Here is a 143,530-nt window from a genome sequence, read left to right on the forward strand (position 1 = left end):
CTGAGATTCGACATGCATGCAGAATCGTCCATCTGCATTCCTTGTACTGCAGAACCCATAAAGAAATCTCCAGACCCCTCCATATCCATCTTAACAAATGTGTGCTCTGGTATACTGAGGAATAACCACCTCCTCCCTCAATTAACCGGCTCAATTCCTTGTATAGCCACTTGTGCTAGGATGACTGAAGTTGGCAGTCAAACTCCACCACTGTATCCTCGAGTGCAAGTTTTCTTGTCTTTGCTTGTCACTTACCCACAGTAGCACCAGCATAGTCCTGGCCCTCTCTACACTTTAGAGGCAGCCCATCTAGACCACCTCCCATCTTTGCCTCTAGAGCCCTTTCATTGCTCTCAGAAAGAATAGAGAGCTCCTCCATCAGCTGGAATGTGAGGCCCTGCAACCTCATGTGCTCAACATTGTGGAAGACAAAATGTAATGGGTTGGCTGGTCCCAACTTGCATGGAGCTCTTCCATGATCGTCATCTTGCTAACTAGACTGTGCACATAACTTTCCGAGAGATCAAATATTTTGGTGAGCTGGTCCAAGCTCAAACATTCATACAAGGAATAGGTGAACAAGTAGGTTCTCTGGGGCTCTTCTTTAATCTTGGACATAAGCATCTCAAGAATATTCTCGTAGTTCCGAAAAGAAGTTGCCAGACATCAATGGACTTGACGACATCAAAGGCCTTCTGGAAGTCTCCCTTGATCGGCCCTCTGGTAGCAGTCATGACATGATCCCTGACATTTTCAGGGGTCCTGTGAGGGTCTGCTCTCGCTCACCTCAAGCACTCTTCACAATGTCTTATTTGTGACCTTGTGCTTGGCAGCATGGGTATTGGCTGCCATATTAGGCACTTCAATAAGCAAGGCACATACCAAATGTACAGCCTCCAGAAGCTCAAGATTAATGTGCATGTGGCATGGCATCTGCTGCCTCCTCTCAAGCTTTTCTTGATAGGAAACAAATAATGAAGTAAAATCACTATTCCAAACACATGATATGGAATACTCAATTCTCAGTTGAAAAAATCTCATACAATGACAACAAACAAAAGAAAAAGGGAAAGAAGCAGAGGCTAACTATAGGAACATCTTTCTGATATTAAAAAACTAAAAAGAAAATAAACCTTTTTGCATAGATGATGAAAATTTTATAGTGAAATCAAAATGAAAAGGAAGAAACTGTAAAGTTACAACAATAGTAAGGCCTAAGAGAGGCATCTCTGAAGAGAAATATCAGATGGATAGGTTAGCAATCTATGTAAAAGACTGCCAATACCCTCCTTCAGTTAGCTAATCTGAAAACTTAATATGAAGTTGGTTCCAAGAAGTTGCTTTCACACAAAATACGGAGATCAAACAGGGCCTTGGTCGAATTTTGGAGAATTCCTCACTAAGTTAGTCCAGCTTAATTGAAGTGATGAAGATGGTAAAGATAGTAACGGCCCCTGTAAAAGTAAAGTACTAATAACAATCATATTAAACACCTAAACTAAAACCTTCTGGCAATGTCAAACATAAACAAACGCACATGCAAAAAGACACACATCATTAATATGTCTTCAACAAATTACATATTTACCCAATTTTTTTTTATGAAGTACATTATGCTGTACACAGGATTAATATATGGATAAGATTCTGTATAAAGACAATCATTTTCAGTTGCACCTTTCATGTCTTACTGTTAGCAATAATTTATCGGTTTGGAGTCCCTGTTAGCAAATATTTGGTTATTTTAAGTTAATATTCCATTAAGTTACCAAGAAGTGACAGTTTTTTATTTGGTTTGGGAGTCCTAATTCAGTCTATTTGGTCTTCACTAGAGTTTTTTGGGGGTGGAAATATTATGCCTTGGTCTCAACTGGCGCCATCCCCGCGCCCCCGCATTTAAGGCCAGAAGCGCCCCGGGAATTTGGTGATTCTGGGTGAAAGACTGCCAATTGGGTGCAATTCAAGTTTCAAGTCTGGTTCCTAAACTGGAGCCAACAACTGTTTGCAGGTAAAGCATTATCATTATATTAAAACTCGATTTTTCAGTCTCCTGCTTTTTGATCCCAAGAAGCCTAGGTTTTTTCTAAGTAACTTCTAAATTAAATTTCAGATGTCTCAGCCCGAATACAAACTAGTTCACAGCTGGTTATGTTTTTGTCTGGTTGAAGGTGAGTCAACTTTTGAAAGGTAAGACAAAAGGCCAGATTCATAATATATTCAAAAGCTATCTTATTCTGAGTTCTCTTGTATTTGCACTTCTTTCCTGATTAGAAATATCAGCTTAGTCCTTGTCTTATGAATTACTTTCCTATACCATTCTGAAATTTTTGTAATTGACAGTCGCATTATATTGAGTTTTACAACTTTAGTGGGTCCATGGAGACCTAAATTAGGATTCTGTAATCTAGGTTGCAGTGTCTCTACTGGCTGTATCTTATCCAGAACCACAAATGAATGTGTAAAGAGTAAACATCCAATAATAAGGGATTTACGGCTGCAAAAGTGATGCAGCAAAAGACACACTTAAAGTGAACAAACTTGTATGAGAAAAAGTTCATCTTATGCTAAGGCATTTTTAACTAAATCCGGAAGCAACTGGATAAAAAAAAAAGGTCACCCAATGCACAAGGCTTCCGCATTTGACAGGGTCTGAGCAATTGGATACAATTTTTGGGACATGAATTCATGGATAGCAACATCATAAAAATCGAGCAATTAAATCAAATAGCAACATATATTTGTACCCGCCAAATCTAACCACTAATCTGGAGTAGAAATAAAATTCACATTAAAGCAAAATGTTAGTTGCTCAGATATAACAATTCGATGACTTCCACCAACATAACATTCACAATAACCTAATTTATAGCAGGAAAAGAAAAGGTAAGAAAAATAAAAAAGGAATTGAGATTAGAATGATGAGGAAATATTCCAGAACCCAAACCAGCTCATCGGTTCTTGTCACTGAGTGGTACTACCATCTGCACCTACAGCACTTGAGACAAGTCAACAAACCCTGTATGCTACAGACATTCTTCGTGGTGTCCGATATCAATTTCTACACAACTCCTACCTGGGTAAGCCCCATCCGAATTTTGCCATGTTACTTCATGATTCCATTAAAAACTATACTAAAACTAAATAAACACAACAGGTCCACATCTTCAGCAAAACAGAAAACTAGGCTCATAGTTCAAACATCCAAATCTCCTTCCCCCAACCTAAAGAAGAACAGTAATCCAAAATTCCATCAACTGTTATTAATGGATAAGATTATCCAGCCAATTAACTTGTACAGACTGCAATGTAAAGCTCAAATTCAAAAGTTAGGAGACTCCACCAAAACAAATGATCCCTTTATGCCACAGGCTAAGATTTCTAAGGTGAGCACCAGCGGAGTAAAATTTCTAGGTGGGGAATAACCTACTTGTTTGACAATTAGATAGGTGCACAATACCATAAAATGCGAAAAAAATAAATAACACAAATTGGAAAACACATCCTTCCCAAAACCAAAACAAGAACTTTACCATTTAGACTCTATAGGGACGGTAACATCAACTACAAGCTCCTGCAAACAAACAAATATTTTCAAAGATGGAACAACAAAAACGAATATATCAAGCAGAAAACATGCCTCTTTAACTGTAATTGCACACAAATCTGAATGAAGAATGGGTATTAAGGGAAAGAAACTTATAGTTCCGAAAGAGTCTCAGGGTTCCTCGCCGTCTGCACTTCAGCCACCGAGAAAGAAAATGATTAGCAGAGAATCCCAAAGTTCTCAACACGAAAAAGAGCGAAGTGTTGATCGGAAATCCGGCAACTTTCATTTGATAGCGCGATGAATGTATTGCATGGGCCTATGCGCCATGGTTAGCGTTTAGATGGGCCTGGGCCTGGATTACATAGTGGTTTGTTTTCAGGTAGGTCTGGGCCTAGATTGAAAGAGGCCCAACCTAAGCCTGATAGAAATCTGGTGAAACTTGGATTGGGCCTGGATGCATCTTATCTCGTAGCACTCATGATGGGTCTCAATGCCGGTGTGGATCATCTCCCCTGACAAAAAGCACTCTATGCTTCCCTGACAGCTTTACAACCACAAATCATATAGGGCTAATAAATAAAAAATATTAAAATATTAAAAAAATTCCATTACCTAATCTTGTGGGCCCCTTGTAATTTGTGGTCAATAGCCGTTAGGGGAGTACAGAGAGTGCTCCCGTCATGGGAGACAATCCGGACTCATCAATACGTTGGCTACCAAGCTACTTAACACATTTGTCATAAATAATGAAAATAACCTCTATTTCCCTTCAATAAAAATAATTAAAAAGTCAAATTCTTTTCAAAAGGATAAAAGTCAATCCTAGCTTAAACTTTGAATAACAAAAATCAGATTTTTCTACAAAAAGTGAAGGTTCCAATTATCTAATGCTAGAAGCTAAGATTGTCATAAAACTTGATGTCTTGATGTTGTGCAACAATACCCATTTATTTTAATATAGAAAAAAAATTTCATCCATAGATTTAAAAATATTATTGAGTTCGTCAAATTAAGTTTTTTGTTTTTTTGTCAAAAAGTTGAAAGTTTCATTAGATGAAGAGGTCCCAAGTAAGAGACCCAGCAAAGAGAAAATAATAGTTACTTACAAACAATAGGGGAAATAAAAGCGCCCCATGGGCTAGGTAGTCCGCAAAACTATTAAGATGCCTAGAAATAAACTGAAAATAAACACAAGTAAATCTATTAGTTCCAACACCTACCATAGATTTGTGAATCCTTGGATCTTAAAGGAGATCTTCTATAATTTCGCATGTGAGGGGTTATTTCTTGGTTTCGTCTAGTCATTTATAAACCATATAACCCCATACTCTGAACTCCTAGTTAATAAAAAAATGGAACCTCCGACAATGTATAAAATAGTAGCAAGGAGTTTAATCTCACATAAGAGACTCATACATAACTAATCTAAAAAGATAAAAGAATCCTGTAAAGCTAAAATCGAGAGTGACAATCCGAATTTACTTTTATTGCAGAAACTTCTAAAGAAGATGCTAGAAAAAAAACCATCACAGATGACCTCCAATTCATCATCAAAGCCGATTAACTAGGACATAAACTTTCCCAATATAGATCAAATTTAATAATTAGAAGTTTGATAGGAAGTCAGTTTTATGCTTTACATAGTACAATAGATTCTAGTAATTGTCCATCTTAGAATGATATGCTGATGTTATCTTGTGTGCTCTCATCATATAGATGTATAAGTCTCTACTCTATTACTTTTGGTAGAATTTAAGCTTATAATTAAACCATCTTGACGCTTTTTCACCAAACTTAATGTATGGGCTCTCGTGATCTTGTCTACGTATAATAAAATAAGTCAGGGGTGGGACTCCCTGTGATTGCCACATAGGCCTCAATTAATATACATAGTGAAAAAGTGTCAATAATACTCCTCCGATAGAGAGGCGATCTAGACTTGAGCATGAAACCCATAAGCTAATGGGATGGGTCATTTTTTTTAATTATTATTATTATTTTTTATAATATCATGGCTAAAAGATTATATTATATTAATAATAAGGAGATAGATATATACAATACTACATATGAAAAGAAGGCTTTTCCCCAGTCTCTCTTTCTGGACAGAACTCTAAAGAGCAACCAAAAGGTTGTCAGCATCTTGATTGAACTATTCCACACCAAAGATCAACCCCACCAAATTCCATATTGTTTCCTTATATTTGACCAAAAATATCATATAAGGTGGTAGAGTAGAAATAGATTGGGCCATGTAAAACACTCAATCTTGACTTGACCTTGATCATAATTCAAAGCATAATTTTAAGGCCATACCTTATTCAGATTTGGGATGGTGCCAGGGTGGATTTAACCATTAAGACCTAACTTTTACCATTTAGAGTAGTATTGCAGTCTTGGCCTTTTTTTCGGGTGTAATAAGTAGGATTCGCTTTTTATTTATTTCGAAGCCAATAAAATATGTTTTGGGATCAAATTCTTACACTTGAGTTTTGAAAAGGAAGCCAAACATAGCCTTAAGGTAGCGAATAAGATCCTTTGTCTAAACTGAGTAGATGATTGCGATCGCCTCATGCCTTTAGCACTACATGTTTAGGAGGATGGTTTGTTTGTGATCCACTTAATGCTTGAACCTTCTAATGTGTAATGGAGAGATGTGATGGGAGTACAATGGGTAAAGTATCCTAACTCGTCCAAATTTATAGTAGATCAACTATAGTGTTCACAAGATAAATTGTTACAAGGTGCTAACAATTCTCCATTGATAATCCCCAGGGGTGGCTCAACTGATAGGAGGTTAGAATTCAAACTCCCTCAATCTTAGGGTGGAAGCCCTACTTTACATTATGTAATACCCTTATGGCACCATCCACAATATATAAAACCCCTTGTTTGGAGAAAGATTTTTATTTTCCTCCATTGGTGTTTAGGGGTATCATTGTCATTTCAAGAAAACCCCAGGTATAGATGTATGGTTTGAAATTTAAAAATGTTTTGAATTTCTTGGACTAGACTAGATTTTGAGTCCTTTGACTATTATTGATTTTTTCTCAACAGTGAGAAAAAAAACAAAACAATCCAAAGCTGCTGCTTCTTCTTCATAAGCCTTGCTTTTCCACGAATTTATTCTCAGAAAACCAGAGATCGGGTTGGAGAAATAAACTGTTTCTTTATTAATATTTAGAATCTTCACCAATTTTGAAGTTGCATTTGAGTCTAGTAAGTTCATAAGCATCTCTAAAATTTTTTTATTATTATTTTTTTCGTTTTTCTTACGTTTGGAGAATGTAAGAAGATCAAGATGTCTGTTGAGTTCGTCTCGACGATTTGGTCATGTTTTTAATCATTTTCTTTTCATCTTCTTGCAGAAACTAGATCCGTCGGAACTCCCATCAGCTGTACTTCAAAGTTTGCGTATGTAAGAGATCGTGAAGTTGTAGAGTTGCTCTGCTCGGATTCTTTCAGTGGTTTTAATACTTATGCCATTGTTTTGTAGGATTTTTGGTTGAATACTAGAGGTCGATCTGTTGAGCATTGGGAGCTTGTGTCTTCTAAGTGTAAAATATGTGTTAGTGGCTGAGCTTTGAAGCGCGCAACTGAGAGATTTGATCCATTTCCGAGACTTCTAAGTGAGTTTAAGCTGGAACTGGATCAAGTTAGTATTTTTATACTCCCTTACATCCAACGCCTTGGTTTCTTCTCAGTTGATGCAATAATTGTACTGGAATTTATAATGGCGGCTAAGGGACGAATAGCATTTTGTTATGCTTCTAAGCTTAAGGTCCCTGGCTATTGAGGTGGACCGAAAAGGATAGGTGACCATTCGAAATCTTTTTATAGTTTGATAAGCAACTTCCGAGGAAAAAAGGGCCTTTTTCTGCTCTCAGTTATTTTCTGATGGCACCAGTTGAGATGGACACGTCAGGACCACGAAACTCTGTCGGCGAAATTCTGAAGAAACCGTCACTGAAAGGTCAAGTTCAGCCCTCGTTGTTGTCAATCCGATCATTGCCTTTGGATTTCAGTTATAGGGAGAAATCTCATATCACGAGTAACGAAATTTCTTCTGCCATTCTTAACGACGACGATTTTGCTGGTGAGGTTGAGGAAGGTTTGGACAAGATGGATCTGAGCAATGAGGACTCTCCCTATGGTAGTAGGACTGTATCCTTGGAAGAGACTGAGAGACCTTCTCAACGTGGTGAATATTTGGATTCTGCAACGTCTGCTCTGCCTATGCACTCGCCGTGCCGCAGGGATCCCAAGTGGAGTGACACTAACGCTTATGTTGCAGCCAAGAAGGTAATTATGGCCTTGTTAGCAGTTTTGCTTTCTACATTGTAGTATAGGATGGCTTCCCCTCCCTTTCTTCTTTGAATATAGTCGGAATTGCCGTTTTCTCATCCACGGGATTTTGAACTGACTGTTGAAGGAGTAATCCATTTCTTCTGCCATTACTTGTTTTAATAAATATTTTCGAAACTTGCATTTTCTTTGTTTTGTATATCCTGGGCAGCATACAAGGTCATCTCCATTGTTGCTGCAACTTTTTCTTACATTTCTCTCTCCCTTCCATTGTTGCAGATTTACTTGAACCAGGTGGACAGACAATGCACATTATTTTTACATTGCATCTCTTAAGCTTTTTTTATAAGAAAGGATAAATACAAATATATCATCAGGATAGAATATACCCCAAGTAGTTCCTCAATTGTTCAAATTACACCACTTCCGTCAAGTTGGTACATATTATATAAAATGTGCCTGACTTGCACAAGATAGAATGGACTGAGTTGGTATTAAGCCCTTTAACGAAGGCATCAGTGGCTCAGCCAAATGGTCACCAGATTGAACACTGGGAATATGTGTAACTCCTTGGTCTAGAACCTCTGATAAAATAATGATCTTTTTTCAGGTGCTTTTTCCTGACATTCTGAACTAGATTATGAGGAATACTAATGGTAGGTTTGCTATCATGGTATAGCCACATTTGAGAGTGAATGTTAACACCAAGATCTGTTAGGAGATGCTTAAGCCACAACAATTCACATATGCCATGTGCCATAGCACATAATTTGGCCTCTGCACTAGACAAAGCAACAACTGCTTGCTTTTGCTATGCCAAATCACAGGTTTATCCCCTAAAAAGGTACAATAGTCAGATGTGGGGCTTTGATCATTTGGAGAACCTACAGTGAACATTAGCAAAAGCTTCTATATGCATGTGACATGAGAACTAGAAAATAGCAGAACTGAAGAAGCACACTATGGGAAGTTTAAAACTGATAAAACATTCAATTGTAGTTTATGTTGTTCTTGGAATTGATCATTTATCTTGTTATACCTAATTTGAAGATATGATCCTATGGTCAAGGTTTTCAAATTGCTCATAATTTGGAGAAATGGTTTTTCTCTCTAGAAAGTTTGACTGGTCAAATGATTTTACCTTTAAATGATACTTTCTGTGTTAGGTAAAGCACATAACCAGCTTTCCAACAATCCAAGTTGCTTAGATCTGATTTATGTTGAAGGAGTTATGTTCTGATCAATTCTTAATTGATGTGTGAATACTATTATAACTGTTCTGAACAAAAATAGTTTTTTATATATCAAAATAAATGAATATTATTCCATATTTTTGGTTTTAGCAATGTTTTATGATAGTAATAGTTATAGAATTTTTTGATGTGAGAAACTCCTACATTAGAAGTAGAAAGTTAAAGTTTTAGTTACTGCTAAAACACCAGTTTTTGTTCTTGAACCGGGAAGGGAGGGGCAGGTGTTAAAAGCTGACTAATGAATAATTATGGAAATAACATAACATTTAGAACCATCTTCCAATTAAGTATTAAACACAACTAGGATTTTTTGTACTACAACTGAGACACCTTTACTTTAATAGGAATTCAATTGTAACTTCCAGTTAGAATTTGGAGAGGACCTTAATTATCCTCATATCACATCCATACACTTGTTAGATTAGAATTTGGAGAGGATCTTAATTATCCTTATATCACATTCATACACTTGTAAGATTCTTACAATTGCTGTCTTATAGAAAGAGAATATGCTCTCCTAGTTAAACATGTGACTAGATAATTTCTTGGATATCTTGAAAATATACTATATATATTGAAATAATAAGCATACTCCAAATTGATTGCGATACCTACATGCTGAAGTTGTTTGTTTCAGAAGAAGCTTTCATTTTGGTGTCAACTTCCAAATGGTGAATGGGCACTGGGGAATATTCTGTCAACTTCAGGGACTGAGTGTGCAATTTCACTTCCGGAGGGGAGAGTAAGTGACAATCTGTGAATCGGGAGTTTGTAAGGAAGATGCACAAACTTTTGTTTTGATCTGTTGCTTTATTCTCGATATCAGGTTTTGAATGTCAATGCTGAAAGCCTATTACCTGCAAATCCTGATATCCTTGATGGTGTAGATGATCTCCTGCAGCTTAGTTATTTAAATGAACCATCAGTACTGTACAATCTTCAATATAGATACACTCAGGATCTGATATATGTGAGTTTTCTCTTCTAATATTGGATTCTTTGTGGATTTGTTTCTTCAGAATTTCACCCTTTTTTATATGCCCTTGTTATATTATGTTTGTGTGAAATGTAGACTAAAGCAGGACCAGTGTTGGTTGCCATAAATCCATTTAAAGAGGTGCCTTTGTATGGAAATGATTATATTGAAGCATATAAGTGCAAATCTATGGATAGTCCCCATGTGTATGCGATTGCAGATACAGCCATCCGTGAAATGATTCGAGGTGGTTTTTCTAGCTTGATGATAGTTGTTCTACCCCCAGATTTTCCCTGTCAGTTGTATCTTTTTTCCCCCCCAAACTGAAAAGTCATTGAATGCCTTTTTTTAATATGATATCAACTTTTGCATGGATTTCTGATGATGTCCATTGTAACTTTGCAGATGAAGTCAACCAATCAATCATTATAAGGTTAGTACTAGTCCCAGGTCCCAGTTTTTATATAGTTGACATTATGTGCTTCTTTTCATATGCAAGCAGTTATTAGGTGCTTATGATAGGGTCAACCCTTTTTTTTTTTTCTTTCCTTCCTTCCTTTCTTGTAAACCATCTGAGGAACTTCTTGCAAAAAGTTAGTTTTAGCATCTGGTATGGACTGTCCCACATTTATATGCTTTAGTCTTCTTCTGGGACTGCATGGTTACAACCAATCCCAACCCCCCTCCCTGGAACGACAAAAAAAGAAAAAAAAGACCCTGCAATTGTGGAAGCCTCATGTACTGGTATGCTTGACCGTTCTTCTGAGATTTTTGCTATGAGTTCTTTGGTTTGTCCCCAAACATTTTAGATGGTTTATTTTCTTTTTATTGTACCTATTTTTTTGTCATTCTCTACATTTAAGTTCACCCAGTTCATGGCTTTTGCATCCTTGCTTGGTTCTGAATCTTTTACATGATGGACAACTGTTGTAGCCCACTTAGGATTTGTGAGATATTTGCCTGCATCAAGTGCTTTATTGTAGCTATCTTGGATTGCTTAAATCTTTAGATTCTTGGTTGCTTTTTGATTCTTTGACCTATAAACATCTGTTTAGAATGAACAACAAAGAAATAACAAATTGAAAAGGGAACAGATCAAAGACAATGCAAAGATTTAATGTGGTTCACAGACCAATGAGATGTGCTATGTCCACTGAAAAAGCTGAAGAAGTTCTCACTAAGCAATAACATTACAATGGAGGTTCCTCTCAAAATAACCAAAATGAGGTTACAACCTCTAACCCCAAACCCTAAGTTGAAAACCCCAAATCTCACTGTGCTTTATAAGAGAATGTTTGGGCATATAAATATGCTCCAAAAGAGTAAATGGGTTTATCCATTGGGGTGGGTCATACCATACCGTGGGTCCTATGTCCTATGTCCTCACAACTTCTGAGCAATAAGAGTAGTGATGGGATCCGTCGGCTTGGTGACTCAAGCCCTCAGCTTCTATCACAGATCTTGGAAAACAGTCCATTAGGATCACCACCAAAACGTGTAACAAGTTATTATAGGAGCATTGCTTTGTTGAAGGTATACTATCAATTGTTGATTAACAAGATAATTTGTTTTTTTTTTGGATGAATAAATAAATATATTAAAGAAACGAGAACAAGACAACAAGGCCTCTAAGAAGAGGACCGAAAAGCAGAACTAAGACCCTAGGATACAACAATGAGCCTGTTCCTTGGGGTGTCATCAACAGGGGGATGGGGAATAGTTGCCAGCCTAGATGAGACATCAAAATGGATGGCACTTCAAATCCTATCTATGAATTGGGATTTGGAAGTCCATCTCCTAAGATTACGCTCCCACCAAGGGTGATGGATCAAGGCACAAGTACACTAGCTTACCAATCCAATCGCAAATGGAAGTGCCTGGAAAGGTTCTCAAAATCCAAGACCAATCTCAAAAAAATCTATAGGATTGCCTCGAACGGGGCCAAATGGAAGAAATGGCTTTTCCCTAGATAGATCTGGAGAAGGGGCAAGAAAAGAAAAGGTGCTCAAGATTCTCTAAACTATTCCAACAAAAGGATGCAATTGGGATTGGTATGGATATGGCGGTCAATAAGGAAAAATTGGGTGGGGAGGGCCAAGTCGAGGGCTCTCCAAAGGGTAAGGGAGTGGTGGGGGATGTGACCTTTGAACCAAACCAGAGGGGGCCAGGGAGGCTTCGGGTTGTGGGGTTTGATGAGGTTCCAGGCAGAGGAAATGGAGAAGGTTTTGGAAGGGGAAGGGATCTAGACAATGAGGTCTCTCGGGGAGATAGAGAGGGGGGGGGGGGAGGGAGTCCCAAACCTGTGTGAGAATGGGGTGGGGGGAGGGGGTCCATGCGCCATTAGAAATGAAGCTAGACAAGGGAGAGGTTTTGGGGATACGGGTGTTGTAAACAGTGCAGGGGACAAGATAATCTGTTCTTGTTCACCCAAAAACCAGATATTCCTTCATTTTCATTTTTTGAAATTAGATACTGTATTACGAAACTTGTAAATCTCTTAGTAGAATTCTTATCATAATTTTAAAATATATCTCCAATAAATTTTATTTTATTGAGAGGATGTATTGCACTTTTGTATATCAATTTCTGATTTATCATGTCTCTACTTTTCTTTCCACCAGATAAAACATTTGCTATGATCAATTTTGGGTAGTTCATTCAATTTCTGTATAGAATTATTGGCTGTAGATTTTGACTTCTATACTTGATGAAGTTTCATCTGTCTTTGGTGCATGTTCATCTGTTTTCTCAGTGGTGAAAGTGGAGCAGGGAAAACTGAAACAGCAAAGATAGCTATGCAATATTTGGCTGCACTTGGAGGTGGTAGTGGAATAGAATATGAAATTCTGAAGACTAATCCCATATTGGAAGCATTTGGTAACGCAAAAACATCAAGAAATGTTAACTCAAGTCGTTTTGTAAGCTCTCAGTTCCTTTTCATCGATTCAAAAGGCCACTTCATGTTGACCATTTACCTGAAGTGACAATACATTGAATTCTGTTCCACGATGACCTTGCCAAAGTTTGTGCTGTTGGTATAATATCTTTTTGGTGGGTATTTTACAGGGTAAGCTCATAGAAATTCACTTTAGTGAAACTGGAAAAATTTCTGGTGCAAAAATTCAGACATGTAAGTTATCTTGATTATGAGCCTGGCATTACTAATGCTTCTCCCTTCTGTAAATGTTTAACCTGAAATTTTTTTTTGGGGGGGGGGGGGGGGGGGGTTTGGTTTCACTCCTGCCAACTTGATTCTTATTTCTTTGCAGTTCTACTTGAAAAGGTATTTGCTTTCCACTTTAATGAATTCTCATTGAACTATCTAATTTTTAAGAGCCAGTTGCTAAATTGTATTATCTGTCATATGAGCAGTCGAGGGTGGTCCAATGTGCAGTGGGTGAACGATCATATCATATATTTTATCAGCTCTGTTCTGGAGCTCCACCAGCACTTAAAGGTAGTCAATGTCATGTTGTCTTCTACTGTTTTCTCATATAATTGTATCGAGCATTCTGCATTAGGAGACATTTTGTTGAATATTTAGTTGTTATTTTTATTGTGAATACTTGAACTCATCATTTCGTCCTGAAATGTCTCTCAAGTTCAGTAGAGGTGATTACACAATTGAAAACATGCTACACCCTGTCCTGCTGTCCTGACCTCTTGCTTCAGCCAATTTGCTCATTCTTGGAAGTTAAAATATGTCAGCATAGGGCTACTTACTCAGAATCTCCAATGCTTTAATGAGTTGGATTTGTGATGCATCTGTGACAGAATTTTCCATCTCTTTTATAATGAACACAGAAATAACTAAGAATCTTAAAATTACCCTTTCATTTTGTTCTCATAGACTATAATAACCTTTAATTCCCCTCCCCTGTTCACTGGTCCAAACACTTATTGCAGTCTGCCTTCCCTTGTGTCACTGTTGAAATTAATTTTCAGTAACATGATGTGGATATTTGAAAATTTTGAAATCCTTTTTGGTACAGTATGATTTCTTTTGCTTTATGAGTTACTCTATTCACATTAATTCTTGTTGCCCATTTTTGACGTTGAATCACAGAGAAGTTAAATCTAAGGAGTGTAAATGAGTACAAATATTTGAGCCAGAGCAGTTGCTTTTCTATTCCTGGGGTTGATGATGCTGAACGGTTTCACACTGTTATGGTACTTAAAAAAAATAATGATGTACTCTGATTGGATTGAACTTGCAAAAGCAATTTTATCTCTTACCTCTTTGTGTTGTGCTTAATGCCTTTCTTCCTTATTTCAGGAAGCTATGGATATTGTCCATATAAGCAAAGAAAATCAGCAGAATGTTTTTGCAATGCTTGCAGCTGTTTTGTGGTTGGGTAACATCTCTTTTAATGTGATCGATAATGAAAACCATGTTGAACCTGTGGTGGATGAAGGTAAAATTATTTTGAAGCTAAAATAAGCATGTTGAAATTGTATTGTAGATAATTGTAATCCTTATATGTGCTGAAATCATTTATAAAGCAAAAGGGCATAGAGATAGAGATTTTCTGGTTGGACAAATTAGGTAATAAGAAAAGGAGTAATAGAAGGTAAACTAGGATTTCTAAAAAGAAGATTAAGGGTTTGGCCACCTGCTGGTCTAGCTAGAACAATGAAGGTAACTTGGTAAGTGAAGAAAAGGAGAAGCATATATGCTAAAAACAAAAACAAGAAGAAACTTTGGCCACCTGCTGGCCACTCATGAGGCATGAAGACATCTCAGAAACTGACACTCAAATCTTATTCATTAATTCCAGTAAAGCTGTAGAGCTATAATATGCTTCAAAAGAAGAGTAGAGCTTTGCAAATAGAGTCCTAAAAATACTTGTTGACTCACAAAAATGGAAACAAACTTCTGAAAACATAAGAAGGACCTTCTTGTCTTATATACAGAAACTTATGAAAATTTGTATAATCAAAACAACTGCGTTATTTTTAACTACCTACAGATGCCAGTCAGGTGCTCGAAATTTATTAACTGCAACTTTGTAACAAGAAAGAAATTTATAATTGCTAAATGAAAATTCAGTTTGCTAAAAGCCTAAAACTAGTAAATGAACTTGGAATTCTGCATAATCAACGGAGCATTACAATTTAAGCCTTATGAATGATACAATCCCCAGCTCCATGTGGAAGCAACATAAAAATATACTCGAGCAATATATATTCGTTTCTGGACTTGTTCTACATGGTGGTGATCTTGTCAACATGACACAGCAGTCAACCTATGACCTATGCTTGTAGTTTATCAGTTGCCATCTCAAGTGCTGTTTTGTATTTCTCATGAAATGATTGAAATCATGAAAATTGTTATATTAATCACATATATCTCTTTGTAGGGAGTTAAACTGTAATTGTTATGCATATTCCAAAATAGTTAGCCGCTCCTTTGTTGATTTGGCAAATACTGAAATTGGCTAGGATTTTTAATTAATCACTCTTTAAAGTTTGTTAAGAAATGTGCACACCGATCTTCTTGCTCTCTGCTTTTTTTCTTAAACTATTTCAGACATGCATTATCAATGAATAGTTGTTTTCATGTCCCTTGTAACACTTATTGGAATTTTACTTTTCAGGTCTCAACATTGTTGCTCAATTGATTGGATGTACTGTTGATGCACTAACCATAGCTTTGTCAACCCGCAAAATGAGAGTTGGAAACGATAATATTGTCCAAAAGCTTACTCTATCTCAGGTGACACAATCTTTATATGGAAAATTTATAACTATCGTGTTACAGACACAAGTTTTCGCTGGTTTACTGGTCAGTAAATTCCATGTTCAAGAAGATTGTATCCTCCTTAGTCGTGGGTTCATCAAGGAAATGATTGTTACTTAATCTAACCCAATTAGACTATGCCTAAACAGAATCTTCTATGAAGGGCGTACCCAGTGCCGAAGCTCCCACATTGTGGGGTCTGGGGAAGGGACTTTCTAGGCAGCCTTACCCTTGCTTTTTTGCAGAGAGGCTGATTCGAACCCGCGACCTCCAGCGCACAGTGGAGAGACTCCACCATTGCGCCAGGCCCGCCCTTCCCTAAACAGAATCTTCTATGCTACATATTATTTAGGGTAAATGACATTTACCTCCAAAATGACACTTAGACCCCCTGTTATTTGGATAATGACAGTTACACCTCCTCTTACCCGGCATAGTTGACAAAATGCAGATGTAAACCCAGTTTTAGGGTTAGGGGTAGTAGTGGAATTTTCCTAAAACTAAGGGCTGCCCAGAAATTCCAGCAAAGAGAAAGGTTATTCTAGGGTGTTATAAACTCCAAAACCCTGCTGTAGTGCTTAACTCAGATCTGAAAATTTTTAACAAGATTTAAAAACTAGGTTTCTTTTTTTTGGGAAGGGGGGGGGGTTCGACTAGGGTGGGAGAGGGGCTGTGCTGCCTTGGCTGTTCAGACCTTAGGGGAGAGTCTGAATTGCAGTGGATTTAGGTTTCAGAAGTTTGAAAAATAAGTTGCAGAAATTTAGAAGAAGAAGACGAAGTGCAGAAATTCTGAAGAGTTCAGGTTTTAGGGTTTAGATGAAATTGAGAGTAGGGATGGGAATAGGAGTGATTTGCGATCCAAGTGGGAAGAAAGGGGAGGCAAAGCGGGTGGGGATTAGGGGTTTAAAAGGGGAAGGGTACTTTTGTTGTCGCTGGTAAGAAGAGGCTTTTATTCCCCGGGGGGGGGTAGAATGGGGAACGTAGGCTAGGGGGAAGGTGGGGGAGAGGGTGGAAGGTGTTGTAGGGATTAGGGGAGAGGAATAGGAGAGTTGTAGGGGTGGGGAAGCTGCTGTTGAGATGTAGCAGCAAGGGGAAAGGCCTGCTGGGTTGCGCAGAACACAGGAGACGCAGGGGAGGGGCTGAAGATGAAGGGGCAGGGCTAGGGAAGGTTTGCATGGGTAGGGAAGAAGGGGAGATTGGGGCTGGTGGTTTACTTACTTGTCAGGAGCTTCCATAGAGGACTAATGGTTGCTGTGAATGGAAATTAGCTGCTGATTGTAGTTGAAAGACTTCAAAATCCGCCATGGCCCTCCCAAAGAGAACCATGACCCAGTATTCCGCAAAGGTTCTTAATTTTATTCGATCAAACTTGAAAAGTTACAAGGAAACGGTAGGCTTATTTATAGCCTACTAAAAGACTTTAAAACTAAGTGGGATTCCTTAACAAACTAGGATTCTGCCACCTAATCTGGACTCTTGACTTAGAATTTAAAGATCTAAAGACACGTGATGAAAATTAGACTTTAAGTAAACACATGTCAAATTCTTGTTTAATTAAAACTTTAAAAGCACATGTGTTAAAATTTAAGATAACCAAGGACTCAATAACTAACTCAAAACAAACTCAATTTACGGAATAAAACTCAAATAAGACTTTAAGACTGAAGCTGGAATTAATTCAGGCAAGTAAAGAGGGCTGGAAATGCCCTAATTACCCCTACTAGGGAGTTCGGCCAGTTTATTGGGGCTTCTTGGAGCCATCTAGGGGGCTCCACTTAGGGTTTTGGCTAAGGGGGTCTCTGTGTTCACATCAAATGCTTCCTATCTTCAACTTGCTTAGTTAAGTGGTATGAGATGTCAATTCTACCTATGCCATTGTTAAATTAATATAATACCCTTGTACTTAAAACTAATTAAGACCAAAATAACCCTTATCTTCAAACTACCCAAAAGACCAAAATACCCATACAAGTAGTCTTTTCTAAACGCCAAAGTTACGCATAGAAGATCCTTCCAACGTGAGTCGACTTCCTCCCCTACTTGATAATTTTTGGCTTTGCCGGGCTTTAGTGTCTTTGACCTAATGTAAGAACGAAGCCATCATCACCTTAGGACTCCAATGAATTGAGTCTACAACGACCAGTTTAGATTGAAATTGGTTATAATCAGTCCAATATTCTAGTGGATTCAATACTGAATTTTCAAATTTCAAAGAGATTCCAGAGAGTCCTCAAAGAAAATTGGACTTACTAACCTGAAACCAGTACGAAAACTGAAAAACCAGTAAATGAGAAGGACGAAGAATGTATAAATGTCTGTCTGGCCTGTTCAAAGAGACAACTGCAGCAATGCTGCTATCCAAGGTGATGGAATATGACACAGCCATAGATGGAGGAGTTTCCAGGACTCCCAGGGGAAGCTTGGAAATACCATGAAAATTACTGGCTTTTTTGTTTGACGTTTTACCCTTTGAATATACAAACACTTCATTGGCTTGCTCAACTTTAAAAAGGGAATATCCTTCTCCCGTCAATTAAAAGAGCAGAAATTTTAAAAGTAAATTGCAAGCAAAAATATTTGTGGGTTCAATATAAAGCATGGTTGAAAAACTAAAACAACCAAAACCATGAAGAATCATGAATCAAGTGATTCAAGGGTTCTGGCCATGTAGAAAGCAAGCATCATCTGGATCAGGGGGAAGCCTGTGATTATGGAAGAATTGAAGTTCACTGGATCACATGTCAGCTGCATGCTACAAATGATGCTGCTGTTGATTAGGCGGCCTCTCTTTGATAGTCTTCACTTGAGAGTTCACCGTGAATCTGTTCCCAATAAATGGTGGTATTCTAAACCTGATAGCATCTGTTCTTAGATGTGTTTCAGTGGTGATTCAAACCCTGTAAGATAATGCGAATGCTCTTCTGTCTCTTAGATGTATTCTGGCTTCTTTTTTTTTTGGGTAAAAGAGTAGTTTATTAAAGATTAAAACCACGAGTTTGTTTACAACCTAAAGCATCAAATAATAAACACCAAGTTAAAAAAAAGGAGGATAGGAATCGGTCCAAAATTTCTGTTGGGACTTTGCACCTTCCTTTGCAAGTCAATCTGCAGCACCATTGCCCTTCCGAAGAGTGAATAAACTGGATTGAATCAAACCCATGTGCTAAAATTCGGCTATTGTGTATAAAGGACTTAAGTTTCCAGCATGGTTCTCTTTGAGGATGTAAAAGAAGATCCATGACATCCCAGTTGTCTCCATCGACAATAATATTGGAGAGCCCCAAATCTTGTGCCCGGGTTAGGGCTGACCTTACTGCCAATGCTTCTGCCACAGCTGCCGATTGTTCCCCACAACCTTCATAAAAATAAAATAACATCCGGCCCAAATGATCTCTCGCGATGCCGCCATAACCAGCTTGAGTCTTAGAAGCAACATTCAAAAAGGAAGAACTGTCAACATTTATTGCCAACCTTCCTTGGGTGCTGTCCAGCGAATCATTCTTTGTTGTTATTCTAGCTTTCATCTTAATAGAGGGTGCTGGACCTGCTCTCTGCTAGGATTTGCTAAGTGTGTACTTGATGCGTCCAAAATCTGCTCAGCCCTTAGATCTCCTCGTGATGACCTGCAAAACGAAAGCGTCAGATGTGGCCCGACCGCGGGGGTCGGGAATCCACCTCCGAAGGCTAAGTCAGTTGATGAACTTAATCACAAACGGCTCTGCTAGAAGCACAGAGCTAAGGAATAAAGAACTGGGAAAGGTGATCTAGATCGTAAGCCGCTGATAGTTTATGTCTATCAGTATGTATCTGAATCTGAGTCTGAGTCTCAGATTGTGTGTTTTCGATCCCCTCACCTCGTATGGTAGTGAGGTTTATATAAAGTGTACCTTCGAATCTCCTTCGTTGGATGCACTTGAGCCTTCTTCGGGTAGTCGTTGGATCTTAATAGTTAGATCCGTTGAGCAATAGACTTCTACTAGTTTGGACTAGTAGAGGACTCCTGAGATAACCTTTAGGTTATGTGATGATTATCCCTTCGATAATGATTAGCCGCAGCCGTCATTTCGAGTATGCCATCATTAGGATAATTAACCTAATCCATAAGTAGGATTAGGGCGTGCTTGTAGCTGAATAAGTTTTCTTCCTCAGCAAGCCATCTTTTGGATCCGGTTCGCTCGGGAGCGAGTCGGTTCCCTCTGTCTCAACCGGGGTCGAGGGTCGAACCAGGTATGAACCCGGTCTAATCATAATTTCTCCATATCACGAGCCCCCCAGACCAAGCGTTCGGTCGATCCCGAGGGCTTGGTTTTTAACTGGGTTCTTCGTCAGATGATAGTCTCTGCGTGCTCCATTAAATGTCATATCACATTTAATGCGGTTGTCACTTTTCCTCGAGCGTTGTGAGGGTAAGGCCACGTGTCTCCTTGTAGTCGATCTGTCGTGTCTCACGTAATCCAAACGACGGTTTCCGAACGCTTGTTTCGGATTCGTGAGTTCAAACTTTCAAAACGTCTTTCAATCTCGATCGTTCATATTCCCGAACACTCGTGTGGGTGTTTTAAAAGCGGTTCGTTGTCTTCGTAGGTTTCATTCTTCCTGTCCGGAATTTGAACCTTTGTTGTCTGCTTCGCGCCTTCTTGCTCTCAAGCTTTTGCCTCACTGAATCGGTAAGTTTTCTTGGTCTTTTTCTTTTTGTAGTTTTCTTGAAACAAGTAATGGCGGATAATAGGGCTTCTCTGGTACCCAGTGTTGGTAATAGTAGTGGTAATGAAACTTTTGCTTCTCCTCCTTCCGAACAGTCGGATGGTGATAACAAAACCCTAACTGTCCTCTGGCGTGAGTTTGCTGAAGTTTCTCAAAAAGGTTTAGAGAGAAAAACCGAAACTCCTTCTGTCCTCCTCGAGTCTGGATCTTCCAAGATTGCCGAGTCTTCTAGGCAGCCTCAAACTTCCAGGTCCGATGGTGGACCTGGCTCTGTTCCCTCCATTTACAAGGAGGAAACCCTTCTTTCAGCCATCCAAGATTTTGATTTTCCTTCCTTTTATCAGGTTAGGGCTCCCCATCCTGATGAGAGGGTTAATTCAACCCTTTCGGGTGAATTTTCTCTGTACATAGATGCACTGGAAAGCGGGGTTCGCTTTCCCTTTTTTAATTCTTTGTTCTCCGAGGTTCTGAATCATTGGGACATTTGTCCCGGAATGCTCCTTCCCAATAGCTGGCGTCTCATCGTCGGCTTCTTGGGTTTGTGTTTTGAACATGGCATTACGCCATCTCTTTCTCTCTTTGTACATTTTCATGTTCTTTCTATCTCCCATCCTCCCGGATGGGTTTTTCTGTCCAAACGCAATAAGGCTGAACTTGATTGGAGGGGCAGCATCCTTGCCAAAAGAACTTGCCCTTCTAACCACAAAAGATGGCGCGAACGATACTTTTTCTGTCGAGCGCCTCCATCGGATCTTAACTTCCCAACCGCCTGGAGGCGGTGTACTTCTTCTTTCGAGAATAACCGAGGCCTTCCCTTATCCAAAGAAGACGAGGCGGCTGTCAGGAAGATCAAATCCATTCCATGGTATCAAGAGATACATGGACTTGAGGTGGAGTATAACTCCATTCTTCGATCTTGGGGCTTGGCTCATTGTGAGCTTCTAACCATCATCCTTTAATTTTCTTGAAGTGATATGTCTTTAATTCGACTCTTGCTCTTCTTTGCGGTGCCTCCAAGAATGAACCCTGAGAACCTGCGAGTGAAGGCCGCTAGGGCCGTTGCGACAGCCGAGCAACGATCACCCAGAGCCTTGACCGTAGATCAAGAAGCTTCCGTTCCCTCTCCCGACCCCTCTTATAGGGGTATCGGGAATATCGGGCCCATGGGCGATGCTTCGGGTAAAGGGAAGAAGCCAATGGTGGAGAGGTCTAATGTCTCCTCCTCCGCCCGAACCAAAAGGAGGCATGATACAATTGATGCTTCCTCCCATAAAAAATCCAAAACTTCAACGGATTGTGTGGAGGTCTTCACCCCCGGTGGACCCCGAAGTTGACCGACGGGGTGACTCGGGACCACGAGAAAGCTGCAGAGTGGAGCTCCCTCGGTCTTGTTCCTTCGATCGCCGGGAATTTGAAAACCTGGATGACGTTGCCCTTGTTAGTCAATCCACAAGGTACCGGTCTTCTTGCTTACTTACTTTTTCATAATTTATTATGACTTCTTCGATATTTTTCGCCTTCCCGGGAATCTTTGTGTTGAGCTTCTATCAACACATGGAAGCATTGAGCCGGGTTGGCCGCAACAGCTCCTTGTTGCAAACTGTGAAGAGAATTTGGCCAAGGCCAATTCCGAGATAGACCGGACTGACTGCAGCTGCCGAGGAGCTGCGAGAGAAAGCATGAGGAAGAAGTGATCTCCCTCAAGGATGCCCTTGTTGCTTCGAAGGCTCGTCTTTGCTCTGCGGCGCAGGCCGGGAAGCAAAAAGAAGCTGCCACGTTGTTCGGTGACAGGCTTGAAATTAAATGTATGGAGAACGAAGAATATCTGAAGTGGGCGGTCCCTAGCAAGCCCGAGCATATCAAGCCAGAGCTTCGGAAGGAGTGTGTTCGGAAATACCTGAACAACGTACCTTTCTCCGAGCTGCTAGGTGCCTACAACATTCAAGCTTATCGTTTGGGGCAGAATGACGTTTGGGAGCGAATTCTCGCATCAATTCCTTCCTTCGATACTGCTCCCTTTCGTGAGGTGTGCCATAAAGAGGTCTTCGGGAAATTAGGCATGGATCTCCCAGACTGGGCTCGGGAAGAAAATGATCATTTTCCAGCTGACCCTCAATATAAGGCATACCTGGCTGACGAGCCGGCGCTTCCAGAGGAGAAGTCACAAGCCGAGTCTCAAGCTGCTGCTAAAGAGGACTCTGACAATGTCATTCTTGAGGAAGACTCTTCTCAAGATCCTGAGAAAAGTCCTCCCGACCAGGGTCCCTCGGGCAACAATGAAGAAGAGGCTTAGGGAGTTATTTTTTTTTTTTTTTTTTTTTTGTAAAGATTGACCTCCTTGCTAATGAATAGACACTTCTTTTTCATGTTGGCCTTTCCATTTCCCTGTCTCCTGCTGAACTCTTGTCTTGAATATCAAAGTATAAATGATAAAACTTATCACTTAACTTCACATTCTTCGACGAATAATAATCTTGTAGAGATATTGTGAAGATGCGTTTCGGAAAGATGCATTAATCTTCCCCACTACTTCATTTACTGCAAAGTCCACACGTTTCCCTTCTCGTATCTGCGAAGTCCAAACGTTTTCTTGCTTTGATATACCATTCACTGTTTCCAATGAATCGGAAATACACCTATTATTACAATGGCGGTGCGACGATTGGAGGTATCTTTGCATCGGGTGCTCACCTCCACATGTTTCCATGTGGCATCCCTCCGACCGTTGATCTTGCTTTCTGCGGTTTTCGAAGCGTCATTTCGATCTGGGCCATTGGTTGTCCTTAGCTTTCAATCGTCGTCTTAATACCCGAGGCTATTTAAAGCCTTCGTGGGTACTCTCCATCTATCCCGCTATCTGCCAAGTTAGATTTGCTAAAGTGCTAAAGCGACATTCCGTCCTTCTGCCTGCTTCCGTATTCCTCGTACTCCAACAACAGCTCTATCAACTTCTGAACAAGTGAGTTTTTTGATTACTCATCTCTTTCCCCACTTCCCCCCTGAGTAAATTGCACAGTAGTAGTACTTGGGGTTTAGTTAATCGGATTTTCATAAGTGATAGAGAACTAGGGTTTTCCCCCTTTTTTTTTTGTCGTCGTTGGATATCTGTACTGATACGGCTTCTCTGTTTATATAGTGGCTCCCAAGATCAACCCGAACTTTATCAGAGCGAAATCTTGTAAGAAAATCATTCCGTCGGCGGTGGTTGGGGCCAGTGAGGTGGTTTCAGCTAGTGAATCCTCCAAGCGTAAGGCCACTGCTGTTGGTGAATCCTCAAGTCAGATTCCCACAGTTTCTATTGATGCCGCCCCTATGCCTCTTTTGCCCGAAGTGATCGCTCGTCTTTCCCAGGAAGATCTTGATCACTCCGTTGTTGATGGCGCTGCTGACGCCGTTGCTGCAGAGACCGTTGGTGCACCCCCGAAGGAGACTCTTCGGGCATCGAGGCAACTATTGGCATCGATGAAGGTGTGGTCCCAGCGCAGGTGCTGCTCCTATTTCCAATTCTAGTGCTTGTTTGGCATCCTCCTCCTCTCCTTTGGAGTTGGAGGATTTTGCCACCAGGAAGCGCCGTCGGGTGACAGGTGATGCAGCTCATCCTTCTCTTGATGTAGCTCATCCTTCTCATCCTTCGCCCGAATTAGTGTCAAACGAGTTTGACGAGAGCGTTGGAATGGTGCCTTGCTGCTCGAATGACTTACGAGAGCGCGAGTGCTTTCCAAACTCCCGGATGAAGTCTTTATGAAGTCACCGGTGATGTAAGTCTTTCTTCATTATCTTTTGATTCTGAAAAATTACTCTTCTGCTCCTTTTTAACTCGGAAGTTATTTGCAGGAGTCTTACTGGTAACTTCCACAACCAAGTGGAAGCAGCCTCTAGGCTCAATAGGTTGAGCAATGAAGTTTCCAGGGCTTCGGGAAATCTCTGAAGCTAAAGATCTTGAGATTGCTCGCCTTAGGAAACTAGCTTGGGAGGTTGTAGGAGAAAAGAATTCGATGATCGGTCGTCTTCGATCGGACTTGGATGATGCCGGGGAGAAGATCCGGCAACTGGAGCGAGCAGTTGGAAAGTCAGGAGCCAAAGGATCTGAAATGTTACCCCAAAGGCAAGCTGTCGTTCCTTTGCCCGAATCCCTTCCAACTGATGTTCGCAGAGCCTGCGTCTTCAAGTATTTACACAGTAAGCCCTTTGTTGATATGCTGAATGCTTATAACTTGCGAGGCGTCTCGGGATGGTGAGAACGAAGTATGGGAATCAATATTAAGGAAGGATCCTCATTTTGATACGACTCCCTACGGTCTTGTTTGCCATCCTGAAGTATTTACCGACACTGGGTATTCCTCCTCCCGATTGGACCAAAGATAAGATTGATCCTCCACCTTCTGATCCAGATATTATGCATTATCTGGAAGATTCTCCTGTTTATTCTCCCTTGGAAGGATTCAATTATGACGAGCTCGCCTTGAATGCAAGTTTGGTCGATGACCATACTTCTCCTGGACAAGCTGGACAAAGAGTATGAAATTGCGGAGGATCTTATGCATATCGAGATATTTTTTGTAATCCTCATTTCTTCTCTTCTTTTCCTTGAATCCACACCAATGGTTGACTCATATGTTTGTTCTAGCAAAGTTGTGTCGATCTTGTATGACTTCTTAATAATCACCGATGATGACTTTCTTTTTTGACCGAAGATTGTATCCAGCTCTTGTAATTGTTTTGATACTGGCCTCTTTTGATCTTTTGAAGAAATAAGAAATTAACTTCATCTTGAACTTTGCTAGCCACTTGAATCGCTGTTGAATTAGGTCTTAGTTGTTTGAAACAATGGCTTTACTTAAAGATTTCCAGAGAAATACAATAAGTCTGAGAAGGAACTCACTCGGGTTTTAAACCGATGCCTTTACTTAAAGATTTCCGGAGAAATACAATAAGTCTGAGAATGAATTCACTCGGGTTTTAAACCGATGCCTTTACTTAAGGATTTCCGGAGAAATACAATAAGTCTGAGAAGGAACTCACTCAGGTTTTAAATCGATGCCTTTACTTAAGGATTTCCGGAGAAATACAATAAGTCTGAGAAGGAACTCACTCGGGTTTTAAACCGATGCCTTTACTTAAGGATAATTCGAAAATTCAATAAGTCTTGAAAGAACTTAATCGGGTTTCAAACCGACGCCTTGCAAAAGGAACTCACTCGGATTTTCATCCGATGCCTCGACTTAAGAAGATCCGAAAAAATTCCATAAGTGTTGAAGGACCCACACGGATTTTCATCCGATGCCTTATAGTTGGATCTTGTTCTTGAATGTGGTGTATGATGCCCCCCAATCAAAAGATAATTTGTTGAAAGCCAAAAATTGCATTGATTGAGTTGAAAATGTTTACATCGCGAACAAAATTGAAATCATCATCAAGGATAAAACTTTTTGAGATGCCTGGCATTCCACGACCGATCCAACTCTTTCTGGGTGTTGATGTTCTTCAGCCTTTAAGCTCCTGAACCAACTGGTTTTACAACCATATAAGGTCCTTCCCAGGAAGGGTCCAATTTTATTTGGTGACGCAGGTCGGAAGCTAAGGTGTTTCTCAACACCAAATCTCCGGCTAAGTACCGACGATTCTTCACTCGAGTATTATAATGAGACGCTATCCTTCTTTGATAATGTTGAGTTCGTGCTATTGCCTTTGCCCGAACTTCGTCCAACAGATCAAGACTATCAAGCAGTCCTTGCTCATTTGCTTTTTCCTCGAACTCTCGATCTCGTAATGTTCCCGCCATTATCTCCACTGGTGCTAAGGCTTCGGATCCATATGCCAACCTGAATGGAGTTTCTCCTGTGGGTGTTCGAACCGTAGTTATATAGGCCCACAATACATTATGAAGTTCTTCGACCCAAAAAGCTTTGTCAGCTTCGAGTCTTCTCTTTATTCCTTCCAATAGCGTTCGATTAGTAACCTCTACCTGTCCATTGCTCGGGGGTATGCCACCGAGGACATACGATGCTCGATCATATATGTTCCCTAAAATTGCTCAAATTGCGGACGATCGAACCGAGTACCATGGTCGGTGACAATAATCTTTGGAATCCCAAAGCGATATATGATTGACTCAAGCACAAATTTCTCCACTTTTTTCTCGATGATTGCTGCCGGTGTGCAGCTTCAACCCATTTTGTGAAGTAATCAATTGCTACTATCGGGATATTCCCGTCCGCTTTGACGCCTTGGTGAATTTGCCCATGATATCAATTCCCCACATCGCAAAGGGAATGGGATCTAGAATTGAAGTCATGGTTTCAGCCGGGCGCTTCGATACTGTAGCATGAATTTGGCAGTTACCACACCGATGAACATATTCCATAGCAGCCTCTTGGACCTTAGGCCAATATAACCCAAGTCTTAGAATTTTGTGGGCCAGGGCTCGTCCACCCATGTGAGCTCCACAAATTCCTTCATGAACCTCAGCCAAAGCTGATTTTGCTCCTTCGGGGCCTATACATCTCATAAGGGGTCTAGAATAAGATCTTTTGTATAGTCTCCCATTTTGAATGACAAATCTCGCTGATCGTATCTTGATCAACTTTGCCTCTTTCGGATCCTCAGGTAATTTGTCATCTCTCAGATACTCGATTATCGGATCCATCCAGCAACGCTCTGCTTCAATATAAGAAATTTCTTTCTCATGATAACTTGGAAAAGTTATTTCTTCAATATAGACCGAAGGGTCTAGATTCTTTTCTTTGGCATTGGCTAGTCGGGACAGCTCATCTGCCACTGAATTTTCATTCCTCGAAATCTGAGATATCTTCAAATTCCGAAATTGGTTTTGAAATGCCTGCACTATCTCTTGATATTTCTGCAAGCGTGGTTCTTTAATACCATACTCCCCCTGGACTTGGTTGACTATAAGTTGAGAGTCACTATAAGTAGACAATGCTTTTGACAACCGAAGTCCAGCTATCAGAGCCTCATATTCTGCTTCGTTATTACTTGCTTCAAATGCAAATCTCAAAGCATATCGAATAATAAATCCTGCTGGACTTTTTTAATAGAATTCCAGCTCCTGCTCCATCTTTATTACTCGAACCATCCACATATACCTCCCAAATGGTTGGTATAATGGGATCCTCGATGGTGGATTCCACCGGTGCAGTAGTTTCTACTACAAAATCGGCTAATGCCTGAGCCTTGATTGCAGTTATGGGCTTAAAGCTCACTTGGAACTCGCTGAGTTCAACCGACCAGGACACCATCCTTCCAGATAAATCAGGTTTATTAAGAACTTTACTAAGAGGAAAAGTTGTAAATACCTGAATTGGATGAGCCTGAAAATATGGCCTTAGCTTCTTGGCGGCCATCATGAGAGCCAGAGCCTGCTTCTCAATCTGCGAATATCTTGTCTCCGCATTTAGCAACACGGGGCTTACATAGTAAATCGGCCACTGTTTTTTATCTTTTTCACGAACAAGTACTGCACTGACCGCTGAAAGGGACGTTGCTAGATATAGCTGTAATATTTTCCCCTTCTCTGGTCTGGACAAGATCGGTGGTTGTCCAAGTGCTTCTTTTAACTCCTCGAAAGCTTTCTGGCACTCTTTGGTCCATTTTGCTTCCTTGCTGCCCTTCAAATCTTTGAGTGCCTTGAAGAAAGGCAAACATTTTTCTCCAGACTTGGAGATGAATCGATTCAAAGCAGCAACTCTCCCTGTTAAACACTGCACATCACGAACAGTTTTGGGAGCCTCCATATCAACCAGAGCTTGTATTTTGGCAGGATTAGGCTCAATTCCTCTCTGTGATACCATGAAGCCCAAAAATTTGCCCGAGGAGACTCCAAAGGCGCACTTTTTGGGTTCAGCTTCATTTGATACTTTCGCAGGACTGAGAATACCTCAGTCAAATCTGCAATATGATTTGCTTTTGTAAAGCTCTTCACTAGCATGTCGTCAACATAAGCTTCAACATTCTTTCCTATCAGATCTTTAAAAATCTTGTTGACGGCCCTTTGATATGTTGCTCTGCGTTCTTGGGGCCAAAAGGCATGACCTTATAATAATAGCTTTCACGATCAGTCATGAAAGCTGTAAACTTCTCATCCTCCTTATTCATAAGGATCTGATTATACCCTGAGTAGGTATCCATGAAACTTACATATCCTGTAGTCGCATCTATCAAGAGGTCAATCCGTGGCAACGGATAACAATCTTTAGGACAAGCCTTGTTAAGATCTGTGTAGTCTGTACACATCCTCCACTTCCCATTTGCCTTTTTTACCATTACCACGTTGGCCAACCAAGTTGGGCATTCAATTGGTTCTATGAAACTTGAATTCTTGAGTTTTTCAACTTCACTACGAACGGCTTCATACTTTTCAATGGAGAAATTTCTCCTTTTACGTATCACTTGGTTTCACCTTAGGATCTATCCGAGTTTATGCTCTCGCGACAACCCGATCGATTCCCCGGCATGTCTTCAGCAGACCATGCAAATACGTCTTTATTCCGTTGAAGAAATAACTTCAACTCATCTTTAAATTCCTCCAGCTGTTTAGACCCGATATAAGTAATCTTTTTCTCATCCTCGGTACACAGCTGGATTTGTTCCAGCTTCTCCACTGGTTCGGGTCTTTGCATCTCTGTTTCTTCCCGATCGTCTCGAACTTCTATATGTAGGGCAGTTACCTTCCTCGGGCCCTCCTTGTCTTTTAAATAGGCAACGTAACATTGCCGAGAGATCCTCTGGTCAGAGGAGACTTGACCAATTCCCATATTAGTCGGGAATTTTATCTTCAGGTGTTTTGTCGAAACAATAGCACCTATCTTGGATAAAGATGGTCGCCCGAGGATAATATTGTAACCTGGCAGTTCTCGAACCACCAAAAAATTGATTCGTACGGTTGTTTCCTTAGGAAAACTTCCAATAGATAAGTCCAACTGGACCGATCCTTCCCCCCGGTGCCACCGCAAACCATATAGATGTGTGGATGAAGGTTCCATCAAGTCTTGATCCACCTTCAATTTTTGATACACTTCATAAGAAATTAGGTTAGCTGAGACCCCTGTATTAACCAAAACTCTATGCACTTCCCGCCGTGGAATCTCTACCTTGATGACTATGGCGTCATCATGAGGTAAACAAACGCCTCTTTCGTCCTCCTCGCTAAAGGTGATAGAATCTTCACCATTCAGCTTTTTTCACTTCTGCGTCTCTCCGGTTCCGACAAATTTGGATTTTGTTTTCAAACTCCGGAGTGATTCGGGCTCTGGTCCCCCGAAGATGGTAAGGATCGGTGACCGAGTAGCTTCAATCACCTCCTTGCCCTTCTTAGACTTTGGAGCCTCTCTTGATCGTTCTGAACTAACCGAACGATCCCTTTGAGGAGCAGCCGCGCGTGGCTCACGTGGCTCCTCCCTCCTTCTGCTAACAAAACTAGACAAGTGTCCCTGAGATATTAATCTCTTAATATTTGCTTTCAGATGACGACAGTCATTTGTATAATGACCATAGTCCTTGTGGAATCGGCAATACTTTTCTCGATCCTGCTGCTCTCTGGGTTTCAAAAGAATTTTAGGCGGCCACTTCAAGATATTTTTTCTTTTGATGATATTTAAAATATCAGCCCGAGGAACATTCAATGGAGTGTACTCACTTTTACCGGGAGACCTTTGGCGCCAAGCCTGAGATTTTCCAACCCGATCACGGACATTTTTCTTTGGCTTCTGCTTCTGCTCAGAAGCCTTTTGTTCCTTATTGGAGACTTTATTATCTCCTTGGCGCGCATCTAGAATCTCCATGACTTCAGCCTCGCTTCTCGGCATCTCTCGTACCAACTCAAGCATAAGTCGCGGGCATATCCCGTAGTAATAACTCCAGGAGTTTCCGATTAGTGAGTCCCGTGAATAGAGCAGTTTTGGCTACTTGCTCATTCAAATATTCTATCTCCATCGTTACTTTGTTGAATCTTTTCAAAAACTCTCTGATTGATTCGTTTTTTCCTTGTCTGACAGTAAACAAAGTTTCCTCTGTCTTTTTGACCTGTATTCCACTCTGGAATCGCCCTATGAATTTGCGCGCCAATTCATCAAAGTTTACGATCCTTCCGAGAGGGAGGTTCGAAAACCACTTTTGTGCGTTGCTCAGTTAGAGATGAACCAAAAACTCGCATAAAATTTCATCGAATTACCGAAAGCGCCATGGTCCGTTGGTAATAGCCAATGTGAGCTGTTGGATCTCCGGAGCCATCGAATGTAGAAAAGGTAGGCAAACGAAAGTTATGGGGAAACTGATATCCCACAATTGGCTCGGCAAAGGGGGTCTTCCGAATGACTGAGTAAATATCCTCAATTATCCTTCCCTTAGCCAATTGCCCTAATTTCTCATTGATGTTGGCCAATTCCTGACCAATCTGGGTCGGGTGATCTTCAGCGATATGATCACGACCTCGATTAACACGATCATCCCGTGCTATTCGATCATCATAAACAACCCGTCCTTCCCGAACATTCCGCTCGTCGCGAACTGCTCGATCATCACGAACGGTTCTTCTGACGGTTGGTGAGTGAGTTCTTACCCCCGTATCCAACCTTGTATTTGAATCGCTTGTACTCTCTTTGGGTCCGTCGAACCGATCGTCTCGCCTAGGTTGATCGTCAATCCTCCTAGGTCCTCGGTCTCCTTCACGAAAATTCTGACCGATATTCCGGTCTTCAGCCAATCTTTGATCACGTGGCAACGCACGTCTCCCTGAATCGCGTTGATCGGGTTTTTGTGGTAAAACCACTCGTCTGGTGAGCATGCGGAGTGCTTGGCTCAAAAGTTGAATCTTTACCTGATCCAATTGATCTTGGAATGTATCAGGATTACGTCCTCCCTGACCACCATCTACCTCGATAGGATTTTGGCTTCCCTGGGGAATATCTGGATTATTCGCTCCAGGGATCTAAACACCGGAATTGCGCTATGCAGCGGCTGCTGCTGATCTAGTCACCATGGCTTTTCAAGTCGTTTCCCACAGACGGCGCCAAATGATGCGTCCAAAATCTGCTCAGCCCTTAGATCTCCTCGTGATGACCTGCAAAACGAAAGCGTCAGATGTGGCCCGACCGCGGGGGTCGGGAGTCCACCTCCGAAGGCTAAGTCAGTTGATGAACTTAATCACAAACGGCTCTGCTAGAAGCACAGAGCTAAGGAATAAAGAACTGGGAAAGGTGATTTAGATCGTAAGCCGCTGATAGTTTACGTCTATCAGTATGTATCTGAATCTGAGTATGAGTCTCAGATTGTGTGTTTTCGATCCCCTCACCTCGTATGGTAGTGAGGTTTATATAGAGTGTACCTTCGAATCTCCTTCGTTGGATGCACTTGAGCCTTCTTCGGTAGTCGTTGGATTTTAACAGTTAGATCCGTTGAGCAATAGACTTCTACTAGTTTGGACTAGTAGAGGACTCCTGAGATAGCCTTTAGGTTATGTGATGATTATCCCTTCGATAATGATTAGCCGCAGCCGTCAATTCGAGTCTGCCATCATTAGGGTAATTAACCTAATCCATAAGTAGGATTAGGGCGTGCTTGTAGCTGAATAAGTTTTCTTCCTCAGCAAGCCATCTTCTGGATCCGGTTCGCTCGGGAGCGAGTCGGTTCCCTCTGTCTCGACCGGGGTCGAGGGTCGAACCAGGTATGAACCCGGTCTGATCATAATTTCTCCATATCAGTACCTAAAGTGGCATGTTTGGCGAGAGTGTTTGCTCTAGTTCAAGTCCTCCCCTTATGTAATACACTTTGCATACCTGCTTCCAGTCCTAACTGTTCACCTCCTGCCATTCAGCGGCAAGAAAAGATCTTCCTCTGGGAGTGCTTGTAAGGTGGCCTTTGTGGGTCTCTTGCTTCTTTTGAATGATGAGAATTGCAGCATTTCTAGGCCTCATGATGCTGCTCCTCTTTTCTTGGTTTGCCACTCTATACATCCCTATGAGTGAAGAAAGAAAGATGATGGGACAAGGGGGAAATTACTTTATCCACCTTTATGAGAGACATCTTATTTTGTTTTAAGGCAATCTAGTGGCATGGCATGTTAACGAGCATGCTGCTTTTGCCTGGTTAGTGTGGAATCTCATTTAGGGCAATTACTGGCTCAAGGGAGGTGTTGAACTGCCTATGCAACTTTATTGTAATACCAAATCAGTAGTAAACATTGTATGTAACCAGGCACATTGTGATTGGCTGCCACTTGTTGTTCACATCCATTTTATTCAATCGAGTGATCAATAAGCTGAGATTCTCACTAATGGAATTAGTAGTAAGAGTTTTAGTTCTAGTGTTAACAAATTTGGCATGTTTTACATCAATCCACCAACTTGACAGGGAGTGTTGTATAAGGGTTCAAGGGTAGTTTTCTCATCAGCGATATTTCTGTTCTTGTACCTATTTTTGGAGTGTTAATATTGAGGTTGTGAACAAAAAGTCAGTAGCCATTATTCCAAATCTAAAAATTATGCCCATGTAGCAGGTGCTGGTGCTTAGATATATTTTCCATCTATGTAATGATATATGATTGTAAACACAGGGATTGTGATCATTAACACAAAGACATTCACAATTTTCCCCATGATATCATAGCAGGAATACACTTAGGCATCTGAACCCCAATGGTTCTCATTGCAAATCCTTAGGCTGTCTCTCTTTCCTTCATTTCTCTTTCTCGGTTTTTCTGCCACCACTGCCAACTCCATCTCTCCCTTCACCTTTCCTTTTCAGTGCTAACAACCACCTTGACCTACACTCTCCACCTCTGCCATCTCCCTCACTAGTCACTACTACCTCCACCACCCTTGCCGTCCTCTGGCCACCATTGCTCTTTCACCCATGGTAGTGAGATTTTTCCCCCTCCTACCAATAGGCTTTTTCAAACTCTTCCTTATCTGATTTGTTTTATACCCATGGTATAAAAAATCATTGTGTCACTGAGTAGCAACGTGAAAACACAAACCAAAACTGAGATGTCCAAATCACCATTTCTGTAATTTCTCGCCAAAATGTCAACTTTGACCATTGGGCGATATATTGCCATTTCTTCAATTTCTCTCCAAAATGTCGGCGATGTTTCACCTTTAAATACGACATTCAGATGAAATTTTGCTACATTTGTGTGAAATTTTGTCTGAGCTTCTCTCCTATTTCCTCTTGATTCTTGCTGTTCTTGGTTCGATCTTGAACATTTGGGGGTGGATCTTGCTTGATTCTCTCTTATTTACATTTGCTTAAATTCACGTTAAAGTTTTACAGACTTTCAGTTTTGCCTGCATACAACCAGGTATGTGCCGATCAAGAACACCACTTTTGGTGATGTTTTAGGCCTAAATAGCACTCCTAGTGTGTTTATTGGCCTTAAATTAAGCTAGACACGAAAAATGACCCCAAAATGACCTCAAATACACCCAAATCTCACTGAAACCCTCCCAAATGTTGGCAAAATTTCGCCGACATTTTGGGGGTTTTGCCAGGTAGCGAGACCCCGTGTCAGCAAAATTTCGCACCTTGTTTTATACCCTGGGTGGATGAAGTTATTTATTAGATACAGATTTAGTTGATCAACCTTGTCTTTCTTTTCTCTCTCTGATTCCAAGACCTCTATCATCACTATTGAACAGGAAGGGGTCAATCAATGAGACCTCTCCTTCCTTGCTAGGCCCATAAATGAATTGGTATAATTATTTAATTTTGGTGATCTTACTGGCTATTCCTATTGCTGCTGGTCTTTCGCAAGAAAAACGGATTGCTAACAATTTTTGGTGATATCCTATCTCATCAACTCAATAAATCCAACCATAATAGCAGGATATCCCCTTCTTAAGACTGCTCCTTGAAATTTGAATGACTGCCCCGTTTTATGAACTCCACGAAAAGATCCATGTGACAAAACAAATGAAGTAACCAGCAAAGGAGAAGAAGAAAGGAAGAAGATGAAGAAAGAAAAAAAAGAGAAATGGGGGGGGGGGGGGAGGAAGTAGATTTGGAATTCATAGAATGCAAGAATAAGGAGGAAGGAGGATTAGATGGTTATGTTGTGAGTTTCTTCACGAAATTATCATGCGTTGCTCGAGTAACCAGAAAATGGAAATTACATCCTTGCATCCTTTGATAATATAAGATAACTAAGGAAGGTAAAAGTAAACACACTAGACCAAGTTACGTTACAGTAGGGATCCAATGGGCGTGTGCTTAAAATATCCTTAAGAACTCTAAAAAGAATTATCAGTTGCAAGAAATAGAGAGCACACTTACAATTTGTAGGTATTTATTGTGTTTAGGAACACTGAAAAAAATATATGGTGTTACACTAGTGTTTGTGTCTTGTGTATATTTACACACAAGACCAAAATAAAGAAACCATTACAAAATAACCCTAAGATATAGTATAAACTTTTAATCTTCTTTCTTGTGTTTGAGTTGTATAAGTTCTGACCAAAATTTTCTGCTTTAGGCAATCGACACGAGAGATGCATTGAGCAAATCAATCTATGCTTGCTTATTTGACTGGCTGGTTGACCAAATCAATAAATCTCTGGAAGTAGGCAAGCGGTGTACAGGCAGATCCATAAGTATTCTTGACATCTATGGCTTTGAATCATTTGATGTATGTCTCTCTCATGCTTGCTCTTTAAATCGGTTGATCTGTTTTTGCTGTTGACTTATGCCAAGTCTTTCTCATACCTATTCTTTTGAGTACAGAAAAATAGCTTTGAGCAATTCTGCATAAATTATGCGAATGAGAGATTGCAACAGCACTTCAATCGCCATTTATTCAAGTTAGAGCAGGAGGTAGGTGGCTTGTGTTTTCCTTTGGATCAGAACATGTATCCTTAGTACATCTCATTTTGTATCTATATCTATATCTATCTTTCAAAGAACTTCTGAAAAAAACTTGTAAGTGGTTGTTAACTGAAGTGGTTTCATAATTATAGTAAGCCTATACTCTTATCATGATGATTCTTTCAATCACTATTTTCCTTTCACAAGCCTATACTCTTATCATGATGATTCTTTCAATCACTATTTTCCTTTCAAAAGGTAATGCATTATGGTTCACTAATATTACCCATGGTCCTTAGGATTTGAAAATTGAAATATGAGTTCCCCTTTGCCTGAGTACATTAACATATACCTCAACTATATTTGTCTCAACTTTGGAGAGAGTAAAGGTTATCTGGATTGTCATGTGGTCAATATTCACAAGAATGTAGCTGGGTTGGATCAAACAATCCATGCAATAGAAATCAATATTAGGGTCCGCAAATTCCTATACCCGTGCTCTTATACCAATTCATTAAACCATGGTCATAATGTGGTCTGGTTGTGGAATAGAAATGAACCTGGCTTCGCATCTGAGTTCCACTATCGGAGTTTTAACAATCAACCATCTCAATACAGCTGATATGACCTGGAACTGAACGAGATAGATATATCGCATGCAATACATGGTTGATTGTTCAATCTAGTTATAAGATCATTTTCTCCCAAAGTGGAGTGGATATGCTACATGGATTCTATTGGACTAGATTGGACGAATCAAAGATCCAGTATTTGTTGGGAATAGATGCAAAACCACAAAGAACACAAGCGAAATATACTCACAAAAACAAGGAATTTACAGTGGTTCGACGAAATTGCCTACAACCACCCTAAAGAACAAGGGATACCACTATTTCTTGAAAACCTCTCTACACCACTCTCCACCTTACAAACCAAACTCTAATTATATGGCCCCATAGAATACAAGACACACCCAAACCCAACAATCTGCACGTTGGCTTGAATTCTACAAACCATGTTGAAGCAGACCGGTTTTGATGTCTAATATGCAATTACTTTTGCCTCTATGCCGCATGGCCCACATCCCCTCCGAGGATGTCTTTCCTGACTGCCATTACCTAAACTAACATGGCGAACATCCCCAACCTGGGTTGTTGTGTACAGTTCATCATCCTTGTATGATATGATGTGGCTCCACCTCTCTTATTGTTATAGCCCGCTTTAAAGGATCACTGCCACTGTTCAATGCCTGAGCAACCTACAATCTCTATCTGTCACCTGTACCCCTGGCCATAGTTTTAACAGGAGCTCCACTTGTTTGAACACTCCTTGCAAGCTCGTGCAATTTACCAATCATCTGTGTTTGCATTTTGTTTACCTGACTTGTGTCGTCCAAACTTGTCATCAACCTGAATAAACCATTCGTTGTTCTCCATACGGGCCCACAAGATCAATATAATAGAAATCTTCTGGATCACTCATTACCACGGAGTGTGGAATACCCAAAAACCTTTGTAACACATAACCTCGTACCAAAACCTTTACACACAATCATATGAAAACAAAAAAGCTTTTTCTTTTGTTTTTTTTTCTCCATTGAAGCTTTTCTTTTTCCCTTCTTTCTTTGGTTTGACCCCCCATCTTCCACTCAGTTTTTCTGCACTTTCTAATCTTTACATCATAATGATTAAAAAAGGTAATCATCACAAATTTTATTAATTTTTAAGATTATAACAACCGATCATCTTGCTCTATTACTCCCCCCCCTTTTTTCACAATCTCATCTATTGAATCGTTTATTCTTTTACTTTTGTCCTCCTTTCCATGATCTTACCACCAGATTGTTTTTCACATTCTTTTCTTCTCTTTTCAAACTTCCCACAATCTCAATGTGGGTTTTTTTTCCTTTCCACAATCTCTCCACTGCATCATTTTTCACTGCCCCCCCCCCTCTCTATCTTCCATTCCAAAACAATCATATCTTCTCCACCCTAACTGAACTGAATAAACAAGGAAAAAGCACCTAGCAAAATCTCTATTGTTGAGATGCAAAAATAAGAAAAACTGTCCATGATCGTTGTACTGTCCTCCTGCTTTTGAATTGACGCAAAAAAATCAACAATTTCTAAGTTGTACCTTCTTTGTTCTACTTGCACTATTCCTCTCCTTGAATTTTTGCAACTCCGGCAACGATCTACCTGAATCTAGCTCGATACCAATTGTTGTTAGTGTATTTTGCTTGTGTTCTTCTTCGCGGTTGTGCATCTGCCCCAACAGTATTGATGCTTGGATCCTTGCCCTTATCTATGAGTGGGTTCCTTTCCTATTTCCGTTAGTTGAGTAACGTCAACTGTATGAATATCATGGTATTTCTGGTACACACCATGGAAGAAAATTCGATCGAAATGGTCGAAATTTCGACCAAAATGCCTGCAAAAATCCAAATCGAAACGAAATGTAGTAGTAGGCACGAAATGTATCCATATCGTTTCGTATCGACCGAAATTTCGACCATTTTGACCAAAATTTTGACATATCAGCATTCCAACTTGTTTTTCCTTAGCTTTTGTTGATTTCTATCCCATTTTCACCTAATTTTCACTACTCCTTTGCCTTCAAACACCACTTTTGCTCATTTTTTGCCTCCGAACACCTCCTAAGCCACAACGGCTACAAAGGAAACTCCAGCAACAATAGAATATAAAGCATGAGCCACACCCAATAATTCCAAACTTCCCCTTTTTTTATTTTTGTTTTGTTCATGCTTTAAATGATCTTGTATTGCCTTGAAATTAATATATGTTTAGCCTAGGACTATGATCTATAATTGTGTTTTGTTAAACTTATCTTTTTATTATTTGCTACCATTTTTTCATTTTTTTATTTTAATAATTATTTTCTAAAATTATGTATTTTTATTTTATGTATATATGATATATAGGCTTTAGCTTAATATATTTGAGACACCATCACTTGATCTAGTGGGTCATTTTATTTTGTTGACTTGTTGTATATGTAACCATTCTACCAAACAATTCATGTATGTTGTTGATTCTATGCATGTATGCAATAAAGTTTACACTTGTCGGAACCAGTCATTTGTTAGTATACTTGAATGATAAATTTTAAATAGTTTTGTTTTTTACAAAATACTAGTTCCATTGTGTTTATTATGCTTGAAATAGGTAGTATACAAGAATCCAAATCATTTTGAGTCCATATGAGGCCCGAAATTGAAGTTACAAATTTCAGAAAAAGTGTCCAGTTTCGATCGAAATTTCGGCCTTTTGCAAGGTCAAAATTTCTGTTTCGGTCGAATTTTCTTCCTTGGTACACATTGAATTCTTCTTATATGCTATTGTGTTACAGTACTCAGTCACCACTCTGTTTCGCTTGAAAAAAAAGAAAAGAAATAATAATAATAAATAAATCTCATGCAACGATATTATTGTCTTAATAAAAGTTTTCCTGGACATCTGACTAAACTCCTTTGGCTATAGTATGAAACATAATATTGATAGCTATTGATGGGTCTCTATTTTTCCACAACTGAAAGAGGATAGTAATCATTTGTAATAATAATAAATAAATCTCATGCAACGATATTATTGTCTTAATAAAAGTTTTCCTGGACATCTGACTAAACTCCTTTGGCTATAGTATGAAACATAATATTGATAGCTATTGATGGATCTCTATTTTTCGGTTTTTCCACAACTGAAAGAGGATAGTAATCATTTTTGTCTCATCCGCTCCTTAGCACTCCTTAGAATTATTTGAGTTTGAGCGTCAGACTGAAGATATTTCAATTTCACTGTGGTTTTAATAGACTAGGTTAGTTTGAGCCACAATAGGTAATTAGAGGGGCCATTCATCATAATTCCAGTAATTTGACATTAACAGTATCAGCTATAGAAACTTTATCATTATCAGATGCATTTTCAAATTTGCATAAAACAGGGAACATATTCTAACAGCCACTAGAAGCCTGATATAGCCAGCAACTAGTATCAGAAACTAGATCAATTCTATTTCAACAACTATCATGACTAGGAGAACCAGAACAGGGTTGTAGCAGGGCACCCAATCAACGGGTCCATGTAACAAGGAGAGAAGAACAGACTATTGAAACAGTAGACACATCCAAGCATCCAAGGGAACAAGCTATCCTCAGTTGACACCAGCATGCTGGAACAGAGTACTAAATCTGCTTTTGGCAAAGGCATTAGCAGGTGGAAGGATACAAAAGTGATCAATATTGGGGTTACTTTGATACAATATTACTGTAATAGACATCTCCGACAGTATGCAAAAAAAGGAGGAATGAGAAGAATAGAAAAATAGAGGATAAAGGAGACTGATGGGGAATAGAATGCTTCATGACTCCTCAGTCCTCACTATATGTATTATTGTAAAACTTGTGACAGTTAAATAATCTCCTATTACTGCTAGCACTCTTAACTTCAAAAGTAAAACACAGTTATGAGTTCACAGTTTTTCAACACCTATTTTATTTTTACTTCAGGAATATATCCAAGATGGCATAGATTGGGCAAAGGTTGATTTTGAAGACAACCAAGATTGTCTAAATCTTTTTGAGAAGGTACGTCACCTTTTTCATGGTACTACAAGATTAAATTATTTGTTGACACTAAGAGAAGCAACAATCTGAACTTTCAACTACTACAGTAAGTAATTTATTGATTACCTTAGGTTTGGATCTGGTCCACTGTAACCAAATGCCTTCAGGATTCACCAAAATCTCCAGGAATTTTTTTTTCTTTACAAAATAACTATATTAATGGCTACATCTTCCTTATGTGTTGCTTTAAAAGGTGCAGAGGGTCCCCCTCCTTTTTGTATGTAGTATGAAATTAGAAAATAGAAAACTTTCAACCTTTTCCACATGTTTTGGAAGGATTTGTTTTGAACTTTTGAGTTGTCAAAATATGAACCATCTCTCCCCCCCCCCTGTTGTTCTTCTCGGTATTCTCCTCATGCACTCATCCCCCCTCCCCTTCTGGTGCTTTGGTTAATGCATTAATTCATTCATCCAGAAAAAATATATGAACTGTTTGTCCAACATTGGCTCTTTCCAGACAATGATTTATGTTGCCTGTGTCAGAATTATGTTCCTCCATGGTGAACACTAGTGGCCCTAAATTTTCAAACTACTGTGTGTTGGGTAAAAAGAGGGATTTGTTTATCTACCCCCCCCCCCAATGAAAAGAATGAGTTAAAAAAAAGAAGAAGAAGAAGAAGAAGAGGAAAACATTACAAGAAATGCTGAAGAGCTGATGCCCAGAGCAAGCTCTGAATCCTTGTTTGGAATTTGGGGATTCAATATTATGAACACCCTGTTAGGAACCTCAGTTGAGCCGTGGACTAAATGGACAAAACCCCTGCAACGAGCTTCTCTCTTATGTCAAATTCACCTGAATGCCTGCTCACACACACCAAGCTACACACACACTCCAACCTTAATCCATTCACTCAAACACACATACACAGAAATTTAATAGCATAATTAGAGTCTGAAGAGGAATATAAATGGCTATACGGTTAACAACTGTAATTGGTTAAACTCCAATGCAAATCGCCCCTAAACCTGAATAGACTCGTCAATTGCCTATCGCTATCCCCTGCTCATCCCTCTAATATAACCCAAACAAAAATCCTAACTAACTATTTTCCACCTCAGCCATACCCTCTGAAAAGTCCCCAACAAGAAAATGGCTACTTCCCAATGAGTCCCTGCTATCTGTCCTTGTACTTTGATTCTGTCTGCCACACGGTCCCATGGGTTTGATCCCCTGTATCCCTCCCCTGCCATGTGCTGTGGTGCCTATGCATTAGTGTCTTACCAAACCCTAAGAGGTTCTGATGAATCCTTGCTAGACATCTTACATTTGTCAAGATTTTTCCAGCATTTCCTTCATATCATGATAATGGAATTATCAAAGCAAGAACTTTTCATCTGGTTAACAAGAAGTCAATTGACTGATTAGTCGGCAGATCTTAGTGTTCCTTCCCAAAAAAAAAAAAAAAAAAAAGAGACTTAGAGTGATAATGAGCTTCTTTTGTTTTCAGTTTGGTTTATTAAACAATAAACTGCAATGTCTTTTAAGTCCACTGTTTACTTTTTCAATGTATTTCTATCGTGATGTTTGAAGTTTTCTGAATAAACATTTGTCTACTATTAATTTGTCATTTCCTGATGGTTTTTGCTGGTTTTTCTTTCAGAAACCATTGGGTTTGCTGTCTCTGGTGGATGAGGAGTCAACTTTCCCAAATGGCACTGATTTGACATTTGCTGAAAAGTTGAAGCAGCATCTGAACTCAAATTCTTGCTTTAGGGAAGAACGAGGCAGTGCTTTCACTGTCCTCCACTATGCAGGAGAGGTTGTTGCTTTTTCATTAACAAATCCTCTGCTTTTGAGAAATTTGGAGGCATTTGTGATAGATCTGCAAGTCGTGCTGTGAATCTGTGATCTGTCGCAATGAATTTTGATAAGCATGCTATTATATGTCTTGGATCAGGTTAGATTAAAACAAACCAAGCCGATTCAATACTTATAGATTAAATGCAAGTGAACCAAATCATCTTACCACCCAAACCGAAGGTTATACTTGGTCCTACCCTAAAATTGGATATTAGTGTGCCTTGATGCTGTCATGAGCTTGCACATTGTCCATGCTTTGACTCCTTCTCAGGTAATGTTCCATATTCCAATTGGGATTTCGTGGGGGTACTTTAGAAAAGAAGACCCACATCTGGATTGGTCAAAACAATGTAATGTCTGAAGGGATGAATGGGTCATAAAAATCATGGTTCTTTCCGTTTCTTCAGTAGAACCCCAGTCCCAAGAGAGGTATCTGCCAAGTGCAGACTTGCTGAAAAGCTGTAAGACTGGAGTAACTGGAATATCTCTCTCTCTTCTTTTTTATTAGATATTTAGATGTATGAAAAAAATTCATTAACCCAAATGAAGAAGGGGGGAGGGAGGAGATACAAATACACCAAGGGACAAGCCCAACCGAAAGGAAAAGAGGGATGTGGAATAGCTACATGTAGCAAGCCAAACAAAGCTAACAAGCAACTAAAGAACAAGGACGAAGAAAATTTGTTTCTCCTTCTTTTCTTTTCTTTTTCTTTTTCTTCCGAGAGGATTTAGAATCCACAAAAAATCTTCATCAATATGCCGGCGCCCCTTTGGTAGTCTGGTTACTTCTCCTGCAACAGTCACAATTGGATTCAGGGGCATCCTCAAGGGCATTGGTATCCTCATGAGGGCCAGAATGCGCTGGGAAAGCAAAAGGGGAGGATCCTTGGGGAGAAGAGGAAGAGGGATCAATAACTGCAGACACCGTGGGGCAAAGATATGAGGGCATGGGGAATTAAGGGGCAGGCCAGGCCCAGAAGCAAGGGAAGGGGGAGAGAGGGGTTGGGACTTTTTGTACAAGAACAAATTATGTGACTGAATTGTTTCTTATCCTTCTTTTCTGATGTGTACTCCTCTATGTTAAGGTGATGAGCAAGTCAATGAAAACTAAAGCTCCTATCTATCTTGTAGTTGTATCACATGCCTACGTAAGCACCAGCTGGTGCACCACCATGCCTTCTTTTCATCACCATGTTCTTGCACCTTAGTTTTCCCATAATAGTTATTTTTTTTTTTTTTTGGTAGTAAATAATAGTTATTCTTGCTGCTTAAACATTAGAGCTTAATTTGCTTCTCTGTTCAGGTTACATATGATACAATTGGGTTCTTGGAGAAGAACAGGGATCTATTGCATTTAGACTCTATTCAGCTTCTGTCATCTTCCAAATGTGAACTTCCTCAGGCATTTGCATCCAATATGCTTATGCATTCTGAGAAACCAGTGGTGGGTCCTTTATATAAATCAGGTGGAGCAGATTCCCAAAAGCTAAGTGTTGCGACAAAGTTTAAGGTAAAGTATAAATTATGACTTTCTCGCGCTTGAACTTGATAGTAAATTGTCACCTAGTGTGTAATTGAAAAAGTACAAAGATCAGAAATGTAAAAGAGAATTATTGAGGCAAACAACATAATTGGTCATGTAGAGAATTGAGTTTGAGGCTGCACCTGCTCTGTAGTCTGAAATAGCTATTGTGGACTAGTGATTACCATTTTAATGGGATGACAGGAAGTCAGCTTAGAAATAGTCAAATTTTTTTTACAAGTATCTATAATGGTCTTCAAAACAGTGCCTACCACAATTTAGTCTTCCACCCTCCTAGAGAAAGGTACCTGCAACTGCATTGTTCTTAAAGGGTTTCAACTTTTATTTTTTGGCCCTTTTAGAACCCACAAGGTTTTGCTTAAAATAATACATCTAAAAAGTAACTTGAGAACCAGAGCACTCTGGCCCAAATTTAAGACTCTTATGTGCCTTCTTGTGTGTGTCATTATTAACTACTAGCTGTTTTGTCTAGGGTCAACTTTTCCAACTGATGCAACGACTGGAGAACACTACACCTCACTTCATTCGTTGTATCAAACCCAACAATTTGCAGCGTCCTGGAACCTATGAACAGGGACTTGTATTGCAGCAACTAAGATGCTGTGGAGTCCTTGAGGTGGTTCGGATATCAAAATCAGGATACCCTACCAGGATGTCTCACCAAAAATTCGCAAGAAGGTTTCTATACAATTCGATACTCTTATCTGCTTTTGTAACAAAACCTCCAAAAATAATATTGTATTTTACAAGTGCCTAACCTTTTACCTATGCTCTTTGAAACTTGCACCAGGTATGGTTTTCTTCTTCTGGAGAGCGTTGCATCTCAAGATCCATTAAGTGTTTCAGTGGAAATCCTCCACCAGTTCAATATTCTGCCAGAGATGTATCAAGTGGGCTACACAAAATTGTTTTTCCGAACAGGACAGGTAGGATATTATTTCTTAGTCACGGTATTTCTTTTCATCTTTAGGCTCTTAGTCTTGGCATTTTCTAGTCAAGCTTCATCATCCAAACTAAACAATTATTGTACTTTTAATAAGCATTTCGGGTTATTACCAGTTTTATAGTCCTGGAAAAGCATTTCCTATGTCTTTTGGACAACAAGCTGATAATAAGATAGATACCCAGCCTAGGGATATGTCAATTGGGAGTTATCATAAATTCATAATGTGGGTATTTATTTATTTCGTGATTGGTGGGTGATTTTTGCTTTCCTGGATTTGGTTTATGAACACTGAATGAGGTCCTTGGTGGGCATGCATCATTGCTAATTCAACACATCCATGCTTTTACATTTGAGAGTTTGAGATTGGAAAAAAAAATTCTGATTGCATGGTTGTCAAGGCGACAAGATGAGGCTTGGCAATAGAGGACAACAAAAACCAATGCGACAAGGCAACACCAGGTTGCCCTGACCCAAAAATGGGCCTAGGTGCCTAGGTGGACACTTTGACAACCATGTCTGATTAGCATTCTCATGGATGTTCTGGAAAGGAAGGTTCTAGATTCAACTTCTTGATGCTTTGGGTGATCAGTGTATGTTTTTTTTTTTTTTGTTGCTGCTCTGTGTGCATTCACATATTATATGCTTGATTTATTTGGAACTAGGGACTATGCCTAGATGGGGTTCCAATAGAAGTGTGGAAGAGCTTCGGATCTGTGGTTTATCATTTGTAATTAGCTTGTTAACAATGTTATGAGCACAGGAAAAATGTCGGAAGAATGGAGGACAACCATGTGGTTCCAGTTTATATAAATAAAAGTATGTCTGGAACTGCAATAACTATAAAAGCATAAAATAAATGAAAAGTACAAAGAAAATTACGGGAGAGAGTCACTGAAACTCATCTGAGATAGGAAACTACTATTATGGGAGACCCATGACAAAAGCTATCCATTTGAGAGATCGATTGATAGATTCATTACTGCAAAAAGAATTTATGTTGTCTCTGTAGGATTGAAGGCCATGGTGGGGATCCTCGCGAGACTCGCGAGATCCAGAACCCCGGGTTCAGACGAGATCAGGGGAGATCGGCGAGATGGGATATCTCGCCGAGATCTCGCCAAACTCGCCATATCTCGCTATATCTCGCCATATCTCGCCATATCTCGCATATCTCCCCAAATCTCGCCATACCCGTGGAACTCTCATTTTACCAAATTTTTGTAGATTTCAGCCAAAGTTTCACTGCAACTACCAGCACACTACAACACAAGAAAGCTCAATCATCCTCTACTTGTCTTATGAACATGCGTAATGACTATATAAAACCAACGGTTGTGTACTTATCATCATTCTTGATAGAGATTGTAATACTCATATGAATGTTATCTTGATGACATTGAAGTTATTGATGTATTTGATACACAGATTTCATAAGCCTAAGGTTTATATTACAGTATAACCTGCATCTCAACCATAGCATTAATGGTTTTATATTATATGTTATATAACAGCATCTCAATCATAGAGCATTTCGGTTTCACAATATGGGTAGACTTAGAAATCATACTTAGGGCTGTTTTCTCACAAACCAAGGCCACTATGGCAAGGCATCAAATAGGCTAAACCAAGGCCAGCGGGCCCTAAACCCACCGGATGGGCTACCGAGTGACCGCCAAAAATGGCATATCTCGCCGAGATCTCGCCGAGATGGTCGAGATCTCGGTTTCATGGTAGCGGATCTCGCTCAGAGCGAGATCTCTCACCATGTTGAAGGCCAAGTATAGGATCTAAATCACAAGCTGCTTGAAATTAGATTATTAGGGGTTTTATGATCTCATAAAGAGGGGAATAGGAGAAATAGGGTTTTTAGGTATTGAAATTGGGTTAAACTTGGCTCGAGTATGAGAGGTGTTGTGGGAAGGGTTTGATCCAAAATTGGAACTATTTTGATGGTTAGATCTGAACCCCTAAAATTTAGGACAGTTGAGAACGATTCTGAGTGACTAGTGTGTGAGGATTGGATGGGAGTTGGGGGCTAGACTCAATCCTGGCTAGACTTTGGATCAAGTCTAGGGACTTTGATAATGTTGTTGCTGTCCACCAAAACTGAATGAATTCTAAGGGATGAACGAGAGAATAACCAGATCTGCTGGCATTTAGGTTTTGGAGATAGGTTTTAATATGATGTGTCTGTAAATTGGATTGACAGCTATACTAATGGAGGGGATGATAGGGTTCAGAGATGGAGGTAATATAATGGTTAGATGTGGGCCATAGTTGTCTAGGCGCCAAGGTGACAAGGTGTCTGATGGGACAAAGAAAACCAAGGCAACACCTGGACACCTAGGGGACAGTACACATTGACAACTATGGATGTGTCTGGCAGAATTCTCTCAAAAAATACCATGCTTATATCTTCTGGTAAGTTAAGTGTAGATTTTGCTGAATGTAATGGAGTGGTGTAGGGATGATGATGCTTCAACCTAGATTGATTCCAAACTCAAATCAGGTGCTGGATTCTGAACACAAGTGTGACACTCCAACAACTTGGATTTAAGCACCAAGAAGCACACAACCTGGATTTAGTACACCATGCTTTAGCTTAGGTTTCAAACCTAAGTCTAAGATATTGTAGAGCAGCATCTTGCTAAGAAAAAATGGCTGAACTTGTCTGATTCTATTTCCAAAATGCGGCATCTATATATAGGCCTTAAATCAGCCTTAAGTCCCAGCTTGACTAGGGGAAAACTAATTAAAACAAAACCTCACCCTATGCATGGAGGTCTGATCAGCCGACTTAATAGCTAATAAAATCATGAAATTGAGTCAATTTCTGGACTGTGGTTCATTTAAAATAATAGAAAAATCCTAAAGAAAATACTAGGTACTATTGTACTAGTAAATAGTAATACTATCTCTTCTACTACTTTGGCAGCATCTCCTTGGACACAGGTTCAACGGGTGGAGACAACCTCTAGGACACGGGCATGGCTGTGTCTTGTACTACTTGGGCAGCCTCTCCTTGGTCACAAGTTCAACTCGCGGAAACAGCCTCTATGGAAACAGGGGCATGGCTGCGTACCTTTGGCCTTCCAGACTCTGCTAATGTGGGAGCCTTGTTCACATTGCATATATTTTTGGAGAGGTGTGGTTGGAGTGTTGGGTGATCAAACTATTCCTTAGAACCATAGAAGGAAAATTTAAAAGGACTATCATATGATCAGCTATGATGTATTATGTAGATGTTGGGCACTTAAGAAGCATCATATAGATAAACTTAGAGTTGCTGAGATGGATCTGTGGCAAAACTTGGTAGGACAAACTAAAGAATGACAATCTTAGGGACGTTTTGGAGTAGCTTTAATACATGATAAGCTATGAAAATGTTGTTTGAGGTGGTAGGGCTATGTTCGCTATAGATCTTTGGAATCTTCAGTTTGGAGGAGTGGTTTGAGTCAGATTGGGGGAGCTAAAAGATCAAGAAGACCTAGAATGACTCTGGGATAAACGTTGAGGAATATGGATAGTGTTGGCCTTATACCAAGTATTACCTCAAACAGACCTGACAAGAAGGTAAGGATCCATAACCTCATTTAGTTGGTTTTAGAATTTCAGCACTTGTAATCAGCCTTGGGATTGAAAGGGAATTCAGAAAGAAGAAGAATAGAAGAAGAGTAAAAGAAGACTGAAGAAGAAGAACAAGAAGAAGAGAAGAGGGAGAGAGCTTGTGCGTCAAGACTGCATCTCTAAAATAGACACTTGTGCACCAAGGCTGCTGCAATTCTCAACACTCCCCCTCAAGCTAGAGTATACACAAAGAAAACTCCAACTTAAACAATAAGAATAAATTTGAAAAGCTGCACTAGTCTTAAACCGTGTAGCAATAGTAGACACCGATAAACACTGAGAGTTCACCCAAGAGATAATCAATATCAACTAAAAAGGAAAAACTTTAATTCTTCATGTTGAACGAACCATCCAATAATGAATGCAATCGGCTACATTGATGAAAAACAAAATCCATAAGTATAGCACCATCAAAGGTACTATTTAAATAATGCCAATAGGTAGGGAGGAATTTCCTCATTGACAGATAAGAATTGTAGGTCCAATGTCCATACACAACCTTTGACAAGAAGGCATAGTAGTACGCAAAGGAATGGGTAGGTAAAAAGCAGTATTGATTATTGTGGATCAAGTAGGTAGGTAATAGGAAATATAGGTTACTGTGGACCAAGTAAGTAAGGTAGTATGAGTTTATATGGATCAAGTAGGTAGATTAAGGTAGTATATATTACTATAAACCAAGTAGGTAGGTAAAGTAGTATATGTTACGACAGACTAATTAGGTAAATAAAGGTAGTATAATGGTAGTATCGGTTACTACAGACCAAGTAGGTAGATAAAACTCAATATGGGTTATTGTAGACCACGTAGGTAGACAAAAGGCTCCAATCTCCCCCTCCCGTGTAGCATTACACGTGGACAAATGACAACCAATAATGTAAGTAGCATTAGTAGGCAAAAACTATAATTGATTCTGATAAATAGGGCTGTAGTAGCATTGATAGCCATTAAGGTATACTTTAGAATCCAATAATGTGAGTCAGCATCATAGTAAATCACACTAGCAAAACAAGTTATTATTCACCAAATAGGCCAAGAGGGCAGCAATAAATCAAACCTAGTAGACCAGGTCCTTTTTGCACCAAAGCACTAACCAGGTTAGCGGAAAACTAGTGGGCAGAATAGTGGTGATAACAACAGTGGTAACGCCAGCAAAAGTTGACCCTGACATTACCATGAAGAGGTAGCAAAAGTGTAAAACATAATCTAGATGAACCCTATTATTGGCAAAGGTTAATGATGCAGTCCCAGAGATCCGAAACAGAGCATATGAAATCTTCATTAAACCTGTAGGATTCTACTAGGAGTCCAATTAGAGTTTGTATAGGAGTTAAATTAGAGTTTGTATTCATGTAAAATTCTATTCCTTGTAATAGTCTACTTTCCACTTAATTATAAATAGAGGGCTTGAGATCATGGATCAATAAGCCATTCTGCGAAACATTGTATTTCTACATGGCATCAAAGCCTAAATACGACTAGGGAAAGTGAGAAAAAACCTACCTCCTGGCCTCTCTCTCGCTGTCACAGAGTGTCGAACTATCTCTTTCAAAAACCATCGCCTCTCTCCTGTCACAGCTCTTCAAACCCATCAAAAACCAATCGAAACCCATCGAAACCCCATTGAAATCCATCGCCCTTTCTTTCTAGCAATTCTTCAAACCCATCGAAACCTATCGCCTCTTCTTTTTGGCTATTCTTCTGCACTACCGCCTACTACGCTGCTGCATACGATGAGAAAGAGCAATAACGAGAAAAAAAAAGGGAAAGAAGAAGAGAAGAAGAAGCCTGCACTACTGCTGCCCTACCGCTGCTCCTGCAACTTATTTTTTTGATTTCTCTTATTTCTCTGATTCTTCATCTGAAGCTTGCAATTCTGAAGCCTGGTTCTTCATGTGAAGCTTGCGATTGAGGTTCTTCAATTGGGATTCTGCGATTGAGGTTCTTCGATTGGGGTTGTTCTTCTTAAGCCTGCGATAGAGGATCGATTCTTCATCTGAATCACTTCGATTAGCCCAAACAAAATAGATGTTTGAGGGTTATTTGGTAAATTTGCATTGCAGGGACTTATATGTAAATTTGTATAAGTTCTAAGATTTATTTGCAAATTCAGATTTTTTAGGGACATAATTGTCATTACTGAAAAAAAAGAAAAAGAAAAGGTATTTATAATTTTTTTTTTTTGTGGTTTGACTGTTGCATTCTACGACATTTCAGTTACTTTGAAGGGGTGAAGACTGAAGAACTGCAGACAATTCTGTCAACATGGCAACCACCGATGGTACTACTGCTCCCACTGGATCCGAACATTATCCCACTCTTCATCCTCTTTCGGTAAGATTTGATGGCACAAATTATTTGATCTGGTCTGCTTACCTAACTATTGCTGGAAGAGGACTAGTTGGATACATTACTGGCACCACTATCAAACCTACTACCGCAGGTGCTTTACAGGATAAATGGATATCAAATGATTCTCTTATTATGTCATTCCTTTTGAATTCCATGCATCCAAATATTACCCGGGGTTACCTATTACTTGATACTACAACCCAAATATGGAAGGTTATTATTGAAACATATGGACAGTTGGGGAATGATGCACAGGTTTATGAGCTATGAAAGAAGCTTCATGGGACTACCCAAAAGGAACTGACTGTGGCCCACTATTATGCTGAGTTGCGATCTCTTTGGCAAGAGTTGGATCATTATGGGGATTATCACCCCACTAATCCAGATGATGTGGCGATGTATAAGAAGCACATTGATAAGATTTGAGTATATGACTTTTTGGCAGGTTTAAACGTGGAGTATGATCAGATCAGAGTGCAAGTCTTAAGTCGTTCTCCCTCTCCTACACTAGAACAGTCTTATGCTCTTGTTTAGTGTGAGGAAAGTCGTCGATTAGCCATGCTTCATACTCCTATTGTGGAAAAATCAGCTTTACAGTCTGTTCACACTAAATCTGATCCGGCTAAGGAGATTGTCAAGTGTGAGCACTGTCATAAACCATATCATACCAAGGCCAATTGTTGGAAACTCCATGGGAAGCCTGTTGATTTTGAGCAAAAAAGAGCACAAAAAAAAGGAAAACCGAAAGCTCATATTTTTGAGACAGTTTCCACAACACCCTCTGCAGATGTTGGTCTCTCACAGGAGGAGTTAGCTACTCTGCGACGTATTCTGCAATCTTCTACTGCCGGTACAGCCTCTACCACTGCTTCCTCTACTAATCAAACCAACTCCTACCTTGTTACTTCAGGTAAAACTTTTACAAGCTTCCAAGTTTCTTTAGTTTTACTCCTTGGATTATTAATACAGGAGCCACAGATCATATGACAGGTTTATCCTCTTTTTTCTTACAATATTCTCCAACTTCTGGAAAGGATAAAGTTTGAATTGCTGATGGCTCCTATTCTTCCATTGCTGGAATAGGGACCATTCAACATTCTCCATCCCTTTCTTTGTCTAAAGTTTTATATGTTCCCTCTTTCTCTACTAACTTGCTCTCTATTAGTAGTCTTACACATGACTTGAATTGTAAAGTGACATTTTTCCCATCGTACTGTGTCTTCCAAGATCTGGTCACGGGGAAGGAGATTGGACGTGGTAAACTAGACAATGGACTTTATTTGCTCGAGCCGATTGAAGGATCCACTTTTGCTCTGACTACATCTTCTAATCAGGTCCATTAGGTAATATCAGACCTTAATCAATGGCACCGTAGGCTAGGTCACCCCCCTCTAAGAACTCTTAAGAAAATATTTCCTGATTTAGTTTCTTCTTGTAATGAGGATGATTTTTTTTGTGAAGCCTGCATTTTTGCGAAGTAGACTCGTTCTACTTATTTACCTTCTCTTCATAATAGAAAAACTATTCATTTTCTGTTAATTCATACTGATGTGTGGGGTCCCTGCTGACGTGTGTCTTTCATTGGCCATAGGTACTTTGTTACTTTTATTGATTTTCACTCTCGTTCTACATGGATTTATCTTTTAAAACAAAAAAATGAAGTTTTCCGATGTTTTGTGATTTTCATAATTTAATTAAAACTCAGTTCAATGCCACTGTGAAGCATAGTTGTCAAGGCGTCCTGGCGGAAATGAAGGGCTTGTGGCGACACTCGCCTCAGGCAAAGTCAATAAGGCGGTAAAAAAAAAATTAATGATCAGTTGCATAAGGGGGAAAAAAAAAAAGCATTCCGGCGACGTTCCGGCGACTTACCGTCGCCTGAGATGGTGACCAGAGTGACCGGAAGCTGCTGCAACTTGGTCACTAACTCGCTGCAAGCCTGCAACCGCAACAATGGGTCGCACGGTGAACAAAATGAATTTGGGAAAAAAATAATGATCTGTTGCAGAAGAAAGAAGAAGAAAGAGAGTCGCACGATGGCACGCTGTTGCTCTGGAGGTTGTTGCCACCGGAGGTTGGCCGCTGCAAGCCTGCAACTGAGATATGGTAGAGTTTTGGTTGATGAAAAACAAAAATCAGAGTCCAAAATCTCCAGATGGTTGTTGCCGGTGACGCTGGCTGTCGCCGGTGATGACGCTGGCTGTTTCCGGTGTCATTGGTGTCTCCGGTGTCACTGGTGGTCGGTGTTGGAGTCGGAGACGAAGAGAGTAGCAGATGGAGTCATGGAGAGTAGCAGAGAGGCGAGAGGCAAGAGGTTAGGGGTTAGGGGTTAGGGCTCGATATCGAGATTTTAATCTCGTTTTTTCTTTTTCTTTTTTAATTAATTTAATGTTACAAATGATAATATGTAATACCTATATAACCATTCACCCCTTAGATTCTTTTCGATTGGAATCTACTTTTCAAATTATTTTTTACCTTTGATTTGGAATAAAATAAATTACAATTTTAAAACCCAAAAGTCGGTTGAGGTAGGCTAAATGGTTTTTTTATTATATATAATATAAAACGCCTCGACCGCCTCAAAAGCGCCTCGGAGGGCGCCTCGTCGACTCATCGCTCCAACTAGCCAAAACCGCCTCACATCGCCTCGTCGCCGTGACAACTATGCTGTGAAGATCCTTCGCAGTGACAATGGCACAGAGTATATTGATGGTGAATTTCCAAGATATCTCTCTGACTCTGGCATAATACATCAAACCAGTTGCGTTGATACGGCTGCCTAAAATGGGGTGGCCGAAAGGAAGAATCGGCATCTCTTATAGATAGCCCGTTCTATTATGATTGCTATGAATGTACCTGACCAGTACTGGAGTGATGCTATACTCACTGCTTCTTACCTTATGAATAGGATGCCCAGTAGGATACTTGGTTTTAAATGTCCTAATGAGATTCTTCAGGGAGCCTCTTCTTTTGTTATTCCCCCAAAGGTTTTTGGATGCGTGTGTGATGCCAGAATCATAGCCCACTAGAGTAAGCTGGCTCCCCGCGGCCTGCATATTTTGGGGGTATTCTGTTACTCAGAAAGGGTACAAATGTTATCATCCTCCCTCCAGGAAAACCATTGTATCCATGGATGTACTTTTTCATGAGTTTTGCCCTTACTATACACCTCTCCAGGGGGAGAGTCCTAGAGGAGAGGTGTTCTTTCCGACTCTAGATCTTCCTATCACACACCAACACAACTTAAGAGTCCCCGGAAGAGTTTCCGACCGGGGGAGACTTCGGCCAAGATACTCCGAGGACTCTAATCCTCCCCCTTCGATTTCTGAACCATGTGAAGAACCTAGCCAGGGGGAGACCACTCCTATGAGACACACTGTTGGGGTCTTTCAAAACCAAATTGACCATAATAAAGAGGTGCAAACTTATCAGAGGAAAAAATACAACCGGCTAAAGCAGGTGGAGAAAGGTGATATGTTACCACTTCAGTCTCCTGCTCCAGAATCATATTCTATTGAGATATCTTCTTCTGATCTTCCTATTGCTGTTAGAAAAGGGGTCAGATCTTGCACTCAACATCCCATAGCTAAATATGTTTCTTATAACTCTTTGTCTGACTCCTACCGTGCTTTTATATCCTCTCTATCATCTGTATCTGTTCCTAAAAGTTGGTAGGAAGCCTATGCTGATAAGAGATGGAAGGCAGCTATGGTAGAAAAAATGCAGGCAATGAAGAAAAATGACACTTGGGAGTTGGTTACACTTCCTCTAGAAAAAAAAACCAATGGGCTGCAAATGGGTATTTGTGGTTAAACAAAATATGGATGGATCAGTCAACAAGTTGAAAGTTAGACTAGTTGCAAAGGGGTTTACCTAGACCTATGGGATTGATTATCAGGAGACCTTTGCCCTTGTTGCGAAACTAAATACTGTCAGAGTTCTGTTGTTTGGAGCTGTGAACAAACACTGGAACTTGCTCCAACTAGACGTAAAGAATGCCTTCTTACATGGGGAGTTAGCAGAAGAGGTCTATATGGAAATCCCACATGGTTTCTCTGATGACAATACTGCAGGGAAAGTCTGTCGGTTGAAGAAGTCAATTTATGGGTTAAAATAGTCTCCTAGATGCTGGTTTGGATGCCTTCTGAAGGCAATGACTTCTATTGGGTACAAGCAAAGCAATACTGATCATACACTATTTGTCAAGAAGTCAGGTACAAACATCACACTTCTCATTGTTTATGTAGACGACATTGTCATCACAAATTTTGTATTTCTACAAATTTTGTTGTCTTACACATGAATCTTCGTCAAAATTCCATAAGATCTAGATCTGAAGTCGTAACAAAATTCCTAGGTCTTTAGTAGTTGTAGTAGTAAATGCAAATCACTTTATAAGGGTGATAGTTAAGAAACACAATATTGGTAGAATGGCTGATTGATCAATGATTTCAAGCCCTCTATTTATAATTAGGTGGAAAGTACACTATTACAAGGAATAGGATTTTACATGAATACAAACTCTAATTTAACTCTTATACAAACTCTAATTGTACTCCTAGTAGAATCCAACAGATAGCAGTAGCAATAAAAATTGGTGGAAGTAGTATGTTTTCTATTTACCAGAAGATAAGAATCTGAAGTTGATTCTGGTAAATGGATAACGAAACAGCAGCCAAACAATATCCAATCAAGATCCCATCAATAAGAGATCAAACTTGCATAGTAGTTTGCATCTAATATGGAGAACTCTTCCTTAAACAAAATAGCTTCATCTGATGAAAAAACCAACTGCAACTACTTGAAACCAGAAATGGAAGAAATAGGAAGGCAATACAGCATCAACAGAATATTTCAGCACATAAAAATTCAATAAAACTAGGGAACCAGTAGTATATCCTGCAGCAGAATCAATTATGGCATCAGCAGTAGCAGTTGAAGAAATCCATGAAACAAATTTCGTCTAGGCAATAGATGCAGTCCAGAGAAGCAAAATAGATGTTCTGGCTGGTGAAGAGCTGTAGCAGGTTAACAGGTCCTCCTGTGTTCAAAAAACTTAACTGAAGTCTGAATTTTGCTGCAGTGGCAATAGTAGGTACGTAGATCACTTCATGAATTATGAAGAAATATCTAATATATGATCGTGAAGCAAGGGGTGGCTGTGCACCAGGTAGAAAGAAAGAAACAAAGAATATTGAGAGAGAAGCAGCAGTCCCTGGGCTGATTAAACCAGCTCTAATACCATGTTAGAATTTTAGCACATGTAATCAGCCTAGGGACTATAAGGAAATTCAGAAAGAAGAAGAAGAATAGAAGAGGAGTAGAAGAAGATTGAAGAAGAATGAGGAGAAAAAGAGAAGAGGTGGAGAGAGCTTGTGCGTTAAGAATGCTTCTCCAAAATAAAGACTTCCCCAAAATAGACAGTTGTGCAACTTGTGCACTAAGGCCGCTGCAATTCTCCACATTCCCCCTCAAGCTAGAATATGCACAAATAGGGGCGGACCCAGGATGAAATATTGGGGGGGGGGCGAAGAACAAAAGCCAGATAACCTTCCCGTTAGGGAAGCACTAATGCTTTTTTGTCACACATATTATGTGGGCCCTTATAAGATTCAGTTGAGGTCCCACTTCTAAATTATTTTATGATATTAAAGAATAGACCCACATATATTTGTGGGGCCCACACATATTTGAAAAAAAAAGGGTAAATTATTAATAATGATATTTTTTTTCCGACAAAATATAGGTAAAATTAAAGCAACAATATAGAAAAAATATATACACATGACTTCAACCCTAAAAAGTTAGATGCAAGCCAATATTTTATTTGGTAGGAGATGTAAACCAAATTTTTTTTCAGGTAAGAGATACAAACCAATGGCAATTAATTACCTACTAACTATAGATATTCTATTCACAATTCAAAATTAAATAAAAAAAATTGCAGAAGAAATAAAGAAACATAGAATATAAAATCAAATAAAAAGAAGAAAAAAAAAAAGGAGAAAAAGAGAAACGATAAATAAATTGAGAAAGAAAAAGAGTACCTAATTGTGGAGTAGATTTTTTTTCCAAATTTTCTTAACCCACGCTTATAAAAAGCGAAGAGAATAAATAGAATGAAAGAAAAGGAAGAAAATAAAAAAGAAGAAAAGAGGAGAGAGGATGTAGAAGAGAATAAATAGGGATTGAAGAGTTACTTTCTAATTATGAATGACATTTTGAATTTTGATTTTTGAATACCTAATAAGATGTTTTTTCAAAGATTTCCTTTAACCAGGTTTATAGAAACTGAAGAGAATAAATAGGAAGAAAAGATAAGAGAGAATAGTGGGGAGAATAAATAGGGATTGAGGAATTAGTTTTTAATTAGGAATGACATATGTGCCCGTTATTTTACCTTTAAAAATTATTCTCAATATTGGGGGGGGGCGAGATAGCGACATTTCACATATAGGAAGAGAAAAAAGTGGAAAAAACAAAGGAATTAAGGGAATTTATATAAAAATAATTAAAATCCGGGGGGGGGGCATGGCCCCCCTCGGCCCTACATAGGTCCGCCCCTGTGCACAAAGAAAACTCCATATTGAACAATAAGAATAAACTTGAAAAACAACATCAGTCTTAAACCGTATAGCAATAGCAATACTAATAAACACTGAGAGAACTTCACCTAGGAGATAATTAATATCAACTTAGAAAAAAAACTTTAAGTCCTCATGTCGAACGAACTATCCAATAATGAATGCAATCGGCTATATTGATGACGAACAAAATTGGGGCTGTAGAAGATCTTGCACTAGAGCAAATAATGGCATAAACAATGCCACATCCTCTGGGTCTTCTGTATCAGTAATAGGTAAGTAAAGAATGCTTCATAAATGAAACGAAGCAAAGGTTAGAGAACAGGGTGTCTTTAGGATATTAACCTGGCTAATACCATGTTAGAATTTCAGCACCTGTAATCAGCCTAGGGACTGAAAGGAAATTCAAAAAGAAGAAGAAGAGTAGAAGAAGACTGAAGAAGAAGAGAAGAGGGAGAGAGCTTGTGTGTCAAGACTGTTTCTCCAAAATAGAAACTTGTGCAACTTGTGCACCAACTGCTGCAACTCTTGGCGGTTGGGATGAGGCAGAGATTTCGTTGTATTGAGTTCCATGGACCCCGCTTGACTGATAAAATGTCATACATACCCTGTAAATTTCTATTTCTGTCGTCAAGTCATCAGAAGTGTTACAAAAATATCTTCTTTCTGCTACTTTTGTCTGCCTTATCTAAGAACCACAGATTCTTGAATGTAGCTTTTGCTACTCTTACGGTTGTACCATAATTAAGAAAAATGTTCACATTCTGTTCCTCACCCCCCCCCCCCCCGAAAAATAAATAAATAAAGAACTTCTTTCATTAATCATAACCAATTCATTACTTGTGTACCTTATGTTGTAGATTGGTGTGCTTGAGGATACTAGAAATCATACTCTCCATGGAATTTTACGGGTCCAGAGCTGCTTCAGAGGTCACAAGGCTCGCTCATATGTTAAGGAGATCAGAGGAGGAATCACCACACTGCAGTCATGTTTGTGTTTCTCATCCTTTTTCTTAAACTCTAATGACTATTAAATGTGAAGAAAAATATCATGTCTGGGGCTAAGGACCTGATGCAGGTCTTTGTACTTAACATCCCATCCGTCACATGTTTAGAGGCCCAAGATTTATGTATCAAGGGTGTCAACTTATAGTTGAACATTTAAAAAGATATGTTTGACTGAATGAGTTTAACCATCTGATCTCAATATTACCTTCTGGAAAAATTTTGAAGCTTAATTTAATCCTCATTGCTGTCAATGATAAATCTTTTTTTCCCCCTCAAGCTAATCTCTTGCATGGAATTTTGGAAACCACAAAAAAGTGTACCCTCATCCTCCCATCATGGAAAATGTGACCAGTTATGGGGGCTCCAGACCCATGAATGATCTATTAAATGGAAATTTGAAACTTTTGATTTCTTTATTTTTTTTTATAATAACATCCAGCTATAACTTTACAGTCGTTCGTGCTGAGAATACCAGAAAGGAGTATGCAACCTTAATAAAAAGGCATAGAGCTGCTGTGGTTATACAAAAGCAGTTAAAATGCAAAGTTGTCAGGAAAAAATTCACGACCATTCTTGGGGCATCAGTGATGATACAGTCAGGTGAGGTTCTTCCTAGATTCGGGGGATTTCCAGTAGCTGTCATGGTTTCAGAGCAGTCTTAACAATTATTAAAACCTGTAATACCCCTTGTTTTGGATTCTAGAATGTGTTGGTTTTACATGATACATAACTTTAAACATTATTCCTGGACCATTATTGTCTGGTGATAATATCTAATTTATCATGTTAATTACCTATCTTTTTATATTATAATGGAAAATTTTCCTAGAATTAGCTATTGTATATGCGTTGTGCGTAGAGGTAGTGGAACACTTAAACTTCTAATAACTAGACAAAAATTTGATTGCAAAAAGTTTTATCAAACTGACTTCCACGGATCCAACTCAATCTAGTAGGGATAAGGTTGGGTCGAACTGTAGTTGATTTGCATTGGTAAGATTTATTTGACTATCTTTACAGAATTCATGTATACTTTTCTGAAAGGTTATACAACTTTACCTATGTGACATTGACAAATTTTCCAGGAAACACATACTTGGTAATTTATTTATCATTATTATTTATTATTCAACAACTAAAAAAATGAAACCTAATACTCTATGCACACTCATAACAATAGAAAAGAAAGGATAAGAAGTTAGAAGGATGAGCTCTTCCCACACCCCTTTTCCCCTTCCAACCCTTCCCATCTCCCTATCGCTGACCTCTTCATCAGGCCCCAAGCATTGGTCCTCTCTTCTCTTCTCCCTGTCAAAGCCTCTCTCTAAGGTGACTCTGTAGTTGCTCTCTGCCCCCAATATCTGCTGACACCAGAAATTGACGAATGGGCATCTTACTTAGTCAGCCCCATCTTTGGCCTCAAACTCTCCTTTAATGTTGTGAACTCATCACTTCCTGAACAATGGAAACCCAAATTTCTATATTTAAATACCTGCTCAACATTGGAGTTCACATCTTCAAGTTCCAATGTGAAGGTACTAAAACTCCTACCCACGATGGTGGACCCTTGATTCGTGAGTAACAAACTTACCTTTCTTCACCAGTAGGACCCTTACCCCCAACCACACAAGGTCAACTTCAGCTCTGTTTGTTGTGTGTTGCTATACCTAGCTTTCCTCTCCATTATTGGAGCTCTGGTTGCCTTGCCATTATTGGCTATCAGCTGACCTCAATGTGCACAGCAAGAAATGGACTACCTGTTCGTTTCCATTGTCAAAGATGATGGGTTTAGCTTTAAGCAATCCATTGAATGAGATTGGCTTCATGCGCGTTACATCCACTGCAAAACCTTAGGTCACCATTCTAGACCTACTCTGGCAAAACTTCTGCAGTGCATCTGCCAGAAGCCATCAACTACTGTCTATGCTGGTTTCACTCTAACATCGCCTTAGATAACCTTAGTGCGCATCTCAGTATGACATGATGAGCCCTTACTGTATCTGCTGATGGCTACATGGACTAAATCCCTTCTAGCTCTCATCACTTGTCAACCATCACCCTGTAACTGGAACCTCCTGCCTCCCCGGATCCTCCTGGGATCCCATATGTGTTGGAAAAGAGTTGCCACTACCCCCACTGCCTCAGAGAATAGCCAGTGGCCAGATTCCTCCTAGTCAACCTCAACCCTCATTCCAGTTCTCAAGAAGGTTCCATTGATCAATCCTGCACCTATGACACTTTGTAAGTGGGAAACCATTGGTCCTTGGTTCCTCATGGACTATTGGCTCCCCTCTCGCATGCCTCAGCCTTGTCACATCTGCAGCCTTCTTCTTGGTTGAAGTCTCCATGCCTGATGCAATCAAATACTCAGCCATTTACCTCGTTAAGCTCCCCAGACAGTTTTGCCTCCAGTACTTTGGCGCTCCAGCTGGAGCAACTGGTCCCTCGGGCAATCTTTAACTGCAGGCTGCTGGTCCTCTGGCTCCACAAACTGTACACCTCCCTAGCCAAAGAAAAGATACCTGCAGCACCCTTATGGTTGAACAGGGTGCATCACTGCCACGTAATATCAATGAGTGAAAATTCTTTTACTATTATACTTCAATGAGAAGCTAATAGTAAGTCTATGATCCCACATGTCTCCAACCCACAGGCCAGGGCTAAGCTTCCTTGATCTGCAGTTGAGACTTGGGAATGCCCGTACCATATAATTTTGATAGCCATACATATAGTACATGCACTATGCTGGGCACTCCAAAGAGCTTTTTAAGATGTTAACTGAATGCATATATCTTGTTTGCTTTTTGCAAATGGTTATAAAAAATGTACGCATCTTGATGCCTCATATACATTTTTTGCAGTTATCCGAGGCTACCTTGTCAGAATGTGTTCTGGAGATGTGAGTTTAACAAACTCCACCAAGAAATTTGAAGGCACTAAGGTATTCTATGTCTGATTTTTACAATGTACTTTCTCTCGCTGGCTTTCTCGTGATGCTCAGACATGTTCTTCACCCCTTGTTCTTTAAGGAAAATGAAAGTTCCAAAAGAGAGCTATGCTTTTAGTACACTTGTCTGTTGATTGCTTCTGATCATTTTTTCAACATAACTTGAAACTTAAGTTTGGGTCCATTTCTTCTGGTGTGATTTCAAACCAAGGATTTAAAACTCAGTGCTGGACATGGGACTGGACTATGACAATCCAGCCTGATCTTGCCTAATCTTTCCATTTATCTCCTCTCTTGAACATCCAATATGGTTAACTAGAACTATGCATATTTCACCTTCTTGCTGCTTGTTTGATGAGAAATAATCAAGCAGGAACGCATGAAATTTGGTCCCATTTTTTGTTTCAGATACATGACACATTACCGTTCTTCACCTGTGCAGTATTTGTTCTCCATCAAACCATTTGGGTCTAGTGGTAGTCAAAAATTGTTTGACTATTCCATGGTTGAATTGCATGGTAGAATCATCTGCAGGCTTGAAAAAGTAGTGTTCTAGACTTTATGGCTTGAAAAAAAAAGGTTATTTTAGCCTAGCGCCATGGATGAGTTTATGAATGTACTGTCTCATTGTGCTACTTCACCTTGTGATCCCTATTTAACCTTCATCTTTTATTAGTTTCTCTTTGGCAAATCATCTTTTTCCTTTCTATTTCCACATTTATGATGTTAAATTGGCTTGAATGTCCAAATAGACATCTGAAGCAGATGATGTACCGGTGAAGGCATCAGACCTTGCAGAGCTACAGCATAGAGTTTTAAAAGCTGAGGCTTCTCTGAGAGAAAAGGAAGAAGAAAATGACATCCTCCACCAACGGCTTCTGCAGTACGAGGGTCGTTGGTCTCACTATGAGGTAAAGATGAAGTCAATGGAAGAAGTATGGCAGAAACAAATGAGTTCCCTACAGTCCAGTCTATCCGTTGCAAAGAAGAGCCTTGCAGTTGATGATGTTGCAATATTGTCTGATGCCTCAGGCAATGTGACTGATGACAGAGATTACAGTTCAGAACTTGAAAGCGACAATAACAGGGCCCAAGAGAGCAATGGGCTGAGATCTGGTTCATATGGATTAGAAAGAGAAATGAGTGCTGGCTTTAGTGTTATCAATCGACTGGCCGAAGAATTTGAGCAGAGGACCCAGGTATTTAGTGATGATGCCCAGTTCTTAGTGGAAGTGAAGTCAGGACAGGCAGAGGCCAGTATAAACCCAGACCAAGAGTTAAAGAAGTTAAAGCAATCATTTGAATACTGGAAGAAAGATTATGCATCAAGATTAAGGGAGACAAAAGCGATTCTACAGAGATTTGGAAGTGATAGAGGGAGTGTTGAGAATACAAAGAAGAAGTGGTGGGAAAGGAGAAACAGCTCAAGGTTTAGTTAATTATAATTGTTCCGAGGAATGATTTAGTGATAAAAATGTCTTAATTGCTTGTCTTTGAATTGATTGAGAAAGATAAGTATGTCGATATATTTGTTGTTTCAGTTAAAGGGAAGGGGTACTTTCAGTTGCATTCGTTCCTAGTTTGTATTGTAAATGCCTCGAGTTGGTGCTAGTTTTCTTATGTTTAGGGAAACAGATTCTGCCACGCAAATGAATGAAGATCTCTTCATCTTCTTTTATCTTTTCCAGGATCTTAAGCTGCAGCAAGACCTGGTTTTTAAATGAATGTCATCCATAGGTTTATTGGAGATGAATACTCCATGTTGCTTTGAATCTTCTATTTTGAAATATACCTCTTGAAATTGTTTGTCCAGACTTGTAGTTTTTCCTACTAACGAAAGCAATGTGGTGCTGACCACCGGGCGGGGGGGGGGGGGGTGTTTGTGGGGGGGCCCCCTTGGGGGGTACACCCCGGCTGGAAAGTTCTTCCTAGCCATGGTTGTTGTTGACCAGTTCTGGTGCCCTGCAGAGGCGACAGAAGTACAAAATGAAATGGCAAACTCAATGGTTTCATTTGTGTCAGCCTGTTACGGATAATGTCCGGTCCAACAAACAAAAAAACAAAAATTTTCAGTCGTTCCATGGTTGACAACACCCCATATGGGAAATTGATATTTCTTGGCAACAATGTACCGATAAGTTGGGGGCAACCCCATTGTTGGCTAACACCACGAGCAAACGAAAGACAAAGAAGCACAAGTTTATTGTGGTACACACAGTGATAAGCCTACACCAAGAAGAATGAAAGAGACCTCATAGTCAATTGCCAAGAACGGTGTACAAGACTCTACCTAAACTTAACGAAATTCCAAATTTACAATAAGTGGTAAGCACGTAAGCTACAAAAAACCCAACAATATGTCAATGGCAGGCTAATCTTCCAAAGGGCATTCAGGATGCTCACAAAAATATGCTGCGGACTAATCTTCAATCAGATACATTGGAACCACCCATCAATGAGGTTTCTTCTTCTTACCGTGAGGAGAATTTTGTGGATGTTCTCCAAAGGGTTCAGAGAAGTGGTGACGTTGAAGTTCCATTGCTGACGACAATCAAATCTCTAAGCGCAGGTTCTGGCATGCAAAATGCCCATCTTGATTTTTTCGATTTTTGAGAATCACATGGAAGTGAGGTGTGTCTATTATGTGATTCTATGCGAATTGACAGTAAGTAGCAGAATCCTCTGCTGCGGAGAGCCAAGGATTTATAAATTGGTTTTCTTGGAGACAATTTTGTATGCGTCCGTGGAGAAGAACACTTCCAGGAGTTGGACATGAATTGCAGAAAAAAGTAGATTGTTTCTGCACACCCTCTCTACAGCCCAGAGCCCCTACAGCTTCCACAATTTATGGGTTAACGTAGGAAGGATAGAGATCCCACACTAACTGAAATTGAAATTGTAAATGGTTATGAATGAAACAACTGGAACATAGCAAAGACAAATGATCGCATTTTTGAGGTCGGATCAGGCCATGGAAAACTAGACCATTGGAATTTGAACATAACCACAGATGATAACACCTGAATTCAGAATAATGGGAGTTTGTGGTAAAGACTGGAGCAGCAATTCGTAACACCATAAAAGCTTAGAGCACAGAAAATCCACAACTTCAGTATTGCATTCAATTTTCACATAGAAGTATATGGACAAACCCTAGTTAAACTATGGACTCAATAGAAAGAAGAAAAAAAACAAGTATTATGGACTCCCAGAGCTTGAAATCTCCTATCCATCACTGATATAGTATGAAGATTGAAGAATCCTTTCCCGTGAACAGGGGATTCAAGTTTACATATAAAGGTTCTTATAATAGACTGACTTCTAGTTATGTAAGTATTTCGCAAAAAGACTGACGAGAGAGATCCAGTACTTGATGTCAACCGCTTATCATCCCATCCTTTCTTGTGCTTCCAAATCAGCGTGCTTCATATTGAACAACTGGTACAAACAAAACACAAATGGTAACTATATTGGTTATGGAGTCACAAAGTAAGATGAGATTTTGCATCACTTCAAACATCTGATCTGTCTTCCACACAACTGCTACTAAGCTGTCATAGAAAAATTATTTAATAAATTTTATCATGTAGTTCAAAACGGCCACTCTCTGTCTTTATTTCTGTAACTGCTTTTGATGGAAACTTCATGATGAAATATGAATATGAAGCCAGAGGAAGGAAACCGTAGAGACCAACCACAATCTACTGCATTTTTGAAGTACTTTACTATCATTTTGATGCAATGAGAGAAATCTGATCCCCCATTGAAGGCTATTAAATAGCCTTCACCAATTTCTTTCAGTATTATCAACCATAAACTACAATGTTGCAGAACAAAACTGCAGCATTCCATCCAGACTGACAAAGAGAAGCATATGCATTATAAAATGCAACTCCAACTAATTCACATGATCCTAATTCCCGTCACACTTGAGACTTTGAGAGACTAGAATAAACTACAGTCGGAGTTTCTTATTTATCCACCATCACTCTAGTGTACTTTTCCCACTATCCATAACAATCACCTTCCTTTGGACTCATAAAAAATTAAAAACAATTAATACCATCAAAGGGTGGCTCAGTTGGCAATGACCAACACCTCTTAGAAAAGAGATCAAGGGTTCAAATCTCCCTGGTGGTATATGTAAGAGTCCCCCAATACATAGAAGCTCCCTTGTACCAATAGAAGAAAAAAAAATTAACTGTTTCAATATCTTCATTGCTTTGAGTACCTGACCAATTTACATCAGAATTATTGTTTTTAAGTTTCAAAATCCATCACAATAGGACACTTGTATCCTGAACTTTTCATAAATACAATATCCAACACTCTCTTGAGGCAAATAAATCAGTCTCTTGAATGCCAGTAACTGTTATAGCAGATTTTAATTAATCAAACCATTACAGAAGTTCTTCAATGGTCCAACTGATGTCTAATAGCAATGATGGGAGAAAAAGAAAAGCATGTTCACATCATGAGTCCATTTTCCATGTGCTATACAGCAAATTCCAACCACTACCTCTAAAGTTTGATGGTCTTCTGAAACCCACCAGCCCCAAGGCAAACCACTCGCCTTTGACTGCTAGGGCTAAAATTCAATGAAGTTTTAGGGTCCTGGATCTACACTGCACATTCTTTTTTTTTGAGTATAATGGAATCTCTTTTCCCCTTTCGTTCACGTTTTTGTTTGTTTTATTAGGTTCTAATAACCTCTCTTGTACAGAAAAAATTGTAAAAAGTGAAGGTAACCGAGATAACTAAGATGTCAAACAACTTACTTCTGCGAGTACGTTTCTTGTAGAGGATGCGGTAGCCACATTCTCGGCACTGAATAACATCACCAGGTTTCAGGGTATTCTCCATCCCACAATCTAAGCCAAACAACAGGTTTCACATCAGATTACAGGATTGGGAACAAGAAATCAAGGGTTTCACCTAATTTAAGCGGGAGAGAAAATTCAAATTACCTCCACAGATGTAGCTCACTGGTTCTGGTTGTGGATCCATGAGCACTGAGAAACAAGGAATCCCTAACGTAAATCAAAGACATAATAACCAATATAAAATAAAAAGAGTTAAAGAGAAACACAGAAACAGATATTTCAAAACATGAGAAAAAATTCCCAACCAGAACGACCTATAATCTTAGAAAAGATATAGAACTACAATATTGACTCCGACGATAGACAGAGAGAGAGAGAGAGAAGAGAGATACCGTAAGGGTTTAAGCGCTAGTGGCAGCTGCGACGTAGACGAAGATGGGAAGAGAAGAGAAGAGACTTTCCGAAGAGCTTAAAGACTTATTAATATGAATTAGGGACGATGCAGAAGTTTCAAGAAAAGAAAGAGGTACTTCGGTCATTTCGCGTTGCAGGTGCTTGTGGAGTGGTCTTGTGGACAAGCGGGTGAGCCATCCGAACCGTCCCTTCCTTCCTTCGGTTAGAAGATCCGAACGAATAAATAGAATAAGGGAAAAGAAAAGAAGAGAAATTTTCAGAGTCATTCCTTGAGTTATTCTTAATATTAATGTTACCCTTTGAATTATTTAATTTATCAGTTTAACCCCTATTAGTAGTATGTAATTAATTTTTATTTATCCCACAAGTAAAGTTTAAAAAATCGCTCTTTGCCGTCATGTCAATGTTTGGGGACCCCACAGATACCGACAAATCACGATATGTCGGGCAATATTCAGAGGGGTGTCTATGAAAAATCGACCCCTAGTTTTAAAGGGTATTTGGAGTTATTTTAGTATGAATTTTATTATGTAGTTTAACAAGGCCAATAAACACACTGTAAGCATTATTTTGACATAAAATATCTATAATTCAATGTTTCTAATCCATATTTACCTAACTGAATGTGGGTAAAACTATATGAAACCCTATTTGATCGATACAAATAATATAATAATTGACAATAACAAAGCAAGATGTATTCATAAATGTCAAATATCGTAGCAAAATAGATTCAAATACAAGAAATAGGAGTGTATATGGGTGAAACGGGACATTGGAAATCTTGTTTAACTCGACACGCGGGGATAATATAACACTTGGAAGTTTGGAACCCAAGAACAAGATGTATTTAAGTAAAATTCAAATTTAGTTTAAATTAGATAACCTTTGGAATACTTAAATGCCACGGGGTACAATCCTAGAAGGGACATTAATACGAATCGGGGATAAGGATACAGTTGATGTGGATCCTAAAAAACATTGCGGAGAGTTCACGCCTTTTCTAAAAGAAAGAATTTTGCAAGGCAGTTGATTTCAGAAAGATCTCTTTTCCTCTGATTCTCATATTTATAAACACCATTCTGATTTCAAGTTTGATTCAGTGTTGTTTTCTGTGAAGGTGCATATTTCATATAGATTAGCTTATTTCCTCGTCTGGGTAGTGCTTGTTTCGAATTTTCTTTCACTCTAAATCCATTGTCGCCCAAGTTCTGTTCTTATTTTCGATATTTAATGGTGGTCTAAAGTTCTATGTTTCTTTCTAAGATTTTACTGATTTCTGGAAAGGATCTGAGATGTAGTTGCTATTGGTTTATTGCTTTGCAATACAAAAACAATTTCAATCTGGTTCATTTCCTAATACCATCCAAAAATCATCCTGAACCGGTGAATTATGGCCTTTTTTTCGAGTTTTTTACTTCATGATTTCTTTATCTAAATTTATTCATCTATATTTTGCAGGTAGAAGAGGATAGATTGAGATAAGGGCTGTCAAGATAGAGCAGGATATCTTGACAGCCCCATTTTCTTATCCTGAACGAACATCTTGTCTTCTTTAGGATTGCATCTTTTTCAGTAGATTGGTATGAGAAGACAACGACATCCCTTGGATTTTTCTTCGATATTTCTTATGCAAATTGAATATTAAATATTAATTATTTTTTCTTATTAATAATAACTAAAACATGCCATCGATGTCTCATCTCCAACTACGCAGGAACCGTTGAACTTTATGCCTTGACCCTTTTCTTTTATGCGTGTAGTTCATGTGAAAAGGTCGGTGTTTTTAAGCGATCACTTTCAATTAATGGGTTGAAGCTGGTGGTTTATACTGAAGAAGCTATTGTTGTTGGTTCATTAGATTCCTTTTGACTGTCTCCTCTTCGTTCGGTGAAGATTGCTTGGTATTTGGTATGAGACAATCCAATATCCTCTGCAATGGTTTCCATGGCTGGAAACCTTCAGAGACCCCTAACTGCAGCAGCTGCCGTCGCCGTAGCTGCTATCTCTGCTGACTTCACTGATAAATTATCTCCTGTTAAGTCATTGGATCCTTGTTTCTCCTCAGGAACATTGGGCTCTTCTTATCAAAGTTCATTTGAGGAACTAAGGTCATGGGTGTCTCGGATTTCTGGTTCTAATGTCAGAAACTTGTCATTTGCAGCAGGGCTTCACAATCCTGTCCCTCACATTGACTACCCAGTTCCTTATTCTGCTTTTCCAAATGCTTTGGGTTCATGGTTCAATTCACTTTCGACTTCTGTTGCTTCTCCTCCTGTTCTTGTGACATCTTATCAGTCTGCGGAGTTGTCCAAAACACCCAAGGCATCTGAATTTATACACTCTACTCCTTTATCACCCTCTGAGGTTGCATACAGATGGCATTTACCAGACCCAAATGCTTATGGGGCTTCTGGTGATTCAGAATGTTCATTTGCAAAGTCTAGAACGGTGGTTGTTTTACTTGGATGGTTGGGGGCCAAACAGAAGCATCTGAAGAAATATGCAGATTGGTATACATCAAGAGGGTTCCATGCTATTACCTTTACTATCCCGATGTCTGATATCCTCAGTTACCAGGTTGTTGAGAAATCTGAACAGGACATAGAGTTGCTTGCCAACCATCTAGCTGGTTGGTTAGAGGAAGAACATGGGAAAAATCTCATATTTCACACTTTCAGTAATACTGGCTGGTTGACGTGAGTCTCTCTGTCTCTGTCTCTCTTGGCTTGATTTGTGTATTTATTATTGCCTTTTAAACGAATGTGGTTCTTTTGATGTCTATGTTACAGATACGGGGTTATTCTTGAGAAGTTTCAGAAGCAGGATCCAAATTTTATGGGTAACATCAGGGCTTGCATCGTTGACTCAGCTCCTGTTGCAGCTCCAGACCCGCAGGTAAAGCATTTTGCTTTTGGATTGAAATGTGTTGTAAACGAGAGAGGTGATGTATATATAAAGTGAATTTAGCATGAGCCTGTTGAAATATTGTTGTGGCTTAATTCCTTACTGAGTAGACTTTAGTTATATGTTCACCATGGCTGCATTAGATTGAATGCTTTCACCTCTCTTGGGGTTCCCTTATATATGATTTACATTTTAGGACATCCAATTGCAATGCATTATACCCCTATTGAATTTCCTTGGAGAGTTTGAATGGCAAGGAATGGTTAATGATAATTGATAACATTGATTTTCAATCAGACAAGTTCTTGTTGTATCCCAGTTCTATTTGATTGTAGTTTTCCCTAGAAAAATGTCTCCTTTCTCAACTCATATACTCTAGAAACCCTTGCTGGTTAATTCCTCCAATGTTTGGTTCTATACCCTTTTGCCCTTTCTTTTTGGATCCCCCAGTTATGGGTTGGGGGGGGGGGATATTCTTTAGCTGTTTCCTTTGCACTTTTAAATAAGCAATGACCAACTTTACTTATCTCTATCACTATGTTGTGCACTTGGGTCCTTTGGAAACCATGACTTTGTAGCTCATATTTCATTGTTTGGCTATTCCATGGCATATGGAGGGGTACTCTGCCTTTCCTTCCCTTGCAACAACTTGTTTATATTACTAAATCATACTATTAATTTTTTAAATCTTCTAGGTCTGGGCTTCAGGTTTCTCTGCTGCGTTTTTGAAAAAGCAGAGTATTGCAACAAGAGGACTGGCTGGTGCTGATCCTGGAGTGAAGCTTCATAGTAGTGGTATAAGTAAGGAGCATAGACCTGCAGTGGCTGAAATAGCTCTGCTTGTTATTTTGGAGAAGTTCTTCGATATGGCTCTAAATCTTCCTAAAGTTAATAGGTAGTATGATCCATCTTGTTGTTTCACTATAGCCATTCTCTTGTTAAAGTCCTCATAGATGGATATCATTGATTGCATATTTGTTGCTCTCTATAAACGCCAAAGGTCTTGCATGAAGTGCTGCTTTTTGTTTTTGCTTCTTTTTTTTTTTTTTTTGGGGGGGGGGGGGGTATTTACCTGTCATGTTTACCTAGAATTTAGATATGGGGGTATACAGAATTGAGGGCTGTTACTGTTCTCTGTTCTGGATTTTGGAGTGCAAGCATAATTTGTGTCTTCAACCATTTTTTTATATTTTTCTATTATAAATCACCCAACCAGTTACACTTACAATGTTGCATGATGTGTAACTATTTTTCTGCGACTCAGAACATCAGTCTTGAGTTGACTTCTTGATGTAATAATTCTCTTATTGGATAATACAGGAGACTTTCTGATGTGCTGGATCTGTTGTCATCAAAACAACCACGGTGTCCACAGTTATACATCTACAGCAGTGCAGATAGGGTTATTCCAGCTGAAGCCGTAGAATCCTTCATAAAGAAGCAGCGAAAGGCTGGCCATGAAGTCAAGGCTTGCAATTTTCTATCTACTCCCCATGTTGACCATTACAGAAATGACCCAAATCTCTATACTTCTCAGCTCACCAAGTTTTTGGAAGATTGTGCTTGTAAGCATTATTCTTAACTGGGAAATGCATCCATTTCCATCATTAACTCACTGTCAGATCATATTTGTTACAGATGATATACGCATTCAGTTTTAATTTTCTTCATTAAATTTGTTGGTTTGGAGGCTGTTAAATTCAAGGCAGAATTATCTCCACCCTTATGATAGATGATACACCCTGTTGAAATTTTTTTTGGTGGGAGCAGGAAAGGAAATTTGTTGTACAATACAAAACATTTAGACATGATCTCATGCAATTGAAAACTCACCACTTACTGCATCTAGTGTTCCATTGTTTTACTCTTTTGCTGGATTTATTGCTATTTTCACAAATTACAGTTCTGCTAGCTAGCAGAAGAGAGATAATAAAAGAAAGTACATCATTCCAGAAAGTGGCAATTTTCTTGTTGAGCAGCTGAAAATTCTCAAAGGCACCACACCATTAAAACTTTGTGAAACGTTTCAAACCTCACATCGGCAGTCAGCGCAATATGATTGGGATCCAGTAAAGCAAGATGAGGAAGAACGTTTAAGAACCAGTGTTGGATCTACATCCTCTACAATCACAAGGGCATTACCAATTCATCAGTCCCTTAAGAAAAGCTTGCCATGGGGATAAACCCAATGGAAGACACTCCTGTTGAAGCTGCAACAAACCCAGGAGATGATGCTTGGTGGGTTGGTTAAGGGGAAAATAATCAAAACGGGTCGGTTGGTGGTCAGTTCATGAGAAAATGTGATGGTTTTGGGAAGCATTTTGAGAAAATATTTTGACTGTAAGATCTGTCGATAGCCATTTGATATGGTCTTCGTAAGAAACTGATGGATGGCTGTATCCTTAGTTGCAAAGAATGTGGGTCCGCTAAATTAGTATTTTGATCTTTGGTTTTTGAACCCTTAAAATAAAAGTAAATTATATAAACTCACTTTATAAGTTTGCAAAATCCCTGGGATGTTTATATAATTTGTTCTTCCAACAATGCTCAAAAAAAGAAAAAAAAAAAAGAGAACCAATGGTCCATGATTTTTCCGGTTCAACTAAGGAGGTTGGACTTGATTGGCTCAAAAACCAGTCTAACAGGCCAATAACGAAGAATGAAACTGATCGAAACACCACCAGGCTATTGAGTGTCCGTTTGTTATTTTACTTTATATTCTCTTCCGGTGTAATCATCAGAAATTTTCAGTGAGTTAAGCTGATCCCTATTCTTGGTTTTGATTTACTTCTTGATTCTTATTTTTTGTTAGCTATGATGAACTTAATTGGTGGTTAATAATGTCTTAACAGTTTCTCAGGTCAGTTGTGCGAGGTTTATCTGGGCTTCCTGCTGGTGGGTCTGAACTACTTCCTTGGTTTTACAGTTTTACTTTACAGTTGAGCTAAATTTTGATTTCCAAAAATTTGAGTTTCCAAGCTCTGTTTGTTTGATAGCTTGTACTTGACAATGTGCCGTGAACTGATTTTCTTTTTTCTTGCCAAGCCAAAATAAAGTTACATTGTCTTCATTTTTCTTGATCTGATTATCTTGTCGAATTAGGAGTAAGGTTTTTCCTGGTTGAGGGTACACACAGTGTGAGGATCTTTATTGCTTGAGATTGCAAACCGAATATGTAAGTTTCTAGTCAAAACCCTTCTCCGGTTGATACCATGGAGATCTGGTCAGCTTTCCTTCAATGAGAACTCTGCATTCCATATCCAAGGACTGCAATGGGTGAGCTCGGAAATACCTGCACACTCAAGAGGGAAATATGTAACAGACTAAAATACAGAGCAATACAGAGAGAACCATCCACATTCCCTCCCCCTTGTGTGGTTAATCCCATTCTATAACATATTCAATGAGTATATAATACATAAATTTGTCTCTTCCTATCCCATTCAATATGTGATGAGAAATGCATATTTTCTGTTTTGTTTGCACTTCTGAAATCCATTTAGTGTAAGTGTTTTGCTTTTTAGGGGCCCTTCTGAACACATTTGGAGCTATTGTTTTGGGTGCACCTGTTGGAAGTCAGTTAGTGACATTACTTGCACTCAAGCAACACCATGAGGGGGGGATTAGCTGGGATTACTGGTGCATTCAAATCTTTATTATTCTAAATCCATTTATGCTTGTTAATATATTTATATATTAATAGCTGTACATCTCCTCTTTGGATGCAGGTACATGAAGAGGACCATTAATTGGTCCCTATTGATGTCCTTGTTCGCTGTGAGGGTAAATTCTTAGTTCGCTGATAGTTTTCTATCAAAAACTCCTTGATTTATTGATTGAAAAGCGTTTCAAAGATTCTCAAAGGTGCCCTTAAACTTGTGTTCAATGTCATGCTTTGTTCAATTCATGTTGGAAAATCTTGGAAATTCTCAGAATAATGGTCAAAATCTTGTTATGTTTAAGTGAACCACATTTAAAAGGGCATGCTACTCTTATATGTTAGCTTTTGCAACCTCTTCTAATGGTCATGTTACTGGCATTTTCATTTTCAAATATCAGGGTATCCACCAAGTCAGAACAGCTTTGCTCAGTGAAATGACACTGATGCAAGGTGATTGTGAACATGTATAGAACAAATGATTTCTACTTTCTCAATTTGAGCTACTTCATGCTTACCTCACTTCTTTGTTTATAGGTGCTTACCTGCACCACCATACTTGCGAATATTTTAAGCTTATCCATTAAGAAATTTGCTCACTTGGATATCTGTTTTCCTGTTTTGCTCCAATGCAATCCCTCTTCTCTAGGGGTTAGTGAAGTTGATTATGAATTCTTCCAGTGTGATACTTGCAGTTCATACCTGTCGCTTCTGTTTTTGGTTCATCAGGGAAGGATTGGCACGTTTATTTGTGTACACCAAGTGTCCCCCCCGGGGGGCAATTAAAAATAAAAAAAAACTAAAAAAACTAAAAAAGAGCCACCCACAACAACAAATAAGAAAAGTGTTTCTGGTGATCCATGTTGAGGAGGTAAGCAATAAATGGAAACTAGTAGGGTCATATGCTAGAGTGCAAACTATTCTCCAGGTTCTTGCTGGGGTTTCTTGTTGATATCCCTCTCTGCCCTTTTAGCATGAGAGACACTACTTTTTCCTTCTAATGAGGGTGATAGTGTCATTTCATATGCTCAAAAATGTGCATGAGGCACATTTTGATAACGACATAGTTGTATTCCATTGTCAAATTATCTTTTGAAAACCTTTTTATACCTTTGTCTTAGAGAACTTTGGTAGTATGACAAGGGGTAATTAGAAGAAGCTCTCAAGTTCTAAATACACCATTGAAGTGTCATTGAAGACTCCCCCTTATTTATTTTATGGAATTTATTTATATGATTTGTTGTCCACCCAACTGGTGTTCTTGATTATATGATCTGTGTTCCTGCACTTGGACCTGTTATTGGAGCTTGGCTGGGGGCTTGGCCTATGCCCCTTGATTGGGAAAGACCATGGCAGGTAATTTTATGTTCTTATTAATTTTATACTGGTACTTTTATTTTTGTATTAGTTCCTTTTTGGGATGTTTCTTTAGCTAGGTTTGTAATTCCTTATTTCTGTACCTTGTTAACTCTAGCATCCATTTTCACCTCCTTGGGTAATTATTTATTGTAATTTTAATCTTGATGTTACAGTAAAGAAATAGAAAGAATACTCTGAAAGCCTGGGAAATGGGTTCTTATCTTTGATAGTGTTGTGCTCACTAGTTAGTGCTCGATATTCCAACCTCCCAAGGCCTTCCCTTTACTACCCTGGTGCATCTCATGTTATAGGATAATTCCTTTTAGCGTTTTGTTGAGTATATTAAATGCACAATACCTTCCTTAAAATTTGACACTAGTTTTATCGGGTTTGAATTGAATGTGTTCTGCAATTACTTCACTTTGATGCAACCATGAGCAGAAAAACCAAAGTAATTGCACAACATGTTCATTAGCTGCTAACGTGTTTTCAGTGCATAGGCCCAAGATGTGTATCTATCCATGCCAGTTTTACTTTAAAACTACTATCCAGAGAATTGACTTTATTCCAAGTGTCCTAGGTGACACAAACGTAGTTTATGGTGGTATCACTGAAAAGGATTCTGAACTGATGCTTGCTTGACATGCTGAGCAATTGACAGTTTTTCTTCAATGAGTAACTCAGAAACTAACCTTCTGTGGTTCGTCTACTGAGAAAGGATCAGCATTTTAGTGGATTATGAGCAAGTTGATGCTGATGATATATTGAGATGCACAATGTTCAATTAAAGTTTCTAGTTGAGTATAATGCTAAGCAATTCCAGACAGTTCTGACTTAAATGGCCACTGTTTTCTCATGAAGATCCTCCAATATTACTTGTGAAGGGGGGGGGGGGGGAATGTTCAGTACAATCAGTTTTATGATAATTCTGAATCTCAGCAGTTGGCTTGGCATTCAGACCAAATCTCGAGATGAGTTTTGCAGCTCTCCCTCCCAACCCCCCCCCCCCCCAACACAAAAAAAAAGGGGAAAAAATATACACAAAGTTCTGTATGTGTTGATCTGGTAACTTGAATAATTCTCCAGGTTAAGCATAGAGGGGATTACTTGGTTAGGAACCTTAATTAACTAGTTACCAATTTTTATTATCAAAAAATTAAACTAGTCTCAAATCTCAACTTCTGATGATCAAAGAGTGCATGTTCATCTCTCATTTTTATGCTTTTAAGTTTTCTATAAAATTCAAGTTGAAACTGAGGTTGTATTATTCATAGCTTATATGAACTCACTTTGTTTAACTTACTAAACATAGTAGGACCCCATCTCCCAAACTATGTTAAAGAACTGATAACTAAAGCACTGAGCTTACAAGGGTTGTATTTCCTAACCAGGTGGATCTATCACCCAGTTTTTCAACATTGCTTAGGCTAAGCAGTTTGTTGCTATTATTTCCCCCAAAAGTAAACATTTCTATTATAACTTTTGCAGGATTGGCCAATCTGTGTCACCTATGGAGCATTGGCTGGTTATGTGGCTGGTATGGTGGTGTCTCAGGGGTTCTCATTGGTATATGGTGGCAAACAACAGCATGTCAAAGGAGACTGATACATTACAGGCACAAAGCATTAGTTTCATGAAAAGAAGAGGAACTGTCATATCATCATCTGCTTTTTTCCTTGGAAAGAACCAATTTTCCTGCGAAGTCTTACCCCTGTAATTTTTGTTGAGAGGTTTTTTTTTTTTTTTTTTTACTGTATACTTCTTCTAGGTCCCATTGAATGTTGTACTTGTTCTTCTTTTAAATCTGTCTTCCACTCTAATCAGTCTTCTTCCTATTAAGGCCACCTCAGTACAATTATTTTTATTTACTGCAAAGTTTGATGATCTGATTGTCTCTAGCTCTTAGAACTCTGGCAGTCCTTAGAGAGTCTTCAATGTTCATGTCTTTTAGGAGCTGTAAGACCATGCCCACATGCATTTACCTCGATCGACGCGGTATTTGTTAGCAACAAGTAAATGCCCTACACAGTTAATTTGTTCCTCCTTCAATTGTAAAATGGGGGAATATGTATGAGGGGATTGCACTTCTACAAGGCAAAAGATGAAACCTATTTACCCCTCTTGTGAAATTTGCCTATGAATAGCAGGTTCATTACTTCAATGGTTCAATATTGGACATTCATTAAAAAAAAAAAAAAAAAGGGCTTATAAAATTAAATCATAGGGAATTCTTAATTACATCCTTCTTTTTCTTTTTGTCACAGGAAGCATGAGGGAAAGTGTCTTATCTTCCTGCTAAACAAAACACTTTTCAGGGTAAATAGACTACATAAATATGGCTCAACAAATATATCTAAGGATATCTGGCATTTTATCTTTAAATACTTTAATTTACTTGAGGGAGAAAATTTTACTTGGCCAAATGTCGGCAATATATTGTCGAGAAATTGACGATGTTATCGCCAAACCACCCGAAATGTCGGCAAAATTTCCCTCGGAGTTGCTCATGTATTGTGAGTGAAATGGAATGATTCTTAATTTATGATGTACAGAGAAGAATTTCATGGTTATGGTTGGATATTTGACAGCTGCTGACTGACAGAACATTTGAAACAAACGGAGCTCAGCAAGTGCATCGAATTCGAATAAGTGCTCCAGGTAACAATACTTTGTTCTTGAAGGGAAGAATCGCTAATCTGACTCAATAATTTAATCGATTTCATTCAGTTCGGATGTCACGAGAGGAGAGGAAAGACAAGGGAGAAAAAAAGTGAGAAAGATGAGAAAAATCAAAGAAGACGAATGTTCCGAAACTACCTTATACCAGGTTCATGGACGTGAAACATTGGGTTACTGGATTAGGATTTTTAGGGATTTCAAAGCTAATCTCTTTTGGATTCTTTTGGATTGGGTTATCTCTTTTGGATTCTCCGTAGCTTTGGGTTCACATCATATCTTGATTGGGGAATAAGTTATCACTCTCTCACCACTACCATTGGGTCTGAGAACTAACGCGTTCAATGCAAAATCAACTATGTCTCGTGTTACATGTGGTCTGGATACCTTCCCTCCTACCAAGTACCCTTTTTGTTCTGTGTATCCTTTTCACCTAGGGATGTCGTTCCTTACGGAAATTACACGTCGTGCTGGACTAGTATCTCGTAACCACAATTCATAAGAAGGGATACGACAATTGTAAGAACAAGAATAGAATTTAAATTAAAGATACAATACATGATAAGTATTACTCACTAGTCAATGATAAGAACAATCTCAAAGAGTCCAAGAAATCGCAATTCAAAAGTCTAGAAATATATAAACTCAATAAGGTTTAAGTCGGGATTCAAACTAAGCATTAATCGGACCTAACTTGCACACTCGGACAGGAGGAGGCAAGTCAAGCTCACCAGGGCCGGTCAACCGCCTCTCTCTGGCTGTGACAAAAAACCTTAATCAGAGCTCATTTCGAAATCAATTGATTTTAAGGGTTTTTGGGACATCAATGGAACAATTCAGATTGAGCAAGCCTTATTAAAAAGGTTAAAGAACTAGATTCAGCCCGGTTTTTTTTCAGCAAATGTGTTTTTAACGTATTACTCAATGTTGTACAAGAGAACAAACCAGGTTCCATGTAATCAAACTAGTATCCAGCTGCTAGTTCCCAAGTTATTGCCTACTGACAAAGTACAGTAGAACTTTCGCAAAGGCGGTTAAGAACCTAAATCAGCCAAGGATTCAAAGTGACCTAGGATTTTAAGTATATAGGAACTTACCCAACCAGCGTAACCAATTAAGAATGTGATTATATGTTGATCGAACAACTCATAGAAACAATCACCAAGCAAATCTAACGACAAGGAGATACTTAGGTAACACTATTATTAGCCTGGTCTAAAAGGGCTAAAGGTAACTAACTATTCTCTAGATTACTGTTATTCATTTTTCACAGATTTTTCTTGGTCTTCTATTTTGTTGTGAGAGGTATTGACTTGATCTTCGGAAAGCGGTTTCAAACCAAATTAAGATTTTTCAGTTTTTTTTTGCAAGTAATTACGAGTCTCGTGAAAATTGATAGCATCACTCAAGTATCTAATGTATGAGATCTGGTACCATGTCATGAATGAATATTCGTACGTGTGAACTTGATTGTAAGGTTTTGTGAAAATTTGAAGTAAATCTATCCAAAAAATGTAAATTTATGTAAATTTATTGAATAAAACATAGGTAAGCCAGCTGGATCTCACGTGCACTTTGCCGTAACAGTTCATTAACAGTGAGAATGTGAGATGTTTGGAGTGAAGGCGTTAGTCTCGGCCTCATATGTGTAGTTGTCCTTTCTTATCCACACCGAAGAGCCGATCAATCCTAAGTTTCTAATCGTTTTCAGTTTTTCGTTTTCATTTTTCTCTATCCCTGCAACGGGGTTTGTGGATTAGGGTTGGTGTTTGGATCTATCATGGCTAAGCTTGAGTGTCGTGATGAAATCAGTTGCATTTGCATCAACGAAGTTCTCACAGACGATGAGTTACGATCGATTCTGTCCAAGTTACCCAACGAAAAAGATAAGGAGTGTTTCGGATTGGTATGTAGGAGATGGCTTCATTTGCAGAGTACGGAGAGGAGGAAGGTCTGTGCTCGTGCGGGTCCTTTGATGCTTCAGAAATTGGCGAATAGGTTCACTCGTCTAGTCGAGTTAGATCTTTCGCAATCTAACTATCGATCGTTCTTTCCGGGATTAACTGATGCTGATCTCGCCGTTATCGCCTCTGGGTTTGGTTGTTTGCAGGTTCTAAGTTTACGGAACTGTAAAGGTAGCTTCTTTATCTTCTGGGTAGTCGTTATTGAGGAAATTTGTAGTGCCTCTACGGAAAAGATTGGATTTTGAGCCGTGTTTTGGTGAATCTGTTGTTCAATGCAGACAAAGATGAAATTCTGTTTGATTTAATAGTACAACTTTATTGATTATTTTGACAGTTGGCTCCATTTAGAGGTAATTTTAGTTAGGAATGCTTGTGGGAATTCGATTAAACTATGTTTTCGTTGTGCCATTAGGAAGACAACTCTTTGAAGTCTTCTTAAACCCCCCTTGTCTTTTCCCCTTCTTCTCTTCTCTCTAGAAGTTAGGGAATTTAAAGGTGGCGGGGAATGAAAGGTTTCTTAGCTCCAGTTGGGGACACACATGGATAATGGATTGTCTTGGTGTATTGGTTTTATCAGGATGATGGTTCTTTTCTTGGTTTAACTCTACCTAGTCATTCCATTGGGTAAATACCTGTCTCTTTTTCTTTGTAGTTTTTTTCCGCCATTGGATTTGTTTGGTAACTATTATTGTGTCGTTTGAAAAATTTGCTTTGTTATTTTGTTTATAGTGGAGACCAGTATACTTGTTTAGAGTTACAAACACTCACTCCAGCCTCATTTTCTGTACTTCATGAAGACTTGGGTTATTCCATTATCATATCTGATGATCGTTGCAAACTACATGCAACTCCTAGTGGATTTATTCTTGATACATTTATATGAGATTAATCTTGTGGTGGAAAAATATTGATGAGTTGAGCCCATTGTACTTTGATATAATGTTGGTGTTGCATCACTTAAAATTGAGGATGTCAGGGACCATATGGAGCTGATTCTTCAGCGTTTGTGCCATTCTTCTTTTAAGGGAGCAAAATCATGTTCCATTTGAGTTGAAAATCCCCCCTCCCGGCTCTACTGGGATAATTTTGTTTGTTTTGAAAAGGAATAAGTTATCAAGAGACCATACTAGGTGGAACTGTTTGTGCTTTTACCATCTATGGTCAAAGATTTATAGGTAACAGCTGTAAGTCAATATATTAAGTCCACTAGAAGCATTGAGGTTGAATGTCCTTAGAAAGACTTTGGGCTATATATATGTCTATACTGCATTTTGTTTTTTTTTATTTTTTTTATCAGGGAGGACATTATTTGATCCTGGTTTACGTAGTAACTTACAATTTCAGGGCACCAAAGAAAATCTAAGAAGGCCTGGTGCCAGGGGGCCACCTAGGCAACTAACGTGTGCATATGCCAAAGGATTTTAGTGAAAGTATGACACATTTTCCTTCAATATAACTGAGGCAGTTGATAAACTAATTTGAAACAGGACTAGACTTTTAGAATCGCTGTCCTACCTCTGAACTTGGACCAATAACATAGTAAAAACATGAAACGATACTGGAATCCAAATCCGACTTGGAGAAAGATTTAGATTAGTAATAGGATTTCTAGATAGATCAGGATTCTGGAGTTGCCTTTTCTTCTCTAGTGCTTGTGCTTAGCTGCATCAGTACTCCTCGGCTTAGGGGGAAAAATGCATCCTTGAGCTTTAAAGTGAGAAGCGACCAACATTGGTGAATGGCATCCATATTCAGCCCAAAACATAATTCTGGTGTTGCTGGGATGATAATTGAATAATGCAATCCTGGGAGCCTTCTCATTGAAGAATTGAGGTGTTAACGCAAACTCTATTTCTTCAATGATAAGAACACCATTCTGGATAGTTAGGACTTCTGTTATTCTTTTAAATCTTCCTCAATCATAACATTATCTTGTACCATTGCATCAATTTGCTGTTGCTACTTCTGTTAACTTCTTCAGCACTAGCTTCATCTTTGTCTTCCAATGTAGGCCCTACCTTTTGAAGTGAAGGGAAATCATCTGTATTTGAAAGAAACTGATTTTCATATTGAATCATACATTCCTCAATGATCAGTGGGGAACAGGAACTTCCTTTGTTGATTCAATTGAAGATGTTCAGTCTTTGATTTCAGGCTCTTTTTCTTTTCATCTTCCTTTGATAGTGCCTTACTGACTCAGATGACTATCTTGGAATTGTGTTCAAATTTAGGGTCTAGTCCATAGAGGGCGGGCCTTGGTGCGATGGTAAAGCTTGCTCCATTATGACCAAGTGGTCATGGGTTCAAGTTTGGAAATAGCCTCTCTCGAAAAGTAGATGTAAGGCTATATACATTATGACCCTCCCTAGACCTTACAGTGGCAAAAGCCTTGTGCATTGGGTACGCCCTTTAATTTTATTCAAGAAGAGAATATCTTTTATACTATTCTCCAAAGTTTGATACATTTACAAGTCTTAAAGAGTTTATTATCAGATGGGAATCTTGGTAGGTCGTTTTTCTTATTAAAGTCTTTATTTTCTTATTTATATGCTTGTAAAGAATGTCTTGCACAGATTTAAGAAAAAGTGTGTCCTCAGTGCATGAGGCTTCTGCCATTGTAGGGTCTAGAGAGGGTCACAATGTACGCAGCCTTACCTCTGCTTTCAATAGAGAGGCTGTTTCTAGACTTGAACCAATGGCCACTTGGTCACAATGGAGCAACCTTTACCGTTGCACCAAGGCCTGCCCTCATTGGACAAATTTTTTGATGGGTTGAACTTGAATTTGAGTATATGGGCGATTGGGATGTGTGCAAGGGTTTCCCTCTTTCCCCTTGTAATTCTAAGAATTTCAGACATCCTTCTGCAACCAGCCCTCCACCACAAACGAGTTAACTCAGTTTGCTTTTTGTACCTCCTGTAGTGGGTTTTGTATTCGGGGGGGCTTTCTCTTTTCTGCTTCATGACAGTATCACCTCTTGAAAGTCTCTTAACTGTGTCAACTGGGTTAAAGCGACATTTGTTTTTCCAATGCACACTGCGGTTCTGGTACCCAATTGATGCAGCAGAATCACAGCAAAAATGATCACTACCCAGTAAAGAAGAATTTAATAATTTGATAAAAAACGGATCAGATCAGACTTCAATTGTATGTGAAGGGTCACTTTAAAGGTAGAATAGATTCACATAGTTTGGTCCAGAGCTGACAGCTGATCTTGAGTAATGGAGCTGTCCTATTCTATCTAGGAAATACAAACTACCCAGAATTCCTGACTTGAGAACTGATCCAGAGATTTATAAAGCAGTAAGCTAATAATGATCCAAGTTGGTTATACCACAAACGGAATCAGATTCAGAAATATGTTTCAGTTTTGTCAATTATTAGTATGAAAGAGGTAAGGGAGAGAAGTTGGTTTATCTTGGAGTTTCACACTAAATTTCTGAAGACTGTCCCCAAAAGGTTTAATCCTAATGGAGAAATACAAAGAATCAGATTAAGACAAGGACTGGAAGTCCTATTTGAACTAGACAACAGCCTCCAACCACATTGAGAATTAGCAACCTCAATGGGCTGGAAAGTCCTTTCTACCACTTTACACTGACATGTTTCAGAAACCAGCATGGCAGCATGAACTTGAAGGAGTAGAATGAAAATAGAAGACATGGTAATTGATTAGAAATCTGGTTTCTAAACAGAAACTGAAGCCTATGGTTCAAAAAGTATAATTTCAATGGAAAGTTTTGATAGATTGTTGCAAGTATTCAGTTTGATTACAGATGTTCTAGCTAATAACAATCTGAACCTGAAAGTGAGAGTAAAACATAGATTGCAGGGTTTAAAGTTCAGGAAACCTGACCTGAATTTATAGAATGATTAAGAGGGATAGATAAAAATACAACAGCAAACCGGGTCAGGATATAATTTTATGCAAACATCTTCCTTGAATGCTTTGACCTGAAGAGATAGTTTCGAGGTAGTTCAATGGAGAATATGGCTAATCTCTGTTGGCTTGGAATCCATCAGAGCCTCAACTGGAATATAAGGGTTGTTCTTGAATTCAGAACAGCTAATTGCCCTCGAATCCTCAATATTATGGTCCAAATTCCACAGAACCTGAACAGCACAGTGCTTCTTATCACGTGAAAATCTGTCTTTGGTTTGTAGAATCCATAATCTGACTTAGAAGTTTAAAAACTACTTGGAATAGTCAAAAACAGATTAATATTTGAAATAGGCCCAAAATAACTGTAGGAGAAACAGTTGAATAAAGATTTGCTCGTCTGAGGCCTAGCTCCCTCTATGACTTCAACAGAGCTGATTGGGAAGTGAACATCCAGGTGGCTGAACGGTCTTGGTTGGACCTTGTTGTTAGGATGCTGTTGTTGTAGTACACTCCTTTGTCAAGAAAAAGAGTGCAATGTTGAGCAGCTAAGTTGTGGTTTGTTGCCTGGCTGGATCAACGCCCTAGAGTTTTCTTTACTGCGGTCTCCTTCTACTAATTAATTTTTGGGAAAATTTCAAGGACACCCCTAAATACTTGGCAAAAAGCTAAGACACCCCAAAACTATGCCAAATTGGCAATGACACGCCAAAATCTTTCATAAATTTGCATAGTAGTACACTAGTAGGAAGTTTCTTTAAGTCATGGTAAAATAGGATCCTAAATTTAGTCTTTTTCTCATGCACGAGTTCCTTCTTTTACTTCTGTTCGTCATTCTATATTATAAGATATAGATAATACAATTAAGGATATATTTGTCATTTCTTCTAACCAACGGTTCTAACGGAAAAGGGGTTGACTGCTTATTTAGCATAGTTTTGGCTGTCTATGCTTTTCGCCAATTATGGGGTGTTCCTTACATTTTCCCTTAATTTTTTTGTTACTACTGGGATCAATGTAGCCAACTCCATTTAGTTAGGATAAGGCTGAGTAGTTGTTATTCTATGTATGTTATAACTATATTCCCTGATTTCGTCATTTCTCTTTTTCTGCCCCCCCCCCCCCCACACACACAAAAAAAAAAAAAAAAAAAAAACCAAAATTTATTGGGCACCTTGACAATATGCTGATCGGTTGTCTAGTTGTTCGAGTACCAGTTTGCTTTGATTATGTATCCATGTACAACACTTCACTATAAAGTACAACTATCCTTGCATTATCCAGGTACCTCACCTTGGATTGGCCTGGTTGAAATTACAAAACTTGAAGATGACTTGGACTTCTTGCTATTTAATTTAAACCTGAAGATTAGTGCCCCTTTTCCCCCCAGAAATAAATAAATAAATAAAATAAAAAAGGAATGGAAGAAGAAGAAAAAGAAAAGCCAAATAAGCTAAATAACTGTGCTCCAGGTTTTCTTTGTCTGTTTGGAATCATCTGGTTGACCATTATATTTACCTCAGTTTTGGCTGCTTTTTTTTTTTTTTCGGTTGGGGGGAGGGTTGTTGTATCTGTGTTGAATCTTTTTCTCCTTGCAATTAGAAGAATGAACAATTTTTTTTCCAACTCGTAAGATTTCTTTTGCTACATTTTTCAATAACTAAGTCCATCTTTTCAGGTTCTTGACGGCAGTTGCAGTTCTCATTCCCTGCTGCAGTTTGCTTATTTCCTTTTTGGTTATTGTACAGGTGTTACAGACAATGGAATGGTGGCACTTGGAAATCACCTATCCTGTTTACAATCATTGGATGTCTCGTTTTGCAGAAAGTTGACGGACACTGGACTTGGTGCAATTGCTGAGGGCTGTGGCAGCTTGAGAAGCTTGCATCTTGTCGGTTGTAAACATATTTCTGATGGACTGTTGACAATCCTTTCCAAGAATTGCCACAGCCTAGAAGAGCTTGGGCTAGAAGGATGCACGAAGATAACTGACTCTGGTCTTACAAGCCTTGTTGATGGTTGTCATCACATCAAGGTTTTGGACATTAACAAGTGCAGCAACATTGGAGATATTGGGGTTATTAGCGTGTCCAAAGCGTGTTCTTCTCTGAAGACTTTAAAGTTACTGGATTGCTACAAAGTTGGAGATGACTCTATGTTTTCCTTGGCTCAATGCTGCAAGAATCTTGAGACTCTTGTTGTTGGGGGCTGTAGGAACATCTCCAATGAATCTATTAGGAGCCTTGCGACTGCTTATTGTGGTAGTCTGAAGAAATTGCGGATGGATTGGTGTTCAAATCTTTCTGATTCTTCCCTGAGCTGTCTGCTATCCCAATGTAAAAATCTAGAGGCCCTTGATGTTGGGTGCTGTCAGGAGGTGTCAGATATGGCTTTTCAGCTGTTGGGAAATGGGGGGCAGGACATGTCTTTGAGAGTTCTGAAGATCAGCAACTGTTCAAAAATTACCGTTTCAGGGATTAGCATGCTTTTAGAATCCTTCAGGAGGCTGGAGTATCTTGATGTGAGGTCTTGCCCTAATGTTACAAAGGTGACCTGTGAGCAGGCTGGGGTGAAGTTTCCAGAATGCTGTAAAGTAAATTTCACAGGGAGCTTATTTGAGCCAGACGACGTTATTTGAAAAATGGGATTCCAGGGTTCAGTAAGAAGTGAATTCATCCTAAGCAAGGCCTGCTATTTATGGAGGAAATTCTATGAACAGAGCTTCAGGTTTTAGATCTTCCTCTCGAACTCCTTCCTAATTTTCTCTCAAGTAACCAATTGAAGGGGTGTTACTTCCTGGACGGTGGTCATATCTGTATACTGTAAAATGTAAATAGGAGATAAGATTTTAATCCGTTGTTCTTTCTGAAGTTATTTTGTGGTAGTTTCTGTTCCTCATTAGAAAATCTGGTAGATGGGTTTGGTTTGGCTAGGTGGAAAGGTTTCAGCTTGTTACAAATAAATGATTGTGTATCCATGCGACTGGTCTGTACAAATGAGTGTATAAAATCTAATTATATTTGATTTTTCTTCTCTGTTCTTCTCCATCTCCCAGCCCTCTCTTATCAGAGAAGGAGAATGAAGGATCTAATATTTTGAATGACTAGTGGTTTTGTTCTTTTTTCAAGATTGGTCAGGCCTGCTGCCTCTTTCTCTTGCCTTTTTCCCTTGAGAGATTGGTTCCAGGTTGGTTCTCACAGGTACAAACCTTGTACCTTCATGGGATAGCAATGAAGGATGCCTGACACATATTCTGAAAGGTTGCAAACCTTTGAGCCACAATGTATGAATTGTGATTGAGCACCAACAAAAGGAACCCAGAAACATGCTCCATGCTACTGCTTTGGCAACTCAAGGTCAGGGACTTGATCTCAAAGTATGATGCCAAAACCAATGGTAGGAATAAAACGAACATCCTAATTAACATTTTGTTTCCTCTAAAAAGAGGGTTGAATTCATGACCACTTCATTGAGAGACATTTTGTTCATTGTCAACTAAGCAATCCTTTGATGCTAACAATTAATTTTCATGTGTATGAGCATACATAAAAGGATATGAGGTATTCAAATAAAATCCACATTGTGGGAGTGGGACTCATCTCTCTATTAGATTTTATTTGGATATCTCAAATATATTTAGATATATTCAGGTATGTGAAGAATTCCTATACTCACCATTGAAGGTTGTGTAGCAGTAATGACCAGCACCTCTTATTAAAGAAATCACGGGTTTGACGCTTGTTGTGGCATATTTAATAATCCCCACCCCCAATATAAAACTACCAACTCCACCCCGAGTTCGGATCCTCACCCCGTCAAGGGAGCACAGACTACACCCCGACGGCTTCCCAACGAAAAATTTACGTGGGGCCCACAGGTGAAAAAAACTTGTTGAAAAAATAAAAAAAAATTTTAAATTTTCAACTGTGGGCCCCACGTATTTGTGTGGTTGGAAAGCTTAACTAAAAAAAATAAATAAATAAAAAATAAAAACCTAAGCATTGTGGAGGAGAGTTCATCTCTAAGCACTGACAAGTGGAGAGCGACACCTTATAACTCTTGTCCCCTAAAACCCGTTCAATGCCAGAAATTCTGACTTCCAAGGCCATGTATACCCTCTCTCTCTCTCTCTCTCTATATATATATAAAAGGGTCTGTCTCCAATCTCAAGCATCATCAGTTTTTGCAACAAGCCAACATTAGTCATGAAGATGCAATCAATCCTTGCTCACATCTTCATCTTTGCCTTCCTTCTCCGGTTAAAGGCCACCGCCGTATCTCAAAATCTATGTGAAGCTGTGTCGGACACCGACGGCAACCAGCTCCAACCAAACACGCCATACTACGTTGTCTCCGCCGTGCGCGGTGGCCGTGGTGGTGGCTTGACTGTAACTCAACGCGACAGATCCACTAGCTCCGCTGCCGTTAAACAACACTCTTATAACATGAATTTCGGGTCACCCGTTACATTCTCTCCGGTTCCACTTCCATTGAGAGTTAAATCTATTGCAGAAGTTCCAAGCACTTTAATGGACCCACAACAGGGGAGTATCCACGTGTCGACAGATCTGAACATCCAATTCGTTGAGATGCCAGGAGTGTGGCACGTGGAAGGATCGGGTCAGGAGAGATCTGTGACGCTGGCAGGTAAGCCGGGTAATCCGGGTAAGTCGACAGTGGGGAACTGGTTCAAGATTTTGCCCGTTAATGGGTCGGGTTCAAGTCTAGCTTACCGGATCAGATACTGCCCCGGATTGTGCGACTCGTGTCATGTTTCCTGTGGCGATGTTGGAATCAGAAACGAACGTGGGACCAGGTGGCTTTCAGTTTCGCCACGTGGACATATGCCATTCGTGTTCGTGAAGGCTGGAACTAATTAGATTGACAAGAGTTGGGTAATGAGCACAAATGGCGTCATTAATAAGGGCGAGCATAAGCTGCAGCGCTTGAGCTTGGGCTCTCGTGGATAACCATGAGTTTTTAGGGTTCCATATGTTTTGTTAGGGAAATAAAAAGGATGAAAAGGTTAACTGGAATCAATAAAAAGTAGTAGAAATTGTTTATTTTGAATTCTTTGTTATCTTCTCTACAAATTACAAAATCTTGCCGAGATTTCGTGTTTCGCTAGTTGTCGAAATTAGCAAATCTGCAAAATTGGCTTTGCCATGCAATGCTGAGATTTTGTGTTTCGTTGGTTGTCGAAACTAGCGAATCTGTAAAATCTCGGCTTCACTGTGCAATTCCCGTTATCCCACCTATCATGCATCACCACTTTCAAAAGATAAGTGATTTCTTTTGTCCTTCAAACTTCAGTGCAGTTTAAAAAAGAATAAAAATATGATAAATATTGGGAGAGGCGGTGTTGTTAAGTCTCTCATCTTTGCGTGTGCCATGTCTCCTCACCTACCATGGGCGCTGCTCTGCGATCGAGTGGTGGTTCTGGAGAAGATTCAAAGATGAGAGAAGAATAACGGAAGATAGAAGGGCTTCAATTTCAGGGCGTATTTCGCACCTTCTAAAACCATATTTCACTGCTAGGGTTTGAGTTGTAGAATTGGATATATTTTTCGCACCTTGGGTTTGAGTTGCAGAGTTTCAAAGGATAAGCAAATATTGGAGAGGCAAAATGTGGTTGGATTTTTTCATTTATTTGAATTGTAGGGTTGCAGATAGAAGAAATTTGCTTCGTCGAAAAATAAGCGATTTTTCGAGCGAAATTTAGAAATTTTTGTTTTCGACCCTAGTTTCATATCGCTAAGTGTCGAACCGGGCAAATTTCGCTATATTTTGGGTGAAAGTAACTAAAATGTTTTACAGTGCTACTATGTCATCTCTCATCTCAGTTTTGAGCATCATCGAACCCTAGATTCACAAGCATTAATTCCTTCTTGCTCATCTCATCTTTTGATTTTGATTTTCTTTTTCATTTATTTCTGATTTCAACTTATTACATAATAGATCAATGATCCCTCCAAGAAAACCAAACACATATAGATAGATCATCACTATCATTTGTCTCCAACAACAATAGTGGTTCTACTTTTATTAGAAAAGCTGATGAGGGAGAAATTAAACATGTCATTCTTCACTGCACCACTCCTCCAGTGTTGGTGTTGCAACTCCAACATTTTTCATGTCGAAAAGATTTGCTGTTCATAATCAAATTTTAACACAAACATGAGTTAATCAAATCATTTACAGTGATATTTATGTATTAAGAAATCAAAATACAATTTTTTACCAGCATGCACTTCCGGGGTAAGAGCTCCAGTTGCATCAGTAATGACTGATATGGATGGGTAGTCCAATTCAACTGCTTCAAACACTGTATGTCTAATACAGTTTGGTGTTTGAACTCCTGAATATATGAGAAGAGGTTCATAAATTTAAATCAATGGAGACACAGAAGTAAGAGTGTGTTTTTTCTATGGAATAAAAAGAGGCGCACAAGAAAATGTGGGTCAAATGTATATTTTCACTGAAATCTCAAAAAAGTTGAGTCTATTGACTAAGGTGGGGACATCCACTTTTTTTTCCCTCAATTCCGATCCTCTAATTGGATGGATAGAGAATTGTGCTCCTCTCAAATATCTCCATCATATATTTAGGAGGAAGGTCCACCTTTGAGCAATGGCAATATAGACGATAGGTGGGTCTCCCTCTTAGACATGTAGTTGAGGGGTATGAAGTGAGCACAGTCATGAGTGTGGGTCTCAGACTGCCTTGCCTAATACGGACAAACCCTATGAGTTAGGTCTCACTATTTCATATGAGTGTGGGAGGATGGTTTGACGGAAAGGCTTGGTGGAGAGGATTTGGACTCTGAAGTGAATGTCACATATTTTACTTTTCCCTCCTTGATTGTCTCTCTCCTCACCCCCACTTTATATCGAAATTGCTTCAATATTGCCGCAACATCGTGCAACCTACAATCTAGATCAAAACTTGAGATCAAGACGAAATCTCAACCACTCGTTTCGCTTCATTTCACGTAAGTGGTTTATTTTTAGGTAAAGTTTAACAACGAAACGAGCAGTCGAAATTTCGTCCTGACCACAAGTTTTGATCTGGACAATAGATTGCAAGTGCTGCGCATTTATTACACAACACCCAAGTAGAACTCCAATTTATATAGATGCCACACTTTGGACTACCCCACTCCTTTCTCTACTACAAATATGCTGAGTAATAGTCTCAAAAGTGTGAGACTTTTTAAGTATTGGGGGTATCTTTTTCTGAATGGTTTGTTTTTAATGATAAGAAGATCGTCTAATGGATTAGGAGAGAGTTCTGATTCACTTAATTACATACCTGTAACAACTAAACTATTGATGCCAACTCTTTGAAGTACTGAATGAAGGTTGGTACCAAAAAAGGCACTGAAACGAGTCTTAACAAGCTTGTAGTCGCCTTCTTGGATCTCTAAGCCATCAACTAGTTCTGCACCAACACTGCCCTTGTTGACTGGTGTTGTTTCCTTGTCTTTGCCATATAAGTGCGTACGAAAGAGTTCCACATCTCTTCCCAAGGGGTCATGTTCTCTAACAACCTGCAAATGCATGGATTCATGCATAGTATGTTGATCATGATCAAGGTTTAAAATTTCAGTATGATTATCCTACCATTCAGGTGATTTTAAGAGACATATCGTCTCATATTGAGTATTATATTGTGCTGGTGCAAGTGATCACTAATACATTTTTGATGCAATCCATTATGTGCCCTCTAAAAATATAGAGATGTATCGATATGATATCATATCGACTGTAGAATACATATTCACTGTAGCATGGATATATATGGACTGGTATCATATCACACCATAAGATACTTTAAACCATGATCGCATTCAAGAATAAGTACCCAACTAAGGTGTAGAGTTGCAGAAGAAGTTAAAGAGAGAGAGAAGAAGGATACCCAAACTACGAGCATACCACGCTGCCTTGCAACTTCGACGGCCTTGATAACTTTGGGGGTGATGGTCAGACCTTCAGGTATCTGCATGGGTTTGTTGGGAAGAACAAAATCTTTCTGCACCATCCAACCCAAGAAGGAAGACAACACAAAGAAACTCAATCAAGAGAACAAATTCTGAAGAAAAACACTAGAAAAGTTGTGTTTGGAATGTATTATATTTCAGATTCTAAGTGTAGAACATGAAAACCAAGGGGAAAAAAAGTGTTAGCTAGAATACTCAGCATCTGAGATATCAAAACAAGACCACCAGAGTGAATTCCAGGAGTGGAAAGAAGAGAGAAGGGAGAACTAAAAAAGAATTGAAGAAACACTGAAGAGAGAAAAACCTGCATGTCAATGACAAACAAAGCTGTTTTCTTCCACTTCTCATCCATTTCCTCTGGATTTTAACTTCTCAGAACATAAAACACCCAAGTAGAAAGAGAGCTTAGAAAGAGAGCTAAGTCCTGAGAATGTACTGCAGCATGTCTGAGGTTATATAGAGAGTGTTCTTGGGTTCTTTAATCGTCTCTCTAAAACAAAGTTGTCTCATTACACCACTAATTAATGATTTACAAGAAGATATTATACAGAAGGGTTGGGCATTCCTTGTCACACATCGTGACAAGATCTCCACCAGTAAGTGCAACACCACCATCACCAGCCCATTCCCTTCCTGAAAAGGAAAATCCATTATATGAATAATTCTTTTAGTTTGTCTTTCCATGAATTTGGTTCAATTCATGCCACAAGGTAAATATTTGTTTAGGAAAATTTCACATTTTTTACAATTAATTTTTTATTATTTATTAATTATAAGGGTTTATGCAACTAGGTTTCATTTGTAGACATTAAATTGCATCATCTTTATGCAAAATGATGACAAGGTGGGGACTGTTCAAAGAATTAGAAAAAAATGTAAAGTGTCAACCTTGGTTTAGGTTCTTTGAATAAATCGTAGATCACTGTATGTGGTGATATCATCAACTATTTGCAACTTCAGAGGGTTGTTCAGTTGACAAAAGACCAATGCCTCCAAGTATGAGATCGGGATTCAAGGTTAGGGTTGAAGCCTTGCATTATATTTTAAATTATGTGTAATAACTATTCCCTTGGAACTTTATTTGGGTGCAACACAATGCATCATTTGGTTCATATTAAAACTTATGGTTGAAACGAGTTCTCGATCATCCGTTTCACATTAAACTTTGCTAAAAAAATAATCACTTACACGAAACAAGTGGTTGAGATTTTGTCTCAATCACAAAGTTTCGATATCTACCATAGGCTGCACAAGCAACACTGAAGTAATTTCAACCCCCTTAGAGATGTAGCTTAGGTGTGCATAAGCTAACCCTAACAAACCTCAGTTAAAAAAAGAAATGATGACAAGGCACAAATGAATATTAGAGGTCATTGTCTTCAGAGTTAGCTTGACATGGCTCAATTCGTTCAAAATTATTGAAAGGTCTTAAATAAATAGGTGTGACCCCTCTCATTCTCCTTTGTTTATATATAGATTAGCTAAGATCTTGGTGTTTGTTTCATCTTTGCGGATAGAGGATCTGATCTCTCATTATTCTTTATCTAAATTAACATGAAACGACAATGAAAAGGGAGAAAAATACTTACAAGATAACAATAATAAGCTATCTTTTCTTTTAAGAATTCTCATTCAAGAAGGACAAATGATTATTGAATTCAAATCAATTAATCAAAAAGATTAAGCGATTGTATTATATACAAAGGAGATGTACATCCAACCAAATTTACTTTTAAATTATTGTAAAATATATTGTGGCAAAGAGCACACCACATTGGCACATCACAAAGATTCTTCTTCCATCAAAAAATGCCAAAGGATGGAAATGCAATTGAAAGTGGAAATCATGATTCTATGGTGAGATCCTTGCTCTATGTAATGTATCATTTATATAAAGCTAAAGTGGAAAATATTTGTCCCTATATCTTACATGGGTTCATGATGACACCTAGTATAATATATTATCTTGTCACACCCTGGGCCATGGCTTCTTATGGGACCCTCATGAAAAGAAACGATGTGTAATTTCTTTCAATCAATGGTTTTTTTTTTTTTTGGTAACAGCACTTCATTCATTGAACTAAAGAAAGTACAGACACACAAACAAAAGAAGAATACAGACACAACTGCATGAAGACACAAGGTTCGAATCGAACCAATGAGAGGAAAGTGACCAAACTGTCGTACATGCAATAGACAGGGTCCTCCAGGCTAAGGGATGGGTCAAGCCCAATATACCCTTAGAAATCTTTCAATCAATGGTGAAAGATTATCTTTTCATTTAATCACATTTAATCTTTTAGTATAACTTTTTAGGTTTTCTTTAAACCATGAACACTAAGAATAAGCACGGGTGAAGGGAGAATAAGAATTCAACTTTGGTTCATAATGATTTTTTAACCCATGTTCTTTATCTAAGAGGAGGAAATGCTAATGCTGAAATTTCACCCTAGAAAGAGAAAAAGGACTAAAAGGACCTTTATTTTTAGAAAAATTAAAAAAAAAAAATGAGGTTTGGGATAGCAGTGCAGCACCACCACCTTTGATAATTGAAAATGAAAATTTTCAAGGACTGTACAATAATTAATTAACTAGATAAAATGACAATGATGAAATGGCATGTAATCATAGTGATGAAATGACATGGTGTCTTTTCACTAAATGGACCACGAGACCCCTTTAAATTTTAAAACGGCAAGGTACCGTTTCAAACACCTGCAATTTCGCAAAATCACCATGCCGTTTCAAAATTTCCTGTATGAGCCTTTATAATTTAAAACGGCATGGTGCTGTTTCACATCTGCACAGAATGGCACCATGTTGTTTCATCATTTTGGTTTTAGTTAATAAAATCTTCATTTTCATTTAACAAAATTTTATTTTTTGAATAATATCGTTTTGTGTTTGAAAAAATAACTCCTGCATTCATAATTGGATATATCAACTTCGTATACATTTTTTTAGGAATTGGGTAAAGAAATGGAGATTTACCCAAATCAGTTTACTTTCTTTAAAGAGGAGCATTTTAAGCTTCCAACATGGGTTTTATCAAAAAAAAAACACCAGCTTTTTTTCTCTGTTTGATGGTGATAAGTTCCATATTTGCTCATGAGAGATGCCTGGAGCTACCAGAGATGCTAATGGTGTTGGTATTGGTATCAATATATATATATATATATATATATATTTGGATCTGAGGTTCATTCGGACCAGCTTGCGCATCCCACGACTACATCCTCAGAAGAGCTTTTTTATATAATTAATATAGAAAAGATTCACCAAAACAGTGAACTTCAAACATTAATACCCAATTTTATCTTTGAAAATCACACGGCTCAATTGTAGAGACCGTTACACATTTATGCATAACATCTATGAAAAAGACATCATCTACCATTTTCCATTAGACTTTTCTTTAGCAATTATTCACGATTTCCTTCTCACCCTAACCTCCTTTTTTTCCTCTGTTTTCCTCTGTTTTCCCTAAAGGTGTTTAGCTAATCTCAGATAATTCAAAGGATAATTTTGAAACTAAAAAAAATTGATAATAACATAATGATTTAATGATGTTCAGTAGCAGATTAGACAAATGGGTCCCATGAAAGTCTAACATTGAGAGATCTTCACTCAAAAACGTCATTAAATGGAGATGGAAATGAAAATAGAAGATGAGTGACAAAGAGGAAGGATGGGAGTCTTGACTTCCATAGAAACTCATTCTGTTGGCTGTATGAAACATGGGATAGACGATCAAATTTGCTGAAAGTTTTAACTTATTTTAAGTTAGGATTCTACAGATTGTGAAACTTCACTCAAATCTAGACCTTCAGCTGGCAAATCTGGTGTTAGTGAACCTAGGATTCCATCTGCTCCGAGGGTCAATCCACTCTGCATAAAGGGTCAAGACAATAATGTGAGCTTAAATAATAGAACAGAACAAGGAAATAAATTTGGGCACTAGAGTAAGCAATAGCATAAGAACTTTCATAAGCTCAGTCAAAACTCATGGCCCTCCGTAGTAGAGCATATGTAGAACTACATCATATACTGCATTTAGACATTGAAAGGAATTGTACCCCACTGTATAGGTATTATTGCCATCTCATGGATTTTCTTTCAAAATTTTATCTGTAAGATTTCCATTCTTCTAAAGTATATTGGAGCATTAAAAATCCAATACCCAATCATCAGTATAATTGGGGAAGCTTACTGAAACTCATTAAATTTCTGTGAAGTAACCAGAGAAGTCTGAGTCATCAGCTCAGCTCCAAGAAATTTTGCCTTAGCAAAAAACAAACATTAGAAAACTCAAACCAACAAAGCATCCACCCAACTATTAGGTGAGGTTTACATATCCAGTCCCACCATTCCACATTATGTGGTCATATTTTCTGTCAAGTATTTCCACACTAAATCCCAAGTTATGTTTGGTCATCCCCTTTTCCTTGCAAGATCAACCGTGCATATTACTCCTTATTGGTGCTACCCTCGGTCTTAACACACGTCTATCTCAATCAACCGTCTCTGACACTGTAGCCTACAGGCACTGTCCCTAAGTTTTGACGGATGCATTCTTTTCGGACTTTATCCTTCCTAGTCTCTGGCACCCATCCATCTCAACACCAGCTCAACCCCCCCCCCCCCAAAAAAAAAAAAAAAAAAAAAAAAACAACAACAACCAACCAACCAAGGAGGGAAAGGGGGCGGGCTAAATATTTAGTAATATTGATATTCTATTTTTCTCTCAAATATGTATTAACTTGATAAATGATGAAATACCTCAGGCTGGAACCTCAACATGTCTGCACAGGCCATCGCTTCTGCTTGGGCAATTCGCGGTCTGAATGTTCTAGCCACTGGACTTACCACTGGACTCCCCAACAAATCCGCCTGCCAAACAGTTACAAAATAACTATTAACATTTAGATTCACATTAATAGTACAAAAGTTGCACTTGACTGCCCAGAGAACAGTTTCAGATGGTTGCTCTGAGGGCTCTTCCTCATAACCATGACCATGCAGCATGAAAATTAGTAAAATTCACCCTCCCCCATCCCCACCCTCCACCCCCCCCCAAAAAAAAAAAAAACCCAAGATACTCTCTCTATAACTTGCCACTACCCAGACATGTCTCTCTATCAAATTAGGGTTCAGCCTTCCTGAAAAGTTGCATCTAGACTCTGTAGCCCCAGCCCAATGCAGCTTCTGGGATAGAAAGCTTAATTTTTGAATACTGCATTCAAAATTCAATCTAACAGCATTCAATTAGAATCCTATCACTTGTCACTTGTCAAACAAAAATAGTTACCACAATATGATGATCAAAGGCCCAATATCAAATATCATTTACAGCATACTTAGTTGAACTGAGCAAGCACATATTTCTTGGAACAGACTACTGACTAACTGCAATAAGCAGTCTAGTATTCCTGTTGAACTACCATGCATCATAACCACCAACAACAAAGCCTTACCCAACTTAATGACCAAATTTTCAGAACCCACACACAACAACCCCCCCCCCCCCCCCCCCAAAAAAAAAAAACCAAAAAGGAGAAAAAGAAAGAGAGCATCCATTGATCAAATAAAACAGATAAATCAGAAAGACAAATCTATAAATATAGATAAGGTCATATTTACTTTAAGCATCATATATTCATAATTCATTGCAGCAATATGGTATTAATGGAAAAATGACTATCTCAAAGTAACTCTAACCTCAGACTGGAGATATGGAACAGTTACAGTTGTAAAGACAAATCCAGCAATAATGTAATATGAAGGAGGTCTGCCCTTGATGTGTGCTGGGATAAGCCGTTTGTGGGCTGCAAGTTTGATGGTGAATTCAAGAATTTCTGAATTGTGGAGAACTTTAACTACAGCAGTCTCTTTGGTGTACTTTTGGGAAACAAGGTAACTAAAACCGATACGCTCTCCACGTCTGAAAGCAACTGGAATATCACCACACACACAAAAAAAAAAAGGACCAGTTATAGTAGGAACAGACAACTTCAACATGTCAGTGTTGTAAATTCTTCATCATAATCAGGTGGACTACCACACTTGCAAGACAGCAAAGAGGATTCTTTTTGAAATGGAGGTGCAGGATTGCAATCCCAGCTCAGTTACTTACAATGTGGTTATCGTAAGTTTATGCAGGGCTGGGGATCTTTATGATGCTCCTGAGTTGAAGAAATTCATGGTAGAGAAAGGTTTGGTTCCGGATAGTTATACATCTACCACACTTATTAATGGGTTTTGCAATAAGAACAGGTTTGAACAAGCAAAACTGCTGTTAGCAGAAATGTCTGAGAAGGGTCTGAATCTGGGTCATTATCCCTACATGGCTTCCATGGATGGGTTCATGAGAAAAGGTTACATATCACCAAGTACTAACTTGGAAACTTCTTTAGAAAATGGAGCTACCAATTACTTACCAGATACTAATGGCAAATCCTGTCATTGTGGTAGTGCAAATGCAACTGATCATAAGTCTTATATGAAAGACCATCTAGTCAAAGGGAAAGACGATGATGTTACTATATATGAGCATACAAGAAGTAGGCTCCTACCTCCTTTGATACAAGCCAAGTCTGTTGCTTCATCGTGTGGTAGTTCAAGTGAACCTACATTTGATCCTGGTTTTGGAGAAGAAAGGCAATGATGAGAGAGCAATTTTTCAAGCCATTTTGCAGGTATTCTTTTAAGACCCTTCGTTAATTATACTTTTGATGACTAGGGTAAAATTACCATGGCATGTCCATTTGTGGATTAAGCTGATGGCACATGGTAGTTTCCAATTATAGGTGGGCTTGTGTGTTAGCTAGCAGAGTGACCATTGCTTCATGATTTTCCCTTGTTTGAATTTTGAAATGGAATAGATTTCCATTTGTTTGCCATTTTTTTTCCATTCAAAAGTTATGTTATGACGAAAGTACTTCTTCTCTAGTATATCCTAGGTATTTCTTTTTTCAGTCTATGACTCCAGTATAATTTTTTTTAAGGAACTACTAGGTGTATTTTCTTAAATGTTACCAAAAGGATCCTAACAATGTGACCTAAAAATTGTCAAACCTTTCGGGCAGCTTTTTTGCTTAAAACAACAACAGGGAAATCTATTCCATTTCAAAATCATAGTCAAGAAATTTAGAGATCATAAAATACAGCTAAGGAAGTTCTGTTGGATGCATCAAACTGTACAACAAAGAAAAAGAGGACAAAATTCCTTTCCAACATTATCAGAGGAAAACAAAGATTCCATTTTGATAGCATGGCCAAAGGAAAAGGGGAAAAAAATCTAGAGGTTCAATAAGCCAAAACAATGATACCTAAACTGACAGATGAAGTGAACTTATCCATAATCATCTCAAGCACATTCGTAACTTCCAACCATTGAAATGCATCCGTGTAGTTGCTACACATTTGCTCATGCACGCCATTAAGACAATTTAAACATATGCACCAGGAGCAAGAATAATGACCAGTAGTCTTAAAGAGGATTTGGCAGATAGATAAAGCAAAAGTTACAAACAGTGCTGTAAACATACTGTTGAGCCAAAAAAGCCAGGTAGGACTGGTTCTTGATTTGGACCTCCAAAGTGGGTCATGCTTGTCTAGGCAGGCTAAAGCAACTGCATGACTGTGTCAGTATCGAATTAGAACAGACAACCTTTCAGTCACAATGGGAAGCAGATTTTTCTAGGCTATAGAAGCTGAATGAATAATCAAAAGTAAACAAACAAAAGAGAAGGATGAGTCAGCTCCTGACCTGAATTTAGATTGGAGTTCAAAATGACAAGCAAAATCCACCCCTCTGGATTTCGTAATGGCTTTCTCACAAAAGCAAACACAAATTCATCTAATATTCACATTACTGGTGCTCAACACTTATATCTTAGACGTCTCCACCTCCTGTAATTTATACAGATGAAACTCTATTATTGATTTTACATAAGCCTTAATCAATACAGGAACTGAGAAATAAGTATTTACTAAAGCAAATCCAACCATCACCCTATTTTTAATTTTACATAAGCCTTAATCAATACAGGAAATGAGAATAAGTATTTACTTAAGTAAATCCAACCATCACTCCCCCCCCCCCCCCAACTCCAAAAGAAAATGAGCAGGAATCCAATAATCACCATTACACTATTGGTACATACACCAATTTAACCATAACTCTCCAAAAATCACTTCAGGTTCAAACGGTATTCTCTTCTTGATTAGTGTTACAACCACTTGTCCCAGAATCTCGAGCTGTCAAGGACCCAACAACTCAATCTATTCTCTGAGAATGTGGTTCATTTTGCATCCGAAAGTACCTCTTGTAGTATGATTGTGTGACAAAAAGACTACTGACGATAATGAAATTGAGGTCATACTAACTAATAGTTACCTGAATCAATTCTGTTTCTTTGTATTGGGCATTCTCCATTACATCAAAAGTGATTTTATCTGGCTTTATGCCCTTCGCCACCATCTCATCAAATAGTTCAGTTGCCTTCAATGAGTTACCTTGCCTTATGTAACTGTCTATGAGTGATGTGTATGTTACAGCATTCGGTGTTAGATTCTTTTCTTGCATCTCCAACAGGAGCCGGTTTGCATCCTCCATCATTCCTGACTTGCAATAGCAGTCAATCAGAATTGTATATGTCACATTGTCAGGTACAACCTGCTTATCAGTCATCTCTTCCAACAATCTCTTGGCTTCATGCAGCTCTCCAATCTTTAAGAACCCATGAATTAAAGTGTTGAAAGCACGTGTAGTAGCAAAGCCCTTCTTTAACATTTCATGAAACAATTCCATAGCCTTTGTCATGTTACCTTGCTTGCAGCAACCATTAACCAGGGCACTATAAAGAAAACCATCAGGAAGGATCCCCTTTAACAGCATCTCATTGAATAAATTAAATGCCTCAGTAATATGTCCTGATTTACAGTAGCCATCTATCATTGTGGTGTAAGTCACTGTGTTAGGCACTAAACTTGTTCCTGAGATGCTGTCAAACAGTTCTCTAGCTCTCTTAAGATCACCCGACTTGCTTAAGCCATTTATCAATGCATTGAAAGTAATTATGCTTGGTTCGATGCCCCTGCCGCCCATCTCATCACAAAGTTGGAGAGCTTTTAGAGTTTCACCTTGCTTAGAGAACCCAAGGATAAGTGAATTGTAAATGAAAGGATCAGGAGACAAACCCTGCTCCTGAAGTTCCAAAAAGACCTCCATAGCCTCCTGAACTTTTCCATTCTCTAACAGACCATGAATAAGTGCAGTATAAGTTTTTAGGTCTGGGCGAATCCCTCTTTCAAGCATGTCTCGATATGTTGACAATGCCTCCTCTCCCTTTCCTGCTCTACAATGCCCACTAATCAACATTGTATAAATAGCATCATTTGGCACCAGACCATGTTCTAGCATCTCACGAAAATACCTGCCAGCCTCCACCATTTCACCTGAGTTACAATGGCCTTCAATGAAAGCCCCATAAGTAAATGCATTTGGATTCAGCCCCCTCTCCACCATTTCTGCAAAGTAAATCTTTGCTTCTCCCATCTTACTGGCTTTGCAGAAGCCAATCAGAAGAGAATTGTAGCAAAATACATCTGGTTCAACCCCTTTCTCATTTATTTCCTTTAAGACCCTCCTTGCCTCTTCAAATTTACCATCACGACAGTACGCTGCGATAAGATTTGTATACACAACTGTGTTAGGTTTGAAACCCCTGGAAACCATTTCAGCCAAAACATCATGAACCTGAGGGAACTCCCCACGTTGGCATAGCCCGTTAATTATTACACTGTAAGTCTGCATTGAGGGTGATAAATTCCGTCTCTTCATCTCATGTAGCAGTTCAAAGGCCTGACCTGTATTTTTCTCTCGGCAACAGCTTTCAATCAGTAAAGTATATGTTCTGGAATCAGGTAAGCATCCCATTTCAGTCATTTCATTCAAGAGTTTGTGTGCCTTTTCCATTTTGTGAGCTTTACAGAGCCCATGAATAAGAATGTTATATGTGTCAAGATTGAGTTGAACACCTCGTGTGATCATCTCATCCTTAACTTTGAAAGCCTCTTCCACGTCACCTTTTCTCATGAACCCATCCATCAAAGCCATGAAGGGATAATGTCCCGGATTCAGACCTTTTTCAAACATATCTGTTAACACGAGTTTTGCTTCTTCAAACCTCTTCTTATTGCAAAACCCATTAATTAGCATGGTATATGTATAACTATCCGGGACCAAACCTTTATCTAGCATGGATTTCTTCAACTCAAGAGCATCACAAAGATCCCCCGCCCTACATAAACTTCCAATAACCACATTGTAAGTGACTGCGCTGGGACTGCAACCCTTCTCCTCCATTTCAGAAAGAACCCTCTTTGCCTCTTTGATGTTTCCTGTTTTACAAAAAGCTCCAATCAAACTGGTATAAGTGTAAACATCAGGAGATATTTTGGCCTCCGACATTCCATCATAGACCTTCCAAAAACTCCCAATCATATTAGTCTTCAACAGATCTTTCAAGAGAGAATTACAACACCGCAAACTGGGCAAAACATTGTCATTTTTAGCGGCCAAAAATACATCAGCAGCTTCCCCCAACATACCCATCTTCTTGTAAGTGTCAATTAATATATCAAATACCTTAGCGGTAGCACCTTCGCAATGTCTATAGCTACTCAGTAGAGAGACCACAACAGTTGAAGGGGTACGATAGGTCATAATCATACGTTCTAGCAAACGATTCGCAGGTCCAAAAGCATTAGTCTTACAGAGGTTCACGGCAAGAATTGAATACAAAGCCAAATTTTGAGGGATACCCATTTGAGCTTCAGACCAGCAGAAGAAATCGAGAATGCGTTTAGGGTGGCACACCTGATTATGATGAAGAACGTTTGACACTACTTCTGGGTTCAACTTCTTTGGTATGTTCGATGATTGCATCAGAATCTCCCAATTATCGCATTTAAGAAGATTGCAGATCTGGCGAGAATACTCCTCATTATCTTCGTTGGATCCTGAGCTGCAGAACCTAGCAGATTTTTGAGAAGCCCGTCTTGTTCTATCGAATTCATATCGAACGGAACGAAAAGGTTTTCTCTGGAATGATTTCCACATATTTTTGCTTCTACCCCTATTGTCAAATCTACAAATGGAGAACTGTTCTACGATCAGACTGAAAATTCAAGCTGAGAAGGAAAATTTAAACCGAGAGAGACAGAGAGATCGTGCCCTTAAAAGTTTCACCTAACAAGATCGCTCCACTCCAAAGTGTTTCTTGTGAGAGAGCTTCGATTTCAACGGCGTACTTGGTAGCATCCATGATCCATTCCACTTTGGTAATTAAAAACAATTTAAATATTAGAGTTTTTTTTTTTTTTGGTAAATAGAGTAAATTTTACTTGCACTCAACATCCAGGCGTTAATGCAAAAATTAGTCCAATGTTCTAATAATTATTTTTTTCCTTCATATTTTGATAGAGATATTTTTAGAATTGAAAAAAAATAAATTGTGGTTTAATGGTTTTTAGTGATAAATTTGACTAATATGTCTAATGAAAATCTAATTTTGAGATACATGTATTTTTCAAATATAAAGTGGGGGTGTCAGTGCTTGAAGACCTCCATTTTGGAGTGCTAGTGCAATTCAGTCTAAATATTAATACTAGTTTTAATTTTAACCTAAATATAGTCAATAATAATTCAGTGTATACTTTTTGGATTCGAATTCAGGATTTGGTTCTTGGGTTACTCAGAGGTTGTATGGCAACAATACTGTTTCTTCTTTTTGGAACAGAAATAGCCCAAATCATGTGTAGTTTTATTTGATAATCCATCAAATATTTTTGTTGTTTGTTTTTCTATAAAAAATAATTATTTGGAAAAACACCAATAATTTTTACATTTGTAAACGGATCGGATTTGGCTTGGAAACACTAGTATCCGAATCCAAATTCGAATCCAATTAGTAAAATTGCTATCTAAATCCGAATCTGGCAAAAATTTAGAGAAGGCATCCGAATTTGAATCGGAACTTTATCGGATATCCGATAAACCATCCAATTATTGATTGGTGATTATCAATTTTTTTTTTTTCGATTTACAATTTCCGGTTATCGATTACCGGTTTCCAAATCTGATTATCAGTCCTTTTTTGATAAAAGTGTTTAATACTTTACTCTAATCGGAAAACTTTTCATTTCCCATTACCGATATCCTAATTTGATTATCATCCATTTTCAGATAAAAAAATGTTGAATACTTTACTCTATCCAAATAATTTTTTATTCAGGTATTATCTGATCCGATAAAAAATTATCCTAATTCAAATCCGGTTTCTTAACGAACGGATATAGATATTTTCCAATAATAAAATTTTCGGATACGACACCATTAAACTAGTACGAATGCAAATTCGAGGCTGATTTTGGCTATCCATTTAGAGGTCTAATAATTTTGGTTGTTTATTTGAAGTAGAAATACCTTTTAGGCGTCTTGATAAAACTAACTTTTGGAAGTGACAATGTTATCGTTTTAACAAAATTCTTATGTTTAGAATGTCAAATTTCATGAACAACCCCTTTCTAAACCTAGCCTGTACTCAACTTTTTGCTTCGATAAAATGCCCAACAACTATTTAGTTGTTTGTCAAAACTATTTCTTGAAACAAAAAATTTCATAAATTAAATTTTTTTTTCTTTTCTCAATAATAGTTATTGACTCTATTTTCCTTCTTAGCTCTCTGGTTTTGAGGGGTTACAGTGGAGAGAGACCGATCATTGATTATCTCCTTCATTTTACTTTTGAACGCCAATTTAGGTGGAGAGTTTGAGTCCAAGTTGAGCTCATACAGAGCAAAGATTCCTGTTGGGCGTCAAATTTCTTACTCCTATTCCTCTTCGAACTACTACAAATTGCAATCGTTTCCCAATTGTTTCCTTTTCCAAAAAGGAACAAAAAAAAATCAAAGTTCTAATGTTCCTCAAACTCTCCAGATCAGATTTTCCTATAAATAGATGACTTGCAACTTCATTATTTACTCATTCTTTTCCGAAGTTCATTGTTAGCTGTAGAAACTCCTTTTTGGGTGAGTTGTTTTAGAAGGAATTCAACACAATTTCAAGCGTTCTTCATCGTTACTAACAATGTCTTCTTCTGGCAAATTTATTCTGAAAAGCGCAGAGAATGATAGTTTTGTGATCGATCGATCGGCAGCTCTTCTGTCTAACACCATCAAGAATTTCATTGAAGATGGATGCACTGGTGATGATGATATGGTGATACCAGTACCCAACATCAGCTCTCAAATTCTCCCAAAGGTGCTCGAGTATTGCAACAAACACGCCGATGACGATCATCGATTGGATGGTGATAAGAAAGGGAAAGAAGTAATCGGAGATTCTGATCATTCGCATCAGAATTCCAAAGATGAAGACTTGAAGAACTGGGAGGCAACTTACATGGATATAGATCAAGAGGTTCTTTATCATCTCATGCTTGCTGCAAATTATCTGGACATTAAAGGGTTGTTGGATTTGACAGCAGAAAAAGCGGCTAGCATGGTTAGGGGAAAAACTGTAGAAGCCATTCGAGAAACTTTCAACATCAAGAATGATTTTACACCAGAAGAAGAAGAGAAAATCAAGAAAGAGAATCAATGGGCTTTTGAGTGAATGAAGTACATAAAATTATAGTAAATTTTAGTATCATTGATAAGTTAGGGATATAATTGTAGTGCCAAATCTAATTTTGGTTCAGTTAGTAACTGATGTTAGTTCGTTTTTGAGTTTTTAATATATGAATTCAATCTCTTTACTGCTTTATAGTGTTCTTGATTCATGGTGAAGCTGCAATTGTTTTTAGTTTTCCATTGAATTTCTTTATACCCACTTCCTAAAAACTCATTCTAAAACATTATATGGTATAAACAAACCTTTTGATCAAAAATAAAGAAGATCTTGTAAAGAATTTCAATGAATATACAATTTATAGCATAATGGGATTCTTTTCTTCCCCTTTTATTTATTTAAGAAAACCATAAAAGCATAAGAAAAGAAAATAAGTCATGGAGAGACACATCGTTTTTGCTTTTGGCTCATACATACATATGTTTTCATTGATCACCATTTTCACCACGAGGATCGCTACCTTGGCAACGGTAGTAGTTGAGACAACCACGCTTGAAAGATCTCTTTGCAGGTTGATGAGAGACTCGCTTATACTTCTGTGCAAAGTTTACTTGCAACCCTTCATGTATATCTCTTCCAGCTTCTGCATGGCTAAGTAGCACTAAAGTTATCATTAAAAGCAAAAGACTGGGCTTCCTTACATTGATCTTCATCTCTCTGTCTTTGTTTCTCTCTTTCTGGTCTTGTTTCCTCTCTGTCTTTGTTTCTCTCTTCCTGGTCTTGCTTCGTTTGGATTGTAAATTGAGGATTTTATAAGAGACAAGTAAGGCTAAAAAAAGAATGTTTTTGTTTTAAGTTCTTGTGGTGAGAATTGGATGAGAAACAACTGAATGATCACTTCTGTTTGTAGACTTCCAATTTTAACTAGTGAGATTGGAAACACAGTTAGCTTTTTATTAGTATACCCTCACTGGTTCAAAGCAAAGAGATTCGAGCAAAATACAAAAATGCTTTGATTATGTGAAAATCATAGAATCATGAATCTTGATTCAAAAAATCTCTTTGGTTAAATGCTTCATGAGGACCAAGAATCACATAAAGTTATAAATTTTGCATGAAAATTAGAATCATCTAAATTTCATAGTGTGAGATTTAATCTATGGATTCTACCAAATTGAGAAAGTTAGTTTTTTATTAATACTAGAAAAATGCTACGTGTGCCTTGGTTCATATGCCTTGAAGAATATGGGTTACTTATTGTTAGTAAATTTTCTTCGTCCGGTTTGATTAAGTGCTTCACATTATTAAGTGAAAAGTAGTTACCATATAATTAACCTAAGGTAACATTAATGAAACGTCCTCTTCTGAAAATTCGGACATGTGATTTATATTTTGTATTGAACGCAAAGAGGCAAGTGTCAACATAAACAAAGTTAGAATTCATTCCCTCAATATATAAGAAGTTGATCTCTCAGTAATAAAACCAAAGTACAAGGGGGCAATAGTAATTATCCCTTTATAATATTAAATACATTTAATTTTGAATCATAGAATGTAAAGAAATATTTTGATAAAATTAATGAAATTTAATGGAATATTTTATTTTTGTATCTACTTTATTGATTGATTCCATCCTCCTTTTGGCTTTTCAAGGATCTAAAGTCCTTGAGAAATTTGAGACATCAATAGTTCAAGATAGGCTCTTAGTGTTGAGTTACATGAAGTGAAATCAATAGATTCTTTTAAATTGACTTTAGGTTTTAAAGATATTTCTGGAAAATCAACTAAAACCCTAGTCGCCACTCCATCTCAAGCTTATGCGACTAAGGTTACTTCTAAGAGTTCCACAGCTAATCAAACACTAGCCACTACATCCAAGAAGGTCTCTACAATTGGTGCTTACAGACACTCTAGCCAACCCAAAGAAGAGTTTAATACAGATTACAATTGTTACAAAACCCTGCTTAATATTTTATGTAATCTAAAATACCTATCTTTATGTAAATTCAAAAACTGTAACTCAGGGTATCTAGAAGATCACACTACATCTTTATATGTAGTGAAAACATATTAAACTTTCCCGTGGGCGTAGGTTGAATTCAACCTAACCACATAAATTCTCTGGCCTTCTCTCGCTCTCACATGCCCCTCTTTCTCTCTCCTCACGTCCCTCTCCCCTTGCACGTCTATCTTTCTCTCTCCTTCTCTTCCACGGTTTCTAGCACAAGGAAAAAAAATGACGATTCATGAAGTCATGGTAACCAAATTTTTTTTCTTTTTAAAGATGAGCCAATACATAAAATTAGAGTAACCAAACAATTACCTTTCAATGAATTTCATCATATGGATAATGTTTCAATGGCTTTCAAATCGAGCCCCAAGGAAGAATCAGTGGCCTTAACCCAACGTCTCTACGCCCTTGAAGTATACTCATAGCCGAACGATACACTACGGGGGATAAGCCTAATCTTAAGCAATAGACTAAACCTGGACTAAGTAACCAAACACACTACATAAGAATCTTAAGAATGACAACATAGTTTATTACATGATAGAAATACTTTCTTCCCCACACTTATTCCTTAACCATATATATTAGAGTTGTCAAAGGAAATCTGATGTAACATAAAACTAAGACAAGCAAAGGGTGAGCAAATAAGCCTGTGGGGGGTGAATCATTGTGCATTCATCATATGTTTTCATCGACCACCCACCATCACCACCACTACTACGACCAAGATAGGGAGCAGGAGGATCATCACCTCTGCAACGAGAGTACTTGGAGCAGCCACGGCTCCATGGGTTTGCAGGTATATCAAATTGCTTAAATGCCTTTCCAGATATTACTTGCAGTCCTTCATAAATTTCTCTTGCAGCTTCAACATGACTAAGCAGCACTAGACTCATCACCATTAGAACCAGAACACTGGCTTTCCTAGCTCCGTTCTTCATCTCTCTTTTTTGATCTCTCTCTCTTTGCTTTCTTTGCTTCTCTGTGTTGCAAATTGAGGATTTTATAAGAGAAATAAGTGTAGAAAAGGAATATTTTTTCAGAAAATCTTTATGGGTCGAATTAGATGAGATTAAACGTTAGGTTTCTTTCAAATTAAATGGAATTTATTGAAATCAATTGAGAGCTCAAATGGTAAATCGGTCTGTTTTTTCTTAGGAAAGGAACATCTTTCAGAAAATCTTTATGAGTCGAATTAGATGAGATTAAAAGGTAGGTTTCTTCTAAATAAATTTATTGAAATTAATTGAGAGCTCAAAAGGGAATTTTATAAGGAATGGAGTTGCGTGGGCATGGCAGTTTTTGTTCTAATGGAATATAATTTATTTTGAGTTTTTGGATTTATAAATTTTAAATGAGTTAAACAAGGGTATGTTTTAAGTAATTTATTAATCATTTAACAACAAAATTCAACCATGATAACTTTGAATTATGCATATGGGTGTCATGTAATTTTAGATATAATAGTGGGTGATCATTAATTTCACCCAAAAAAAGTTGTGAACATGTAATTTTTTCTTTATTTTTTTGAGAAATTTATCACTAAAATAGGTATGAAAATCAATGGTGTAAATCAGTCTAGAACCTAGGGGTGTCAATTTGTAGCCCGAATCGTTAAAACCGAACCGCACCAGCCCAAACCGAACCTTAATGAGCTGTATTTGGGCTGAGGGTGACGGAGCCCACACCAACCCGAAACTGAACCACAACACGTTATAGCCCGTTTTACAACCCGTTTTGTAATTTTACTGTTAAATAATATTTGAATCATTATTTTACCACTTGGTAGTTGGTATAGACAACTAAAAAAATTAAGCATGAATTCAAATATCCAATAGTCATTCTATTATTTACTATCTAGATTATTGATTTCTATAGGATTGGTGGATTTTTTTAATGGAAATTGACTAATAACACATTTGCTTTCATAGAATTTTGGCTTTTGTTGTAGGATGTTCAATTATTTTTTCTTGTTCTTTTTCTTGCATACCATAAACCATTGATCAATCCGAGTCTAAACCATTAGCTCAAACCGTTAGTTAGCCCAAACCCAAACCACACAAAATCGAAACCGGCCCGAAACCGTTATTTTGCTAATGGGCCGTGTTTTGGGTTAGGTGTTTCTCAGCCTGAAACCGTTAGGTCCAACACAAAACCGTCCTTAAACCACACCATTGACACCCCTACTAGAACCAAATATTTAGTACAGTTCTATAATGATGGTGCGCGAATCCCAATTAGTGTTTGGTTCCGGTTCAATTCGAGTTCTTTAGTGACCATGGATGTTCTTTTTCAATAACGGAATAAAATAGAATGATACACTAACCTGGGAAAATCCTCTAATCTAAGATCAAGAAGAAATAATGATATAAGGTACAAAAAGAACGCAAAGTTAGTCAAAATGAGAAGATGGAAGGTAAAGAGAGGGGTTCATATTTGGGACCCAAATGTAATTTTTTATACTAAGGGGACCCAACAATAGTTTAGACCTTACTAAAAGGTCCCACACGTAAATTTCTCTTTTAAATCCCGTCTAGACTAGCCCAAGGTATTTACTTTTTATCCGGATTCGAAATTTGGTTCCTTGTCACTCATTTACATCTTTAGGGATATTTTATCATTTGAAACTACTCGATATTTTGTTTTGTCTTGAGGTAATATTAAGAGACGAACCTTGGTGCAATGGCTGGTGAGTCGTAGTTGTAGCAAATGCACGTGACCATACATGTAGGGAAAGAAGGGAAATATCTTGAAAATCAACTTTTAGTTGTATTATATCCTCTTTACATTGGTACTTGGGTTTGCATACTGGGAGTTACATTTTTACTTCGCTCAATACTAATTTTAGTTGAGACGCATCTTTCTTAATACCAAATTTGGAGCCTTAACCTAACTGTTCCATTGAAGCAAAATGATCCAAGCAATAAAAACTTAAGTAAGCATTCAGAATTTGGAAGATGATAATACAAAATAAAACAATGAATTAATGAAGATTTAAAGAGAAAAAGTGAACATTTATAGTGAAATCTACAAGAACTTCCTTGTTCTAGGCAAAGATGCTTCTCTGGCGACATTCATCTTTGGTGACCCATTTGAGAATCCCTCATTATCAAACAATCATTCACCTTGTTATTCTCGAATCTCAGAGCATTGCAAAGATGAGAATGAGGCTCACGTGGTTGTGAATGGATGGAGATGAAAGATATGTGTTACTGAGCCCCCATTTGAATAAACCAATGATCATAAGATTTTTACAATATTTCAAATAATTAATAAAATGTTCTAAATTTCCAACTAAACATCAACCTACCTAAAAATTAAGTGAATATTAAAGATCATGTTAAACAAATAAGAATAAAACTATTCAAATTAAGATCAAACAAAAAATGTAAAATTGGTAGATCTCAAGCAAATGAGCCCTCCGATATGATCAACTCTTTACAATCAAAATGATTGACTAACGGTTTGAAACACGAATTAAATAAATAAACATCTGTTAATCTTCCAAATTATCACACGAACAAATAAAGTTTAAACGACAACATTCGCTTATTGTTTGACATTAATAAAGAAATACACTATTGACATCGATCTAAAGTTAAAAATTAAGACATTAAATAAATCTGAAATGATACTATAGCTTTCAGTGAAGAATTACATGGATTTAAAACTCTAAAAAGGAAATATGACTTATTCACTAATAAGTAGTTGAACCATTATTTAAAACATTAAATAGTTTAATTGGAAAACCTAAAATTAAATTGTTGAATGGAGAGAACAGTTTCATTTTCTTATGGCCTTCATATGTACTATAGTTCTTCTGATCATCATTCTCTATGTAATACACTCAATGCTTCCTCTTTGGGTTCGTGGCGTGTGTAGAATACAACATTTTTCCTTGAATGCACATGATGAACAATGGACATCAATAAATTTCTATGTAGTGGATGAACGACAAGTAAAATATAAACAACAATGCATAAAAAACAATGAATCAGTGAAGGTTGAAGAAGAAGAAGTGAGCTTGTGCATTAAAATCTTCAAGAATCTCATCATTATTGTTTCTAAGTAAAGCTGCTTCTCTGGCAATCCATTGGAAAAACTCTCATCTCTTGTGGTGTATGGGTAGGAAATGAAAGAAATTTTTTGTAAGTAAAAGTAAACGAAAGAGATGATATCTTAATAAAAATCATACCCAAAAATATAAATTCTTAATAAAAGAAAAATATCATATTTTACGTTTTTTTTTACTAAAATTGTATTGCCTTTTCAAAAAGTGTCACATATTACAATATTACAAAATTTATTTTTCTTCTAATTAATGGTTTATAAAACCAAAATTCCATTTATTTATTTGTAAAAACGGATTATCTAAAAAAAAAACTTTTAAAAATAAAGTTTAGAATGATTTTCTTCATCTTCATCTTCATTTTCTTATGATTTATAATTTCTTTGATATCCACTGGAAATTTTCATCTTCGTTTATTGATTCGAAAAAACTTTTAAAATTAGAAAGTTCAGAATGATTTTATTCAATTTTTTTTCCCAAGTTGTGATTTATAGTTTCTACAAAATTCGTTTATTTCCTTTTTAGATTGAATTTATAAATTTTATGAAATCAAAATATCATATATGATGTTTACAAAGAAGAAAACTTACAAGGACTTTCTTTATTTGTTTTCATAATTCATAACTTGTGATTTGTTTTTTATTCGAAATCTGTAACGGTTAGATAATATTGAGAATAACGAAGGCCTCGATGATACCAAGAGCAAGTATGAGTGGTTGAGATAGCCAATCATAGGAAGTAATGGCAAATTTAACATTTTCTTCAGAGGACGGGGGATAGGATATTAATATGCCTCAACAAGAGTTGAACCTACGACCTCTTCACTAAGAAGTGTTTGTTTCACCACTATAATAGCTTTGCATTGGCTGATCACACTGAACATTAGTTCATTGAAGAGTTCCTCCATTATGCGGGAGTGAATTTTGCCAACATAGAGCTGTTCTGGTGGTGAAATTAACACCTCTTAGTAAAGAAGTCAAACCCACTTTAGTTCATTGAAGAGTTCCTCCAGATGAAAGTCTTACCATTATGCAGGAGTGAATTTTGCTAACGTAGAGCTGTTCTAGTGGTGAAACTAACACCTCTTAGTAAAGAAGTCGTGGGTTTGACTCTTGCTGAGGCATATTGATATCCCCATCCTCGGCTTAATACGCCCCTTTATAAAAAATAAAAAAAAAGTAAAATTGGTATTCACTATAGTTTTAGTAAATAAGAGTATTTTATTCAACTTCTTAAATATATCAAATGTGAACATCCAATCAACATGTTTAGAACTGAGAGAGGCAGAAATAATTTAATAAAGAACACAATTTAATTAGTAATTAAGGTATAATACAGGGCCAACACTAATTATGAAGTCTCAATTTATTTAACTTAAAAAAAAAAAAAATCTGGAACTAAGAAACAGCTACTTGGAATCAGGTCTGTTTACCATAAAAACATAAACTAGATTGGTTCATCGTCAAGTGCAATTGATGTTGGAAAACTGAAATCTTTTTGTGAACTCGTTGAGATCCAGTTTAAAACATAGCAGATCTCTTTGTGTCAATATAAAGGAGCAACTTCTGAAGATTCGTTAAGAAAAAAAACGGTTGAGGGAAAATGGGTAAAGCTTCAGTAATCATCTACATTTCCGTAGCTCTTCTGCTACTCTTCCTCATATCACACTCTCCTAAAGGACCCAAAGACCACAGCCATCGCCGCCTGAAGCTCCGCTCAACATTCAACTTTGACAGGAAACATCACGAACCAGTTGTATTCGACCCTATGATCGCAGACATTGAACGTCGCCGAGAGGACAGAGAATGGGAAAAGAAATATATCGAGCATGCCCATAAAGAATTCCTAGAAGAAGCTCCGGCAGCTGAAGGTCAACCAGAATGGGAAGATTTCATGAATGCCGAGGACTATCTAAACGATGAGGAACGCTTCAATATTACTAGTAGATTGCTGTTGCTGTTTCCGAAGATAGATGTCGATCCAGCTGATGGGTTTGTGTCGGAAAAGGAGCTGACGGAATGGAATTTGCAGCAGTCGGAGAGGGATGTGATGCACAGGACTGAGAGGGATATGGAACTTCATGATAAGAATCGGGATGGGTTCGTTTCGTTTGCTGAGTATGAGCCCCCAAGTTGGGTTGCGAAATCAGGTAACTTGCTTTTTTTTTTTTTGGAGCAATTCTGAAATCTTATGATTTGGGTTTTAGAGTCTGGTTTCTATTGGCAATTATTGTACCATTTTACTTTAATAGAATTTTGTGATGAACGCTTTTTTGGGTAATATATTTTATGATGAATGACTGCGCCCTTATGAAAACAATTGGTTCTTTAGGCAATTTTATCTGTTTTAAGGGTTTGTTGTTACTAAAAATTTTGTTCCGTAGGTTTGGATGATTGTTTGAACCAAGCTGATCATCTGGCCATAATTAAAAAGTAGCCAATGACCAGCAACAAACATCAGAACTTGGCTTTTGTTGTTTGAGAAGCTGTTCTCTGCTTCACTGGAGTCCCCAGCTTCCATTCGAAAGAAATGTTCATTGAAGAAGTGGAGTAAGCCTTCCAAACTGTTGCATCATCCATTCACAATAAGTCTTGAACCAGTCTGATATGGAGTTGTAATTCTGAACTACTGGGGTTGAAATTTGAGGAACTATTGTATCCTTTGTAAATTCACCCTCCTGTCTAGACCCTCTAAATTTAAGCCATCACAGAACACCATTTTTTCTGAATACAGTATCTGTCCTTTGCTTAGCTCAATAGCCAAGGAGAAGCTGTCGAAATTTAGCTCTAGCAAATCTTTTAGTGCTGCAAGGAGAGGCGAGGAGGACTACAATTGCAACTAATGTAAACAGAGGAAGAGCAACAACAATGGCCTGATAACCTCAATGTATAGAGGCACAGGGTATCCCTTAAAAAATTAGTGCTTTAGATGCTCAACATGCCAGCTGTACATGGAGTCTGGTGAAAAATATGTGGGCAAATAGGGGAGGGTCTACTGTCTAACCAGTAACTGGTAACATTTTGCATTCTATTCCTTAAGGTTTAGGCTTTGTTTTTCTACTTGGCTTTGGGTTATCTTTTGTTATTGTATGAGTTATCATGGCTAGCTGGATGCTTGTGCTTCCTCAACTCTGGATTTTGTAGTACTGTTTTCTTATTCATCTTCACATGCCAGATAATGCTTCATTTGCGCATGATATGGGTTGGTGGAAAGAGGAACACTTCAATGCTTCAGATGCAGATGGGGATGGTCTTCTGAACCAAACCGAATTTAATGAGTATGATCCTACTTGTCTGGATATTTTCGGGTTCTTTGTTCATAATTTTCGTCTGATCTCTTTTGTGCTTGATTTTCTAGCTTCTTGCATCCAGCTGACAGCAATAACCCAAAACTAATTCGGTGGTTGTGCAAGGAGGAAGTAAGGTATATGATTATTCCTCACATTACAACATTATTCATTACTCGTTGAGTTTATTTATGTCATTTTCATACTGTTAGTCCTTTAAATTCCTGGAAGGTGGAGTAGCCATGATGCATGTTCTGCATAAAAAAAGAATTTAATGAGGCATTGTATGATCAAGTTTCTCAGGATAACGTCTGGAACTCTTGGAAGTGAAAATCCAGTAATGTGTAGCTAATGGTTTCTGTTTAGATGAAATAACTTGATGCATTATTCAAACAGAAGAAAGGGAGCAAGATGTACCTGCAATTTGGGCTGGTCTAGTTTTATACTGAACTACTTCTGCGGTTCAAACTTGAACAATGGCAGTTTAATTTTCTTATTTAATTGTGATTTTTGATGTTACTAGGGCTGGGATATATCCAGATGTAAAAAACCAGCCCAAGTCTCAATCAAAGAATAGTCAAATTAATTTGCATGTTTGTGTGACAAGAAGTATTAACCAGCTTGTAGATATTATCTAGAGTCTTTGAAAATGTAATTTCAGTGAACAAGCTAGATGTATTGATGGATGAGTAAGTCCTTGAAAATAGAGAGTTCATTCAAATAGTCTGCAAGTCTTGAACTAGGTATGAATGTGACAATGAGAGTCTAATAGAGTCCTCCAAGCCATTCAATAAAAGGGATTACCTTTGAGAATTTAGTGAGAAAGAAATCATGCAAGTGTTATTATGTTGCCACTGCTAATCCTAGTACTTGAAGGTGTGCATTCGTCAACAACTTTGGATCGGACACTTAGATCGAGCCCTATCTGAGGTGGACTTCTCCCATTCTCACCCGTTTCATATCCCCACACTTTTAAACATAGTTGTCATGTTTTCTTCGCAATCCAAAACCGTTGCTGGGGGCCTAGATGCAAGGCAAAACCGACAAGGGGGCTACCCACACAACTAAGGCATTGCCCAGGTGACACACCTTGAAAGTATGCTTATACTACTTGTATTGTTATCCACACACTACCAATCTACTGGCCTTGGCTACATCAGTTTAGTATCAACTCACTGCGTGTGCAGCTCCCTTTGTTTCAATATTTTGGCAATTGAAGTGGAAAGGAATATTGGGTTTGATTCATGGACATGAAACATGATGAGTTGCTGTTGCAAATTTTATGACAACTTGATGATGTTATCAACCAAGTTGCCAATCTGGAAGCAGAAGACCACAATATTCATTCAGTTTAGCAAAAAATGTTGGTGGCTTGTCTTGGACTAGGAAGGGAATGGACTCCATTAGCCATTCTCTAATCTATCCCTTCAAGTACAGGCTGCACTTGTATTTGCACCGCTAAGGAAAATGGGAGAGCAGTCAATGAAAAAGGGAGTCAAGTTGAGGATAAAAGTGAAGAACTGAAGACTTCATAGTTGTGTCCAACAATACTGGGGCAGAGTTTGATGATTCTGGCAGAAGATCTATACTGGTAGAAGGTTCTCACTTGGAAGTATATATTGATTAGCATGAAGTAAACAAGGTTGAAAAATGGTGGAAGTTGAGGTAGTGGTTGTGAACGACTATATAAATGATGAACAACATGAAGCCTTGATGACTCATGATGCTGCTTATGTTGTCAAAGAATTTTTTGAGTTTGTGATTACTTTCCATTTCTTTGAAGAAAAGACCCCCAAGGTTGAAGATTATGGTCCTATTGTTATCTAGCTAGTGTGGGACTAAGTTTACACCGCCTCGCTGAACTCCCAGGCCTCTTGATACTAAACTGCCTCTTTGTGGGGACACCTTGCTGATCTCCCAGGCATGCCCGTTCTATGCCATCTTATTGGGACACTAACCTAGCCACTCTAGGATGGCTTAAGCATTTTTGAAATTGAAAAAAGGAGGAAAAAAGAAAAAAAAAAAAGAATCAGTAAAGTTTATTTTGTCTAAACATAGAAATCGAGTGTAGGATTTAACTTTTAATTTCTTGCCTTTCAAGGACCTCTGAGTGCTACCCTCAATTATACCACTTTTAAATTTGAACCGTTCTTATTGACACTTCAAATAATTCTCTTCCATTGCAATTGTGAACTCCTCTATAGATGGCTAGCATGTCAATTTGCTAAGGCTGATAATTCCTCTTCTTTTCTTGCAAAATCTACCATCGGAGCACCTTTTTCCTCATGAATCAGTCCCCAATAGGTTGGAATGAGTTAGCTAGCTTGCCATCATGATGCAAAGAAGCCATATGACACTCAGCCTAACCACGAGCAAGGTTTTGGAATCTTGATTATCCATTGAATCAGCACCTTACAATTTTCAGCAAGAGGCATTTGTAGCAATTTCTCCTCCTGATAGAACTAGGGCCCCACATTTAGTTTCCACATCTTCCATGATTTGAGCTACTGCTCGATCTGGTCCTTGTTTATTTCAAAAAAATTTGAAGTTTCTTGCTGTCCAAAGTTGGTAAATGGTAGCACAAAAAGCAAGCTTGCCTATAGTCACAACATTCTCCCCCTTATTTTCCCAAACTCAAATGCATATGGTAGCATCCAATGCTCTACTTGGAATTCTTCCATCCTTGAAATAATTTTCCAATGATACACTTCCACACTATCACCAAAAGGTACACTTAGAAAAGAGATCATTGTTGTTTTCATCTTTGTCCAGCAAAGGCTGCAATGGAGGTTGTAGTTGCATGATTCTTTTAATCAATATATCTCTAGTTGGCAAGGCATCCCTTATGCATCTTCAAGTGATAGAGGATTGTCTTGGAATGTATCCTTTAAATCAAACAGCTTCCCACCAGCATACCTCTACCAATTTCCTTCTGATAGCTTCCCCCAGCTGATTTGGTTGTGAATTGGCCAGTTGTATTTCTTTTCCAAAGAATCATACCCAATTATGTATGGTGCCTCTTCTTAGCATTAGGAGGCTCCCTCCACACAAAGGATACAGACATACAAGGTATTCATTGCCTATTCCTCATGTGGCTCTCTACCATCACCATCTGTTTAGTTCCAAATCTGTCTCTGATTTTGTCCCCTGACCTTTTGATAAGAGATCCTTCATTCTTCCTGTTGTCATGCCACATTCTGGTGTGCTTCTTATCCCCAATCAAATGCTCATAAGAGGTTTAGCTTTATCTTTATACTTAAGAACTTTCTTCCGAACCTAAGAGCAGTTAGTTGGAGGCCTTGCTGACCATATAGAGTCCTGCTTCAAATACCTATTGTACACCAAGTGCACCCATATACTGTCCTTTGTGGACTCTATCCAGCAGATCTCTTTCATGTTACCAGCCATACCCATATCCTTTATGTGTTTAAACCCCACCCCTCCTTCACTCTTTGGTCTACATACGTTATACCAGGCATCAAGTGTGTCCTTTCCAAAAAGGGGGCCAATCTCTAGGAAATTTGTGAAAAGGGATTCCGGATCAGAGATTAGCTTCTTTTCGTAATACCCTATTGCTATTGACGAGGTCTTTATGGGAAATTCTCAGTTGGAAAATGTTGTTTGCAAAGCATAAATTGCCCTATGGCTTACTTCTAGCAAGGTTTTGAAGTTGGAGAATGTTCTCCATGCACCAGATATAAGACGAAACCTGATCTCTGGTCTGCTTCTGAACAAAACTAGGTTCAAACTCTCATTTGAGGCTGACAAAGTAGTTCTCTTAAAAAATGATGTATTTGGTGGAAAAGGTTATCTAAATGATGGGCTCTTTGTATGAAGTGTTTTTGAATTAATAAATACTCATGATTTTGCTTATGTTCTTGATTCCCGTTATCTATGGTATGGTAGATGAGGTTATGGCAGTGCACCTTATATATCTCAATTATGTAAGTTGGGACTTGGGTATTGTACATAATGTTAAATCACCACTGACTAAGTTTCAAGTTTGTGTTGAGGCTAAGTTTACCAAAAAACCTTTTAAGTCGGTCGATAGGAAAACAAATTTGTTAGATTTGGTGCATAGTGATTTATTTGAATTCAAATCACAAGAATCAAGAGGTGGTAATAAGAAGGTGATCACCTTTATAGATGACCATTCCAAATATGCTATGATATATTTATTAAAAAGGATGAGGGCTAATAGCATTTTTGTCTTATAAAATAGAAGTAGAGAATAAATTTGGCATAGAAATTAAAAGACTAAGGATTGATAGAGGGTCAGAATATTTTAGTCTTAGTAAATTCTTTGAAGAGAATGACATTATTCATTAAACTACTATCCCATATCAACTAGAGTCTAATGGGGGTAGCAGAACGAAAAACCCGTTCATTAAAAGAAATGGTGAATGCAATGTTGATGAGTTTCAACTTACCTCTTGATGTGTGGGGGGATGCAATTTTGACCTTATGTTATGTATTAAATAGAATTCCCCATAAGAAGACTGGGACGATACCATGTGACAAATGGTATGGGAGGAAACCTGGTGTGAAGCACTTAAGAACATCGAAATGTTTGGTTGAAGTGGCAATTCTAGAACCCAAGAAACAAAAGATTGGTCCTAAGACCGTTGACTGTATATTTATAGGATATGCAACGCATAATTCTGCATATTCTTGCATGGTGATAAGAACCATTGAAGATATTTGTGAAGAAAATTCAATTATTGAGTTGAGGGATGCTGAATTCTTTGAAGAGATATTTCCTTTCAAATCTAATAAGTTTTGATGAGGAAAGAATAAATAAACCAGAATCAGTTCGGTTTAAACCCAGTTCGATCAGAACGACTAGACCAGTTCGGTTCAAACTTAGTCCGACCAGATCGGACCAAGTTAGACCAACCAAGTCAAGGTCGGTTGGATGAATATAAAGTTGAATAAAAAGGTAAATCTGAATAAGATTCTAGCCAAAGAAACAGTATTCAACCAGGACTCTACTACTTGTGTTCGAGTAGGGCTCAAGGACTAAGATTCTAATCACAACCTAACGAGGGTTTGAGTCTCATTCAAACTCGTACATAGAAAATCTATAAAAAGGTAAAGGAGCACAAGAGAAAGGTACGCTGAATAGAATTATCACTTCGTATTATTATTGTTCATTACTTTCTTGTCTTCCTTAGTCGGATTTCTAACTAGATCGTCGGAGGTGAAAACTCGACCTCCACGGTCGAGCTCATCTGTGCAGGTTTAACCGGCTGAAGGGACGAACAGGATTGTGCAGCAACAATTGGCGCCGTCTGTGGGAACTTGATCAAAAGGCTATTATGAAGACAAGATCAGGTTTGGTAATCGAAGAGGTGTCTGGTGGAGAAAAGGAGGTCGACCAGGTTGGGATGGAAAAAATTCCCGAACTCCAGATTCAGCAAGATTCTCCAATTCTCCCAGACACACCAGCAAATCCATATGCGACAACGCATCAAATTGTCGTAGTTCAAAAGGAATAAGTTGAGATGAGAAAAGAAATCTCATCCTTAGGCGAGTTGATCAGGATGGCCATACAACACATAATTGCTCCAGAAGCAGATTCTCAGAAAAAACAAAAAAGTCTCGAGGAGAGCAGGCGTAGCCGACCACCCGTGATCGACCAAATCCCTCAACAATCTCAAAAAGAGCTGGCAAAATCTCAAGCCGCGAAAGAGGTTATTCCAGAAAAGAATCCCCCGGTCAACGACGACGGAGATCGAGGGAGCAGTACGGATCCAGCAAAAGCTTTAAAGGACAAAAAGAATCATAATGGTTCAAAGAAGCGGGATGACGAGATGAATAAGCGCATCGCCGACCTTGACGAAACAGTCAAAAAAGCGTTAAAGCTTGGAAAAGAAGAGGTATACGCCGTCTTACAGGAGGACCCTTTCGTCAAAAGTGTCTCGGAAGCAGAGATGCCAATAGGTTTCAAATGTCCGACCTTCAAGGCGTACGACGGATCGAAGTGTCCTAAGCACCATATCACCCATTATAAGTCTGTCATGTCTACTTCTAGACATAATGAGGCAGCCATGTGCCGCAGTTTCCCAGCATCACTGATCGGAGCTGCATTAGATTGGTACCAAGCTTTGCCTCGTGGCACAATAAAAAGTTTCAAACATCTAGGTCGGACTTTCTTATTGCGTTTCCAAAGCGGAGTAGAAACCAAAAAAAGAGAAGACACCTTGTTCGCTGTAAAACAAGGGCGAACGGAGTCCATTAGAGATTTCCTTGAGAGATTCAATAAACTGACCATGCAGATTGAAAATCTGGATGAAAAGATAGCTTTCCACGCCTTGTACCAAGGACTCACCCATGAAGGCCTACTTGAGAGACTTTTGAATGGCATGCCTGAAACGTATAACGCTCTCCGTGAACGATGCCACAAGCAAGCGGAGATATCAGAAACAATTGAATCTCGAAAAAAGGAGCATCCGACCTTGGAGGCAAGAGTGAACAAAGAAAAGTACCAACCTGTCAGAAGATCGACCATAAACCCTACCAGGGATGGTCGACCTGAACAGGAAAGGTTACCGGCCATGAGGAGATCGGAAATCCTGATGCAGATTAAAGATCGAGGAATCCTCCAACAGCCCGAAAAGTTACATTCTCGACCAGGAAATCGGGACAAAAGCAAATATTGCGACTTCCACAAAGATCACGGACACTGGACAGATGACTGTCGACAACTAAAAGAAGAAATTGACAAAATCATCGATCAAGGGCGGCTCGTAAAATACCTCAAACCTACCTAGCCTGATCAAAAGCAAGTAGAAGGGGGTAGGAAGAGGCATAGATCTCCGAGCAGAGAAGGACGCCAAAACAAGTCCCGACCACGAGAAGGAGGAGATAATCAAAAACGACCACCAATATTTACTGTATTCGGTGGTCCAACTGAGGAGTCCAGTAGACAAGCCAAAAGAAAAGCACGATATGTGGGGAATGCCGAGCTTGAGAAACCAGGTGAGAAGATCACTTCAAAACCAATCACCTTCTCAACCAAAGATAAGCAGGGGGTAAACACTCCCCACGACGATGCCCTTGTCATCAAAGTCACTCTGGCCGGAACAGAGGTCCATAGAGTCCTAGTAGATACTGGGTCATCAGCAGATATCTTGTCGTTAGAAGCTTTCCAAAAATTACAGCTAGACGAGAAAATGCTGATCCCTTGTGGGACGCACTTGTACGGTTTCACGAGAACCTCAACTCGAGCGAGAGGGCACCATCGATTAGATCTTCGTATTGGTGAACACCCCAGAGACAGGGTCGTCCAAACAAATTTTATGGTCGTCCGAGATTTGTCAGCTTATAATATGATCTTACGACGACCAACCCTTTGTACCCTGGAGGCGGTAGTATCATCCTTACACATGAAGATGAAATTCCCAACAAAAAAGGGAATATGAGAATGTTTCGCCGACTAAAAGGGAAGCAGGCAGAGCTACGCCAATTACATGAGAAAGAGAGTAAAAACAAGCTCTACCATGGCGGTCGAAGTTAGAGATGATCGTGATGAAGAAAATATGCAAAGAGCCGAACCGGTAGAAAAATTGGAAAAGATTATGCTGAATTCAAGGGAAGATTAGGGAACTATGATCGGAGCAGAACAAGAAGAAGGATTTAAAAATAGTCTAACCAGCTTTCTACAGAAAAATACTGACGTCTTTGCATGGTCAGCCGAAGACATGCCCGGAATCGACAGAAAAGTAGCCGAGCACAGGTTAATTATTGACCATCAGGCAATTCCAGTAATACAAAAAAGAAGAAATTTTTCTCTGGAAAAGCATGAGGCAATCCAAACAGAGGCTCAGAAGCTAAAGCAGTCCGGATTCATTAAACCCATCGACCACCCAACTTGGTTGGTCAATGTGGTGATGGTAAAAAAGGCCACCGGAAAATGGAGAATGTGCACAGACTATACCGACCTCAACAAAGCCTGTCCGAAGGATTGTTATCCTCTACCAAGGATAGACTTGCTCATCGATGCAACCGCCGGGCACGAGATGCTCAGTTTCATGGACGCCTATTCAGGATACAACCAAATCTTGATGAACCCAGACGACCAGAAACACACGGTATTCATGACGACAAGGGATAGTTATTATTACAAAGTAATGCCCTTTGGTCTAAAAAATGCTTGGGCAACCTACCAGCGAGCGGTCAACAAAATTTTCGAACAACAGATAGGCAGGAATATGGAGGTATACGTTGATGACATGCTGATAAAGAGCACATCTCAAATCAACCATCTGAAGGACCTAGCAGAAGTCTTTGAGGTACTCCAAGCATACAAAATGAAGCTTAACCCAGAAAAATGCGCTTTTGGAGTATCTTTAGGAAAATTTCTGGGGTTCATGGTATCCCAAAGAGGAATAGAAGCTAATCCGGAGAAGATAAAAGCCATATAAGAGATGAAACCACCAAAAAGCATCAAGGAAATACAAAGTCTCACTGGTCGGGTAGCAGCCTTAAACAAGTTCATAGCTCGGTCAGGAGAGAGATGTTCACCTTTCTTTCAAGCCTTAAAAAATATTTCCAAAAAGGGAGTACCAGAATGGAGTAAGGAGTGTCAACAAGCTTTCGAACATCTGAAAGAGAAGCTAACAACTCCACCCCTGCTCGTACGACCGACCACAGGAAAGGAACTGATCGTCTACTTGGCAACTTTACCCCTGGCTGTTAGTGCAGTACTCGTACAAGATGAAGGAAAACAGCAAAACCCAGTTTACTATGTGACCCATGTGCTCCTTGATGCCGAAACGAGATATCCAGAAGTGGACAAGCAAGCCTTGGCCTTGGTCATAGCAGCCGAAAACCGAGACCATATTTTCGGCCGCATCCTATTGCGGTATTAACAAATTTTCCCTTGAAGAAAATACCGCACCGGACCGACCTGGCCGGAAGAGCGGTATCATGGGCGGTTGAGCTAAGCGAGCATCAAATAGAGTTCCGACCAAGACCAGCTATTAAAGCTCAGGTCCTAGCTGATTTCATCCTTGAAACTTCTGAACCAAAGCATGAGCAAGAAGAAGAGGCCACTTCCGAAAGCATCAAAAGATGGATACTTTCAGTGGATGGTTCTAGAAACGCACAGGGGAGTGGAGCGGGATTGCTCCTTATCAGCCCAGGAGGATTCCAAATACGGTATGCACTACGCTTCCAATTCAAGGCCTCAAACAATGAAGCAGAATATGAAGCACTGATAGCAGGTCTTCGTATAGCAAAAGCCCTTGACATTCAAAACATCGAAGTTAGAAGTGACTCGCAACTAATTGTGAATCAAGTGAATGGGCTATATGAAGCAAAAGAAAAAAGGATGACAAAATATCTGACCATGGTCAACCAATACAGACAATTCTTCAAAAACATCCAAATCCAACAAGTCCCTAGAGAAGAAAATGAGCAGGCGGATGCCTTATCTAGGTTGGCTACGGATGAGATGGAAGCAGACCCGGTCGTATATATGGAAGAACTACAGTTTCCGAGCATCAATCTGACCGACCAGATGCACATACAGACCGAGCACGGTTGGATGACTCCAATAATCAATTATCTGGAAAGTGATTTACTACCAGAAGATCCAAAAGAAGCTAGAACTGTAAAGCAAAGAGCAGTCAGATACACTGTCAGGAATGAAAAGTTATACAAAAAGTCTCTCACCCGACCATTGTTACGATGTGTAGGGGCTCCTGAGGCAGCTATCATCCTAAAAGAAATTCATGAAGGAAATTGTGGAGGCCATATAGGAGCCAGAGCCTTAGCAGACAAGGTAATAAGGCAAGGATACTATTGGCCCACACTACAACAAGATTCGAAGGCTCACGTCCGCAAATGTGACAAGTGTCAGGCACATGCCAACATACCCCATGCTCCTGCAATGCCTCTGACATCAACTCTCTCTCCGATTCCATTCGCGAGATGGGGGATAGACCTGGTAGGAAAACTACCAAAGGCCACAGGAAGCAGAGAATACCTGGTGGTGGCAGTCGATTACTTTACTAAATGGGTGGAGGCTGAAGCACTGACGTCCATCAATACCGACCAGATGAAAAAATTCGTCACACATAACATCATGTATCGGTATGGTATCCCAAAAATCATTGTCACCGACCACGGTAAACAGTTCGAAAATGCTGAATTTGAACGTTTCTGTAAAGAGCAAGGTATAGAGCACCGTTGGTCTTCTGTAGCATATCCACAGAGCAATGGCCAAGTGGAAGTTACTAATAGATCAATGTTGGAAAGATTAAAGAAAAGATTGGACAAGTCTAAAGGCAGATGGGTAGAAGAGTTACCTAAAGTTCTGTGGTCTTACCGAACTACTGCCAGGACGACCACAGGCGAATCTCCATTCCGGCTAGCTTATGGAGTCGAAGCACGGATTCCCATAGAAGTTAAGGTCGGATCTATCAGAGAAGAAGAATTCAACGAAGAAGCAAACATCGAAGGAATGAGGGCAAACATAGACTTCATTGAGGAAGTCAGAGATAAAGCACAATATCGATTGGAGGAATACCAAAGACGCATTGCAACACATTACAATGCAAGGGTTAAAATGCGACAGTATCTCCCTGGCGATCTGGTCCTTCGCAAATCATCTGCTCTTGATCCTACAAATCAAGGAAAGCTTGCTCCAAACTGGGAGGGACCGTACATTGTAGTACAACAAGTTGCCCCAGGAGCATACAAGCTGCGAGATCCAGAGACCGGCCAACTCATACCTCGGACCTGGAATTCAAACAACTTGAGGAAATACTTCCAATAGTATAAAAGCCTCAACAAATTTTGGAATTTTCTTTCAGTTTTCGTCTTTAAATTGTTTAGATACTCACTATAATTGGTGATTCAGACATTTTGAATTTTTTGAATAAAGTTTTTGAAATTTCTACATATCATTACAGCTTAAGCTATAATACTTAGCTAAGATGATCATGGGGGTATTGACAAACAACTGAAATTCATCAACCGACCTACTAAGGTCGGAAAACAAAAGCCCTAAGTCACTTAGGCACAAAAAGCCCTAAGTCACTTAGGCACCAAAAGCCCTAAGTCACTTAGGCACCAAAAGCCCTAAGTCACTTAGGCACCAAAAGCCCTAAGTCACTTAGGCCACCGACCTACTAAGGTCGGAAAACAAAAAGCCCTAAGTAACTTAGGCAACAAAAGCCCTAAGTCACTTAGGCACCAAAAGCCCTAAGCAACTTAGGCACCAAAAGCCCTAAGCAACTTAGGCACCAAAAGCCCTAAGCAACTTAGGCACCAAAAGCCCTAAGTAACTTAGGCACCAAAAGCCCTAAGTCACTTAGGCACAAAAAGCCCTAAGCAACTTAGGCACCAAAAGCCCTAAGTCACTTAGGCACCAAAAGCCCTAAGTCACTTAGGCACAAAAAGCCCTAAGTCACTTAGGCCACCGACCTACTAAGGTTGGCACACAAAAAGCCCTAAGTAACTTAGGCACAGAAAGCCCTAAGTAACTTAGGCACCAAAAGCCTTAAGTCACTTAGGCACAAAAAGCCCTAAGCAACTTAGGCACCAAAAGCCCTAAGTCACTTAGGCACAAAAAGCCCTAAGCAACTTAGGCACCAAAAGCCCAAAGTTACTTAGGCCACCGACCTACTAAGGTCGGACAACCAAAAACTCTAAGCAACTAAGGCACAAAAGTACTCAGATACTTAGGCGACCGATCTACTAAGGTCGATAAGTAAAAGCTCCCCGAGCACAAGAAGATGCTGCTTGGAAAGAAAGGAATAACGATTGACCAAAAACATCTTTGGAGATTAAAATAATATTTCATTCCATACCAAAAAATTATCCATACACATTCTTTCAAGAAAGCTCAAGGACGATAATAAATCAAGTTTACAGAAAGACTAAGATTTACTATCTGGCTTCTTCAGACTGGACACATTCTTTGACGTAGAGGTTCCCGAGCTACCAACCTCCGGCAAGGGATCCCAGTTGGAATCTAAAAACTCAGCCACTTCAACCGGTTGCGACTTAGGAAACCTTGCTCGGGAAGCACACCATGAAGGACGGGGGATCTTAAGGTCGTCAAAGATTCCAGGATCGATCAGCTCTTGAAATCGTTCCAAATCCAAGTCTTTGAAAGCTGCGATGATACCCTGGTAGGCATGACGCCGAGCATAAATATACCCGGGCGCAGCTACTTTGGCCATGAACTTCTTGCAGCTAGACGTCCTAACCCACCTCTTGATCACCTCAAAGCGAAGCTCGTTGGGGATATCTTCAAAAACATAAGGAGCTTTCTCCTCAACTGCTTTCATCAGCTTCGCCACTTGGTGATCCGAGCTCCCCAACTTAGCTCGGAGACTAGAAATCTCAGCATCTTTCCCGACTAAAGAGCCTTGGGTTTCTTCTAGGCTAGTTTGAAGAGAAGTTCTTTCAAGTTCCATGGCCTCATTTCTCCCTTTCAGAGCAGCAACCTCGCCGAGAAGGTCGGCCTCCCGAGCAATCAAAGAATCCTTGCTCGTCTTCAAAGATGATGCCTCTTTTTCCAATTCCTTAATGCGTTGCTCGGATTTCTGCAACGCAAAATAATCCTCCCGAGCTGAATGAATACTCTGACCCACAGATTGAGCCATGGCACAAGCCATCCTATAACCAAGAGAAAACTGGTTAAGGATACAATTACCAAAGGGATGAAATTTTCAAAAAGGGGCAGGAAGATCACTTACCTAACAGTGATAGCATGAGCTTTGAGACGACCAAAACTCTCCAAGTAAGCCATGTCGGCAGGGAGAAGAACTCCGGACATCCACTCGTTAGCAACTCGGGAAATGACAGAGGAAGTTCCCTCAAATACCGAGGAGCTAGCATCTAACGACCAATCAGGTCGGAGAATATTGGATGGCTGTGAAGCTCCAGCCTCAGACCTGGGAGTGTCTTTAAAAGACACCTCATCTCCCAAAGGGGGAGGAAACTCGGAATCCGAAGTCTTCTCCGAGCTGGACGCTTTCTTCGAAGGGCGGTGAGGTAGGTCACCAGGTTTCTCCTTGCGGACCCTGACTGCCTTTCCCTTAGGAGAGGAGACAGGACCAGTTGAAGCTTTATCCGATTTGGTCGGATGTTTCACCTCCACTTGCTGCATAGTAGCAGCGACCTCCTCAAAGTCATCCTCTCCGAGCATCACTGCATCATTTTTCCGAGTAAGATAACTTGGAACAAAAATGATAAAGAAACAAATAGACAAAAAGAGGAAAACTCTTCTTACCAGTCAAGAACCCCCAGTAATGAAGGATACTCGGATATTCCGGACAATATCCATTCACAGCAAGCAAGTTCCGATCTTCAGTGGGGATCATCCGAATTCGATCCCTTGCTTCCTGTTCAGAATGGGATAAAGGCAGAATGGCATTTGAATCCTCCTTAGGGTATTTGGGCCAAGAGGTCGGAAAGCTAGGGACAGAGGCAGACCAAACAAAGAAATAACGAGACCTCCAACCCTTGGTATTGGTTGGAAGAGTACCTGATCCTACAAAGTTACCCTCCCACCCAGTTTGCAGAGAAGTTCGTTTGGAGAGATAGAACCAACGACTCTGTTCTTGTTTTTTATACATAAAAAATTGAAGGAATAAAGGTAAGGTCGGAATGACACCGACCTCAGACTGCTTACAGAAACCCCAGAAACAAATTATGTTGCGCCAACTATTTGGCGCCAACATCCCTGGACAAATCCCAAAATGATTGAGCATATCAGAAAAAATTGGGTGTACAGGAAGTCTGAAACCACTGACAAAAGCATCTTCATACACTGCAAACTCACCAGAAGAAGGTCGGTGAGCCCGATCATGGAAAGAAGGAACCCTCAGTATGAAGCTATCAGGAATGGAATACCGAGCTCGGATGTCTCTCAAATCATTTTCGGTAAGCTCGAACGAATAAAAACTGGGACCCGAAGTACTGGGGTCGAAATCTATGTGTTCGGAAGTCCTAGGACGACTTCTCTCAAGAGCTAAGGCTGAAGAAGAAAGCTTAAGCAACCAACGTTTCCTGTTCGTACTGAACCGACTACGAATACTTAATGAAGTTAATTCAGCATCACTAAGTAGGTTGGGACGAGTACCAGGAGACAAGGTCGGATCAAGTTCAGTGTCACTCTCTGTGTCACTATATCCAGAAGAAGCAGCTCCACTGTTCTCAGAACGAACAGAAGAGCTCCCAGAAGATGGGGGGATAGGAGAAGATCTAGAGGGCCTAGAAGCTTTCTTCTTAACACCCATCATAAACAAGGAGTCTATACTAAGGCTAGAATTGCAGAAATGAAAGAACTGATAAGCAAAGCCCAAGGAAAATAAAAAGAACAGCACGCTTAGAATACTACCCCAAATGAAGAATAAAGTAGATAGAAATAACCAGAAAAGGCAGACGAACTTACTTGTGGCAAGAATTGAAGGAAGAACTCCTAAGAAGGTCGAAAAAAGGCACTTTAGAGAAACTGCAACTTCCGTCTTCTCCACAGGTGCAACAAGGGAAACAGTAAAAAGTGAAAGAAAAAAGGAAGTTCAAACCTATATACTCCCAAACAAATCCTGATCTAACGGATGAAAATGGAGGAATACGAAAAGTTTTTGATCTACTGACTTTAAAGCTTTCCATATCCAATGACCACGTATCAAGATTCTTCAGGAAGATTCCAATCCAACGCTGTTAATCTGGAACCAGAACGATTCGTCTTCTCAGACTTAAAAATCCCAAAAAGTCATTATGAAGGGTCATCATCTCCAGGCCACGTGTCATTACAGAGAATACGTGCAGAAGAACGTGCGCTGTCATTTCACATTTTACAACGCAGCACCCTGTCAGATGACGTCAGCCATAAAACCTCCAACGCCAGGGCGTGAATACACACAAGTAACAGTGGTTGGAAGTATGAACGTGCTCGGTCACCAAATCTTTAAAGCCCGAGCAAGATAAAGCTCGGACTCCAGAGACTCGGGGGCTTATGATGAGGAAAGAATAAATAAACCAGAATCAGTTCGGTTTAAACCCAGTTCGATCAGAAAGACTAGACCAGTTCGGTTCAAACTTAGTCCGACCAGATCGGACCAAGTTAGACCAACCAAGTCAAGGTCGGTTGGATGAATATAAAGTTGAATAAAACGGTAAATCTGAATAAGATTCTAGCCAAAGAAACAGTATTCAACTAGGACTCTACTACTTGTGTTTGAGTAGGGCTCAAGGACTAAGATTCTAATCACAACCTAACGAGGGTTTGAGTCTCATTCAAACTCGTACGTAGAAAATCTATAAAAAGGTAAAGGAGCACAAGAGAAAGGTACGCTGAATAGAATTATCACTATTCGTATTATTATTGTTCATTACTTTCTTGTCTTCCTTAGTCGGATTTCTAACTAGATCGTCGGAGGTGAAAACTCGACCTCCACGGTCGAGCTCATCTGTGCAGGTTTAACCGGCTGAAGGGACGAACAGGATTGTGCAGCAACAAGTTTGATAGTCAGATTGCAAGTAACAGCATGAATCATGAAAATGATTTAGCTCTAACTACTGAATTATCTCAAGATTAACGTAAGGCAGCGAAAAGGAATTAGTTCCTATTCCAAGTGAATATGAGGATCATCATGTATGGAAAAGCAAAAGACAAAGAAAGCTAAGTTTTCAACTGATTAGTAGTTAATTTATCTTATAGACAATGATCTTTGACATATAGTGAAGCAATCACTTCACCATGCTGTCATTTGGAAGGAAGCAATAAAGAGTGAACTTGATTCCATTATAGCTAACCATACTTGGGAATTACTAGATCTTCCTTAGGGCTCGAAAGTGTTAGAAATAAAGTGGATATTCAAAAGAAATTGAAACCTGATGATTCACTAGATATGTTTAAAGGCAAACTTGTTATTAAAGGCTTTTTAAAAAAAGGACATAGATTACTTTAATACCTTTGCACTTGTTGTAAGAATAACTATTGTGAGAATTCTTATGGCAATTGCATCCATCTACAATTTGGTGATACATCAAATGGATGTAAAAGTAACATTTCTAAATGGAGAATTGGAGGAAGAGATCTACATAAGACAACCAGAAGATTATGTAGCCCTTTGTCAACCTAATAAGGTTTGTAAGTTAGTCAAATCTTTGTATAGGCTAAAACAAGCACCCAAATAGTGGCATGAGAAATTTGATGTTCTTATTTTGAAAGGTTTTAGCATCAACAATGCTGAAACATGCTTGTATCATAAATCTCATCAAGGAAAGGGTGTTTTTATTATACTATATGTAGATGACATGTTAGGACCCATCGGCTAGCTTGGTTGACTAAGTTGTTTAATAAGATTATAAGCACATGGAAAATGCTAGATGAATAGAAAAGAAGTATCGTGGTTCCAATTTACAAAAATAAAGGAGATATTCAAAGCTATAATAACTATAGAGGCATTAAACTGATGAGCCATACTATGAAATTATGGGAGAGAGTAATGAAACCCGTTTGAGACACTTAAACCTCAATTATGGAGAACCAATTTGGGTTTATGCCGGAATGATCTATGACAAAGGCTACTTACCTAATTGGGAGACTTGTGGAAAGGTATAAAGAGTGTAGGAAAGACCTTCATATGATATTTATTGACCTAGAAAAAACTTATGACAGTTCCTAGAGCGTTGATTTGGCAAATACTAGAGAAAAGAAGGTTCGTAATTAAATATGTGGACATAGTTAAGGATATGTATAATGGTTCAGTGACAAGTATACGAACAATGGGGGGGCCAAAGTAATGAATTCCCAATTACAGTTGGGCTACATCAAGGATCAACTTTAAGCCCATATGTATTTGCACTTTATAATGGATGAATTAATCAAAGGCATTCAAGACGAGGTTCTTTGGTGTATGCATTTTGCTGATGATATTGTGTTAATAAATGAGAGTCAAGTAGGGATTGACACCTAGTTAGAATCATGGAGAGTAGCTTAGGAATCAAGGGGCTTTAAACTAAGTAGAATGAAGATAGAATATCTAGTTTATAACTTTAGTCATAATTGGGCAGACAATGAGATGGTGAAACTTGACAATAAGGAGATTCCTTAGAGTGATTGTTTTAGATACCTTGGTTCAATCATAAATAAAAGCGGTGATATAGAGGATGATGTTTCCCAAAGAATCAAAATAGGGTTGATGAAGTGGAGAGGTGTCTGGGATTATGTGTGATCGACGTATTCCATTAAAGTTTAAAGGAAAATTCTATAGGACTGTCGTTTAACCAACTATGATGCACGGTGCAAAGTGTTGGATTGTTAAAAAGAATCATATAGATAAACTCAATGTAGTAGAAATGATGATGCTAAGATGGATGAATAGCAAAACTAGGAAGATAGGATAAGGAATCATCATATTAAAGTTGGTCTGGAGTTGCTCTCATAAGTGATAAGCTATAAGAAAGTCGTTTGAGGTGGCACAACCATGTTCAACGGAGGCCTATAAATGCCCCTATACAGAGAAGTGATATAATCAAAATTGAAGGAACTAGAAGAGCTAGGGTTAGACCTAAGATAGCCTTAGGAGAAGTGGTGTGAAAGGATATGCATAGCTTGAACCTTGTATCTAGCATGACCTCAAACAGAATTGATTGGAGGGCAAGAATCCATGTAGCCGACCCCATTTAGTTGGGACAAGGCCTATTGTTGTTGTTGTTGTCGTTGTTGTTGTATGTAGGTGACATGTTAATCATGAGAACAAGCCTAGAAATAATTGATCAAATAGAGAAACTTGTTGTTTTTATTTTACACCAAAGATATGGGCATTGCTGATGTAATTCTAGGAATTAAGATCATAAAAAAAGAATGAAAAATTACTCTCTTAAGCTCATTATGTGGAAAATATGCTTAAGAAATTTGGTTTTTATGATTATAGTTCTCTCAAAACACCTTAAATCATGGCAAGTAATTTCGGCCTCTATGTATGGAGAATTTTTTTTGCAAAACATTGTCAAAGATAATGGCTTCTCGGCTGAGTCCTCTTTTGCCTAAGCTATTCGAGGAGCAAGGAGCTTTCCGGAAAGGTAAGATGATTTCGAAAATACGTCGCCCGAACTTACAAATATTTTACATTCTCCGTTAGAGGGGAGGGATGGGAATTAAGATTGATATTATGAAGGCATGATACCCTATCATGGGAGTTTTTATTCTTGGTCTTGAAGGCTTTGGATTTTCAAATAGATGGGTTGGTGGATTCATGAGATGCTTCAATCTACTAGAATCTCGGTTTATTGAATGGGGGACCAGTTGGATTCTTTGGAATTGAGAAAGGGCTTCGGCAAGGGGACCCTTTATCTCCTCTTCTTTTTCTTCTGCGAGAAGAGGTACTATGCGGGGGCATTCATTCTTTGATAGGGCTGGTGGTAGATTGAGAGCTTTGCCGCAGTCCCGGGGGAGTAGAAGTTCCTCCCGTTCGATGTATGTTGATGATATTTTTATTTTTTCAAATGCTTCTTTATGTTATGTTAAAGCTTTGAAAAATTTCTTATCGAAGTATCAAGAATTTTCGGGTCAACATATTAGTTTGGAGAAGAGTAAGCTTTTTCTTGGACGTGTGCCTCCTAGTCGAAAACGAGAAAATTGTGGACATATTAAATATCCCAATTGCTCTCTTTCCTACTCGATATCTGGGGATAGATATTTTTAAAGGAAGAGTTACTCGTGTTAGATTGATGTCAGTTTTAGACAAGATTAAGAATCGACTACAAGGGTGGTGTGGAAAGCTGTTATCTTTGGGGAGTAGAGTGGAGTTGGTACGTTCAGTTATTTCTAGCATGCCAATTCATAATTTTCCAGTGTCTTGGTGGCCTAGCTCTATTATTTCTCAGCGAGAGGCTTGGATGCGTAACTTCATTTGGACAGGGAGTATAGAGTTGTGAAGAAGGTTACAGTGTCTTGGGAAAAAGTATGTATTCCAAAATGTGAGGGTGGTTTGGGTATTCGAAGATTAAGAGATGTCAATTTTGCTTCCTTATGCAAGTTGGCTTGGACAATTAAACATAAACACTCTGTTTTTGCTCATTTTTTAAAGGGGAAGATGGTGGACAAAAGGGGAAATTTAAAGATTTATGGGCAGCAGTCCTCTTTGATGTTGGGATTGAGGAAGGTTTGGGGTTTTGTTCAAGCTAATGAACGGTGGTCGATTGGAAATGGTCAGAATATAAATTTCTGGTTTGACAGATGGTTGGGGAATTTTACCATTGCAGACTATGTTGGTATTCCTCTACATTTAAAGGGTCATTTGAAATTGACTATTGCAGATTGTTTACAGCAAGGGGAGTGGATATTTCCGTCAGTGGACAATGCCAAATTTCAAGAGGTAATCTCTCTTATTATGTTATATCCTGTACCTTGTGCTGGTTTTGTTGATGTTTGTCATTGGCAAGGTTCAGTGGGGGGAGAGTTTAGTTTTCGATCGGCATGGGATCTCTATCGTAGAAAAGGAGAACAACTGAAATGGGCTAAAAGTATTTGGAAGACTTCTTTGCAACCTAGACAACAAGTTTTTGTTGGAGACTTTTTCATGATAGGCTACCCGTTGATGCCTTGTTGACTCGGAAAGGGATTATGCCGGCCTCTCGTTGTAATCTATGTGGTAAAGTTTCGAGGACATAGGACATCTCTTTCTTCACCGCTCATTTTCACGTGGATGTGGAGAAGCTTTGCAGCAAAGTTTGGTTATAGTTGGACAAGAAAAGATTCGATTGTAGAGTCGTTCAAGGCTTGGAAACACCGGGCTCACAGCTCCTTCTGACGCTTGGATTAATGGATGTTGTTTGCTTTTATACTTTCTTTGGATGGTCCGCAATCAAATCCGGTTTGAAAATTTAAACTTCAGGACTAATGAGGTGATGAGTTTAATTTTTTCAGACTTAGTACATTTGGCTTTAAAATGGATGGAAGAAAAGTAACTCCTACCATTTTTTCGATGCAAGAAGACTGGGCCTTCACTTCTTTGTTTTTAGTGCTGCTCCTCCACAAGAAATTTTTGGTGTCCTCCCCCGTAGGTTGGGTTAAACTAAATATTGATGGGTCTTCTTTAGGCAATCCAGAAGGTCAGCGGTGGAGGAGTCTTTCGAAATGAAGTTCTTGTGGTGGTTTTCAATTTCAGTATTTTTAAATGTTAAAACCAACTTTGAGGCTGAATTGGAAACTTTCATTCACGGATTACGTTGGGCAAGGCATTTACAAATTAATAAGCTTTGGGTAGAAAGTGATTCAAAAGCCGTGGTGACTTTAATACAGCAGCAGAAAATACCTTGGTATATCTTTCATATGTGGAGAGAGTTACAAGAATATTTGTTGACTATAGATTGGAAGATTTCACATTGCTATCGTGAAACTAATACAGTGGCAGATTTTTTGGTAAATTCGGCAGCTAGAACAGGAATTTCTGATATTAACATTCCTTGGTCAGCTTCAATCCTTAATGAACTTGATATGGATGCCTCTAGACGTCCTAGATTTCGTTTTATAAGTTAGTGGTTACTAATCTGAGCAGGAACCAGTGAGGAAGGGTGTATTGGGGCAACCAGTTGTTGCGGGTAAGGGAGGTTGGTTCTTTATACGGTATTAATTGATGTATTTTTAATATTTCTTCTTCGCTTAATATAATGATCCTTTTAGCGAAAAAAAAATCTTTATAAAAATGTTGGAGAACCAGAGAATAAAAAAAGATACAGATTATCGGATCTGTAACTTATCTAATGGATTATCCTAGGCTTGATATTGCTCTAGCTGTTGGGAAATTGAGTTGGCATACTCATAATCCTAATTAAGAGCATTGGCTTGGAACTGAAATGTTGCTTCGTTATCTTAAGGGCACTATGCATTATAGGCTTCACTGTAGTGGAAATCCCTTTGTTTTGGATGGACATTGTGATGTTATTTGGATCTCAAATTCAAGAGAAACACTAGCCAATAGTGGATATGTATTTATACTAAATGGAGAAGCAACTATAAACCAGTTAAACAATCATGTGGATCTAATTCTACAATGGAAGCAGAATTCGTAGCTTGGAAAAAGGTTGGAAGTGAAGTCGAATGGCTTAAAAATTTGATTATAGATATACCTTTATGGCCCAAACCAATGTCACCTATATCACTTCATTGTGATAGTAAAGCGGCTACACCAAGGGCCAAAAATAGGGTATATAATGGGAAAAGAAGACATACAATATAGTAATGAATAATTGCAATTGATTATGTGAAATCAGAAAAGAATTTAGCTAATATGTTAACCAAAGTTATGCCTACAAAAGTTTTTAGTGAAGCAACTATGAGAATGGGCTTAAGACTTGTGACATAAGTCATGTGTTGGAAACCAAAGCTATGTGAAGAGGTTTAATCCTGAGTTAGGTTCAAAGGGTAAGCAACAAGTCGCCAGATGACCTGTTTCTACTACTATACCCATGCTCTGGATACACATAGTAAAGTGGTACCACCTTATTGTTGATAGGATGAGTGACTTAGTCTTAATCAAACGAAGCTCACGAAATGTGGGGTTGTCTTAGCTACGGTGCACGCCTAATGGTAACCTAAACATATATAGAAGGTGAGGCTGCCTTCCGTTGGGAATTTCGCACAGACAAATTTCCTCAAATATCTGTGAGACTAAGACTCGAGACATGGCCAACAAAAATGTCTACTTTTACTTTTATAAAGGTTCGTTGAGAAGGTTCATTGGTTGGATATGGATGGTGGAGCAGCTAGCTACACTGAAGAGGATACGTTGAAGAAGTTTGACTTCACCGGTACTCTTTAGCAAGGAAAAAAATTCGGTTGAAACCAAAACATGTGATTTTTTAAAAAAAAATTTCGACCCTAGGTTTTGGGCCTTATACAACGTCCATTTCATCTGATTTATTGCCTCTTACCTATTTAAAGCATAATAATCACAATGGAACTAATATTTTGCAAAAAAAAAAAAACCATTGAAAATTTATCATTCAAGTATACAGACAAATGACTGGTTTGGACAAGTACAAACTGTATTGCATACAAGCATTAAAATCATCAATATATATGAATTGTTTGGTAGAATGGTTACATATACAACAAGTCACAAAATAAAATGACCAACTAGATCAAGTGATGGTGTCTCACATATATAAGTTGAAGCCTATATATCATATATACATTAAATAAAAATACATAATTTTAGAAAATAATTATTAAAATCAGAAAAAAAAAAAATGGTAGCAAATAATAAAAAAATAAGTTTAACAAAACACAATCATAAATCATTGTCCTAGGCTAAACATATATTAATTTCAAGGCAATACAAGATCATTTAAGGCATAAACAAAACAAAAATTAAAAAATGAGAAGTTTGGAACTGTTGGGTATGGCTCATGCTTCACATTCTATTGCTGTCGGAGTTTCTTTTGTAGCTGTTGTGGCTTAGGAGGTGTTTGGAGGCAAAAGATGAGAAAAAGAGGTGCTTAAAGGCAAAGGAGTCATGGAAACTAGGTGAAAATGGGACCAAAATCAACAAAAACTAAGGAAAAACAAGTTAGGATGTTGAAATGATTGAAATTTCGGTCAAAACCTCCGAAATGGTCGAAATCTTTGAAATTTCGGTCAAAATCTGTAACTTTTCCAAAATAATTGAAATTTCGTGTTGTTTTTGAAAAATGCAGACATTTTGATCGAATTTTATGCTATGCTCTTTAGTGTGCCTTATCAAATCTAGTGTAAATTCAAGCCTAAAAGACATCTACTACGAAGTGTCCCTACTGTGTCTAATGTGTTCGTTGTTGCTTGGTCTTTGTTTTTTGAATTTGAAGTTTTAACCATTGTGGGAGATTGTTGGAAATGTTTAAAACTTATCTATAATATTTATTTTAATATAAATATTATTTACTTGTTTCTTGTTTCCTTTTATGGTTTTTGTCGCAAAAACTTTAATTTCACATTGGAAAATGAGGAGCTAAACATTTGGTTTATATATAGAAAGCATCGTATGTTATTTACCTTTTGAGGCTAAGGACTACACTCACAGAGTTTGATGCACCCAGGTTGGACCCTAGTCCGATCAAGCCATAGGATATAATTAATTAATACTAATATATCTATGACTTGGGACTTGGGACTTGGGGACGTGGGGTGTGGGATTATGGGTCATGGGCCTTGATCCGAAAAACCCATTGTTGGGTGAAGTAGGGAAGTGCTACTAGAAGGGTACCTTCCCATAGGAAGGTGAGTTGGAGAGGTACCTTCACAAAGGGAGGTGACATTACCCTTTTGCCCATAGGATTTGGAACTCTATACACCTAGAAACAAGCTCTTCTTTTGGTTAGTTTTCTTTTCTTCTCTCTTCCATGTCGTCTTTCGGTATTAGTAGTGAATATAGCCTAAAGGCACTTGAAGGAACCATTATGGGGTGCAACCTTAATATTTAGGGACCGACTGACCTTGGGGGTGAAAATGTGTGGTTAACCTATGTTGCACAATTCGGGGTGGCATTTAAATACGTTTAAAGAAAGTACCAACAATACGTTTTAGTTCCGATACAATTTTCATGATTACAGTCTTTCAAGAGAGCCCTCAACAACAAAATGTGGCTTCCTTGCAACACTAAAGATAGCAACTGAAGTTGGCTAGCAAATGATAAGAATCTTGCATTCAGTACTTCAATTCATCTTTTCACATTTTTGAGGATGATGGTGCACTCCACTAGTCATAAAGATCTTGAAAATAAGACTTCGAATAAGAGGTACCCCAAGATACCACTAGGTGACTTGGTTTTCTTAAGACCTGTTAATTCCAAAGCTGCTTCTAGGTTGAGTAAGGTAATATAATACATGATTTAGCCTTGTTGAGATGCAGCCTAGGATATGTAAGGAAACTTATCCAGAGACCCAAACTGCCCTTGGTTGATCCCATCTCAGCCTTCTTATAAATCATCAAATCATATGCAATGTCAAAATGGGATAAGCGAGCACTCTTGCATCTAGGAAGCAATCTGATCTGAACCATCCACTTTTAGTCTTCTCATGATGCCAAAAAAAGCTTCTATAGTTACTTGGTCAGCATAATTAATTAAAGATGATATAGGATCCCCTTCCTTATTCTCCTTCTTCCTTGCGACTACCCTGTTGGGTTGCTATTTATGAGGACAGAAAACATAGGAGAACTAAATCACTCATAATCCAGCCTAAAAAGTTGGGTGGAAACCTCATCCTCTCCATAGCCTCTGTCAAAAAATTCTGCTCCTTGTAAAGATTCACTTTTTATTTGTATGGAAAGCGTGACTTCGCTTCTGATATAGATATGATTATTTTCTTATTCTTTTTACTTTGTTCTGAACTGATTATAAAAGAAAAGCTACTAACATATTAAGTATGATGGCCTCTTTCCATTATATTTACATGACTTGCATTTGAATTGATTTAATTTCTGCATTGTGGTTATTTTATTTTCTTCTAGTTCTAGCTGGATTTTTCTTGGGCTGGTTTGGAGACAAGCTTGCCTGCTCACGACTACTTTAAACTCATGAGATTTACTTCTTAGGGAGAGGGATACTGACAAAGATGGGAAGATTAATTTCAAGGAATTTTTCCATGGATTGTTTGACATGGTAAGAAACTATGATGAAGAAGACCACAATGCTTTGCATCTTACTGATGATTCGATGGAAGCACCAGCTAAGAGATTGTTTTCTCAGCTTGATCAGGATGGTGATGGGTAATGATTGATATCATCCTTCTTTCGCTAGTCTTAGAATGTGTTTTAGATTTGTTTAATTTGTTCTTGCTTTTTTTATTCTCTTTTAGGCATTTGTCAGATGAGGAACTGCTACCCATCATTGGAAAACTTCATCCATCTGAGAGATATTATGCTAAACAACAGGCAGAATATGTCATATCACAGGTACTATAACTTGATTGAGCCCAGTTATTCTACCCACTTCCCAATATTGCTGCCCCTCTTTTCAGGCTAATTTGCTCTAAAGTTTTATCTTCGGTTAACTTCAATATTGTCCCTTCCCCAATCTTTAACTCCTTTTAAATCTTACTAGTCTCTTTTCCTTCCAAGTGTATCCCTCCTCTTGCTAGATTTGTTTTCCTTTGTTAGCTTATTTTTGTTATTTATAGTTTTGGCATCCTCTTTATTGTTGAAGTTTTGTGCTACTGCTATCTGAGTGGGCCCATGGTGATTCTGAATTAGGTTTCCAAACATGTGGTCACCATCAAATTTGGAAAATTGATTCATAGTTTAACCATGGTTGCCAATAGTGATATCCTTCAATAGTTCAACTCCTGTAGAGGTGAAACCAACATAACAATTGACACCTACTGTAAACTTGTCGATACCCTCATCTCATCAATAAGTTCTATGTAGACTATGATATCATCTTTGCATGCTTCCTTTAACGGACTACTGGCTTTAGATGAAGGAAAGTCTCATGCAGTCTGGGGATTCTTTCTAATTATGTTCCACAGGGCCCATCTCATTTTACACCACCACCACCACCATCGTTGCCACATTATCCTCCACCTCGATATGGAGTTGTATAACGTGATCATGACTCTTTATAGAGATGAAAGAGGAGTGAGGCTGGTCACCTTGATTTTTATGAGGATAACAAGCTAAAACTATTCCTTGGCTGGGTTGACACTTTGAAGAACTTTTTGGAAGATACGGGTTGATCGGGGTCAGAAAGATCTTATTTTTGGATGCTAAGTTGACTGGCATGGTCAAATCTGGCAGATCAAACACTAACATCAGAAATCAGACTTGAGGCACTCAGGCTTGCACAGTTGAGATACTAAAGCATTGTGGTGCCGTGAAATAACAAGTTGATAAGACCCCATGAATCGAATATGATAATTAATAACAATCAAAAGAACAAAATAAACTGGTTACAATGGTGCCAGTCAACCCCCACAGAATCACTCGCATAACAATCAATACCCTTTCAATTCCCCACTATTATTACCCCTCAGCTAACACAAACACACACTCTCTCTCTCTTCCACATGGCGTAATTCTAGGGCCCTAACAGAGTATGTCTCTAGATTTTACCATATACTCACTTTATCTGATTTTGAATGGTAGGAGGAGGAGGTATCGGTGCATGGTTCTGCAATGGTTTGCACCTTCAGATTAGTGCTTCCTTAGCATCCACTAGTCTCAGATGGCCATACTCTTGGAAGACTTTCATATGTTTTCCAAGGTGATAGTTTCAGCCGCCAATAATTCTCCACTAGGAATGTCATTCATCTATGGTACTGTTGAGGTTAAACTGTTCTTACTCTCTGCTTTGGCATGGTTTTGATAGACCCCTAAAGCAACAGGCTGAGAAATAGTGCTTTCCTGCCCGGGGTATACACACTTTTCTGCTTTTCTTGCCAGGATTGTAAGAAGAGATGTTTTTCTTTTGGTCAACCTGCCTTTCTATATTGGGTTCACCCAGTTGTATTCGATCCCATAATTCTTTTGTTTCACTCAAATCCTAACAGATCTTTTGTATGTTTATTGTTCACCAAGTAATTAGGTCACCCCTTGTTTCTGTGCGTATCAATGTTTTACCCCTTTTGAATGAATGTACTTGATAATATATTCAACCTGCGCCTTATTTGGTAGGTGTCAACTTCACAGATTTCATCATTCTACTCTATTTGAAGCCTGAGTTGTCAGAATAACTCATCTCTTACCTCATGTCTTTGACCTGTGCTACTTTGGCTTTCACCTTATCCTTATCAATTGATAGTAAAATTCCCAAGTTTCTATTGATGTGTCTTTTTCCTCTACTCTAAATTTTTCCTAGATTTGTCAATCATTCCATCTTAATTTCCTCGTCTCTGCTGTAGATGTTTTACACAGACAAATTCTGGAGGAGTTACAAAGGATGGGTCTTTGGAAACGATTTTAGATAATTTACTCCAAGGGAAAGGGGAGGGTGCTTTGGGGTTTTCTCCCACTTTCCTTTTCAGGTTGTTGTCAGGAGTTGGATGCCAATAACTTTTTGAGTCTATCTATGTGTGTGTTTGTGTGTACATACAATATAGATTGATAGATATACTTCTTTGTGTTTATGGGAACCTTTGGGTCCTTCGTTCTTAAATAATAAAATAGTATCAATGCATCAGAAGCATAAATGTCAAGTGATTCACATGTATGTCAGATTCTGGCCTGCAGTAGTTGCTAGTTTGAGAATTTAATTTTCTGGTAGTGACTGGAGAGTATTATAATCAAGATATCATTATTATTCTTGCAGGCAGATACAGATAAAGATGGGCGTCTAAGCTTGTTAGAGATGATTGATAACCCTTACGTATTCTATAGTGCTATTTTCAGTGACGAAGATGACTTCGATTACCATGATGAATTCCGTTAGATCAACCTCGGTGAGCATTGCAAGTTTCAATTTTTTGTGGTTATACTATTCTTGTTTCTGAAGTTTTACTCTGAAGACACGTTCTTGTTTAAGATCGTGCTTTCCACTGTCAGACTGAATTCACATAGGATCCTAAACTGTACAAGTTCAGCATTGTTGTGGTTTAAAAGAACAATTTTTTTCTTGTTATTTTGATTCCTCTGATCTTTATGATCTTGTACAAAAGTTGCCTGTCTGCTAACACACCTCTAGGTTTTAATTCTTTTTACAAGGTTTCTGGGAGTAGTGTTTCTGAAGACTGCCAACAATATCTTCACTGTGAACTCACCGTTGCTGCAATTCCATCAAGGGTGAGTGCCTTCATTTCCTTCTCCACTTGGCATTTTTTTGGTACTCTCTTCTGCAGTTTTGCTTCTCATAATCATGACCACCTTGTATTGATTCTCCTGCAGTGTTGTATCTGTTGTTTAAATCCAGTATTGTTTGGCAGTCCAGATCTCGACCAGCATGTCAACTTGGGTCTAGTTCTTTCATCATTACGGTGGCCGTTTTTCTTCAGGATATCTACTTTCTGTTAAGCACTAAGCTTGATTTATGAGTACCATAATCACCAAGAAAATATAGTTTGTCAGTCCTAGGATATTGAATACACCCATTTTCTATGGGCATAGTGAAAAACAACCTTTCTGTTTTCCAGTTTTGTATGGTGTCATATTGGTTAGTCAAGAATGACTTGAAGAGAAATTAAGTTTCAGTTTCAGATCATAGTTTAATTTTGTGTGGTTAATGGACGGATTCATGTGGAGAGAAGACCCAAAATTTTGGTTATGTTTGTTCTTGTGTTAACCTTTTTATTTGTGGCATGGGTGGGGGTTGTTTCAGGCTGGGCTTCTCATCTTCCAGAACTTCAGTTGCAGGCAGGGTAGATGCTCGAGTCGAGTGAGATTTAATCTCTGATTATGTAGCCATTTCTATTGCTTGGGACTCTTTGCTCATCTAAGCAACCCAGTTTTTCTTTACCCATGACGAAGAACAATCGGTTCACCATCGACAATTTTTCCTCAGATGAATCATCCGATCACGTGATTGTTTATGTGATACACCAACAACCATAGAGTGCACAACGAACAAACATATTCAGGAAAACAAGAGCATGATCACCATATTCATGGTTTTAGCACACAATATCAAAACGGGTAGGGGCGGAATTGAGATTTAACATTGAGGGGAGCTAAGGCGCTAAGCATGGTAAAACATTTCGGTGAATTTCATCAGGTTTGGTAGGTGGCGAAAAGAAAATAGCTGGAAAATCAGCGATTTTCTAGCAAACTAGCGAAATACAGGTGAAAAATGCCTAAATTTCACAGGGGTCTCATTGGTGTCTCTCGTTTTCATTCAAATCCTTGTATCAATGCTTTGTTACCCTCATCGTCGCAGGCAAATGCCTCATCCTTCACCTTGACGTCGCCGCTGCAATTTTTGACCAACTCGTAAAATGAAACCCCAACACAACCATTCCCAAAAATTGCTTGTTTTGTTAAGGGTATTCCAGAGAAAGCCCAAGGGTTTGGCTCCTTCATGTCTCCTCTCTTCTCTAGCCTCTCGTTCTTCTGAGGATGATCCGTTGCTATAGCTGAAAAACCAAAGTTGCAGAAAGAGAGAGGTCAAAGCTGCCGTGAAATATCGGCTTTCAATCAACGAAATATACCAGCAAAATTTGCCAAACTTTTGCTCATTTGAGCTAAGTACTAATATTTCACACAAAATACAATGATTATTTCATCCATTATCTTATTTTAAAAAGTCTATCCAATCAAAAGTAAATTTTAGACTATTATTATTATTATTATTAATTTTTTTTTAATAATATTCTTTCTCCATATCATGCAATCGATATTGGTATCGATACTTATTAAATGATATCTAAAACTACACATACTAGTTGATTTGATTCTAGAAAAGACAGTAACTTGGTGGATAGGGATCCCTCCTCTCAGCCAGAACTTTAGAATCCTTTTTAAGTAAAAAGTCAAGCATGTAGAGCTATTGGTTACTAGTTGGCTATTGCTTTAACAAAAGAGAGAATGCATGGCTGACAAGAGTAAATTGGATCCTCATCCATGACTTTATTTACTTTTTAACTTCACAAGTAAATTGTGAAGACATAAAAAAGCATTGGCTTGGCCCTACTCCATCAATGAGAGGAATGAGCTTCTGTGGACATTTGGTGATATCAAAGCTTCACATCTCATTTCTACATAATCAACCTCAACTCTATATAAGTTTTAGTCACTAGCATTGGGTTTGGTATTGATCAAGATCAATGTATACTAGAGTGGTTTGCAACTTTGCATTAGTTAATTTGAATGCAGTGATATTATGTTCAAGTTTGGTCATTTTGGTTCAAGTTTTTGCTAACCCACTATGATCCCAAGAAGTACTAAGGTTTAGTCAGGGTTAACAATATTTGGCTCCAAATCAAGGCTAGGCTGAGTTAGGGTTGAGGCATTGGGTTTATAATCCTTTTTGTTAAAGATAATAACAATTTTTCACAGTCTGAGGGCAAAACAAAAAACTCACAGGCAACCCTAGTCGAATCTAGGGTTGCCCAAGCCACCACTATTCCACGCATGCAAGGCTTCAAGAACACCACTCAAACTCAACTACCTCCATGTGTGCAAGACTT

The 143,530-nt window shown here is 38.7% G+C and overlaps 8 protein-coding genes and 1 pseudogene across 22 annotated transcripts; 6 read left to right on the plus strand and 3 right to left on the minus strand.

Moving 5' to 3' along the window:
• Positions 1 to 6,567: 6,567 nt before the first annotated feature.
• On the plus strand, positions 6,568 to 62,603 carry LOC149000554 (myosin-1-like). 2 transcript variants are annotated; one of them, XM_089140615.1, is made up of 26 exons: positions 6,568 to 6,766; positions 6,916 to 6,965; positions 7,044 to 7,176; positions 7,252 to 7,849; positions 9,743 to 9,847; positions 9,932 to 10,075; positions 10,178 to 10,328; positions 10,487 to 10,514; positions 12,834 to 12,999; positions 13,148 to 13,211; positions 13,351 to 13,364; positions 13,454 to 13,538; positions 14,148 to 14,251; positions 14,358 to 14,496; positions 15,679 to 15,797; positions 35,008 to 35,160; positions 35,256 to 35,345; positions 39,862 to 39,939; positions 41,580 to 41,738; positions 43,083 to 43,289; positions 43,795 to 44,000; positions 44,113 to 44,248; positions 57,695 to 57,824; positions 58,296 to 58,442; positions 60,704 to 60,783; positions 61,542 to 62,603. In XM_089140615.1, exons 4-26 carry the CDS (start codon positions 7,445 to 7,447, stop codon positions 62,226 to 62,228), a joined length of 3,597 nt encoding a protein of 1,198 aa, XP_088996741.1. In that variant the 5' UTR covers positions 6,568 to 6,766; positions 6,916 to 6,965; positions 7,044 to 7,176; positions 7,252 to 7,444; the 3' UTR covers positions 62,229 to 62,603. The 2 variants fall into 2 exon arrangements, with proteins under 2 accessions (XP_088996741.1, XP_088996740.1); XM_089140614.1 differs by having other exon boundaries at positions 6,916 to 6,961; positions 7,044 to 7,849.
• A 1,256-nt stretch (positions 62,604 to 63,859) lies between these two features.
• Positions 63,860 to 66,075, minus strand: NRPB12 (DNA directed RNA polymerase, 7 kDa subunit). Of its 2 annotated transcripts, none has more exons than XM_089140045.1 (4): positions 66,005 to 66,075; positions 65,757 to 65,819; positions 65,568 to 65,660; positions 63,860 to 64,227 (listed from the first exon to the last, which is right to left on the minus strand). In XM_089140045.1, the coding sequence occupies exons 2-4, from the start codon at positions 65,794 to 65,796 to the stop codon at positions 64,205 to 64,207; spliced, it is 156 nt and encodes a 51-aa protein (XP_088996171.1). In that variant the 5' UTR covers positions 65,797 to 65,819; positions 66,005 to 66,075; the 3' UTR covers positions 63,860 to 64,204. The 2 variants fall into 2 exon arrangements, with proteins under 2 accessions (XP_088996171.1, XP_088996172.1); XM_089140046.1 differs by having other exon boundaries at positions 65,757 to 65,801; positions 66,005 to 66,045.
• Positions 66,076 to 67,019: 944 nt separating this feature from the next.
• Positions 67,020 to 74,811, plus strand: LOC149000556 (uncharacterized). Of its 5 annotated transcripts, XM_089139923.1 has the most exons (7): positions 67,020 to 67,146; positions 67,488 to 67,609; positions 67,744 to 67,802; positions 67,888 to 68,725; positions 68,819 to 68,924; positions 69,629 to 69,828; positions 70,254 to 74,811. In XM_089139923.1, the coding sequence occupies exons 4-7, from the start codon at positions 67,965 to 67,967 to the stop codon at positions 70,513 to 70,515; spliced, it is 1,329 nt and encodes a 442-aa protein (XP_088996049.1). In that variant the 5' UTR covers positions 67,020 to 67,146; positions 67,488 to 67,609; positions 67,744 to 67,802; positions 67,888 to 67,964; the 3' UTR covers positions 70,516 to 74,811. The 5 variants fall into 5 exon arrangements, with proteins under 5 accessions (XP_088996049.1, XP_088996047.1, XP_088996050.1 ...); XM_089139921.1 differs by having other exon boundaries at positions 67,744 to 68,725; XM_089139924.1 differs by having other exon boundaries at positions 67,790 to 68,725.
• Positions 74,812 to 78,218: 3,407 nt separating this feature from the next.
• Positions 78,219 to 85,758, plus strand: LOC149000557 (uncharacterized). Its single transcript, XM_089140180.1, has 2 exons — positions 78,219 to 78,761; positions 84,219 to 85,758. The coding sequence occupies exons 1-2, from the start codon at positions 78,407 to 78,409 to the stop codon at positions 85,106 to 85,108; spliced, it is 1,245 nt and encodes a 414-aa protein (XP_088996306.1). The 5' UTR covers positions 78,219 to 78,406; the 3' UTR covers positions 85,109 to 85,758.
• A 917-nt stretch (positions 85,759 to 86,675) lies between these two features.
• On the plus strand, positions 86,676 to 87,350 carry LOC149000558 (kunitz trypsin inhibitor 5-like). The gene has a single exon (XM_089139187.1). The coding sequence runs from the start codon at positions 86,676 to 86,678 to the stop codon at positions 87,348 to 87,350; it is 675 nt and encodes a 224-aa protein (XP_088995313.1).
• A 1,046-nt stretch (positions 87,351 to 88,396) lies between these two features.
• On the minus strand, positions 88,397 to 90,908 carry LOC149000559 (putative inactive nicotinamidase At3g16190). The gene is made up of 5 exons (XM_089140480.1): positions 90,774 to 90,908; positions 90,388 to 90,501; positions 89,782 to 90,019; positions 88,712 to 88,828; positions 88,397 to 88,619 (listed from the first exon to the last, which is right to left on the minus strand). Exons 1-5 carry the CDS (start codon positions 90,819 to 90,821, stop codon positions 88,549 to 88,551), a joined length of 588 nt encoding a protein of 195 aa, XP_088996606.1. The 5' UTR covers positions 90,822 to 90,908; the 3' UTR covers positions 88,397 to 88,548.
• A 3,010-nt stretch (positions 90,909 to 93,918) lies between these two features.
• LOC149000560 (Pentatricopeptide repeat (PPR) superfamily protein) lies at positions 93,919 to 101,782 on the minus strand. 8 transcript variants are annotated; one of them, XR_016170762.1, is made up of 5 exons: positions 98,868 to 101,782; positions 98,238 to 98,380; positions 96,188 to 98,100; positions 95,249 to 95,359; positions 93,919 to 94,357 (listed from the first exon to the last, which is right to left on the minus strand). XR_016170762.1 is itself a non-coding variant. In XM_089140292.1 (2 exons), the coding sequence occupies exons 1-2, from the start codon at positions 101,592 to 101,594 to the stop codon at positions 98,357 to 98,359; spliced, it is 2,751 nt and encodes a 916-aa protein (XP_088996418.1). In that variant the 5' UTR covers positions 101,595 to 101,782; the 3' UTR covers positions 96,051 to 98,356. The 8 variants fall into 8 exon arrangements, 1 of the variants encoding a protein (XP_088996418.1); XR_016170760.1 differs by having other exon boundaries at positions 96,188 to 98,108; XR_016170761.1 differs by having other exon boundaries at positions 93,920 to 94,357; positions 96,188 to 96,420; positions 97,042 to 98,380.
• A 1,839-nt stretch (positions 101,783 to 103,621) lies between these two features.
• Positions 103,622 to 104,149, plus strand: LOC149000561 (SKP1-like protein 1A pseudogene; annotated as a pseudogene).
• A 7,434-nt stretch (positions 104,150 to 111,583) lies between these two features.
• On the plus strand, positions 111,584 to 141,721 carry LOC149000562 (uncharacterized). 2 transcript variants are annotated; one of them, XM_089139656.1, is made up of 8 exons: positions 111,584 to 112,333; positions 113,359 to 113,461; positions 113,542 to 113,607; positions 138,015 to 138,188; positions 138,278 to 138,374; positions 140,725 to 140,854; positions 141,097 to 141,194; positions 141,297 to 141,721. In XM_089139656.1, the coding sequence occupies exons 1-6, from the start codon at positions 111,787 to 111,789 to the stop codon at positions 140,842 to 140,844; spliced, it is 1,107 nt and encodes a 368-aa protein (XP_088995782.1). In that variant the 5' UTR covers positions 111,584 to 111,786; the 3' UTR covers positions 140,845 to 140,854; positions 141,097 to 141,194; positions 141,297 to 141,721. The 2 variants fall into 2 exon arrangements, with proteins under 2 accessions (XP_088995782.1, XP_088995783.1); XM_089139657.1 differs by having other exon boundaries at positions 141,117 to 141,194.
• The last annotated feature ends 1,809 nt before the right edge of the window (positions 141,722 to 143,530 follow it).

Source organism: Hakea prostrata, chromosome 11 (genome assembly GCF_041222555.1).
Source record: "Hakea prostrata isolate BN-2017 chromosome 11, UWA_Hpros_2, whole genome shotgun sequence".
Taxonomy (NCBI): domain Eukaryota; kingdom Viridiplantae; phylum Streptophyta; class Magnoliopsida; order Proteales; family Proteaceae; genus Hakea; species Hakea prostrata.

Bases quoted from the DNA above. Each gene is read 5' to 3' on its own strand.
- LOC149000554 (XM_089140615.1), top strand. From the start codon at position 7,445: ATGGCACCAGTTGAGATGGACACGTCAGGACCACGAAACTCTGTCGGC. The intron at 7,850-9,742 runs GTAATTATGGCC...TGTTTGTTTCAG, and splicing joins CTTATGTTGCAGCCAAGAAG to AAGAAGCTTTCATTTTGGTG. The intron at 35,161-35,255 runs GTATGTCTCTCT...TTTTGAGTACAG, and splicing joins ATGGCTTTGAATCATTTGAT to AAAAATAGCTTTGAGCAATT.
- NRPB12 (XM_089140045.1), bottom strand. From the start codon at position 65,796: ATGGATCCACAACCAGAACCAGTGAGCTACATCTGTGGAG. The intron at 65,661-65,756 runs GTAATTTGAATT...TGTTTGGCTTAG, and splicing joins AGTGAGCTACATCTGTGGAG to ATTGTGGGATGGAGAATACC. The intron at 64,228-65,567 runs GTAAGTTGTTTG...TGTTTGTACCAG, and splicing joins CAAGAAACGTACTCGCAGAA to TTGTTCAATATGAAGCACGC.
- LOC149000556 (XM_089139922.1), top strand. From the start codon at position 67,965: ATGGTTTCCATGGCTGGAAACCTTCAGAGACCCCTAACTGCAGCAGCT. The intron at 68,925-69,628 runs GTAAAGCATTTT...TAAATCTTCTAG, and splicing joins TTGCAGCTCCAGACCCGCAG to GTCTGGGCTTCAGGTTTCTC. The intron at 69,829-70,253 runs GTAGTATGATCC...TGGATAATACAG, and splicing joins AATCTTCCTAAAGTTAATAG to GAGACTTTCTGATGTGCTGG.
- LOC149000557 (XM_089140180.1), top strand. From the start codon at position 78,407: ATGGCTAAGCTTGAGTGTCGTGATGAAATCAGTTGCATTTGCATCAAC. The intron at 78,762-84,218 runs GTAGCTTCTTTA...GTTATTGTACAG, and splicing joins AAGTTTACGGAACTGTAAAG to GTGTTACAGACAATGGAATG.
- LOC149000558 (XM_089139187.1), top strand. From the start codon at position 86,676: ATGAAGATGCAATCAATCCTTGCTCACATCTTCATCTTTGCCTTCCTT.
- LOC149000559 (XM_089140480.1), bottom strand. From the start codon at position 90,821: ATGGATGAGAAGTGGAAGAAAACAGCTTTGTTTGTCATTGACATGCAG. The intron at 88,829-89,781 runs GTATGTAATTAA...TCATATATTCAG, and splicing joins CAATAGTTTAGTTGTTACAG to GAGTTCAAACACCAAACTGT. The intron at 88,620-88,711 runs GTAAAAAATTGT...GATTATGAACAG, and splicing joins TACCCCGGAAGTGCATGCTG to CAAATCTTTTCGACATGAAA.
- LOC149000560 (XM_089140292.1), bottom strand. From the start codon at position 101,594: ATGTGGAAATCATTCCAGAGAAAACCTTTTCGTTCCGTTCGATATGAA. The intron at 98,381-98,867 runs GTAACTATTAGT...TATAAATTACAG, and splicing joins AAGAAACAGAATTGATTCAG to GAGGTGGAGACGTCTAAGAT.
- LOC149000562 (XM_089139656.1), top strand. From the start codon at position 111,787: ATGGGTAAAGCTTCAGTAATCATCTACATTTCCGTAGCTCTTCTGCTA. The intron at 113,608-138,014 runs GTATATGATTAT...TTTACTTCTTAG, and splicing joins TTGTGCAAGGAGGAAGTAAG to GGAGAGGGATACTGACAAAG. The intron at 138,375-140,724 runs GTACTATAACTT...TTATTCTTGCAG, and splicing joins CAGAATATGTCATATCACAG to GCAGATACAGATAAAGATGG.